Source organism: Cannabis sativa, chromosome 2 (assembly GCF_029168945.1).
Source record: "Cannabis sativa cultivar Pink pepper isolate KNU-18-1 chromosome 2, ASM2916894v1, whole genome shotgun sequence".
Taxonomy (NCBI): domain Eukaryota; kingdom Viridiplantae; phylum Streptophyta; class Magnoliopsida; order Rosales; family Cannabaceae; genus Cannabis; species Cannabis sativa.
Window position 1 is genome coordinate 87946989 of NC_083602.1, and position 126081 is coordinate 88073069.

General features: G+C 31.8%; 14 protein-coding genes and 1 non-coding gene across 28 annotated transcripts; 8 read left to right on the forward strand and 7 right to left on the reverse strand.

Moving 5' to 3' along the window:
* Positions 1-3851: 3851 nt before the first annotated feature.
* Positions 3852-8061, forward strand: LOC115718934 (importin subunit alpha-2). Its single transcript, XM_030647763.2, has 11 exons — positions 3852-4348; positions 4936-5038; positions 5128-5219; positions 5294-5425; positions 5729-5914; positions 6024-6187; positions 6379-6457; positions 6571-6699; positions 6877-7004; positions 7089-7466; positions 7559-8061. The coding sequence occupies exons 1-10, from the start codon at positions 4139-4141 to the stop codon at positions 7462-7464; spliced, it is 1599 nt and encodes a 532-aa protein (XP_030503623.2). The 5' UTR covers positions 3852-4138; the 3' UTR covers positions 7465-7466; positions 7559-8061.
* An 8639-nt stretch (positions 8062-16700) lies between these two features.
* LOC115720617 (GATA transcription factor 17) lies at positions 16701-18346 on the forward strand. Its single transcript, XM_030649779.2, has 3 exons — positions 16701-17100; positions 17233-17331; positions 17659-18346. The coding sequence occupies exons 1-3, from the start codon at positions 17074-17076 to the stop codon at positions 18073-18075; spliced, it is 543 nt and encodes a 180-aa protein (XP_030505639.2). The 5' UTR covers positions 16701-17073; the 3' UTR covers positions 18076-18346.
* A 5702-nt stretch (positions 18347-24048) lies between these two features.
* LOC115719200 (superoxide dismutase [Cu-Zn]) lies at positions 24049-26675 on the reverse strand. 3 transcript variants are annotated; one of them, XM_030648149.2, is made up of 8 exons: positions 26539-26675; positions 25744-25832; positions 25548-25649; positions 25345-25440; positions 24777-24808; positions 24594-24669; positions 24422-24475; positions 24049-24324 (listed from the first exon to the last, which is right to left on the reverse strand). In XM_030648149.2, the coding sequence occupies exons 2-8, from the start codon at positions 25817-25819 to the stop codon at positions 24302-24304; spliced, it is 459 nt and encodes a 152-aa protein (XP_030504009.1). In that variant the 5' UTR covers positions 25820-25832; positions 26539-26675; the 3' UTR covers positions 24049-24301. The 3 variants fall into 3 exon arrangements, with proteins under 3 accessions (XP_030504009.1, XP_030504010.1, XP_060964873.1); XM_030648150.2 differs by having other exon boundaries at positions 25744-25823; positions 26539-26673; XM_061108890.1 differs by having other exon boundaries at positions 24049-24475.
* A 118-nt stretch (positions 26676-26793) lies between these two features.
* LOC115719199 (exonuclease DPD1, chloroplastic/mitochondrial) lies at positions 26794-29334 on the forward strand. 3 transcript variants are annotated; one of them, XM_030648147.2, is made up of 4 exons: positions 26794-27067; positions 27722-28338; positions 28568-28773; positions 28877-29334. In XM_030648147.2, exons 2-4 carry the CDS (start codon positions 27758-27760, stop codon positions 29086-29088), a joined length of 999 nt encoding a protein of 332 aa, XP_030504007.1. In that variant the 5' UTR covers positions 26794-27067; positions 27722-27757; the 3' UTR covers positions 29089-29334. The 3 variants fall into 3 exon arrangements, with proteins under 3 accessions (XP_030504007.1, XP_060964872.1, XP_030504008.1); XM_061108889.1 differs by having other exon boundaries at positions 26934-27067; positions 28848-29334; XM_030648148.2 differs by lacking the exon at positions 26794-27067 and adding an exon at positions 27074-27198.
* Positions 29335-30791: 1457 nt separating this feature from the next.
* Positions 30792-30865, reverse strand: TRNAT-AGU (transfer RNA threonine (anticodon AGU)). The gene has a single exon. It is a non-coding gene; the product is annotated as a tRNA-Thr (tRNA).
* Positions 30866-30875: 10 nt separating this feature from the next.
* On the forward strand, positions 30876-33182 carry LOC115721096 (cytochrome c oxidase subunit 5C-2). Its single transcript, XM_030650343.2, has 2 exons — positions 30876-31029; positions 32779-33182. The coding sequence occupies exon 2, from the start codon at positions 32789-32791 to the stop codon at positions 32981-32983; it is 195 nt and encodes a 64-aa protein (XP_030506203.1). The 5' UTR covers positions 30876-31029; positions 32779-32788; the 3' UTR covers positions 32984-33182.
* A 349-nt stretch (positions 33183-33531) lies between these two features.
* LOC115720738 (putative pentatricopeptide repeat-containing protein At4g17915) lies at positions 33532-38616 on the reverse strand. Of its 3 annotated transcripts, none has more exons than XM_030649910.2 (5): positions 38391-38616; positions 36457-37915; positions 35708-35854; positions 34339-34392; positions 33532-34204 (listed from the first exon to the last, which is right to left on the reverse strand). In XM_030649910.2, the coding sequence occupies exon 2, from the start codon at positions 37883-37885 to the stop codon at positions 36485-36487; it is 1401 nt and encodes a 466-aa protein (XP_030505770.2). In that variant the 5' UTR covers positions 37886-37915; positions 38391-38616; the 3' UTR covers positions 33532-34204; positions 34339-34392; positions 35708-35854; positions 36457-36484. The 3 variants fall into 3 exon arrangements, with proteins under 3 accessions (XP_030505770.2, XP_060964874.1, XP_030505769.2); XM_061108891.1 differs by having other exon boundaries at positions 33532-34219; XM_030649909.2 differs by having other exon boundaries at positions 35708-37915.
* A 1444-nt stretch (positions 38617-40060) lies between these two features.
* Positions 40061-40920, forward strand: LOC133034574 (uncharacterized). Its single transcript, XM_061109681.1, has 2 exons — positions 40061-40268; positions 40355-40920. Exons 1-2 carry the CDS (start codon positions 40061-40063, stop codon positions 40918-40920), a joined length of 774 nt encoding a protein of 257 aa, XP_060965664.1.
* Positions 40921-41109: 189 nt separating this feature from the next.
* Positions 41110-45092, reverse strand: LOC115719647 (syntaxin-43). Of its 2 annotated transcripts, none has more exons than XM_030648764.2 (8): positions 44576-45092; positions 43289-43565; positions 42543-42632; positions 42224-42298; positions 42021-42098; positions 41872-41937; positions 41697-41777; positions 41110-41573 (listed from the first exon to the last, which is right to left on the reverse strand). In XM_030648764.2, the coding sequence occupies exons 1-8, from the start codon at positions 44767-44769 to the stop codon at positions 41466-41468; spliced, it is 969 nt and encodes a 322-aa protein (XP_030504624.1). In that variant the 5' UTR covers positions 44770-45092; the 3' UTR covers positions 41110-41465. The 2 variants fall into 2 exon arrangements, with proteins under 2 accessions (XP_030504624.1, XP_030504625.1); XM_030648765.2 differs by having other exon boundaries at positions 43289-43562; positions 44576-45029.
* Positions 45093-47420: 2328 nt separating this feature from the next.
* On the forward strand, positions 47421-50972 carry LOC115719022 (protein DEHYDRATION-INDUCED 19 homolog 3). Of its 2 annotated transcripts, XM_030647894.2 has the most exons (6): positions 47423-47832; positions 48457-48696; positions 49111-49253; positions 49512-49589; positions 50090-50349; positions 50581-50972. In XM_030647894.2, exons 2-6 carry the CDS (start codon positions 48621-48623, stop codon positions 50693-50695), a joined length of 672 nt encoding a protein of 223 aa, XP_030503754.2. In that variant the 5' UTR covers positions 47423-47832; positions 48457-48620; the 3' UTR covers positions 50696-50972. The 2 variants fall into 2 exon arrangements, with proteins under 2 accessions (XP_060964875.1, XP_030503754.2); XM_061108892.1 differs by lacking the exon at positions 49512-49589 and having other exon boundaries at positions 47421-47832; positions 50096-50349.
* An 89-nt stretch (positions 50973-51061) lies between these two features.
* Positions 51062-58341, reverse strand: LOC115719021 (uncharacterized). 2 transcript variants are annotated; one of them, XM_030647892.2, is made up of 10 exons: positions 57865-58341; positions 56765-57041; positions 55959-56048; positions 55612-55686; positions 55337-55414; positions 55182-55247; positions 54997-55074; positions 52616-54292; positions 51689-52526; positions 51062-51557 (listed from the first exon to the last, which is right to left on the reverse strand). In XM_030647892.2, exons 1-10 carry the CDS (start codon positions 58056-58058, stop codon positions 51304-51306), a joined length of 3627 nt encoding a protein of 1208 aa, XP_030503752.2. In that variant the 5' UTR covers positions 58059-58341; the 3' UTR covers positions 51062-51303. The 2 variants fall into 2 exon arrangements, with proteins under 2 accessions (XP_030503752.2, XP_030503753.2); XM_030647893.2 differs by having other exon boundaries at positions 56765-57038; positions 57865-58302.
* A 5181-nt stretch (positions 58342-63522) lies between these two features.
* On the forward strand, positions 63523-66904 carry LOC115721430 (single-stranded DNA-binding protein, mitochondrial). Of its 4 annotated transcripts, none has more exons than XR_004012459.2 (7): positions 63523-63706; positions 64290-64477; positions 64788-64996; positions 65116-65216; positions 65798-65857; positions 65939-66028; positions 66151-66904. XR_004012459.2 is itself a non-coding variant. In XM_030650723.2 (6 exons), exons 1-6 carry the CDS (start codon positions 63538-63540, stop codon positions 65974-65976), a joined length of 765 nt encoding a protein of 254 aa, XP_030506583.2. In that variant the 5' UTR covers positions 63523-63537; the 3' UTR covers positions 65977-66172. The 4 variants fall into 4 exon arrangements, 2 of the variants coding, with proteins under 2 accessions (XP_030506583.2, XP_030506584.2); XR_004012462.2 differs by having other exon boundaries at positions 65960-66028; XM_030650723.2 differs by having other exon boundaries at positions 65939-66172.
* Positions 66905-70309: 3405 nt separating this feature from the next.
* LOC115721432 (wall-associated receptor kinase-like 20) lies at positions 70310-71624 on the forward strand. Its single transcript, XM_030650725.2, has one exon. It carries the CDS (start codon positions 70904-70906, stop codon positions 71567-71569), a length of 666 nt encoding a protein of 221 aa, XP_030506585.1. The 5' UTR covers positions 70310-70903; the 3' UTR covers positions 71570-71624.
* A 3531-nt stretch (positions 71625-75155) lies between these two features.
* Positions 75156-78774, reverse strand: LOC115718843 (probable protein phosphatase 2C 5). Of its 2 annotated transcripts, none has more exons than XM_030647653.2 (8): positions 78397-78774; positions 77620-77859; positions 77184-77355; positions 76888-77105; positions 76666-76773; positions 76440-76565; positions 76133-76359; positions 75156-76026 (listed from the first exon to the last, which is right to left on the reverse strand). In XM_030647653.2, the coding sequence occupies exons 2-8, from the start codon at positions 77827-77829 to the stop codon at positions 75810-75812; spliced, it is 1278 nt and encodes a 425-aa protein (XP_030503513.1). In that variant the 5' UTR covers positions 77830-77859; positions 78397-78774; the 3' UTR covers positions 75156-75809. The 2 variants fall into 2 exon arrangements, with proteins under 2 accessions (XP_030503513.1, XP_030503514.1); XM_030647654.2 differs by having other exon boundaries at positions 78444-78717.
* A 4086-nt stretch (positions 78775-82860) lies between these two features.
* LOC115719290 (kinesin-like protein KIN-14I) lies at positions 82861-89369 on the reverse strand. The gene is made up of 19 exons (XM_061110966.1): positions 88792-89369; positions 88394-88560; positions 88156-88299; positions 87798-88058; positions 87642-87713; positions 87336-87404; positions 87148-87225; positions 86867-86995; positions 86696-86777; positions 86507-86602; positions 86235-86411; positions 86034-86140; positions 85746-85926; positions 85483-85642; positions 85107-85360; positions 84833-84996; positions 84546-84731; positions 83879-84411; positions 82861-83402 (listed from the first exon to the last, which is right to left on the reverse strand). The coding sequence occupies exons 1-19, from the start codon at positions 88907-88909 to the stop codon at positions 83264-83266; spliced, it is 3117 nt and encodes a 1038-aa protein (XP_060966949.1). The 5' UTR covers positions 88910-89369; the 3' UTR covers positions 82861-83263.
* Positions 89370-126081: the final 36712 nt, after the last annotated feature.

Sequence of the window (126081 nt, forward strand, 5' to 3'; positions counted from 1 at the left end):
CCAGAGATTCTTAGTTGTATATTTACTTAAGTTTAAGTTTATTTATGGAAGTTTTATTTATTCATATTTTTCAATAAACCCTTTGAATAGCATATGATTGCACAATAATTAAGAAAATATTATAGCGTGCCTAATCTAGTAGGGTGTTACAATTTGGTATCAAAGCCACCAATTGTATTGTTTTCTAAAGATCGTCGTGATATGTACAATCATCATCAGAGATGAGCTTGACTCACGACTCAATAAGTCTTTATATGCTTTAGTAGTTCGATTTATTAGTATGTATGTAAGAAAATCTTGATAGAAAGCATGTTAGTAGCCTGATAGTTGAGTAAGCATATATTTTAAATTCTCAAGTAAGCGGTAGTTAGATTATAATCTTGATCATGGTCTGAACATGCTAACTTATGATTTCACATGCTAGTCCAATAGAATGGACACCCGACAAAACACGAGAAGCCAAGGCAGCATGGTCGGATCCAGTGACAATCGAGGAGATCAAATCCTCCTAAACTTCTATGGTTGGGGTAGAGGTTAAAGAGGTAGGGCTCACGATTGGGGTAATGTTAACCCATCGCAGACTGCCTAGGATTGGGAACAGAGGTTTGCAAAAATGCAAGCCAGAATTAACGAACACGACGAAGAGTTTCGATGCTTAAGGCAATAGGGTGCTGAAGCATGCCTGATAACATATGCTTTGGAAATTGTACAATCTGAAGATGAACCATAACCAACCACTTATGAGGAAGCAACTACAAGCAAATCAAGGAAGAAATCGCTAGTTGCAATGGGAGATGAAATGCATTCTTTGAAGAAGAATAAGACTTGGATTTTGGTTCCTAGACCACAAGAAAGAAGGTTATCTCTTGCAGATGGTTATTTAAGGAAAAGGAAGGCTTGGCAAACGGAGAACCACCTAGGGACAAAGCTAGGTTGGTGGCTAAAAGATTCGCACAGATTGAGGGAATAGAATATACATACATATTCTTACATGTTGTGAAATATACAACTATCAGGATGATGTTAGCCATTGTTGCACATTATGATATGCTGAGCATTTAGATGTCGAAATTGCATTCTTAAATGGTTTCTTAGATGAGGAAATCTACATGGAACAACGACTTGGTTTTTAAGTAGAAAATGACAAATCTAAAATGGTATGTTCACTAAAAAGGTCTTTATATGGGTTGAAGCAATCACCAAGGTAGTGGAATCATAGATTCGACATGTTTACCCAAAGTATTGGAATCTTAAGATCAAAGTTTGACTCTTGCCTATTACAAGGAATTAGGGACACCTAAGGTAGTGTACCTATTACTCTATGTTGATGATATGATATTATTATTAAAGAGGAGGCAAAAATAAAACTCATTAAGGATAAGCTCAATTACGAATTCGAAATGAAGGACCTTGGAGCAGTTAGAAAAATTCTTGGTATTAAGGAAAAGATAAGAAGGGAAGATGATCCTAACTCAAAAAAGCTACATAGAGAAAGTAGTCAAGAAGTTAAAGTTGGAATCTTTTAAGGCAACATCAGTACCTCTAGCTGGACATTTTAAGCTGTCAAATGAGTAATGTTTTAAGTTTGAAACAGAGAGAGAAGGTATTAAGGGAATGCCCATATGCAATGGTTGTTGGCTATTTAATGTATATCATGGTAAGTACTAGACCTAATATAGTTCAATCCATAAGTGTATTCAGCAGATTCATGGCAAATCCAGGGTCAGAATATTGGAATGCATGGAAGCGGTTAATGAGATACTAAAAAAGAACAACAAAGGATGGCCTGATCTACCAAAGAGACTCATCAAATTTGAGATTAGATGGCTATATTGGTGTAGATTATGTATCAAACTTAGATAATAGAAGATCTACTACAACTTATGTATTCATGGTTAACAAGAGTTGCATCTATTGTAAATCTCAACGGCAACAAGTGGTGGCACTTGAAACAACAGAATCAGAAATTACGGCCACCACTAAAGCTTTCAAAGAAGCAATGACAAAGGAACTATATATTAAGATAGTCTTTCATCAATTCACTTGTGTAAGAATTCTGTTTACCATGAGAAGGTACACACAAGTGATAATTCTACAGACATGGGAACAAAGATTCTCACTTTCAGCAAGTTGATGCATTGTCTTAACTTGCTGAATATTGGTACTTGTTGAAACTTTTGGGAGTATAACATCATTAAGGCTTGAGTGAAAAGGGCTTGATAGTCTACTTTTGAGGATCAAGGTAGAATATGTAGAAGTTAATCCTCCAAAATTAGCCTATAACGAACTCAACTTTATTACAGTTAGTTAAGACTGTTACAAGAACAGTTGTAAAGCTATGTTTATAAATAGCTCCCTTTTCATTTTATGAGAGAGAGAGAGAGAGAGAGAGAGAGAGAGAGAGAGAGAGAGAGAGAGAGAGAGAGAGAGAGAGAGAGAGAGAGAGAGAGAGAGAGAGAGAGAGAGAGAGAGAGAGAGAGAGAGAGAGAGAGAGAGAGAAGTTGTGGGAGTTTAGAGATCAAGTCCTTTGGGATTAAGGGCTTGAGGGTGTACTCGAGATTGGGAGAGAAGGGTTGAGATTGTCCACTAAGATCCGAGTTTAGAGTCTTCTAAGCTCTGTCATTGGTGTTTGTATTCTTTCTTCTCCTCCATTAATGAAAGCTTGGTGTGTGTGTGTGTGAGAGAGAGAGAGAGAGAGAGAGAGAGAGAGAGAGAGAGAGAGAGAGAGAGAGAGAGAGAGAGAGAGAGAGAGAGAGAGAGAGAGAGAGAGAGAGAGAGAGAGAGAGAGAGAGAGAGAGAGAGAGAGATCAAGTCCTTTGGGATTAAGAACTTAAGGGTGTACTCGGGATTGGGAGAGAAGGGCTGAGATTGTCCACTAAGATCCGAGTTCAGAGTTTTCTAAGCTCTATCATTGGTGTTTGTATTCTTTCTTCTCCTCCATTAATGAAAGCTTGGTGATATTTTTTAGCTAGAGTATGGTCAGAAATGACATTTGATCTCGAGGACCAAAACTACGATAAATTTGGTGTCTTCTTATCCTCTTAATTCAACTTTAGTTATTTGAGTTTACTATATGTATATGATAATTTGTTATTATTAAGTTCATTGATTTTGCTACAATTTGTGTTGTGAATCTTGGTGTTGTTGTTTTGAATTAACAACAAATATAAACTTTGATTCTATTTTAATTATCCTTTATGGGTGGCGACTTAAAAAGCTATGCCCAATCAAAAATAAAAAATTAAACAGAAATTAGCTTATCTTCTTCACACAAACACGAACCAAAGAAAATAAAGGGACTTCGATTTTTCTATTTCTTGCAATGTTGAAGCTCCTTTAGCAATGTTCTTACAAAACAAAAATAATTGTAAATTAATGAGTATTTATGCATTTTTGGATGCAAACAAAACCACTACTACCTTCTTTGTAAAACAAATAAAATAAAACATTTGGTTTAAAAGAAATGTGTATATAATTGAATAAATTTTCCAGTTAAAAACAAAAATAATAATAAATTTTTATTTTTTTTTCCAATCTGTATTTAGTTATTTATTTATTTTATTTTTCGATAAAGAATCTGTATTTATTTAATGAGTTATTGATGTGAATTATTATATTATATTATATTTTTTAAATTTTAATAAAGGTGTCACCGCTAGCTGAACACCGCAACACCGCTGTACTTTCCAACTTTAGACATCGATCTAGCCGTTTGGGATTGGATCCACATAATACGACGTCGTATTAAAGATATAAATTTGTTACCAATAAAGAAAAGAAAGCTGTGAAGCACTGGTTTTAATTTTTTAAAAACACTTAATACGTCGTCGTTTCGAGGCCTTTTTCGAAATTGTAGTGTTTTTAGTTTTCTACTCTCACACACACACACCAATCAAATACGCTTTTTCCCTCACCTTCAAATTCAAAACCAGTGGCAATTTCGTAATTTCAAACCGATCCAAGCCCAGTTACCGACTAAGCTATCCCCACTCCCACACTGCGCTATATAATCTCTCAGTTCTTCTCTTCACTTCTCTCTCTAAACCTTCGAAAGATCAAACCCTCCTTTCTCTCTCTTTGTTTTCTCCCCAAAACCCTTACTTTCTCTCTCTAGGGTTTCGAATTCCACTACTTCATCATGTCGTTGAGGCCGAGCGCGAGGACTGAGGTCCGCCGGAACCGATATAAGGTCGCCGTCGACGCTGAAGAGGGTCGAAGGCGCCGTGAGGATAATATGGTGGAGATCAGGAAAAATCGCAGAGAAGAGAGCCTTCAGAAGAAGCGTCGTGAGGGACTTCCCCCTCAGCAATTGCAGACTTCCATTCCAACCTCAGCTGTTGAGAAGAAGGTCTTTTTACTAATCATTTTTATGTATTAAGTATTTTGTATTAACATTGCAGTTCGGTTCGGTAGTCTGATGACTATGGACTATGGTTGTATTGGTTTTTATGCAGAGTTTGCCGATTAAGTAGGGTTTAGTTTATTACTTTTATAATCTACGGCTTTGCTATGATTAAGTTGGTATTTTTGTTTGTGATGAGGACTTTGATTGCTTTGCTCATGTTGAATTCGTTCTAAGAGGGTTTTGTGAAGGTTTGGGATTCCCCTTTTCTCATTTGGAGCTGATTCACTTCGTTTTGATATTTATTTTTAGGGTTTTGAAGATGGGTTTAATTGAATTTATAACTTTGATTTTGTACACTCTGGACTGATGCCAACTCATTTCGATCAATTTGAAGTTTGTTTTTTATGTTGCAGCTTGAATTTTTATTGGTCGGAGTCCTTGTTTGACTACTTGTGACTTATGGAAACACTATTATCGTTATTTTACTGCATTTTTATTGGATTGACTTCAGTACTTCTAATATCAGTTTTGTGAAGAGGAATGGTTGGAATTTTTATTGTGCTTAACTTTATTTCATTTCTTAAATGCAGCTAGAACATCTACCTTCGATGGTAGCGGGTGTTTGGTCAGACTCGGATGATGGAAATTTGCAGCTTGAGTCTACTACTCAGTTTAGGAAGCTTCTTTCTATTGGTGAGGAATTATATCTCTGCCGCACACTGATTTTATTTTACAGTTGTGCTTTATTAATATGTTATATGTATACTTTTTTATGACTACAGAGCGAAGTCCTCCAATCGAGGAAGTTATACAATCTGGTGTTGTTCCTCGTTTTGTTGAATTTCTAATGAGGGAAGACTTTCCACAGCTGCAGGTTTGCAATTTCTTGTACCAAATATTATTTACTTGCTCAATGCATCCCATTTTTATAATTTGTATTTCCTACAGTTTGAAGCAGCTTGGGCTCTCACAAATATTGCTTCAGGGACCTCTGAGAACACAAAGGTTGTAATTGATCATGGAGCTGTCCCTATATTTGTCAAACTTCTTGGTTCTCCAAGTGATGACGTTCGTGAGCAGGTATTGAATTTAAGCAAGTAGGGTAGCTGCTTCTTAGTTTCTTTTTCTGTGACTGCTCATAGTGTTGGCAATTATCTATTACATTGCTTTTGCTTACAAATGTGAACTGGCATGTCCTAGCTCACTTTGCATAACCTTGATTTTGACTAAAGTATTTTTGACATAAGTGGAAAAGAAAATATTGTAATGTGTTCTCTTAAGTGTTTTAGAAGGTGATTTGTACTGTAATTGTTCAGAAGATGGAATTATATGGTAATATTGTAGTAGTAGTGACTGACATGGTTCTCCCTTTTGCATTTGTAGGCTGTTTGGGCCTTGGGTAATGTCGCTGGTGATTCCCCCAGATGTCGTGATCTAGTACTTGGTAATGGGGCCTTGCTGCCATTGCTGGCACAATTAAATGAGCATGCTAAGCTCTCTATGCTTAGAAATGCAACGTGGACCCTTTCAAACTTCTGTAGGGGCAAGCCACAACCTCCTTTTGATCAGGTTGGATATTTGTATGCTCGATGTACTAATACTAAAAGTTTATTAGCCTTCCTTTTTGGTTAATTTAAATTATAAATTCTAATGGTATCTCTTTTGGCCATTCTCACAGGTTAAGCCTGCACTTCCAGCTCTTGCTCGCCTTATCCATTCAAATGATGAGGAAGTTTTGACAGATGCTTGTTGGGCACTTTCTTACCTTTCAGATGGAACAAATGATAAAATTCAAGCAGTTATTGAAGCCGGGGTGTGCCCCCGACTTGTTGAACTTTTGCTGTGAGTCTTGATATCTGATTTTGTTTTTTAATACTTTTGTATTTGCGACTGCTCTTAGTATTAAGTATATTTGGGATTTGATTGGAGGTTTTTCTTGGGAGTTTTTGTTTGTGCAATATCATTAGGAGTTTAGTAATCAGTATATTTGGGATTTGTTCTTGTGCACTGAACTATTACTGTATGTTTTCCAGTCACCCATCACCATCTGTGCTCATTCCTGCTCTTCGCACTGTTGGGAATATTGTCACTGGAGATGATTTGCAAACTCAGGTTTTAATTTTTCTTTAGCTTGTGTAATTATTTGCATTCTCTAATTTTGCATGATGACTTTTCAACTGGAGTTCTGTTTGCATCTTGAGCTAAGTAACTGTTACTCTGTTCAGGTCATCATAAGTCATCAAGCTCTTCCCTGTTTGCTGACTTTATTGACAAACAATTATAAGAAGAGTATCAAGAAAGAGGCCTGCTGGACTATCTCAAACATCACAGCTGGAAACAAGGAGCAGATTCAGGTATAGCTGCTGATCTGAATTAAAAAATGTTTCAGTTTCTTTCCTCTTTATACTTAACAATCTTTGGAGACATGAGAGTTTAATCTTGGACTAATGAGTGATTGTATGTGTGATTTGGATATGAGACTTAAATCTTGTTCTAATGAGTGATTGTATTTTATGATTTGCATATTACAGTGTGTAGTTGAGGCTGGTATAATTGCCCCACTTGTTAATCTTCTTCAAAATGCTGAATTTGATATTAAAAAAGAGGCTGCCTGGGCTATCTCAAATGCTACATCTGGTGGTTCTCATGACCAAATAAAGTACGTTATTTTACTTGATTGTATTGTTAATTATTTTATGTGCAGATGTGCTGATCTGTTTGTTCCTTTTTTCTTTGGTTTCAGGTTCTTAGTAAATCAAGGGTGTATCAAACCATTGTGTGATCTTCTAATCTGCCCTGATCCTAGGATTGTCACAGTATGTTTGGAAGGGCTTGAAAACATTTTGAAGGTTGGAGAAGCCGAAAAGAATTTGGGTAACACTGGAGGTGTTAATCTTTATGCTCAGCTAATTGATGATGCTGAAGGGTTGGAGAAAATTGAGAATCTACAAAGTCACGACAATACAGAGATATATGAAAAGGCTGTAAAGATCCTTGAAACGTATTGGCTCGAGGAAGAGGATGACACAATGCCACCTGGTGACTCGGCACAATCCGGATTCAACTTTGGAGGGAGTGAGGCTCCTGCCGTTCCTTCTGGTGGATTCAACTTCAGCTGAAGGTAGTTAGTGTATACAGTACACATCATCTCCCTGAATTGTATTGACTACGATGATTAATTTCTGACATCAGTTTGTTTGATTTGTATAACAGAGCGGGGCAAATCTTAAGAGTGGCTCGACCAAGCTATAGCATGGGGACTTAATATACGACAACCATCTGTGACGAAAGGATTAAAGCCAAGTGGGGTTTCTATTTTTGGTGAGTCGTTTATCCCGAATGGCTGTTGTTGGGTTATCACATACAGCGGATGTCAAGTCTTGCATTTTTCTTCTTCTTATTCTTATTTTTGTTTTTAGTTTTGATAGAAAATGTTGTAGCTAAAAAAGTGTTGGTTATGATGGTTCGTTACCAAGTCATTTTGGCACTTTCCAGAGAGTCGTCTCCATAAATATTTGCGTTGTAGTTGAGTATGAATGAGGATACCCTTCCTATCCGTTGTACGTTGTGTGGTGATAAACTTGTATTTTTTTGGGGATTTAGAGTCGTTGATGAATTTAATTATATTGTCAGGGGAATAGTCCACTGGTCAGGTGAGAAGTTGTTTTAAAAGAAAAAAAAATCCTTATTATGAAATGAAAGATTATTATTATCTATATGTCTCGCCAGCTCAGCTCTTTGTTTTCTGTTTTGGCATTTTCTCAATCCGACCAATATATACGAGTATTATTATCATAATGAATAATGAATATGAAGTAATATTTATATTAACACTTGTGTTGTTAGAATATCATGGCTTGCCCAGGTTTGAATCCCTTCTTTTTTTTGAATAAAGTGTTCTCTATTAATTAGAGCCTTCAGAATAGACATCAATTCTACAGGTGTTAATTGGGAACATACGTTCAGCTAAAGAAATAGAATACCGGGCAATAAAATGCGTGGCACAATTCGCAGAACGCTTAACAATGCCGGTTTGAATCCCTTCTTAGTTTGCTCAAAATATACAAATCAATGTCAACTTTTAGATATTTTATGTTTTCTTTTATTCATGCTTGTTATAATTCTTTATTCGGCAACACAAACTTTACCTGTGGAATTGTTGACCTTATTTTCTGGTTGATTTTTCATTCTTTTGTCGTCCGTCCTTGTCTCTTATTTTATAGTTTGACAAGTTAATCCCTATTTTGTTTTCTTGGCAAATTAGTCACAATGCTACTACTAATACTATACTGTTACAATTTGGGTTTTTCTTGGGTCAAAAAAAGAATATGTTGAAGCAAGTCAGTTCATAAATACAGGTAAGTGATATGAATATCTTCTACAAGAACAAGAAAACAAAGAGTAAGTAGGCCCATTTTAAGGGTAGAATTTATACTTCCCAAAACCAACGAGTTTTGTTTTATGTGATTTTTGTGATGTGTGTGGAGTGATTGTATCTTTATTTTATCTTTTTCCATCTTGTACTTATTGGTTTGGGTTCAGCTTATATTAATTAAGAAAGACATTATAATGTCGAGGTTGGAACTTGGAACTTAAAGGATGAAAAGAGAAGCTGAGGTGTTAAAAATAGTGGAAATTGCACCCTATAACCTTTTTTTTATTAACCCATTTCATTTTTATCCTTTCTTTTCTATATATTTAATTTATACCTTCTTTTATTTGTTATATTCTCATTGTTCCCTTATGTAATGAAAAAAAACCTTTGTCATTTCTCTGAACAGTACCCGGGTATAATCGATAATGGACTTATGAAAGAAGGTACATTTCAATTGAAAAATAAAGCTATTTTTGGTTAACTGATGAAAAAAATGGTTATATTTCAACTTATCCTGTTAAAAATAGTGATTTTGGACCGAGGGACCTTTGAGAGTTATAGAGTGAAGTTGAAACCTCTTTAATCATACAATACTATGCAAATTACCATGAGTTGTTTATAAAAATAAAATAAGTAAATCCTTAAAAAAGACAATTAATCTATATTTCTATGAACTGCTTTAGTGAACGGTGAGCGGGGTTTTTACGAATTGGTTTTGTTGATATTTTTATTTATTTATGAGTAAATATGATTCATATTCCTGAATTATGATTTTTGTAGAGTTTTAGAGCATGTTTGCATGTTTGGTATTGTTTTCTGTTTTTTGTTTTCAAAAAATTGTTTTTAGAAATGAGAACAAAAAATAGTTTTTGAAGTTTTTAAAAACAAGTCATGTTTGGTTAGTGTTTTTTAAAAACAATATTGACCAAAAATGAATTAGTTACAGAAAATAAAATTTTGTTGTTTTCAAAATTCTTATTTTTTGTAACTTTATTTTCTGAAAACTATTTTAAAAAAACAAGGCTAAACAAGTCAAATTATTTCCAAAAAATAATTTTCTGTTTTTAAAAACAAAAAATATTTTTTTAGTTATAATGCTAAACATGCACTTCTCTTCTTATTTTTATTTTTTGTTGTCAAAATTTCTCTTAAACTATAAAAATTATTGTAAATGTCTTCTTACAGTTGCATTCTGGTTGTTTATTTAATCAAGTTGTTGATATAGCATTAACATAATATTATTCTAGTTCAATTTAAGAGTCTAGACGAAAAATAAATACATAAGTATCGATCTAATGATAAATTATGAGAATATGTATGTGCATTATTAGAGTTACTTTTTGTATGTTTAATGTCAATAAATTAAATTTCAAGTAGCTTAAAATTATTAAATAAGTCTTTGTACTACAATTATACATGTAACTCATATATTTGTAAAGATTTGCATAGCTCGAGGATGTTTGCAATAGAGAAAAATTCAGGAACAAAATTTTACAAATGTCATAGTTTAGATAGCAAAAATTAGACTAATTAAATGTTTAAACCAAATCAAGCCAATCCAAGTATGAATAAATTGGTTTGGTTTATATTTTGTACAAGTAATGATATGTAAATACATAAATCACACATAAATTTAAAATATATCTATGTGGCAAATTATTTAGGTAGAATCAATCTTAAATAAAAAGATTGGTTAAAATTGTTTTGGATATAAGTTGGTGTCAAGTTTGAGTATAATTTATATATGGGCTTATCATTTTGTTCAATTTTTTAAAAAGTAATTTATTGTTTTGTTATCATTTTTTTTTTGCTTTTCAAAGGTTATTATTTATAGATAACAATAAAAAAAAATATTGTGTATAAAGATTGTTCTCATATATCAATATTGTATCAAGAAAACAAGTTCATGTAAAATAATTAGGCAAATTAGTTTGATTTGAACCGTTGGTGAAAATTTTAAGACTAGAACTAGACAAAGAATTATAAACGATTGAGATTGACTAAATTATTTTCACCAAATTCATTTAATCCAAATTAATTAGAGTTCGATTACGAATTGTATAAATAACTTTACTAGTGATCGAAAAAGCTACATGAGATACAATTTTGTTTTTGAAAGGATTAAGGAACATGATTGATTAACAACAACAATTACACATGATTAGGCATGGAGGAAATTACACTCTATACCCTTTTTATATTGTCCTCTTTTATTTTTACCTTCTTTTTAAAAATCTATTATTTTTACCTCTTTTTTAAACATTGTACCAATTTTGCCCCTGTCACTTCAAGATACTCTCTATGTGATTCTCTTATGTAAGGGTATTTTGGGTACAATACATATAAAAAGAGGTATATTTCAAATAAATATAAAATTAGAGGTAAATTTGATTAATTGATGAATAAAAGAGGTATTTTTCAACTTACCCTTTAGGCATGCCTGTTAAATAAGCATCTCATTAGAGTGTTTTGTAAGTAGTGGATTATTATATTTTAGCATATTTTAAAAATGCACCAGTTTAATAAGGTTTTTAAAAAAACGTGTTAAATTTGATAGATGTAAAAAATTGTATTTAATATGATTAATACTAGGAGGCAAGTACACGACATAACACGAAAAAAATATGAACTTGAGACTTGCAAAAATATTTAAATATGCATAATTTATTTTTTATATGTACCATAAGTAGCTATTTTAATTTTTATTTCGGTACTATAAACTATTTAGAATTGTTTGAAAAATTTATAAGTGATCTTAAAAAATTATAACGTACGTCGATCGTAAAAAAATACATAAAAAAACTCTCCTAAATGTTGAAATATCCAGACAGTGTACTAAAACGACCTTTAAGAAATATAATACTGATTCTTTGTAAACTATTATTGCAAACATATATATAAAAAAAAAATAACAACTAATTATAAATTCAAACTGAAAAAAATGCATTTAAACTAGGGTAAAAAAATAGGTTTTTTCATTTTTACACTCCAAATCAGTGTTGTTTCTTTTTTTTTTTTATATATATATTTTTACGGAATTCTATATAGAAAATCCTATTACAACTAGCGGTGCAACCTAAATTGTAACAAAAAATCATATAGAAACCTTTATTACAACTAACGCTGCAATCACTTTAGAAATACAAACCGTACTGCATACATTTAAAAAAAAATTAAAAAAATAATATATGGTGTAATTCTAAAAACATAAATAAATGTTGAGAATGAAATATAATAGGTAGGGTTGTGATACATATATAGACTTTTTCTTTGTATGAAAATATGGTGTATATATAAAGATTAATATTAATGCTGCTATGTTTGTTAGTGAAAACAAATATGGTTATGGCATGGTTGCAAGGAACAACTCGGGTATTCTTATTGACACCAAAGCTGGCTGTAATCCTGGAACCGTTACACCTGAAGTGACGGAGATTGTTGGAATTAAGGAAGCCTTAAGCTGGATAAAAAATCATAACTGGCACACTGTCGAGCTAGAATCTGATAGTCTGATTACTGTCCAAGCTATTCGAAGCAAGATTCCTCTCAGTTCGCTCTTTGAGGTTCTTGTCCATAATTGCCAAACTCTTTTATCAAAATTCATTTTGTGAAAAGTTCAGCAAACCGACTAGCACATGTTACTAGGATGTCTTGGTCTTTATCTGAACATAGCATTTGTGTGTCTAACGTTTCAGCAGCTCTGATGGATAGCATGTATTCCGAATACTAAATTTAATGAAGTACTCATTTCATAAAAATAATAATAATAATAATAATAATAATAAAATTAAATAAATGGCCCCTTGGAGGTACGTACAGGCGGTTAATTAATGGATTTCTGTATTGTAAATGTAAACTATTTTTGACATGGTTTCATGTTATCGAGGGAACCACTATATTTATCATTATTATTATTATTATTATTATTATTATTATTAATAAAATTAACTGTCTTCTTCTTCATCTTCTTCTTCTGTTCTCTGGTTTTAGAAAAGAATCAGACTTTTCAATGGCTCACACCTTTTTATGACAAAAATATATAGAGAGCATGGGGAATATGAAAAGCTAAAAACATCACACTACTTCCCATTTTTACTTAATTTTTAATCTATTTTCAAAAATATTTAATTAACATAATAATATTATTTATGTTTGCTTGGAAAGAGAGCTTTAACTTTTTTAACCACACACACCACACTACACTATAAAACGATTGTATTGTTATTTATTGTACAAAACGATTTGATCAAATGCCTTCTTTTCTCTATCCTCAAATTATCATTTTTATTTTATTTTTGTTATGATTTGATAAAATTGTTTATTTCACATTCTTATTAAGTGTTTTATTTCACATTTTTATTAAGTGTTGGTGGTAGTGTTTAACACTTTTATGAAGTGACCTTTTGTTATTAAGTTATATGCTAATTAAGATTTTTATTTAACTTTGATATATAACAAATTTTGTCATTTCAACTTATTAAAATTATTAGATTCAAAGGCTTCTTTCTAAACTTCTGGATAAAAATTCAGGAGACCATTTGTTACATATCAAAGTTTAAGGGTACAATTTAGTACATATCGAAATTTAAGAGATCTTACATATTAAAATTTGGGGGCACGATTTGGTACATGGATCATAACCACGTTAGTAATATTGAACGAAATTAAGCATAAATCTTTGAGACTAATAATCTCAATAATTCAGAGAAAATTTCAAACAACTTAAAAAGTTCAAAAAACATATTCAGTATATATCAAAATTTGGAGACAAAAATTCTACATAACTTAAATTAAAATATGATTAGAGATTGAATTAAGACTTTCACTAATCCACTCCATAATGCCTTTACCATAAGAAGTACAAGGTGGCAAAAATTCTCTACACAAGAAAAAGTTCTTTTAGGTGTCTAGTATTATTTTTAGTTTCATATTATTATTGATATAATTATAGGGATATGATTTTGTCTGTACTTTCACAGATTGTAATCCGTGATGTACAACAACCGTCAGATGAGGTAGTTATTTGATCTGACGGCTGAGATTGATCTAGGGGTAATTAGGGTTAAAAAGTAGAATCGTACTCTAACACTCATTTAATATACCTTGAGACTCATCTAATGTACCACGAAGTACATTCCGTAAAAGTATATCATGAGACAAAATCATATCCTTATAATTATATATTGAGTCTAATATAACTTAAAAAAATAATTTTTAAAAATACCACTAACCAATAAAAATACCCAAAATGAATACATGGTGATTTCTTTTGGTCAAAAGTTGACAGTATAAACTGATTTGACCATATATATATATTGATTGTATGGTGGATAATAGGTGTACATATATTTCCATCAATATTAGGTATATACATATACCTCTTATTAGAAAGTGATGATGCATGCTTGGCAGGCAGCTTTTAGGATCTGTGTTGGAATAAGTTCCATGCCTTTGATTTTGAGTAAATTATAACAAAATTCAACTTAAACCCATTTTAACCAAAAACAAAATTGTTCAATCCACACAACATAAACACAGATTTAGTATTATTATTATTATTATTATTATTAAAATATATGTATATAATCCTTCTTATATGGGTTGTGTTTCTTACACACACACACAATAAACACAGGTATTCTTTATATGTCGTTTAATTCAAAAAGTGGTTATAAAAGGAGCAATAATATGTATTAACAAAGTTATTTATTGATTAATTAGAATAATAATCAAACCACTCCATTACTAATGGTTGATACTTTTGCCATACAAATACAATGTATATTTCATAAATACTATTTATGTTGCCCCCCACTCATTTTATGTTTCTACTAATATTATTTACATTTATGTGAGTTGTTTTCCACTAATATTCTTCAATATTAAAAATAAAAATAAAACAAAAATTAAAAAGCCAAACAGACTAAAACCGCAACGAACAAGTGGCTAGAGCGAGTAAGCGTTTTATTTCAGTTGCCGCGCGTGAAGAAACACGCACTCTTGCATGTCGCCACGTGTTATCAGATTTTATCTGAAATTTGGCGGGTGACGTGCTACGTCACCACTAGCAATACAATCACTAAGAAGGACATTTTCGTCATTTCATTATAATTCAATGGAAGATTTGTTATAACCACAGTTTATTATTGGAATATTATTGTAGATTATTATTATTAGTAGGTGTGTTCCTCTATTCCAATGTGGATTTTATATCTTATATTTTTATATAGGGTAAATATTATTTTGGACCCTGTGTTTTGCAAAAGTTACCAATTGGACCCTGTGTTTTGTTAAATGACAAAATGTATCCTGTATTTTCTAAAATAGTACAAATAGGACCCTGAATTGATTTTTAAAGTTTAATTATAATTCGATCTAAAAGTGCTATGATAAAACTGTTTACATTTTTTGTATCTGTTCGTATTAGGAATTATCTTCAAGTTGGTTGTATTAAAAAAAAAGTTGTCTAAAATTAAACTCAGGGTCCTATTTTTACCATTTTAGAAAATATAGGGTCCATTTTGTCATTTAACAAAACATAGGGTCCAATCTGTAACTTTTACAAAACACAGGGTCCAAAATGGTATTTATCCTTTTATATATAACTTAATAGTTTACCATTTATTTTAATTTTTTTAAAATTATATGTAAAACATAATTAAAAAAATAAAATAAAATAATTTTACATATATTGCCTCATGCTAAATTTTGGCCTGGCTCTTTCATTGTGCCTAATACTATTCTTATGTGGCAGGTGGTTAGTAATTTTCTATATGTTATTTATCAAAGTAAAATATGTATGACTTGATATTAAATTGTACCTATAATCGTATGTCACATCTTGTGGTGCTTGACACTATGAAGTACCTCTTAGCATTTTTTTTATTGGGCATTGAGGAACTTTTTTGTTTTAAAATAATTGTGTATGTTGCACTTAATTAGGACCATGTAATTTTTTTTAGAAAACTCTTTAGTTTAACATGTCAAAAATAAAATAGTAAAGAGCAGCATAAGTATACTTAAAATTTTAAGTTTATAAGCGGCATAAACTCTAATTTTTTTAGCGGTATAAGTATTCAATATTTGAAAAACTGTAACTTTCATTCAGTTTCATCAGTACAAAACTCGTTATTGTCGGTCTAAACGGAAACATGTAGTATCAATTACTTGTAAATTTTCTTTTAATGAATTTAAAATGAAATTTATATTGAAAAAACTGTATGAAAATTATAAAATAAAGTTAGAATAATTATCGTGCATATAATATATTTTAACTTTATTTTTAGTACCGTAATTTTTTTAAAAAAAATTCTTATGTGGTCCTCAATATTTACAAAATAAACTATCATGAAAAAAAAAGAATAATTTTATTTACAACCCACAAAATGATAAATACAATCCAATATTTAAAATAATTAAGTTTAAAATATTTTTTAAAAATCACTCTTAATATTTTTTAGTTAAATTTTTATCTCATATTTTTTTTTTGTGTTAACTTTAATATTTATTTTTATAATTTTTTTAAATCATATATAAATTTTTTTGATAAATATATTTTTTTAAGAATATGAGTTTGAAGAATTTTTTTTTAAATTAATATAACTAAATATATATAAGATAAAAAAGTATAATTATACACGCTTATAAAATAAAAGAGTCATGCGTGTAGCATACTGTTTAAATTTTATTTTTGACATGTTAAATTTTTCTGAAGGTTTCAAAATTTTTTAAGATATCTTAAATAACTACAACGTATATGATTAAGAAAAAAATTGGACTAAAAGATTTTTAGAATACCAAAATAGATAAAGGTACATCTGTATTCAGTGTATTTTTTTAGGAGAATGTATTGTAAAATTTTGTTATATATAAAATAAAAATTATTAAAATAAAGATTCATTGATAAATTTGTAGGAAACAAATAAAACTCAAAAAAAAAAAATGTATATATTTAACTAAAAACTTGTCCTAAAATAGATAAGAATTTACGAGAAGTGCCCTTTTAGAGACTACCGAATTTTCTTACATTATTTTATTTTAATTTAATTTTTAATTTTTAATTTATTTTCGTCTAAACCGGTTAGGGTTTTGGTTTGTACATATCCAGTAGTACTCAGTACAGTAGCGATCACTATCGGTGTGTGGGTCTCTCTCCTCACTCCTCTTTCTCCATCTCTCTCTCTCTCTCTCTCTCTCAATTCAAATTTTGGGCTACTGGGTTTTTGAGCTCAAACTTCATGATCACGGTTTATCACTCTGATCATCTTATACAACATACTCACTACACTTAGACCAACGATCTTTTTCTGATCTCTCTTCCTCATTGATATTTTATTCACTACTTACTGGACTAATGGGCACCATGGATGTTACTGAAAAGGTTCGGATTCTATTTTTTTTTTTTTATTTTCATTTTTTTGACATTTGAGCTTGAGTTCACTTTCATGGTGTATTTTAATATTTTGCTTTTTTGATGATGATGATGATGATAATGATAATGATGATGAAACAGGAATCATTGGCTGATCAAACAAACGAGTATAAGAAATGCTGCTCTGATTGTAGGACCACAAGGACTCCCCTCTGGAGAAGTGGCCCAGCTGGACCCAAGGTCTGTCCCCCCCATCCTCTCCTAGCCTCAACCCTCAAATGGGTTTATTTATTTTTTAGTTTTTGAAACAATTTTCTACCCAATTTCTCCATTATACAGGAATTTGATCTGGGTTTTTTCATCTTCTTTTATTGTAATCATCACATCTTCTTTGTTTAAGATGATTTCAAATGGGTTTTTCTTGCTTAGCTTTGTTCTTTGCTCTATCAACTTATTATAAGTGTTTTTTTGTTCAAAACTCTATCTCTTTCTCAATACTCAAAACCCTTTTGGCCTTATTCTTTTGCATATTTTGTATTAATTTTTGTGTGTGTTTTTTGTTTTCAGTCACTATGTAACGCATGTGGGATCAGGTACAGGAAGAAAATGGCATCTATGTTGGGATTGAAAAAAGGAACAGAAAGGAAAAAGGAGAGAAGCCATAGTACTAATAATCAACCCAATTCTTCTTCTGGTGGAACAACCATTACTACAATAACAACAACAACAAGCTCTGTTTCAAACACTACTAATAATAATGTTAATGGTGATCAAAACGACAAGGGTATGACTCAAACGACATTAAAAGTTCGTTTAATTGCTTTGGGAAAAGAAGTGTTGACTCACAGGCTGTCTTCTTCTTCTTCTTCTTCACCATCAGTAGTGAAGAAACAGAGGTGTCGTAGTAAGAGAAAAAAGTTGGGTGAAGAAGAACAAGCTGCTTTTTTGTTAATGGCTTTGTCTTGTGGCTCTGTTTTTGCCTAAAAATAGTGCTCTAATGGTGGTGATGGGGTATAAAAAGTAAAGAGGAACACTAAAAAATACATGTTTGTTTAATTTGTTGTGTGTTCTTTTAGAAAAGGTTCACTATATTATATAAATATATATTATACACCCTTATGTTAATGTTGTTTTGGGGTGCTTATCTAAATGATATGATATTGTTTTTTTGGGAGTAAAGTTAATGAAAAGGAAGGGGTCAACCAAATAGTGTTTTTGTTTTTGAGACTTAGAGAAGGTGACATACATTCCTTATTAATGTTTTTGGTACTATATTAATTGTAATGGTATATATATATACATATTATTATTAGAACACTACAATGAATGATTGGTATATATGTGTACCAATCTCAATTGGGTTGTGCTACATTTATTAATTGATGACGACGTATAATTATAGTTTGATAGTTTTGACTATGGAAAAATAAAATATTTAGTTTGAATTTGTTGGTCGTCTTCGACATCTTTATGTCTTTACTTTTTTAGCTCCTAAAATGGGGGTGGGTGGGGTAAGATTGGCCGTCAAAATAAATTGGTATGAGCAAGATATGATAGGAGACTTTTTTTTAGTGAAAATAATTAAAAAATTAACACTTTATAATAAGAATAACTTCTTATGAGGTCTAGGATAATTTGAGGGGTATGATTTGGTAGATATTATATAAACAATTAAAATAAGAAATTGAATGAAATTGACAAAAGTCAATGATTTGATAAAATTAAAAATTAAATAAAATCATAATTAGTTTTTTTTTGGAGCATTGTTATAAAATATCAGTAGCACTATTTATTGGTAGTAATTTATGATTGTTAATAATATTCTATAAAAATTATTATATTAAATTATATGAGTTTTAATATTGATACCTGGGGAAGTAGCACCGTTAGTCACTTTTAATATTTTTGATATTTTGAATGTCTTTTACTTTATATTTTTATTATGAATTAATGATGTCTTAAAGATCACATTATTGATATTCTTATTTAAAGGAAAATAGAAATATGCACGGACATGGCTCTTATAGAGTATAATCATCTAAAAAAAAAGAAAAGAAAAATCTCTTAATACCTATCTCAACTAAAGGTCCAATAAATGTAAAGAAAGTCCAAGGTTATTTTAAAGAGGAAAAAAGTCTTAGGCAAGTAGATCCAATATCCTTTTTGCTATTTGTGCTAATCATGTAATATTTCACTCGTCTACTTATTCATGCTTCAAAGTTTAAAGATTTTCATTTTCACCATTTATGCTAATAATTGGGTCTATTAATTTATATTTTGATGATGATCTTGTTATTTTCTGTAAGGATTATCCACAGATTGCTCAACTTCTTCAACATGCTTTTTTTGAGTTTTGCAAAACCTCAGGGTTGTCTGCCAACAAGCAGAAATCTCAAATTTATTTTTGGGGCACTAGATAAGAGACTAAAAGGAGCATTCACGAGTCATTGTGGGTTATGAGAAAGGAAGCTTTCCTTTGAAATACTTGTGGGGTCCGTTTAAGACCTATAAGATGAAGAACATCAGATTGTGGGCCTATAATCTCTAAGGTCTAGCAGTGCTTACATAATTAGGCTAGTCGACACTTTTTCTTTTCTAGCAAGGCTCTACTTATTCATTCTATGCTGCTTGGTATCTGTTTCTATTGACAGAACATTTTTCTCCTTCCTCAAAGTGTTATAAAAGAGATTGACAAATTCTGTAGGAATTTTTTGTGGGGTACCAAGGATAACTGCAAGCTACACTTTACCTCTTGGGAGAAACTGTGTCTTCCAAAATAATATGGAGGGATTAGTTTTTTAGAGGGGTCAAAATAGAATAAAGGAATGATCATTTAATACATTTGGGATATTGCTTCTAAACCTGATGCTCTTTGGGTCAAATGGTTGCAAAGTATCTACTTGAAAGGAAAAACCTTTTTGGCATCACTCGACTTGAGGAGATCCTAATTGGCATTGGAAGAAACTCCATGTGATATATTTCCTCCAAATGTATAGATCTCCAAAAGATGTTTGTTTTATAGAAAGAGATCCGGAAGGTCGTTCACGGAAGTCCAACTTGTCTTTCTCCAAAAAGGAGTTCTAGATAACTAGTTGTTCTCTCTTGGAAAGGAGTTCTGGATGGCTAGTTGTTCTCTCGTAGAAACGAGTTCCAGATGGTTAAGTGTTCCCTCCTGGAAGAGAGGCCTGGATAGTTGAATGCAGCTATCACTATTCCTATCCAGGAAGTCTCTTCACTATACGCTTCGGTCTGTCTTAAAAAAAGCGTACGTCTCATTCGGAAGCACTTTAACTTGAGCTGACGTAGAGATATTTCTATGAGGAGTTTGTAAAGTTGTAACTAACTTAACAACTTAGCATTTGCATCCATATCCCTAATCTATAAATACCACCAAGACTTATCATTTTTTAGTTTCGAGAGGTGACTTCGAGGGTGAAGATTTAGAACACACACACACACACACACACACACACAGAGAGAGAGAGAGAGAGAGAGAGAGAGAGAGAGAGAGAGAGAGAGAGAGAGAGAGAGAGAGAGAGAGAGAGAGAGAGAGAGAGTGGTTCGAAGAAAAGAGAGAGATTGTGTTTTAGAATTGTATGAAGAATTTTCTAGAGATGAAAAAGATTATTGAGTAAGAATGTGAGAGAAAAACACTTTAAGAGAATTCAAATAGAGAATCGATCTAGAGTGTATTGTACCTCTATTTTAACTCAATCAATAAAGACAATTTCAATGGTATTTCTAAATTGGAGTAGAGCCATAGATCATATCAGTTTATAAGACTTGAACCGATATATATCTTGGTGTTGATTTTATTATTTTATTGCCTTAATCGTTTCTAGTTTTAAATACTAAGTTCATCCTTATTTTATCTCTAAATACTGTGTGAATTGTTAATCTTGTCATTGCTAATTATTTGATAATTATTTGATGATTAAGTTTTAGATTATTTGATTTAGCACATTAGTTGTAATTTTCCCATACTCCTCAAGCTTAGATTAACCATATCTGAATCTATAGTACATGTTGCAGGTGTAAATGAAGGTTTAAGATTAGCAAATTTTACAACTCGCTCTTTGATGTTGTGGTGTAGTCATTGCGAATTTATTTTTTGGCAGATGGTGAACTCTCAGTTGATGACCAGAGAGATAAACATCAAAGGTTACAATTCTCTATTGCTTCTCCTTACTGTCCCGTTTGTAATGAATTTTTTTAAAAGCCATGCCATGATCACTTGCTCTTTTTGCACCCTTTCTCTGTTGCACTACTGTGCAAGTTCCATGGATGGGTGAGCTTCATAACTTGGCCCATTGTGTATTTAGATTGGAGAGATTGAAATGGACAACTAGGGTCTGATTTACAATGTCAGTAACTGATTGGAGAGATTGGAATGAACAATTAGGGTTTGATTTACATTGTCTAATTGTTGTATTAAGACTTTAGCTTTAGCTTAGTTTGTAGCTCGTTTATTGTCTTTTAGTTTCGGTTATTTATAGTTAGATTTTATTCCCTTTTTCTCTAACTGTTTTAACCAATTCTTTAGCAAAGTTATAGTTGAGTTAGTTTCTAAAGTCAAGTGGAGTTAGTTAAGTTGGTTTGGATTATGTTAGTTGGTATTTTATGTCATGTGATATAAATACTTTGTTCCCTTCTGTAAATTCATTCATTCAATTCTAATAAAATCATTTCATTCTTTTTCAATTTCGTAATATGTTGTTATAGCTGTTGCATCCTATTTTATTTGATATTGATTAAATAGGGAATAAAGCTGGTTTTAATTGTTTAAGTAGAATGAGAATGTCCTCTAAAAATAAAATCATTGCTAATATTGAGAATACTTGATAGTGGTCTTAGCTTTGTCTATATAGGTGTTGCTTGATATAACTTTGTTGTTTAATTTAATGAGAATACGTCTCCTCTTTTTTTTTTTTATTTTTTTTTATTGGAATTATTTTACAAATATACAAAAATAAAAAAAAATTACAAAAATACGGTTTCACAGAATTTTAAATATTTTTATAATTTTTTTTTTATTTTATTTACAGAAAATACAATCTTTTTATGTTGTACTCTTATTAATTTGCTGTTGATTTTTTTGTTTTTTTGCATGCTATTTTTTAATATTATTAAGATATTATTTTTATGTTACTTTTATGTAGTTTTCTTGTGATTTTTGTGTTATTTCTATAAAAAATTGTAACAATGTAAAAAAAAAAAAAATCACTATAAAATTATAATTATTTTACAAAAAATAATGCCAGTTTTTTATTGGGAAATTTATATGGTATATTAAATTTTCTCATTTTTTACAAAAATACTGTCAGTCGGTATTTTTTACTTTTTTACTGTGTTTTTTTATAAATTTCATACAGCAGTATACTGTGTTAAATTTTCATTGGTATTCTACTGGTATTTTTTAGTTGTTCTACTGTTGTTTTGAGTTGTTATGTTTTGTGTTTTACTATAAAAATACAGTAATTTTTCGTGTGACAGTATTTTTATAAAATTTAACTTAAATTTCAGTATTTTTGTAAGTTTTCCAATGTAAAAAGTAGCAGCCCTGAACCCAACTTGTTTTAGGCCAATATTTGAATAAAGATGTGGGTAGCTTGGGTTATGGGCTTTGTTGAAGCCATTGTAAGCCCATTTGAAAATTGTTTTGGGAGAGAGCTTATCTTATCTTGTCTTGTTTGTCATCTTAATACTCAATTCTCAACTCAAGATTCTCCTCTAATCCTATTATTCCAATATATATTTATAGGATCCACAATTCACGCCTTTAACATCACAATTCAATAAAACAATGCAATCCTCTTTTGCTATTCAACTTTGTTTTGTTTTGTTATGCAAAACTATATTATTTTTATACAAAATCCACATTGACTATAGTGATATTAACACAAGTATTATATTATATCCATTTCAACTCCACCAACTTTGCTAATTGAGTCACGTGCATTTAATTTAATATATTTTTTTGAAACATTGGATAACTCATTTTTTTTTTCTATATATAATTATCACTTAAAAAACCTAAACATCAACTCTAATTATGTGTATAATACACCATCTGTTATAAAATAATATAAAGAAAAAAAAAGTAAATGAAAAAAAAGATGAAGAAGATGAAGAGAGAAAGAGAAAGTGAATGAGAATTTTTGAGTTGTTTATTCCAATGGAGTGAACCCCTATTTATACAAATATTAAGAAACTAAGAAAAAGAGGAATATTAATTACAATTAATGGTAATAAATAGAAAATTTGGACATCCACATAATTATTAATATTTATAACACCATCAAAATTATTTTTTTTATAGAAAAAAAAGGTGAAAACCCGATGGAAAATCATTAACCCATAAAGAGCTTAACAGCCTAATGTGTTTGGTCTATAAAAGAAAAAACTGAATTGGTTGGTGTAATTTTGAATATTAAATAAAGATCATTATGAGTAATGATATACATAATCAAAATATGCATTATGCATCAAAAATTAGTGCATCTCTAATGAAGATGAAAAATGGTGATCTATTGCTAAAAATAAAATACAGTTCTTGTAAAATATTTGCTCTGGTATGTTAAAAGTATATCGAATAGCAAAAATTAATCTAAACTTACATCAATGTAAATTTTATATGACAATAAACATATTATTTTAATGTCATTTTTAATAATTTATTATTAATTATAAAAAATTTACATTTATTTTTTACATAAACTATAACAAAATATTATATAATTCAATTATTACCTTACACAACCAAATAAAATTTACACATTATTCACAATTATATTTTCCATCATAATATTCTCTATAATTATATTTTTTTAACACCTCATTACAAACACCCATTTAATGGCATTTCTTAAGAAAAGAAAAAGTATTCCTTTTCTTTTATTATTTATTAAAACAAATTCTCTCTTTCCTAATTTTAATAAATTAAAATATACAATTGCATAAGAAAATGACTATCTTACCATTCATTCTCATTACTTATTAATAGGCTTAAGGCAATGTCTTGAGTGAGAGAAGTTAATGGTCACCAAAACACAAAAACACATGTATATCAAATTCAACCAGAATGAGAACATGGTCTCCACAAGTACAAAAGTACAAACTTGTACAAAAGCATAAAATGGATCCCACCCAACCCAATTATCAATATGCTATGTATTTTCCCTCTTATTCAAGATAGTCATAAGGAGGCAATTCATCCTTGAAGACCAATAATACCTACACAATAGCCAAAAAAAAAAAAATGAATACACAAAGGATCATAAGAATTAACACTTGGATTACAATTCAATTGACACTACTACTATCAACTTACCACAAGCAATTCTGCCACCAGCATTTCCAGTGCTCTTGCTTAGCTCATGTCCTCCTAAGTATTCAAGCCAATGTTATGTTGTATTGAGTTAGATCACAAGTTGTTATCAAGGTTTAAACAATTAAAAAGGGTTGAGTATTTGAGAGGAAGCAATAGGGGGGGTGATTATTACCCTTTCCCAAGTCATCGGGATCAGCGTGAACGACGACAGCACGACCAATGATGGAGTTTGAACCACAAAGAGGAATCTATGAACAGAAATGAATATGAACTTTTAGAAAAAGTTATGGTTATGATATGAAGCATTAGAGAATTAAACCCTTGAAAGAAAAAAGGAACAGCAAACAAAACATACTTGCTTGTCAACTATTGTGAAAGTAGCAGTTCCTGAAACAAAGAAGAATGAGAGAATGAGCTATTATCATTCATCAGTAGGTCGTATAAGGATCGTATTGTATTAAATAATAAATAATACAATGTTTTGGATAAAACACTGTATTGTATTAGTTATTACGACCATATATTTTAATATAACGTGTTTCGTATTATTTAATACATAACAAATTATTTGTACTAGTTTGTATTATAATATTTACAAAAGGTCTGAAGTTAGGGACTCGGACCATGACCCTAGACCCTGAACCCGAACCCAGACCCCGGGACTGAAGCCAAGGACCGAGTTAGGGTTGAGTTTATGATAAAGATAGTATAATTTTACACAACCTATTTATACAAATTGATATCAAACATAAGATTGTATTAAATAACACAATACAATACAACACGATGTACCAAACAAGCCCTAAGAACATAACTTTCACACAAGATATAATGTACCCGAATGCCCAATTGCCACATGCTATCTATGAAGTGCACAAGCAGTTCAAAACCATGATATAAACACTAAATACTTGCTTGCTTACCATCATCACCAACAATGATGTTTCCAAGATCACCAGCATGGCGATGCTCATCTTCAGGGGCACCGTGTTCTTTACCAGCTGGATTGAAGTGTGGACCTACAAGAAACTCAAAATTAAGATCGATAAACAAGACACAAAGTATGGAAGCATAGTTAAATTCTTTCTACTATAAAGGAGCAAAGATTGCAGAAGCTGTACTGTACCAGTTGACATGCAACCGTTTGTGGTATCCCCAAGAGCATGGACATGGAAACCATGAAGGCCAGGCTTAAGACCCGAAACATTTCCGGTCACAGTGGTTGGCCCTGTAAAAGAATTGCATAAGAAATCACTCTAAATACTACAATGGCTATTGACATTTAACATAATCAAATCAAGTAAACTATTGTAGTTAGTTACCATCTCCTTCTTGGACAAAGAGGATAGTTCCTTTGACACCCTCGCTAGAGTTAAGAACAGCAACTCCCTTCACCATTTTTCTATGTGATCTAAGCAAAATAGCTAATTAGAAAAACCCAGAATGGAAAATCAATCCAGCCATTTTCATTTCTTCCTTTTAAATACTGTAAATTTCATATTTTTGGATAGTGTCAAACAATACCATTTGATCTTACAGCAATGGATCTTAGGAACTTTCACAAGCATAATTAAACAAAGTAAATGAAGCCAAACCTTAAAACACTCAAATACCCACTAAAGTGTACATCTTTAAAAATACAGAAAATGAATTCCTATACTCAATATTTTCTTGAACTGTTGCTCTACAAACTATTCAAATAGACAATCAAACCCAGAAAAGAAAATATGAAATTACAGCCATCAAAATTTTCAACCCAGCATAAGCAAGAACAGATATGCAATCTACGAATAATTATTTATCTTCAAAATCAGCTCAAAGAAAATAAAAATATAATCTTTGAGTTTGGGTTCATCACTAGACTGTATACGAAAACAAAGATAATACTACTTTAAACAAATCAAAAAGAAATCTTAGCTGAGTAATCAGATCAAAAATACCCAAAAGACAAAAAATAATTACAAAATCAATCAGATCAAAAACAAAACAAAAAAGATCACAAAAATAATACTACTTTAAACAAAACAAAAAGAAATCTTAGCTAAGTAATCAGATCAAAAACACCCCCAATTTTTTTTTTTAACAAAATCAACCAGTAGTAGAAAGATGAAGCTCACCTCAGAACACCCCCTAAGGAAGAAAAAGAATGAAAGTAAGGTTCTGATGCAGATGGGTTATGAAAAAAACTGTGTGAGTCAAGAGAGTAAAATTGAACAAGTCTAATGGGGAATGTTCTAGGGTTTACTTCTCCACCACCTACCACCAACCCACATTGCAAAGGGCATTATTGTCATTATTGATTGTGTAGTCATTGTTTTTTCTTTTTCATTTTTTTTTTTTCATAAATATCAAATTAAAAAATAAATTACAAAAATCCCATTTTCTGTCAAAAATAAAAAAAGATGGGAGAGTGTAGTGTAGTGTAGGTGAGGTGAGGGTTGAGGTTATAGCCGGTTCAGACGCACGATCCGCAACTATTGGGACTCACACAACTGCCATTGTCGTCCTCATACTCTCTCTCTCTCTCTCTCTCTCTCTCTCTCTCTCTCTCTCTCTCTCTCTCTATATATATATATATATAACTTCACTTCCATTACACGTATCTACAAATGCGGTTCTTTTCCCAATCTTTGTTATTACTTCCAGGTAACTCTCTCTTATACTTTTCCTTTCTTATATTCATTTCGTCTATTCTTCTTCTTCTTCTTCCTTTTCATTATATTGGTCTCTTCTTCTTCTTCTTCTTCCTCGTGAGTTCATCATTTAGTTTCACTTGTGTAAGTTTTTGTTATGATTTAATGTCTTATTATGGTTTGTTTGTTACGAATCTGTGATAAATATTGTAGCTTGATGAAATTTCTATGACCAGAGAATGAAATCTACCACCTTTAGTTAGTTTCATACAAATTGACTGTTTTTTTTTTAAGTTTTAGTGTAAATTTTTGAACTTTGTAGTGGAAATTTTCTGGGAATAATTAGATTTTTTAATTCTTATGAGTTTCTCAGTACAATTTGTTGATTGGTTTCATTTATTTATCACAATCTTTCATTGTTCTCTCTAATATCTTTTTTAGGTATGTCTTTACTCTTTAGTGGTTATTATGCAAAAATTGGATCTTTATCCAATGGAAGAAAAAACCCATCACGAATTTAGTTCCTGAAGAATCAAATGCCTAAAATATCTGATCTTGGAATTCATTTCACTGTTTGGGGATAGATTAGTTTGTCTTTGTCATTAGTTATAGGTTTTCAGAGTTTCTTCCTATTCCTAATGCTGCATTTTCTTTTTTTTCTTTGTAGTTGAAAGTTGAAACTTGAAAGCAAATTGTCCTTGTGATGATCATAGCTCCCATGAATCTATCAATATTTCATGGTTCTAGATGTAGAGTCAATACTTTAGCTCATTTGTGGAGTGGAAGCCTCCATAGTTGGACTAGGAGGCACATCACTACCTCAAAGCTTCATGATCCCAAAGTCCCGGGGATTGGAGGAGGAAATACTAAGAAATGGACAAGAAGGCCTATAACAACAAAAACAGAAGGAAGTATTAATACCCCTCAAACCAGTAAACTTAGCAGCATTAGGCATGAAGTTTTAGATGAAACCATTTCAGCAACAAGTAGTTCTTTGAGTATTGGTAAAACTGAGATTAGTCAATTCCAAAAGCTTCAATATTGTGAAGTTCAGAAAGAAGAGAGTTATGAGAGTTTGGCCAATCTATTGACAATTATTTGTTTTGACATTGAAACAACTGGATTTAGCAGAGACAGTGATTGTGTCATTGAGATTGCACTTCAAGTTCTTCGTGGCGGTAAGAATAGTACTTTCCAGACATTGGTAAACCCGAATAAGTTTGTGCCAAATACTAAAGTTCATGGCATTACCTCAAGCATGGTCAACAGACGCGATGTTCCAAGGTATCATTATGTTCTGTTTCAACTGTTAATTTAGAACATGGAATAGATAATCAGTGTCTTAATTCTGCATTGTTGAGTAGTTTTATAGGACCCCATGTGAGCTAGTTCAGTAAAAGTGGTTTAGGAAACTGCTGCTGTTAAGTTGGAACAAGAATTTATCTTCATTGTGTTGCATTTCTTAGTTTTTATTTAATAAATGATAGCTAATAAATATTCTGTTTACATGGAGGATGAAGGACTTGATACCAATCTTACTTCAGTATGTCAGTAGCCATCAAATGCCTGGAGGCAAGGTATTGTTGGTGGCACACAATGCTCGAACCTTTGATGTACCGTTTCTGATTAGCGAATTCAGTCGCTGCTCGATAGAAGTTCCTTCAGATTGGTTATTCCTTGACACCCTTCCTTTGGCACGCGAACTAATGAAAATTGAAGGTGTGTTCTGTTCTGTTATGTGTTTGTTTTGTTATGTGTCCAACATTTGTGGTTGAGTACTAAATATTTAAAAGCTTTTGAATTATGAAAATATTGTCAACAGGATCAAAGAAGGCATCACAGAAAGATTTGATGGAACACTTTCAAATCAAAAGGGAAGGTGATGCTCATAGAGCTGAGTCAGATGTGAAAGGTTTGACATTAATTCTTCGAAGGCTTACCTTCGACTTGAAGCTTTCAACATTGGACCTTCTTGAAAGGTCTTTCAGTGCCTCGGACTTGATCAATCAAAAGAAGAAGAAGAAACCCAGCTAGTCAGGCTTGTGCAGCCATTTGCTGTAGAACTAACTTGTGTTGCTGTTGTTGTTATTGTTGAATTTATTCAAACTCAGAATGAGAGATAGGTGATACCCTTTTACACACCTAGTAATTTACTTCAATTGTCTAAGGTGTTGGAATCCACTGGCTTTTGTTAGAGCATTAAGAAAGCCATTAATTGTAATTGTTTACATTTATTAATAAAAAAGTTACTAAATTGTGACTTACATAATTTAAGGTAAATATCATTTTGGACTTCATACTTTACGATACACGACTTATATGCCGGGCCATTATAGGAACGGCATTGATCTCTTTTTTTAATTATTTATATTATTATTTGTATTTATAAAATTAATTTTATTTATGAAATTATAAATTTAATTTAAGAAATTTCTAAAATGCATTTTTTTTAAGTGTACTGGTTTATTTCTAACTATTTTGGTATTTGAGAGATTTTTTTAGTTTAATTTTTTTTATAGTCGTGTGCATTATAATTATTTAAAAAATCTTGCAAAATTTTGAGAAATTTAAAAAAAAAATTAACACGCTAGAAACAAGGTTCAAATTGTCTATTGCATGTGTGAATCTTTTGCTAAACATAGAAAAATTAAAGATAAGAAAACTCACATTGAACTTCGAAATGTATTAATTGAACACTTGTGTAACGGTAACTTACAAAATTAATATAATTTAATTAATCTTTTTAAATTTGTATTTTAGGTTTGAATTAATTTAATGTAACTTCTTTCGTCGTGAATGTGATGTTTCTTCTATAGTAATATAATATTGGCTGATTCTACAATGCACCTCCTTAAAATGGATGTATTGATGCACCCTTAACTTGTTTCGGCATCTAGAATAATTTTTTAGTCTAATTTTTTTATATTCATTTACGTTATATCTATTTAAGATATCCTACAAAATTTTGAAAAATTCAGAATAATTTACAATATAGAAAACAATGTTCAAACAGTTTATTTTACACGGGTATAAAATAAAATAGTCACGCGTGCAATATGCTGTTTGAACGTAGTTTTTGGCGTGTTAAACTTTTTTGAATTTCTTAAAATTTTGCAGGATGTCTTAAATAACTATAACGTACATGACTATGAGAAAAAATTTGACAAAAAAATTATTTCGGATGCTAAAACAGATAGGGGTGCATCAATACATCCATTTTAAGGGGGTGCATTGTAGAATTTTCCTATAATTGTATATATGTTATTACAAACAATATGATATTTCAATTTATCGAGTTTTACCGATTTTACAATATTATTATTTTTAAACTAATTATGAAGTTTATTTAAATTATTATTTAAATATAACAATTGTAGTGATTTTTGTTAATTAACAAGAATATTTTTTAATTAATAAACTCTTGATTAATTCAGAAAAATAAGAATATTTTTTAGTATAATTTTAGATGTTGTAGTAGAAATAATTTTTTAAACTAAATTTATTAATAGTGTGACCCCAAATTACACTAATATATAAAAAAGCATTCAACCTATAAAATTATGAAATAATTCTTATGTTATTTGATTTCATATATCATATGATAAAACAATTATTATGTACAACAAAACATATACATTAGGTTCATAGGCCTTGACATAATATATGTACAATTAATATATGTCTTAAATCCTAATTTTAAAATTGGTAAAAAATAAATTGGGTTAAAAAATGAAAAATGCTTTCATTGAGAGTTGAACTCAAGACCTCCCGCTTACTAAACGGGTGCTCTAACCAACTGAGCTATGAAAGCTTGTTGATATTACTCACTTTCCTTATTTATATAAATTTTGCTATTAATGGTGTCACTGATTAATGGAGGTATTGTGGAATTTCTATAAACCTCGCCGGATTCGAAGTTTGAGGTCTCGTTTCTCGACATTTGCCACTCCCGATTTGTTCCGAAAACTGAAACAGGTAATATACAATTTCTATTGCTTGATTTTGCTATTCCATTATTAATTTTCGTTTTGGGTTTTCTGATTGTGCTAAAATATTATCTCTCTTTATTTGATTTCGTATGTTGTGCTTTGTAATTTGGTATTGATGTTTGTGTTTGTTTATATAAGTTGGTAGACATGCCTCAATCACTTTTCATGTATGTATTTAATTTATGCTGAAATTTCGAATTATTTCTTTCTTTTCTTTGTTGGATCTGGGTTTGTGGCTGAGATGTTTATGATTAATTATTGTGAGATGAAAAGTCCCCTGCTTTAGGTATCAAAATGAATAATTGTGTCATCTGTCTGTTAAATCTGCTTTTGATTTTGGTTTTAGCATTTAGTTTAATTTCTTTCAAGTGTAGCAACACTTTTTCGTTATTAAAAGGTTGGTTGGATAATTAAGAACAGTATGTGGAGGCACACATGGATGGCTGTAAAATCATGATGATGCTACAAAACAAGTATTTTGTAGTTAGTTGTTTATTGAATTGTCTTCAAGTTCCACTTTGGTGTTGTGTCATTATCTTCACCAACTTTTTAAACAAACCTTAACCTAGTCTAAATTTGTGTTAAGATATAAATGTAGACTGCTATCATACAAGAGCCATTGTTTTCTATTTGCTTTTTTTTGTTGTTTTGAGAAAACTCTACAAGACAATTTAATTCAATGCTGAAAGTTTGAAGCCTGATCTCCTGTTGATTCATTTTTTATATTGTGCTCTGTTGGTTCTTATATTGTTAAAAGCTTCTCTTTTTTGGTTCTCATGTTGGAGATGATTACAAATTAGCTCATAGTGGACATAAAATGTTATGCAGAATCAGAAAAGGAATGAAAATAAGAGTAGGAAAGAAGATAGGCAAATGGAAGTCACTGCTGAATTTAGCTTAGCGATTTAGAAAATCCTGTTTCAAGTAGAGAACTTATGCCCAGATTGGTTTGTGAAGTTTTTACTTTTTATTATTTACTCTACAAGGTCTGTGGAATTTACTGGCTATAGTCAATATTCTGTTGTGGGCAGGCGTAGACATGTAATTTGTTCCCACAAGATTTGAAATTCGAGTTTTTCCTCCACCTACATTGCACAGCCACAACAATTGATATAGCTCTTTAAATATTGTAGGGTTAGGCAGTGTAACTTAGTTTTAGAAATCAATATCTTTTCTCATGCTGCAACTCTAGTCAGGTTGCACATAGGTCCTGCCGTCTTTGTATTGTAGCCTCTTCGGGGACTTGCATTTTTGAATTTTATGTGATAATGGTCATGTTTACAAATGTGAGACATTCTTACTACAAAATAAGGCCGAAGTTTCCTTTTGCTCTTTACTTTCATTTGTATACTTACATGATTATGAAAGAAGTTTTGTGAGCCCCTATTTATGGTGAAATTGGCAGAAGATGATTCACTTTTTTTATTCTTTGTAAATCTTTTTCTATTAATTTCTTTGTATGTGTCCAATGTGGCTGGCAGCCTGGTACTCAGTACCTTATTCTCATTGTACATAGCAATTTGATTGTGATTGTGTTGGTCTATTGCCTCCTGTTGTTGTGAGGTTGTGAGGGAGAAAAAGTGTCTTATATGTTTATGAAGATAATAATGTCAAATTTAGTGTTGAGTTTTAGGTGGTTTTACTCTGTAAGTCATGTTTATTGGTTGAATTATATTGGTCTGTATGTACTTAATGAAGAAAGTAAAATCAAAGCCGTCTGTTGTTTCTTCTGCAGATTCATTGAAATGGCTGGACACAAGGTTGCTCATGCCGTCCTGAAAGGACCGAGTGTTGTCAAGGAGTTATGCATTGGATCGGTTCTTGCTTTGGCTGCAGGTAGCCTCTGGAAAATGCATCACTGGAATGAGCAGAGAAAAGTGAGGACTTTTTATGACTTGCTCGAGAAGGGTGAGATCGGTGTTGTGGTGCAGGAAGAGTAAATGTTAGCTGTTTCTCTCTTATGATTTTCTTATCTGACTGTTTGTAATCATTTTACCCTTTCTTGCATTTGGCTCTTGAACCTTGCTATGAGCTTAGATGTTGGATTTTTTGGAGAATAAATTTTCCATGTTCAATTGTGGATAAATTGATGTATTATTACATCTTATACAAATTGGTGAATTTACTTTGCTTTGCTTCCTTGTGGTTTCTTGGGAGGATTGCTTGAACTGCAAATTTATGTGCTCTTTAGTTTTCTGCAGGAGAAAACAATCATTAGAACATAGATTAATGATAAAGTTTAGTTGTTTGTTTTGGCTTTCCTGAACTTTTTTTTTTTAAAAAAAAATAAATAAATTTCTAAGGCATAAGATCAATCCAGAGAATTAAGTTAAATTCTAGTTTTGGCATAAGCATTTATCCATGAATTGCACCTAGAGAATATTAAAAGAAATTCTCTTCAATTGTGTATCGGTTCATTTTTTCATCCATTTCTTAAAGTGAAAAAAGGGTGTTTTTCAAATCCTTGTTTATTTGGCCCTTGAAAAAATGCTGTAATTCCCTTAAGAAACTTTCATTATTCTAAACCAAGCTTTATCAATGGTATGCATGTTATATCCAGTACAAGATCCATTTTACTTATGTGAAGAGAAAATGACCTTTTGAATAGTCAAAATGAGCACTATACAAATGGCTCTCTTTCCCAATGAGCTTTATTAAAAGGAAAAAACTATACACATGTAGCAGGCCCTTTCCCACGGTAGCAAGTCTGAAAAGGTTATCTTGCTACGATCGGTCCTGTAAAAATTTGGGGACGAGCGAGCTTTTGATTTGTAACCCTGCATACCGATAAATTTAGTCATTCGGCTACTGGTCCTTCTAAGCTTCATTCATGAAATTCGGGAGAAGTCTTATCTAAAGTCTCTCGTCGGGGGAGGAAGAGAGTGTCTGTTCGTTGTTGCTTTAAACGTTGAATAACATAAGGCTTGAAGTAAATCCCATTCGAATGGTTAAAAGTCAGATCAGAACTGAAACCATCCCTACTAAATGAGGGACATTAGAAGCAGTGAACATCACAAGAATTCCAAAACGCATTAAACGCTTTATTCAGAAAATGTTGAACAAGCATTCGAATCTTTTTAGCAGGCCAAACTCCATTTTGTCTTAGGATAAGCTTTCAGCTTGTGTTTTGGGAGAGAAATCATATCCCGTTCCTCAACTTCCTGTAAAAGACCAAACTGTTCTCAATTAAAAATCCATAGCTGTGTTGGATGTTTTGAACAAAGAAAATAAAAAGGTCGTGAGTTCTATAACAGGCACTTGTGAAAAGTGAAAACCGAGAACTAATGAAGGATACCTTGTATCTTGTGCTGCTGCTGCAGTTCAATTCAGTCTGCCAAAGATGCCTTTTCTGAAAAATAAGACAGCACAACAGTGATTCTAATAGCTCTCCTTGTATTTTTTTCCAAACTTCTTAGTGAGTTTTCTAGTGACCATTATGTAATATTATCATAAAGTTTTGGTTTTGAATTTGTAGTATATCAATAAGTTTATTACAGATGAAAATGAACACATAAAGTAGAACAAAAGGATATTGTCTTTTGAATCTTTTATTCTTTTCTAACTTTTAATATGAATTCTATTAACATGCATGTTTATGCCTTAAAAGAACATTGTTCTAATCTAAACTTATCATATAATACACATTAGAAAGAAAGGAAAAAAAGAAGAGTAAGACTCTACTACATTGCTTCCTCGGTCAAATAACAAGGTCGAAAGGCTTACCATTTATTTATCTTCATCATTCTTATATAGAAGATTTGGTCTTGTTTCAATCTGTGCCTTTTGTTGAACCAAATTCAAAGATGGGTTTTTTATTTTTTTTTACTTGACAAGAAAGATGAGTTTGATGATTTCTCGGCTCGTGCAAATAAAAAAAATGAGAATTTTAATGGTGGGACTTGATGCAGCAGGAAAAACATCCATCTTATTCTTATACAAGCTTACAACTTGGAAAGGTTGTCACTTTTCTTTTTCCTTGAAAAAGAGACAAAGGCCAAACTTGACCTCCTCCCAAATTTATAAATAATGCAAATATTACATAAAGTGCAAGAAAGGTTGTTACTGAATGTTACTAAAGTGCAAATATCACATAAATAATATTTTATGCTAAAGAACTCTCAAGCTTAACTATAGCTGCTATCAAGCCTTTTCACACTATATTTACCTATGTTTTTTTTATTGTTTCTGTTTTCTAACAAAGCTAATGTGTTTAACTAGATACAAAGGGTTAGATTCCTGCTGTTTTAGAGGCCAAAAAAAACAATAGAAACTTAAGAATACAAATACTTAAAACTTTCAAACTCATAAAACCTGTTATTTATCAAAATCCTCTGAATTCACTTTGGAAATCGACTCAAACAAAGAAATTTTCATAACATATATCAGTATATGGATATAAAACAACAGTAACCAACTCAGAGAGAGAGAGGATTAAATATATATATATATATATATTGTAGCTATGATTAATTATTTAACTGTATCTAGTGGTTCTTTTTTGGGGAGGAAGCTATATCATGGACTTCATTGAATATCATGGAACATACAATGAAAAGTATACCACAATAGTCACAATAGCTCAAACTAAGTGCCAAGAATGATCTTTCAATAATCATGAATTCTTTATAGAAGTTAACTGATCTAATGGTGTGGTAGGGACGTACCTCAAAGAATCTTTACGAAGAAACGTCTAGGTACGAATTTGTTTGGCCAACCACTAGTTTCGGGTTCCATAGAAATTAAACTGATTTTCCCCCTCTTCAGAAGCAAAATCGTTTCCCTGGTCCTCTCAAATCGATTCTCCCCCTCTCCTGAAGCAAAATCATTTTCCTTGGATGTCTCATTTTCTTTCTTTCTCTCTTTTACAGAATAAATAAATAAATAAATGTATTTCAAAAACTAATTTAATATTGAACAGAAACACATAAAAGAACACTTGAAGCAACCAATATCACTGTATGCCCGGTTTCTTTACTAATCCGTACATCCACCAACCAATAAGATGTAACTAAAACAGCCCCACCGGTGGGAACTTTTTACACAGCCCCGCCAAAGAAATTCCCCAAGAACAATTGAACTTAATAGAAGTTATCAGTCACCATCCATCATAACATAGTCCAATTGACCTGGGAATGAAGGATCCGAATTTTGTATTCCAATGTCACATAATTTGACCTTTCGGCCACATGCACTCAATAGCAGCATTCAGATGAGTAGCGTACATGCTGGAACATGTAATTAGGCACATTTTATTAATGCAGTTTCAGCAGTAGTGCTTACTACTACTTTGTGTCTTGGTACAATTATATTAGCGCAAAACTACTTGAGTTTGAAACAAAATTCCTCTTCATGGTACCACTGACTAACAACTCGTTCCCACCAAGAGAGTTCTTCATAATAAATAAATTTGTACCTTGTAGGCCCTAGAATGGTAGCATGTCTTAGGACCTCACACCCAAGTCACTATTGTACATCCGAGCCAATCGCACTTTGGACTGAAGCTTTTTTGCTTCATTTGTAAGCCCCGTACTACGTAGGCCATCGAGAACAGCCCGTTGAGCGGACTTGAGTATTCTCATGCCACTTCTTACACAAGATAGCAAGAGCTTAGATGCACTCTGATATCTTCTTGCCCTGCAAAGATTGCACACTAAGATGGTATAGGTAAACGAATCCTTGATCTCCATTGTCTCAAACACCCTCAATGCACGATCAATCTGACCGGATTTACACATTCCATCAAGCAAGCAGTTGAAAGCAACCAAATTTATAGTAAATCCCATCATGTCCATATAATGTAAGTGTCTTAAGGCACCATCAATATTACCAGCCTTGCACAATCCATTAATTATAATTGTGTGTGTATACTGATCGCATTCAAAACCACCTTTCTCTACCTCATCCAATAGCTTATAGGCTGCTTCCATTTCACCTTCTTTACAATACCAGTTAATCAATGTGTTGTATGACACTAGATCAAGTTCAATGCCATGTGCTAACATCTCTTCCATGTAAAAGTTTGCCTCATCCATCCTGCCAGTTTTAACTAAAGCCCCAATAACTGTACAATATGAAAAGCCATCAAAGGTGTAACCTTTGCTCCTCATTATCGACATGATCTCAAGCCCTTCTTCATACTTCCTCGACCTAAAACAACTTTTCATAACTGTAGTGTAGGTGATGGCATTTGGCTCTAAACAAGATTCTCCAAGCTCCTGGAGCATTTTCCTCGCTGCCCTCAATCTGCCACGCTTGCAAAGTCCATTGATAATAATATTATACGTCACTATCTCAGGGATAAATCCCTGACGCTGTAAACTCCTAAATAACATAATGGCATTGTTGATATAACCATTTTTACAAAGACCATGAAGCATGATATTGAATGTAGTTGAGCAGGGAGAAAAATCACTGAGTATGATATCCCGAAAAATATTATTGGCTTCATCAGGTTTCCCTAAACAAAAGAAACAATGCATCAGTGTATTGTAACTCCATAAATCCGGAGTAATGTTCGCTTCAATCATTTCATCAAACAGATCTAGAACTTGTGATAATAAGCGCCGCCTGGTGGCCCCAGCAATCAAAGAATTGTAAGTAACAACATCTGCCTTTATCCCAGCTTCTTTCATTCTTTCAAGAATAGAATAAGCTACATCCAGTCCAACAAACCGACAATATGCATCAACCAATGTATTGTAAGTGATCACACTGGGAAGTATGCCTAATCTTATACCATCAACAATAACTGCTTCAGCTTTTGCCAAGTTTCGGGCTTTACAACATGAGGCTACACAAATATTCATTAACCTAGTTGATAACCTTCCAACCATTATAAGCATAAGCTACAATGGCTTCCAAGAAGCATGAACCTGCATCACATCAAATTCCATTCTCTTTATATAATATACTCATAGACTTAATATATATGCTACCTCCATTTACAACAAATTCACAAATACAATAACACCTAATTGTTCAAAGCTGTTGTTTGTAATATTTATGACCATGTATAATGGGAAAGAAAAATGTAGGGAAATAACAAGTGGAAAATCAAGAAAAATAAATTTTAGTGTTTGGTATCAAAGAAAAATTGCATAGAGAAATACTTAATTCAACAAAATTTTCAGTACCAAACATCAGAAATTAATTTTTTTCATTTTTTTTTCCTCGCCAAAATATCACATTCAAACATAGCCTTAATATTGATTTCTAAAGATTTGATTCTACACTTCTATTATCACAACATTATCACATAAAATTACAGATTCTAAAATACGCAAATCTTTTTAAAAATACCCAGAAAAAAGTTTAAAAATTGAATGAGACAGAGAATAAGAGACTTACAGTAGCAAAACGAAGGCTGTACAGAGCGAGACAATGGAGCTTGGAGGCGTCACCGAGAGATTCCTTGCTACTCCTTAGGTCTAAGCTTTGTTGCCCCGCCTGTCGCCGTCGTCGGCGTTGGGTCTTGTGTGGGAGCTGTCGGAGGCTGGGGTTGGAGCTGAGAGAGACTGTAGGGAGGGTCTAGAGACAGAGAGAGAAGTCCTTATGAAGGTTTTTGGAAGAAAAAAAAAAGTTAATAAATCCCAAAACAATCAATGTTGTGGGGGTGTACGCAGAGCTGGTGGTTCGGTTTTTTACTATTTTTTGAAATCAATCCGCACGTGCAGTTTTTTGAATTTTCCAAACCACACCCGCATTGCGAAACTAAAAAACCGCAAATACCGTATCGCAAAAAAAATAGTATTGTGCGGTTTCTGCAGTTTAGACTATCACCAAATAATTAAATTATCACAAATACAACAAAACTTGACGAGCAACAGTTGTCAAAAATACTATAAGGCTTAAAAATAAATATGAAAAAAAATTTCAAGTTTCAACAATACATAATTAGTGGGCTAAGGCTTTGAGCTGGCCTTCACATATAGACCTAAATAAATATAAAAATTAGTATTTTTATAATATGTGCAGTTTGAATCGTATATTAACAATTTAAAAACGCAAACCGCACCGCACTGCGCAATTTAAAAAAAATTCAAACCGCGATCGCACCGCAAAGAATTTTAAACCGCATTTTTTTAGTGGTGCGGACAGTTTTAGCATTTAATGAACAACCCTAATTAATGGCGCCACATATACTAAGTTTTCAATTTTCTCATAACTTTGTTATGTACTAAATTAGTGTCCCGAACTTTTCAATATGTTAAAAAAAACCAAATTATTAAGATTGTTGGGTTTGAAAATTTTTGGTAAATTTTGTTCAACTTTAATAAAGGACGCTTAACGTGACAATTATGTACTAAATTGTGTCCCCTAAATTTGAGAAATCAAATTGTGTTTTCGAACTTTCATCGGCAATAGACGTTCGTTAGTAAAAGTGAACGAAAGTCTTTCAATCCAATAATCTCAAAATTTAAAGAGAACTTTTAACGATCTGAAAAATTCAAAAGTATAGTTTAGTAATGTCAGAAGTTTGGCATAGACGTAATGTCAAAAGTTTGGCATAGACGAAACACTTTTATCCATGACCATAAGTTGCTCTCGGGTCCTATGGTTAGCTAATGGTCTTTGAGTTTTCGTTCGAGGTACTAAGATGCTCAGATTCCTTTGTCTTTGGATGTGGTTCCAAGTTCTCCACGTGCGAGTTGTTCTTCTCATGGAGAATCAAACACTGATTTGGTGTTGGAAGATCTCAATTTATTTGGAGATGTGTCGATATTCAAGAACAAGACTGGAAAATTGGTCTTAGGGCGGCGGTGATGAACCAGGATAGGGAGTTCGTTCGCTTGGCTACTTCTCCAATGGCAATTTTTATAATATGCACAGTTTGAATCGCATATAATCAAAATAATTAATAAATTACATTTAGAACAATTAATAATATTCTATATATATATATATAGAATATAAATAATATATTTTTTTAAAAAAATAAAATATATAATGTAACGTGTTTTTAATACCATTTTTTTTTTCATTTAGTGTGGAGGGCATGCACAAACTGTCTCCCCACTATGGTGCAACTTCGAATCAAACACGCAGTCCCTCATTCTCTCTACCTTGTGTGTTCTGTTGAAGAAGAATCGATCTCCCATGCTTTAGTGACCTGTCAAATTGCTAAGGATTGCTGGGACAGTGTCGGTATTCACTCGGTTCTGCAGCAACATCACAGTTTTTTCGACTGGTGCATCAGCAACTTTCAGATGTTAGACAAGGAGAACCGTGAACTGCTTGGGCAATCTGGAACGCAAGAAACGATCGAGTGTGGCAAAATAAATCCAAGACTGTGGATTTTATTGTTTCGTCAGCAAAAGGTTACCTTTCACAATGGAAAAATGCTCATTCCTCTGGTTTAGAGCTGCTGTCCACTGGTTTGATCAATGGGGACGGAGCCGAGCATTGGGTGCCTCCAACGGAGAATACTATTAAGGTAAACGTTGACGCAGCGATTTTTGAAACAACCCGACAGTTTGGAATTGGTTGGGCTGCCAGGGACACTAGGGGAGTTCTTATCAGTGGCCATACAAGATTGTTCAATGTTCAAGCTACACCAGAATTGGCTGAAGCTGTCGGAATTCGGGAGGTTTTGAGCTGGATAAAAACCAGTCGACTGCAGCAAGTGGTAATCGAAACGGACTGCTTGTCTGTTGTTCAACCCTTAAGAAGTTCAATTGTTATGATTTCCACTTTTGGTCAAGTGGTAAATGATTGTAAGGCTTTACTTATTGAACTTAAAAATGTTTCTATTTATTTTATTCGTCGATCAGTAAATACGGTAGCTCATGAGTTCGCTCGAGCCTTTGTATCGTTTCCTGATTGTAAATTAATTTCAGTTTGGATTCTATTCCAACTGTTTTGTTACCTGTTTTGGTGACTGATATGGTTATCTAATAAAAGATGAATTTCCATTCAAAAAAAAATACCATTTTTTAAATCTTTTAAACTTTTTCTATTTTATACAAGTTGTTGAGTACTCTAATTATATATTAAGCCACTAAAGTCCCCAAACACACCCAAAAAAAATGATAATAATAATAATAATAATAAAAGAGCCACTAAAACGTTGTTGGGACATTTTATGTTTTTAAATTTGATTGAATAAAAGAGCCACTGTTTCTTTTTTTGTACAATAAAGTCAATAGAGATTACAAACTATGAAACCAACAAAAGTATCATATCACACCACATGTGATGTGTTTGCTAAGAAACCAAAGTACCAAAATCCTGGCAGAAACAAAATCAACAATTGGTTTCTTGGCTAATAATTCTCTCGAAACTCGAAACTCGAAACTTCATTCTCTGCCGGGAACAACAAAACCAATTTTGTATGTGTATAAATCTCTCATCTGGGCCTGCTGGGGAGGAGGGGTTACAAGAATTAGTTGGTATCCAAATGCTGGAAAGAGCTCTCAAGACCGATCACAAGATTATTTCCTTGATTATTAAAAGGGCCAACATGACGAAACACATGATGACGAGAACCGAAGCACACATTACCATCCCTCCTTGTTTTTGTGTTCTCTCAGCCTGTAAATCCCAATAGTTTCACAAAATAATATTGCAGGAAAATTAGAAAGACTCAGAGAGGTTCGACATAAATTTAAGCTGAAGTAAAATCGTATATGGCGGGTGGGGATGACAAAAAAAGACCTTTTGTAGTTGCTTGAGGCCCTCCTCGACTGTTGTTGCAACATTCTGAATATTGTAGTCTATCCTATCAACAATGGTACCCTGTTTGTGGAAAGAAATTCGATTAGTGACAAAGGATTTTCGGTTTGAATGTAGCATGCTATGTTTTCTCAAGGTTGATAGTAGCGTATCTAACCTGGTCTATCACAAGTACCGAAAGATCCTTCATAATCTGAGCAAGCTCATTTACAGATCCCACCACCTGCACCGAAGTAAACATGAGAAATTAAATAAAAACAAAGCATTACTGATGAGAGAACACGTATTGCAGAAATGATCGCTTGCCTGTTGGATCTCTCGCTCTCTTTCTACTGAGAATGCCTCGCTCTTTTTAAGCTTTGCAAGTTGATGCTCATTGAACATCTGTTGAAAATAATTGTTATACTAATTTTAGCTTTCAACTCAAAGTCTCAAATCGAAGGAATTTGGTCTTATATTTGAAAAGGTTAATGAGATCTAAAAACAATATAAAGAAATTTTCAGCATACCATGTCATCCAAATCGTCATCTTCTACTCTAGATCTACTTCCATTTAGATTCATCTCTATATCAACTCCATCACCCTGCATCAAACCAATTGCAAGAATATTTTTTGAGCTTTATAAGTAATATACAATTCATGTCTTAACAAAACGGGATATATTCACTAGATACTAGATGCAGGAACATGCACATTGAAAAACAATTACATACTGAAAACATACATAAACTTGCATAAGATTTAATGATCTCGGTCAATGCAAGTTAAACCATAGCTCCTACCTACATAAGAAAATAAATTGATGAATATAAGTATTCTCCACTAACCTCTTTTTGCAGCCTGAGGCGCTTCAAATAAGCGGACTGTTTCTTCCTAAGCTCCACCGATAGGTTCTGCAGGTCGGTAGCAAGAGAGCGCTGCAGCAAAAACATGCAAACATAACCAGAGTTCATATTCATCAGAATATTCTCTTAATTTTGGATAATATTTAGACTTTATTGTGTTTCCATAGACAGTTTACCAAAGTGCAACATCCTAAATTCTCTCCACTGTTGAGACAGGAAATGATAATGAAACTATGTTTGCAAATATGCAAAAGAATGAAGAATGATGCAACCACCCCTGGAATGGAGCCAAATTTTTTCAGCAAGCTCCAGACATTATGTGTAACTTTTAATTTAATAATAGTTTTTTCTTGATGATATAAATATGGCTACAAGTCCTTATAGACTACTAGCATGTTAAAGATTCAATAAATATCTATTACCTAAAGCGCCCACAATTTTATTACTTGTAAAATTAGACATGTTGACCCTAAATAACTCAATTGATTGTTTCTTATAAATAAATAACTCAACTGAAATAACTATGACAGGAAAACAAAAACTATGAACCATACAAACTACTGGTGACATCTACTTCAGGGTCCGAAACAATTTACAATAAAGCAGGTATACGTGAAAAATTAAAACCCCACAAACTATGAAATTGAGCCAAAGAAAAATTAATATTGTTCTGCCAAAACTAAGTTTAATTAAATATAATTGCTTGAATGCTTGAAACAAAGTTATACCTGCACATTTTTTCTAACATTTGAATCTTCAGATGGCCCAGCCGCAGAAAGTCTTTGTAGTCTCTTCTCTGATTTCCTTATCAAACCAGTTATCTCTTGTGTAAGCGCTTCAATCAAACGTTGATCTTCTTTACCATCCCCAAAAGAAGGCATTAAGGCCTTTGCATGGGCTTTTGTCAGTTCGACCATTTTCACACGTGCGCGCTGCACATTTACTGATATATCTTCAGATACATCTACCCAAGCTGGAGGTAGACCAACAGTAAGCGCACCCCTACTGCATTAATAAAAACACTAGTCCCCATCAAAGGAATTTCCTAACTTGAAGTAATCTATAATAGCAATTGTACATTTCAACATTCCAGTTCATTCTTATAGAGAAGAGTATTGATATGTCCTGATAATAAGATATCATCATCCAAGTTCAGGCACCATCCTCCAGATGAACATCTGGCACCTGAATAGACTGATGCAGAAAGGGTTTGTAGAAGTTACAATCAACTTGAAATCAAAAGGATTGTCCCAAATACAGGCTATTTGGATGTTATTCAATAGATAACATCTTTCATATAGGAATCAAAATGACATATCACCACTAAAGAACAAAGTTCCAAATGAGATGTCCCAGCGGCTGCCATTGAACATGTGGACAAAAAAATTGAATCGTCTGAATGATCATTGAGACCCTTTCAAGGACCGGAATTTCTTGCACCATTCCTAAGTTCCCAACATCTAATTATCACATGTTCTACAATCTTGAAAGGAAAACAAGTGCAAACAACAGACTTTACCAAAATATGAAGCACTATTATACCCCAAAAAAAAAAACCAGAAATCTCGGTGAGCTTATAAAAAAAAAGTTTTGAAGAGTCTCTACTTGGTGAGATTGGGAAGAGAAACATAATGTAATCTTCCTTCTCATTGCCTTTATTCTCATGGAATACTTATTTCTAACAAATAACTCCATACATTTTGATTCTTCAGGAAATCCAAACATACTTGGATGTGGAGTTATTTTTTAATGTTCAATGGCTTTGAATTGGCATTATGCATACTCATAAACAACTAAACTAAATTGCATTATGAAGCATAACTCAGCTTAAAAACTTTTTGCACCATTTAATTCCACAAAGTCAGGTTTTTTTCCCTCTAATTTTCTCAAATGTCCTCATCGTTAGCCAAACAAAATGAATTACTAGCATTACATTTCATATCTTCAATATAAATTTTTGAAACAAATCTTCCACGAAATTTGACAGAAACTAAAAAATTGAAAGAAGACGACACCTTGAATTACCCGGATCTTCAGTACTGAGAGGTGCATAAGACCGATTCGGATTCAAAAGCGACGTATTGGCCAACTCAATCACCGGTCCGCCACCGCCAGAGCTCGTAGAAGCCGATAAGCTTGTTGGTGCTCTAACGCTCTTCAAAGCATCCCTATACTTCCTGAAAAGCAAAGTCCGGTTCCTCGACGCCATGGATTTACTTGGATTTGCAGATTCAAGGTCCAAAAACAATAACAAAAAGCTATGGATCGGACAAATAAGATAATCTTGATTCAAGTTTCTCCATGATCGATCAAGGTAAGGAGAGAAAGTGAGTGAAGAACACTTCACGTAAACAGTCGCCGGAGATCGGAGAATTTCACGTTCTCGGCGAAGTTGGAAATGTTTGAGATAGAAAAATTGGGAGAATTTTCTGAAATTTATTTGGAGGATTAAATTGAAAAGTTAGTTGGGTCTCTCTCTTGCAAATGATGTAAACATTAATGAAATTGGGGTCAATTTGTAAATTTGATCTTTATGTGGGTCTCATTTAAATACCATTGATGAGAAATATACAAAAAAAAAAACAAAAAACAAAGGATAAATTCATAAATAGCTATAAATATGTATGACTTTGTTTCTAATTTTTGTATTACAATAGGCTAAATTCAAAGAAAATAAAAACTTTTAAGTTTAGTTTTCGATTGGGGATAAATATTTATGTTTAATTCTTTACAATAATAATATTTAAGTTATATTTTTTAAATTTCTGTAAGTATCTAGCCTATAAGTGTCAAGTCATTATTCGTGTATCATTTTCTTATTGATATATTTAAATCAATTTTTAAATAAATAATAGAAATTCAATGGCCTAGACTAATCAAAGACTGTCACGTGCCCATTTAACACTTAATATTTAAGTACCTACAGAAATTTCAGAATTGTAACTTAGGTACTATTAGTATTACGGTCAAAAAATTAAACTTAAGTATCTATTTGTAATCAATAATTAAATTAAGTATTTATGATGTAAATTATTTAAAAAAATATTTTTTAATAGTAAAATATTATTTTAAAAAAACTATTTATATGACATATATTAAAGGTTATTTATATTTTTTACTTGAGAACTCGCTGAATTGTTCACTGTTTTAAAGTAGTCTTTTTATCAAGTTTTTATCACACATGTGATAAACAAAATGATGACATAATTGTATATACTGTTAACACGTCAACACCAATTAATTTGAAAATAAAATATTTTAAAATTTTTTAATTTAGTTTTATTTAATTATTTTTCATATGTTAATCTGAAAATCTAATACATCTAACATTCAATCGAACTAATTAGTATTTTCATTTAGTTTTGACGAGTAATTAAAATTTTATATTGTTATACGTAAAATATATATATGTATGTATAAAAATTAACATTAAAATTGTACTAGTTTTTTCTTGGATTGGATTCATCCAATTCAATCCAATACATACTTGACCTAAAATATTTGATAGATCCGATTCGATCCGAAAAATACTAAGTCTAAAATATTGGATAAAACTAAACTAATAAATAAATACAAAATACATTCAATAGATATAACCGATTCAATCCAACATTTAATAGATGTTGGATCGATTGAATAACTAAAATTAATTAGATCGGATCAGGTGATAAAATCTAACATTTAATATATAATTAGATCAGATTTAAATAAGCCTAAAAATATTAGATGTGGTCCAATAAACAAACACTGATTTTGTTAAGAGCAAAAGTAAAATGTATTTCAAGCCATTTCGAGTTCTCTTTTCACTCCTTCTGAATTTAGTTTTATTGTTTCTTATTGCAAAATTTTGCTTAAACATTTATCTTTTGTTCTTATATGTTTTGTTAAATGATACGTAAACAAAGTTGCTCATGTTATCAATTTCGTACTTCTTCACAAGTAATATTCAAGAAAATTCTTTGTCTCCTGAGTTAGTTATCATTTCTTTCTGCCATTTCGATGGCTAATTTTTCAATTTAATAAAAGTTGAAGTTTTAATTAAAAAAAAAATCTACTTCAAATGAAAAAAAAAAAATGGAAGTAAAATAAACATTGCAAACACTTAGAAATAATTGGGTAAATACCATTTTGGACCCTGTGTTTTGCAAAAGTTACAGATTGGACCCTGTGTTTTGTTAAATGACAAAATAGACCCTATATTTTCTAAAATGGTAAAAATAGGACCCTGAGCTTAATTTTAGATAACTTTTTTTTTAATACAACCAACTTGAAGATAATTTCTAATACGAACAGATACAAAAAATATAAACAGTTTTGTCATAGCACTTTTAGATCGAATTATAATTAAACTTTAAAAATCAATTCAGGGTCTTATTTGTACTATTTTAGAAAATACAGGGTCCATTTTGTCATTTAACAAAACATAGGGTCCAATTGGTAACTTTTCCAAAACACAAGGTCTAAAATGGTATTTACCCGAAATAATTTAGGGTATTTGGTAATAAAATGTAATAATAAACTAAAAAATAAAGGGAGGTGGTGGACCATTCATTCTCATTTCATTTTATATAATAAATAAATAATTTTATTTATTTTTATTAAAAAAAACAATTTATTTATTTTTATTAATTAATTAAAGGGTCGGTTCGGTTGTGTTGGGTTGGGTTTGTCTTGACTGTTCATTTTGTGGGTCCCAATCCCAATAACACAACACACTCGTATTTTTATTTTCCCCAAAAACTAAAATTAATTATTATTTCTATTTTTAATTTTTATTTTATTTTATATATATATATAACTGAGACACAATTTATTTAATTTAATTTAATTTTTTATATATAGAAGTGAGAGAGAAATTGTTTAATTTTTCTCTTTCACATTTTTATTTTTTTTTTTTGGTGTAAATTTCTCAATTATCGTCATCGTCTTCCTCATCATCTCGAGCTAGCTAACCCCTCTTCTTCTTCCTCCTCAAGCTCAAACCCTAGCCCTAGCCCTACCCCAATCTAATCAACTCCACTCCCCTACTGCTACTGCTGCTCTTACTCCTCCATCTTTCTCTCTTTACAGCTGTATTTTTCATCATCATCTTCGCGGTCTTCGTCGTCGTCTTCTTCTTCTTCATCCCCAATTGTTTGGTAGGGTTTCTGAATCTGAGGTCACAAGCTAGTGAATCGCCTCCCTTGACGATCTATCTCTTTCTCTCTTTCTCTTTCTTGATATCTTCGCCGCCTACCAGGTGCCAGATCTCTCCGAAAGGCGACGAGTTCAGGTGCTGGTCGTGTTTTCTTTCTTAGTGTTTATTTTTGCAATTCCTTACAGATATGTTATTGTTTGATTTTTAAGAATGTTTTTTCTTTTAACACAGAATCTAGTTTTTATTTGTTGGTTCTTCTTAAGTAGTGATTTTTCTAGTTTATGATACCAATTATTAGAAAGTAGTAAATTCCCTAGCTAAAATATATTTTCTTGGATTAGTTTTTGTTTGTTTTTGATATTGGAAATAGGCTCTGGACTATACATTGTTTGTATTTGGGATTTTGGAGTGAGTTAAAAGGCTGCCTTATCTTTATGTGAGAGTATTGTTGTTGATGTATTTTGATGATCAAGCATCTTGAGTATTTATTTATGTGTGTATCTTTATCTGGCTGCACTCCAACAGTTGATGGGGTAGGAATTTACTTGCATTATGTTGTTAAACTTCTCTGATAGTGTTTCAAATTAGCATGATATCAATTGCAAAACAAAAATAACTTTCTTTTCTCCATAGAGTAGCGTTAAGACTTAAGGCTTTTTGTTGTTACTTATGTGGGATTGTCTTAAGTCAATATCCTTTTATATTTCAATGTTGCTGCTGTGTTGTTTATAAGATTTTTTTTTTGTTTTTTGTTTAAAGGAAGAACAGAGGGCCCGCCAAAGGAAGAAAATGTCACCATTGGTCCTTGGCTGGTAAAGTTTTGTAAATCTGAGATCAGAGGTTAGTGATTCGTGATTCGTGCTTTCGAAAGAGAAAAAGAAGAACAAGACCCCAAATCCGTGTTTGCATTTCAAGAATTAATCATGGACAGTGATTCATGGAGTGCCCGCCTTTCTTCTGCATCTAAGCAATATCAATCGGCACTTCAATCACGATCTGGTTAGTGCAATTAACCCCTTTTTTCTCTGTCAACAATTGCTTTGTGTTTGGAAGCGCTGAGAAAAAAAAAGATCCATGTCATGGGTTGATGTAATGGAACTTGTTCACTAGGTTAATGCTAGTTGTTTTGGATTAAAGGATCTCTTTCCTTTTCCGAAGTTGGTTTTGCTTTGTAATAATCGCAATTAATAAGTGGATGTCAAGATTCCATTTGATATCTCAAAAATTTGTTTTGATTTCATGTCCAATTTGGGATTGCTTTTTTTTTTTCCCCCATAATGAGTCTTAAATTCTTAAATTTCTTATTTACTGAGTTTCTTTGTTAATGTTTATGAGTTTATCTGTGTTGGGCTTCTTGGGTGTTAACAGATTTTTTAGAATTTCCACCAATTGAGATTAATTCGCTGGTTACAGATATGTTCATGGGGTTTGAAGAAATTGATGGGGATGATGACATAAGGGAGGAGTTTCCATGCCCCTTCTGCTCAGATTATTTTGATATTGTTGGATTATGTTGCCATATTGATGAAGAGCATCCAGTTGAGGCAAAGAATGGGGTATGGCTCTTTTTCACGTCTCTAGTTGTCTATTTTATTGTGCTGCAAGAAAATGTTTCATTTTGGTCATTATTATGAGATTTCTGGTTACTTTATATATTTTTTGATTGGTTAATAAATGGTGCTTTACAATAGCCCTAAGTCAACTTTGAGAACAAGTTTATCCTATCTTCTTTGATGGAGCTCCCGAAATCTTAACAACATGCTCATGGAAACTTTCTGTTAGTGTTACATGATTTAATGCTGGTTTGTCTGCAGGTATGTCCGGTTTGTGCTATGAGGGTTGGGGTAGACATGGTAGCGCACATAACGCTACAACATGGAAACATTTTTAAGATATCCTTTTCTTATAACTTTTTGTTTGTTACTCACAAGTTTGTTTTTCTTAATTTTTAACATAATGATATTAAAATTGCCTTTAAAATCTATCTTCAGTTTCTTGAATCTTGATAGTACCATATGGAGTAACAAATATGTGTAACTAGACTTTAGCTCTGGAAATTTGTGATATAAGATTTTTCCCCAGCATTCTGAAAAGTAGTGATACTATTCTTTATTACTCTTTTCTTTCCCTCTTCTTCACTCTATCTTTACCATTCACTTTCTTTTAGTTATAGATTCTTTTAACTTGCCTACCTAGTGATGCTTTTACATCCTGTTAGTTATAGCTTAATAAGCATCTGTTTCTTTGCCCCCTTAAAGTGTATTTCTTCTCTACCATTTAAAACTTGCTTCCTAGTCGGCTAACCAAACAAACAGTTAATTTTGTCCAATGGCCTTTTTATCTTTGTGTACGATTGTGTTATAGTACTTTGAATTCCTTAACCAGTACTTACATGCAGCACAAGAGGAAGACGAGAAAAGGGGGATCTCATTCAACAACGCTATCTTTGTTGAGGAAAGAGCTTCGGGAAGGAAATTTACAATCTCTTTTTGGGGGCTCATCTTGTTTAGTGTCATCATCCAATGCTGCACCTGATCCATTGTTATCGTCATTTATCTTGCCCATGGCTGATGATTTCGGCAGTGTTCAACCTCCCTTTTTAGCTGAAACAAGCTCAGCGAAGAAAAGTTCTACTGAGAATGTATCAGAAAGGTATGTTAATTAAGTCATTGTCTTTAAGTTTATTTATTATCATTGAAAATTCAAGTTGTTGATGATGGGTCTCAGTAAGTCAGTTCCTTTCTTTCATATTGCATTGCAGAAAATCAAGCCAGTATAAGAAAAAACACTGCCCTTCTCTAATTATTATTGTGATCTTTTAACTCCTGTTTTAATTGTTGTAACTGGGTCTAATTCATTTGTTTTTTTTTTTTCGGGTGACAGAAAGGTGCAGCCGGCGGCTCCTCCTCTCTCGGTTAAGGATAAGGAAGAGAAGGCAAAAAGATGTCAGTTTGTTCAAGGGATGTTGTTGTCCACCATTCTTGACGATGGCTTATGAATTTCAGCACTGGAATGAAAACCCTCACAGCCAACTTACACTGCAAACCTATGATATGCTTGTAGTGTGTATGTCACGTTATATATATTACATATATATATTATTATTATATATTTTAAAGGGGAAAAAGAAAAGAAAAAAAAAACAAGAGAGTGGAATAAGTTGTAGGGATGAGTGTAATTTATGTGCCTTCTGAACTTTAGTTTAACAAACTCCAGGTATTATGTATTATTTCCAGCTTATTGTTAAGTAAAAGAAGAAAAATAATTTCCTTCCAGAGATAGCAATTTCATCATTTTTTTTTTATATATTTACAATGAGTTTTTTCACATGTAATAAAAGAAGAATCAATAGAATCAGTAACAGTGTGTACAAGGTAGGTTATGAAATATTTAACAAGTTTAAATAAAAGGTATAATAATTCATTCATCCTACCTAAACAATTACAGGACTTGGTCCCATTAAGAATAGGGATATATTCATGTTCAATGTGAGTGAGGGAATTAATTCTATAAACAAGAGTTAATAAATTATTGTATAAACCACCAAAGAAGAAAAAAATAATAATGTCCAAAAAGGACACCCCACCCACCCCATTCCATCAAATTTTAAAGAGTTAAACTTAACCATTCAGACAATTTTTTATCCAGTTTCTTCTGTACTACGTCGGCTACGAAAGAATCGAAACATGTGAAGCAGCAACCTCTCATTAGACTTGCTTTGCCACCTGCCATTAATATGTGTTCACAGGTTGGTGGTGGGGGCATAGCAACAGCTTCATTGCTCCTCCTGTTCTCGAGCTCGCATGCTGCTAAAATGGTGTTTGTTGAACTCCAAGCTATGTCATTAAACGTACCTTGGGCTAAATCAAAAGAAAACAAAGTCCCCATTGAGCTTTTTCTATTTGCATACCAGCAAGGAACTTAATAAACAAAACTATAATGAAGCTACAAAGAAATTTCAACAATATATCAAAATGCATACTCAACATACCTAAATTATTGTCCCGTGACAAGTTCTTTAAATGGTTTTTGACCATTGACTTCAGCTGTTCCTTTGCATTTTGAAGATCATCATCCTCTCTGACATAACTATCGTTTAGTCTATTGCTGCACTGTTGGAACTGCTCATAATCTGATAGTGAATTCCTCTCTGCAAGTCCTGGCCACAACGTCCCATTGACAAAAGTTGGTTCGTGCCCCGTTTGCCTTCTTGATTGGCTTATTATTGAAGATGGAAGATAAGTATTTTGCACTGTATGTGAAGAACTTTCACATAATGTTTCCTGAGTGAATGGATGGTGGTATGGTACTTCCATGTCTTGTGTATTTGCAAGTTGAATTGTTGGTAACCTTCCTGTATCAACTGGAGAATTAAGATCAACGACCACATCAGCACCCGAGTTCCCTTCAGCCCTATTCTCAGAACGCAAAAAGCGCATACGGTTTTGGATATGGTGTTGGTTACGATGAAAATTCCTTCTTCCTGATACTGTTGGTGCCCCATTTCGGGAGAGTGGAGAAACTGAATTAAGGTCCAAGCTTTCATTACTATAATTTGCAATGGGTGTGGCTGCTGCTAACTGATCCGAAAAACGAGTCTGGGCAAGGGAACTTGAGGATCCAAGACCAACAGCTCGACAACCTTCACAATACCAATTACCTTCAGGTACTTCCCTCTTAAGGCCGACACAATAGGTGTGCGCTGGTGAATCGCAGAGATCACACAATAACATGAGTTCATCATCCCCACCTTCATGGCATTCAGTACATATCACATTCTCATAGGGATCGAGATAGCTCCTGAGTTCTTCCTCAGACGGTTGATATACCTGCATAATCAAGGAACTAATTATAATGCTCAAATATATGAAAGGTCATATTCAATAGGAGGTGGTAATATGAGAGAGCAATGTTTAACCTGATCACGTTCAGGTACTGTTATCACCACCTCTCTCAAATCAACTCCTGCTGCAAATCTTGCAGGCTTACTAATTGTACTAAACCTCTGCTTGCACAAAGGACAACGGGATTCCACTTTTGCCCATTCGACGATGCAGGTAAAACAGAAATAATGAGTGCAGCAATTAAGGGTTCCCCTCACTTTTCTTTTATCTTCCTCTGTAAGGCAAATTCCACATACCTGTTTTAGGACTTCTACTTTTATTTCCTCTACCTTTTCCTTACCCTTCCTTCCAGTAGATTTTCTTTCCAATGGCAGAACCACATTCTCCACAATTTTATCACTCACGATCAAAGGTGAGCTTCTCAAGTTATTTTTTACACAAAACTCCCTAGCTTCTCTCACTTGCTCTCTCTCTTCCTCGGATATGGTGTACTCGTATTCAGAAGAACGAGAGGATGCAAAATCTGAATCTGAGTGACAGACAGAACGCCTCCTTTTCCGACCCTTTTTTATTGCACTTTTCTCTCTCAAAACCATGTCATAATCTTCAAAATCTCCTTCGTCGTCATCATCACATCTTACATTCCTTTTAATTCCACGTTTCTTTTTTACCTTCCTTCTTAATGGCCTTTTTGAAACCATGGATTTCCTCCTTTTCTTACCCTTTAAAGAAACCTTCTTCCGCAATACACGCTTGACTGGTTTTGCATGGTTCTTCCTCTTCTTTGTCACCTTTGATTCTTCTTCCTCTGAACAATCATCATCATCTGGTGTGAATTCCTCGTCATCATCGTCATCATCATTATTGGGTGTGAATTCCTCATCATCGTCATCATCGTCATTCTCTTCCTTGTAAGTAAATCTTCTCCTCTTTTGTGATGGTTTAACCCCATTTTTTTGCCTACTTGAGAAATTGGTCTGCACTTTTGATCTTGTTCTCTTTTTGACCTCTTCCATACCTTCATCTTCATCTTCATCCTCCTCCTCTTCTTCTTCCTCTTCCTCTTCTTCTTCTTCTTCTTCTTCTTCTTCTTCTTCATTAGTGGGTGTGAATTCCTCGTCGTCGTCATCATCTTCTTCTTTGCAAGCAACTAATCTCCTCTTCTGAGATGGCCTAACCCCGTTTTTTCGCATGCTAGAAAAGTTGCTCTGCACTTTTGATCTGATTCTCGTCTTGACATCTTCCAAATCTCCATTCTCATTCTCATCCTCTTCTTCTCCTGCTTCTTTTTCCTCATCTTCCTCTTCTACAATAAGTCTTCTGGGGCGGCTTCTGGATTTTGATCTGCCAACCTTATTGACTCTTTTCACTTCCCATTCCTCTTCTTCCTCCTTTTCCTCAACAAAACTATCACCCTCTTCTTCTTCTTCTTCTTCTTCTTCTTCTTCGGCTTCTTCTCTTTCCTCATCTTCCTCTTCTACAATAGATCTTCTAGGGCGGCATCTGGATTTTGATCTGCCAACCTTATTCACTCTTTTCACTTTCCTCTCCTCTTCTTCCTTAACAAAACTATCATCTTCTGATGCAAATTCATCCACTAAAAAGGGATAATCCTCATCTGAATTACCAGAGACTTCATTATCCTCATCTGACACAACATAATCCTCATCTGAATCATCAGAACCTTTGTCCATCAACATAGCTCTCTTTCTTAATTTATGTTTGCTACTCAACTTCCCACCTCTAACCATCTGTTTTTCACAACAAAACAAGGTGAAGTTAAAGTTAACGTAAAAATTATTCAAAAAGCAAAAAAAAAAAAGTCCAAAATTTCATTGAAACTAATATTAATGGTCAAAACTAACGTTTCAATTTATATTAAAACTCATAATTAAATGTAAATATTAATGTATTCACCAACCGAAATCCATACATCAAAATTCAAATCTAATTTAATTCTGAAACTTAAAAAGAAAAGAAAAAACTAAATAACAGATTTGAGGTTAGCCTATGTTTGTTTTTTAGGCTCTATTAAATATGTTAATACAAGACCCTCAAAATCAAAATGCAAATAGTTGCTAATCAATCATTTCCTAACTGTTATCAAAAAAAAAAAAAACCATTTCCTAACTGCGTTATTATTATTATTTTAAAAAGAAACATATATTTCCTTGTCTAAATAAAAAGTAATCAAATTACAATATTCATAGGAAATACGTTACAAAACAAATTTTAATAAATTTTGAACATTCCTTGTAGAGTTTAAATTTATTTAAAATCCAAAGACCGAGCAATCTTCAAAGTTTTTTGTTTTTTTTTCTTAATATATTTTCAAAAAAAATTACCACTTGGAGATCAAATAAATCTAAAATGGAAAAGCCTAGAAATGGTAAGAGAGGATCACAGATTTATATACAAATATATTGCCATTTCCAAAATTATTCAACAAAAAGACCTTTTTTAGTTGCTTGGGGCCCTCCTCAACTGTTGTTGCAGCATTCTGTGTGTAGTCTATCCTATCCCCAACAGTACCCTGTTTGAAAAGAGATTAAATTTAGGACATGGAAAATCCGTTTGAAAATAGCATGCCATATTTTTCTTGAAAAAAAATAAATGTGCTTAAATTTGGATTTATCTAACCTGTTCTATCACAAGTACTGACAGATCCTTCATAATCTGAGAAAGCTCATTTACAGATTCTACAACCTGTAAACAAGGCAAAAAGCATAGCCAATTATTAACTAAGCACTGAATCAATATCAACGAAAATACTTAGTGCAGAGAAGTTCAATTGCCTGTTGGATCTCTTGCTTTCTTTCTACTGAGAATGCCTCACTGTTTTTAAGTTTTGCAAGCTGGTGCTCATCAAACACCTGTCCACACATTTGTATCACTACTAGCTTTTAACTCAAATAAAATATTGGTTAAAAAAATTTCAGTTATCCAGTCAGTATACTCAGAGATTGATCAACAAATATTGACCTTGTCAATGGAATTTGATCCCCATATTTGAAATGGTTAACAAGATCTGAAAGAAATACAACAGATACAGAAGAAAATTCCAGCATACCATGTTATCCAAATCTTCATCTTCCACTCTAGATCTACTTCCATTAAGATTCATATCTATATATACTTCATCACCCTACATCAAAAGGAATGCAGCGTACTTTGTGAGCTTTAAAAGCAATTTACAATTCAGTAATTCCTAACAATAAGAGAAAAGTTCACCAGAATTTTAATGCAGGAGCAGATATAAGAGGCTCATGTACTTGCTTTTTATAAATAAAAAACAATTCCATGCTTGAAAAATCAGATATAAACTTCCATAACATGCAATGTCCATGGTCAATCCATTTGAAACAATAGCTCTTACATAATCATATACATAGATAAATAAATATATTCTTTACTGACCTCTTTTTGCCACCTGAGGCCCTCTAAATAAGCAGACAGTTTCTCTCTTAGCTCCACTGAGAGATTCTTGAGGTCGGTTGCAAGAGAACGCTGTAGTCGAAACATGCACACAAAACCATAGTCCATCTTTATCTCACTATTTTTCAGACAGTTTAATTTGATTTATGTGTTTGCTTGTGTTAACCAAAATGTGAATTTCTAACAGTTGCTGGATTGTAGGTATAACACAGCCTGCCTTATTTCTCACCACTATTGTGGAAGGATGCAATATTACATGTACTTTTTCTCAACATGAAAAGACAAAGAAACAGTGCTTACAAGTACACAAAAAGAGTGAAGAATAATGAGCAATCTCTAGAGCACTTATTACTAAAGTAATCTATAATTATTCAGCAACCTCTAGATACATTATATAGCTAGCTATGAAGGTACATGTCACTCTTAATAATAGTTTTTTCCTTGATAATAGTGTAACTAGGGCACTTTATTGACTATTAGTTTGAGAGAGATTCAAAAGATACCTATAACCTAAAGAGCATACAGTTTTGTTTAATGTCAAATTAGACAAGTTGGCCCTAAATTATTAATGCAATTTGAAACAATTATGAAAGGGAAACAAACTTTAAGAACCTTGCAAGCTACTAATGACCATAGGTATTAGGACCGTTCAACAGTGTGGATAAAGCATACAGATTAACCTCCACTAAATATAAAATTTAGACGACAGGCAAACAAATATCAATATTGTTTTGCAGAAACTAATAAAGCAAATTGAATTACTAAAAAAGATTAAAACAAAGTTATACCTGCACATTTTTTCTGACATTCGAATCTTCAGATGACCCAGCTGCAGAAAGTCTTTGTAGTCTTTTCTCTGTTTTCCTTATCAAACCAATTATCTCTTGTGTAAGGGCTTCAATTAAGTGTTTATCTTTTCTTCCACCTCTAAAACATGGCATTAAGGCCTTTTCATGGGCTTTTGTTAGCTCAGACACTTTCACATGCGCATGTTGCACATTTGCTGATATTTCATCAGATACATCCACCCAAGTTGGAGATGGATCAACAGTGAACGCACCCCTACTGTAGTAATAAAAACATAAGTCACCCCATGAAAGGAACTTCTCAACTTACAGCACTATATACTTTGTTTTGATAATTTAAAGCACTATATACTTGCATTGTGCTTCTCAATAATCCAGTTAATACTCATATAGGAAATATTACCCTGATGATAGAATATCATCAGTCAAGTTCACACATCATTCTCCAGCTTAGCATCTGGCACCTGACTATACTGATGCAGAAAGGGTTTTTAGAAGCTACAAACTATTTGGTTTTGGCCCTTATTCTCTTAATGAAATTTTTCATATAGGACTTAGGAAGTAAATGACCCATGACCAGTGAAGGGAAAAGTTCCAAATGAGATTTTCCTGCTGCCATTGGACATGTCGTTACTAAATCGAATTGTCTGAATGATCATTGAAACAATATAAGGGTCTAAAACCTAATGCACCACTCCCAAAATCAGTTTTTTATGTTCTACATTCTTGGGCATGCATAGCAAAACAATAGAAATGACCGAAATTGCACATAGACACTATACGAAAAAAAGTTCTACCAAATTCCCGACTTGTTTTGATTTTCCCTTCTCGATTTATTCATGTATTAAATTAGAAAGCACGTCTTAACGAGTCTCTACTTAGTGAAACACAATGCTTTCTACCTTGCCATTGCTTCATTTATTTAATCTATTAGTAAACGAACCCATGAATTGAGTTTAAACAAGTTTTGCTCCCTTCAATTCCAGTGTAGCTAATTTCTAAAATTGTCTCTAATTTACTTGCATTCTATTTCAACACAAAATTTCCACAAATTGGAGAGAAAAAGTGAAAGAGAACGAGACCTTGAATTACCGGGATCGTCAGTACTGAGCGGAGCATAAGACCGATTCGGATTCAGGAGCGACGTATTCGTCAACCCAATCGCCGGTCCGCCACCGCCGGAGCTTGTAGAAGCCGATGAACTCGTCGGAGCTTGGAAGATCTTCGAAGCATCCCTAAAATTCCCGAACGACGAGGTTTGATTCCTCGCCGCCATGGATTTTGACTGGATTCAGATTCAAAGTCGGAAAAAAGAAAAAACAAACCGTTACGAATCAGACGAAGAAAACAACATCGACTCAGGTGTCGCCATAATCGATCGAGGTAACGTGGAGAAAGTGGAGAACTTTGTGAGATTAGCCGCCGGGTGTCGGAGAATTTACGGTACGGACGGTGCTCAGGTTCTCCGGCGAGTTGGAAATGTGGAAAGGAAAAAGATTGGGAGAATTTTGGAAACTTATATTTAAGGTTTAAGTTAGTTGAAAACTTGAGGTTGGCTCTCTTGGCGTATGCTGTAAAAACAATTAAAATGCGGGGTCAATTTGTAAAGTTTGATATTAATGTGGCTCAATTTGATAATTTTATATTAATATGTTGTTTTATTACTATTATTTTGAAAAGATTATTATTATTTTTTCCAACATTTTTATGATAATATGTTTGAGTAAAATGTTTTCTTTTTTTTTTTTAACGAAAAGCAAAGAGGCTATTTGGCTTCATAACTTAAAACTATTTTTTGTTTTTCAAAATTAAAAATAGTTTTTAAAAACTAATATGGGTCGTTTGGCAAAAGTTTTTAAAAAACTAGAAAACAGAAAACATCAAAATGTTGTTTTCAATTTTTAAAAACAAATTTTTCTGTCTAACATATTATATTTTATATTTTTACTTGCATACTCGGATCCTAGACCCGAAACCATACCCAAATTCGAATCTGGATGAGTTCATGACATGGTATGGTGTTAAAATATTAATTTTTTTTAGTGAGAAAAAATCTAAAAATAATTTTTAAAAATTTGTGTCAAACACCGTTAAATTTTTAATGTAACAAAAAACTGTTTTCTATTCTTACTTTTAAGAACACAATTTTAAAAACTGAAAACTGAAAACACAGCTAAACATGATCAAAATGTTAAATGACAATAACCTCCATAAAAAATTTATAATTAAGTTTTTTTTTTTCCTTAACTTAAACAATCATTAAAAACGAAAAGGCCAAAACCAAAAAACAAAGTTTAAATGGAAATAAGAGGTTCTACCTTCTTATAGGACAAAAAATAATAAAAAAAAATTAAAAAAAAATTAAAAAAAAATTAAAAAAAAAAAAGAATGAGCAGCAGCCCACCCACCAGAGCTTCAATCAAAGAATCCAGTTGATCCACAAGAAAACTAAATCAATACTTATCTTGCCAGTATGGGCCTTATTAGCAAAAATACCACCGACCAACACTTTACAATTTGAAAGGAGAACCGAACTTTGCCAGTCATGCAAGAAACATAGGGAAGCTGGATGAAGAAGAACACTGGTCTCTCCTTGAGGGGGAGATGAGATATCAAACCTAACGGTCAAAGCTTCCAACACAACTCTGCCATTGTTCTTCACAATGATAGCTCCCATCCCACAGCACACGAGCCTTTACAAGCAAACATCCAGAAAAATACAAATAATGTTTGCTGGGAAGACCGGCAACACGACATCAGCACTATGATCTATAGGAGAACTTCTGATATCAAGAGTCACAATCTAAAGGATCTGGTTTGCAGAGTTTTGAACTAAAGCTTTGATACCGCCACTGTTGGGTAAATATCCTCATGAGTCATGATAAGCTTTATTCCTTGCCATCCACAGCTCATAGCACAAACAACCTGCGAAAATACTAAAATACACCTTGAGATCTAAAGGGATGTCAAGATGAATATCGGGGTTTAAGATCCAATTCAATAAGGCAAAAGAATTATCAAAAATTAACTCATCATATTTCAATCCCCATTGACTAAAAAACCAAGCTCCTTTAGCCGTAGGACATTTAAAAAAGAGATACTAGTCCTCTCCAACATGACAAATTGAGAAAGTCATTCTTGCCAAAAACCTGTTGGAGATGACTACTAAAAGGCAGAATGTCTCTCACAAGCTTCCACAAGAAAAGGTGGAGACGTTCATGGATCTTAAGCTTCCAAAGATCTTTCCATAGAGGGTCAAGATAGGCCCACCGATGCTTAATCAAAACTCTATAAGCCAATTTGGTAAAGAAATAAGTTCCTTAGGATGTGTAGGTGGCAACCTCTTCAAAAAAATAGTCGATTCAGCCAGGCTAGGCACAAACCAGTGGCGAAGCTTATACGAGTCCCAATCACCATTTGCCTTAACCAGATAATGGGTAATAAAAGATGGGGAGACCTCAATAATAGGATTAAAGGCAGTTCGGTAATTATCTTGTTAATTTGTTGTTGATTTTTTTTTTTATTTGTATGTTATTTTTTATTATTATTTAGATGTTGTTTTCTTATTATTTTTATGTAGTTTTTTGGTTGTTTTCATGCAAGTTTTTTTTTTTCGGGTAGAAAATCGTAAAAAATATATATTTTTTTTTAAAAAAATTGAACGTAAAAAATATATATATTTTTTTACAAAAAAATAGTATTTTATGTAATTACCTCTATAAATAAGTTTTGGATGGTAACTAAAAATATATCTTAATTTATATATGATATAAAAATAAATTTTTAATTTTATGAAGAAATAACTAATTAATTTTTTATTACCCTTTAAAAAATAGTTTATCATAGCAAAAAAAATTACTTTTGAAAACCTAGAAGAATAAAAATAAAACACTTTGGGATTATTTTTATTTTAGACATATCAACTTAGAAAAAAAGTATATTTTAAGATGTGGCCATTGTTGGAAATTATTTTACCAGGATTTTAGATCTACTCACAAGTATGTTGATTAACACCCTAAATATGAACTTTCTAAAACAATGAAATAAACACATATAAAGTTTAGGAAACCTTACATTGGGTGCAGCGGAATATAATGACTCATTCCGTTCAGATATTTAGCCCTTGATTCCTTTCTGTAGCAGAGCATTATCAATATCTGAACCTGGATCTCTTTCTCTGAATCTTTAGTGCTGAAACTTCTTCTTGCTGAAAGTCTTTATTCACAATCTTCCTCACTATGGTTGAGGTATCACTTGCTGTGTGTGGGCACTACTCTCACACTAAGGATTTCAAAATTCAAGAGGGAAGAAAGAGAGAGGGAGCGGTCGGCCAAATAGGGAGAGAGAAGGCTCAGGTTTTTCTCTGAAGGAAAAATAGAAAATTTAAGTGTCATTTTTAGAAGCCTTCACTATCTATTTATAGCATTCCACTAGGTTAGGTTTGAATTATTTCGCATTAAAATAATGAAAATGTCAGTTTAAATTCCCTACAAAAGTGGCCGGCCATGCTTAGTGGACTTGGGCCTCACTTTTTGCAATTCTGCAGTTTTATCTTTTCTGCATCTGATTTTCTCAAAAACGCCAATTTTCTAATTCAACCATTTAAATGCCAATTCTAACTATTTAATAACTATAAATAATTATTAAATAATATTATCATTTATCATATTTATTAATTGAACCATACAAAGTATCATAATTAACAAATATGCCCCCAAAAACTCTTTCTTTACAATTTCGCCCTTACTTAGTGAAAAATTCACAAATAGACATAGTCTAATTTGAGAATTATAACTGATTAATCAAAACCAATTATATGAGTCTTACAAGCAATATTATCTCAACTAGTGCGGGGACCATGGGTCTATATAACCGAGCCTCCAATAAGTAGATCAAGAATTTATTACTAAAATTCACTAACTTATTAATTCTTCGTTGAATCCACGCATAGAACTTAAAATTGCACTCTCAGTATATAGAATGCTCTATATGTTCCACCATATAAACACATCATTAGTTATCCATTGTTATAATCCTAATTTGATCAACGATCCTCCATATGAATGATCTACACTGTAAAGGGATTAGATTATCGTTACACCCTACAATGTATTTAATCCTTAAAACACTTAATCCCGTATAAATGATATTTCAGCTTATGTGAAATGAGATCTCCACCATTTATTTTCGTTTGGTCAAGCTCGAAGGAGATCATCCTTTACTTACTATTCGCCAGATAGAAGCTATAAATTCCACGTTGATGTTAGCGCTCCCACTCAATTGCACTACCGTATTCCCAAAATGTACGTATCACCTTGACCTAAAAGTAGGCTTAACTAACAAATCAAAGAACACGAATAGCCTCTCGAGATCGAGCCTAACCATAACAGGATTAAGATCATTTGATCTAGGATCAACTAGGCGATATTGACTTGAATAGATATTACAGTAAGTTTAATAAATCTAAGTCAAAGTTAAATATCAGTTCCTTCCGATGCATATTCCATGCATCCAACCTGAGCTTTACTTTAACCAATGCTCTGGAAAGAACATAGCACTTCTCCAAATGCAAGTAAGCTCTGTTGTAGATTATCATATCAGTAACACCCTGTGTCTGATAAATCTAGGAAACTTTATTCACATAGTCATGTTTACTTTCCAATGTGTTGACGACACAATAAACAGGATCAAGTATGTGAAAATGGTTTCAAACGAATTCATACATTATGTACATATAATCATTAAATAAATCATGTGAACCATGGAACATTAAATGTTATTTCTGATCTATATTAATAAGTAAATCTGATTATATTGAAATGAGTTTTATTTAGGGCATATAACCCAACAGCCATATATTATTATAAATTATAATTAAGACTTTTCAAGCTATTTTTGTCATTCATTTTGTATTTGAGGTGTATAATTGAAAAAAATAAAATTTGATACAAAGTACTTAAAATAGCATTTTGTTTACATTTTAAGACTATATTTTATTTCATTTTTATAGATTTTGATTTTTTAATTACATTTTTACCAAACTCCATAAAAATAATATGACAATAACATGTAAGCAATATAGTACAAATATAAACGAACTCAAAACAACATACAATTTACAAACAACATAGTATGTTATTGCGAAAACAACATAAAAAACAACAATCCATATTTTTGTTAGAAAAAAAAGAGTTCAAATTCTTAAAGATGTTGAAGAGCCTATAAATTTGTAGTTTTGTAATCTTTTACCAATGTTTGAGTATTTATGAAAGCATTCCTAGAAAAAAAAGATAATTTTAAAAAAATACAAAAACAACAAAAAATTACAAAAATATAATTTTACTAAATTTTAAATATTTTCAAGGTTTTTAAAATTTTATTAAAATACGGTCTTTTTGAGATATTTTTATGTTGTACTCTTATTATTTTATTGTTGATTTTTTATTATTTGTATATTAATTTTTTATATTATTTATCGTTATTTTTTATTAATTTTTATATTATTTATCGTTATTTTTTATTAATTTTTGTGTTTTTATAAAATATCTTAAAAAAATATATATATAAAAAATTAAACTTAAAAGTAAATTTTTTTTACTAAAAATAATAACTTACTTAATTTTCTCAAGAAAAAAGCTTCCAAAACAGAAAATATCAAGTCCCGTATTGGGCCGGGCCCAGTTCCGGAACCGGGTTACCCAGGTCCATTACCCATGTTCTCGAAACCCGATTACCCATATCCACGACCACGACCCATGTTCTCTAAAACCCTTCATGTACCCCAGCCTAGGCTAGGGCCTCCTCTCTCGCCATTCTCACATTCTGCCATTCTTTCTGGGTTTCTGCTCAAAATGAGTGCTTTTGCCGGGAGACTCACCAAGCACTTGAGAATTTCTGCTCCGACAACGCACGGATCCTCATTTGGTACTCATTTTTCAATTATGTTCATGTCTAGTATTTATTTGATATATTGTATGTTTGAGAGTTTGGGCTTCTGATCACAAAAATCTAATTGTTGTTATTTATAGCATGTAGGCAAACACTTTTTGATGTTGTTGTTTTTAGCTATATGATCTTGTTGCATGGTTTAGTAGTGTGTGGTGATTCATGCTTTGTAGTATTTATCAAATGAATAGATGATGTTGTGTTTAGTGTGTGGATTTCTTTGTAATGCTTGTCTTGGTTTTTGGGTTTTTTTTTGTATTTACTCATTGGTTTCTGATCACAAAAGTCCATTTCTGCTCTTTATAGCATATGAACATACACTTTTTGTTGTTGTTGTTGTTGTTGATGATGATGATTTTTTTAGCTATATGATCTTGTTGCATGGTTTAGTAGTGTGTGATTCAGACGTAGTAGTTTAACAATACAAATTTCATGCTTTGTAGTATTTATCTGATGATGTTGTGTTTAGTGTGTGGATTTCTTGGCATTGCTTGCCTTGGTTTTTGGGTTTTCTTTTTTTTTTTGTTGCATTGGCTTATTGGTTTTATTGACTTGATTTTAGCGACGGGGGCTCAAAGAAGCTTGAAATTGTGGTTTTCCACTGAGTCATCTGACCAAAATGAGGGTGAAAAGAAGAATGTTGTAGTTGAAGAGTACAATGATGACTTACTTGGTGACAGATCAGAAGCTGCAATGCAGCCCCAGGGAGTGAATCCTGGTAAAGGTTGGCTTTACCGCGGTGTACATAAGGTACTTGATAAGAGTGTTCAGTTATACTTTATAAAAGTGTGGTGTTCAGTTTTGTATTTTTGTAGTTGGGTCTTGATTGGATCCATATGATATAACAAATAAAAGTGATTTAATTGCTGTAGAATGTGTAATCCATTAAGTGAATTATTTTTTCTTTCTCTAAAGTCTAAACAATGAAAATTTCTTTCATGGGTTTTGCTTGGTTGTGTTTTCTTGGTCAAATTTGTCTGGCAATAACTTTTTTTATTTAAGAACCATTCTTCTCACTTAGACATTTGAGGAATAATTTAATTATTGCATTGTAATGCAGGCAATAATTTGTGGAAAAGTTGGGCAAGCTCCTGTGCAGAAGATATTGCGAAATGGCCGGACTATAACCATCTTTACCGTTGGGACAGGAGGCATGTTTGATCAGAGAACAAGTCTGGAAAAGGGCTTGCCAAGACCTGCACAATGGCACCGAATTGCCGTGCACAATGATCCACTCGGAACTTATGCTGTTCAAAAGATTGTTAAGAAGTACGTACTCATTTCATTTCTCAATCTCAAGTATATTAAACTTTTAGCGAAGAAAGTTTAAAATACATTAAAACATATATGTATCTATTGTTGTTTCTAACATTTAAGATTAAACGCAGTTCGCCAGTGTATGTTGAGGGTGACATTGAAACTAGAGTTTACAATGACAGCATCAACGGTGAAGTCAAATACATTGCAGAGATATGTGTTCGTCAAGATGGTATGTCAATTAGACAGAATATTGTCATTCTATTGTTCTATTGGTCATGATTAGTTGTGCTAAAACAAACCAGTTTATGTGCTCTAACTTGTCTCACTTGGGCAATGGCGGAACTAGAGTAAGAAAATAGTAGGGGTCAATTGTGAACAAATCTAAACGAGAAATATATAACAACCTTTTTTTTTGGGGGGGGGGGGGGGCATGGCCACCTCTTAGGTACACATGGTTCTGCCCCTGCACTTGGATGAGATGAGAAATGCTCTTGTTTGAGTTTAAGTTATAAGCCTGATTCTTTTTTACTTTTGTCTCTTAATTTTTTAAAATTTTATCTTTTAGGGGTTGGGGGAAGGGGTTTTGAAAGGGGATAACCCATGAACTCCAGAACTTTGGAAATGTCTACTTTCCTTGAAAAACTCAACAACCTTTTCGCCCTATGAACTCATAATTGAGAAGAAAAAGATAAGGAAGAGGAAGAAATTTAAGGTTTAAAGATGGAAAGAAAAGCCAATTAGCTGTATATCAGTCTTGAAATGCATTTTTTACACTGTAACGTCTTTACACTACTATTGTTCAACTTTCAGGTAGGATTCGCCTCATAAAGACTGGCGAAAGCGTTAGCAATATTTCCTTGGACGATTTAAGTAAGTCTGTCTTTATCAAAATACCCTAACAAGCCGTTCACATGCTACCATATTCTAATTTGACATAGCATTTTGATTTAGGAGCTCATCTTTCAATGGCAGGAGAGGGATTGTTTTAGCTTAGAGACGAGACCGAGCAATAGTGAATGTTGGTCATGCCTCTTTAATTTTGTAAGAAATTTATCTTGCATCTTAGTTTTTTAGCTGTAATTAAACGCAGACAGATAGATGCTCAAGATTTTAGAAATTTTTATATACACAAGATAATGGCATTTCTATTTGTATTTTACCAGTTTCAACTGCAGTTTCGACCTACATACTGGTATGTACACACTACACATTCACTATGCATACAATTCAAAACCTTTAGTTCTGATTTCACATATTCAAGACTAACTATATGCAACTAAATTTAATGAAAAAAACAAAGTTAATTATCTATACATCGCATAGTCATGGCTTGTTTTAATGAGTTATTCATACATATTTATTTTATTGTTTTAGCATATCTTCCACTCAATGCCAATAGATCAATCTCGAAGTCTTAGTTTCCATTTTGTCTTTGAAAGCATTGTTGATGGTTGAAATTGAAAGTGCCTTCTTTGTATAAAATATTCTTGTGCAGGCCTAGCTTATTATATATTTATAATTAGTAGTAGAAACTAGTACATGAAAAAGATAGTGTGTGTATATATGTTATAATATTTATGAATATCCAACTACACAAGTTGGTGTTATTATATCACCTTTAGTTTCCAATATAAGAGTGCTTTGCAAAGCAATTGGACCCATTTACTATTAAAGGCTTGTTTTCTTTCCTAACTTTTATTGTCTTTTAGTACTGAAAAAGGTGATCAGCATACATAATTAGGCTGTAGTACTAAACCTTAATGCTTTTGAATTGAAGAAAGTTTATCAACTTGCCCTTAATGCCTATTCTTCTTTATGCCATTCATAGACTTCATCTTCATAGTGATCTTGACCATTTGTCCTATTTTTAAAAGTACATTACCAAGATTTGTTTTTTTTATACACAATAGTTTTTACTAGATACTATAGTTTCTCTGTTTTTTTTACTATATAAGTTGTATATTGTATGTATATAACAACTAGATAAAAGGAAACTAATTAAAAGTGTTCAAACGGTAGCAAAATGTAGGAACTTTTGTATTTTAGAGAACATGGGGATTTTTTTTAAAGGGAAGTGTTTTTTCAGAACATTTTTTTGAGTGGCCGAAGCTCCAAGTTGCCAAATCATTGCCATTTGGTGAAATTTTGTAAAATAATATTTTCTTGATAATATTTGTCTTGTGAGTATTTTCCACATATTTATATAGTCTTGGTTGAATATAGTTGTTCCACCACCCTATCTTATAAAAGGGCCTATTTAAAAAAGCTGTAGTGGATACTCATGTTTACCTTGTTTTTTTTTTTCTTGAATAGAATAGAATGAGATTTTATTATCAATAGTTCAGAAAGTACGATCTGAATATGAACAAAAGTCACGACAGTCTTGTTAACAAAATTTAACAAAACAAATTTTGACAGAATATAAAGAAGTTAATAGAAATTTACGATCACTCACTAAAGAACCAAACAAAGATGACATTTCTACCACTCTGAATTGCTTGTACATCAACTAAGCAATCAGTTTCAACAATAATATTTTGCTAGCACTTGCATTTAATCAAACTCAAAGTCTCATTAATCCCCAAAACTTCTGCCATAGCTGGTTGAATACGACCAACTTGACTTACATAAAATGCTGGTTGAATTTTTGATACATTTCTCTATTAATTTTATTTGATTCTAATTACTATTTAATAAGCGTGTGTTGAGATATTTTGGAATCAAAATTGGTAAACATGTGTGAGAAAGCCCTTCGTTTGAGTATGTGACCTAATTTATTTATTATTACTTTTAAAAGGAGAATTATTTCATATACTATTTTTTAATTTATTTTTTTTCAAATTTATGGTTTGGGTTGTTATCGCTAATTTCTATGTGGGTTGCTATGTAAATTTTAGTTACAATTTAAATTATTTCGTTAGTTGCTATGTAAATTTTTATAAAAATACAAAAAAAAAAAAATTTGAAGTAAAAAAATAAGAAACTCTGTATTTTTAATTATCAAAATTTAAATAGATAATACACAAAGTAAGAAAACTATTTGTACTTATCTTTTAGTTTAAATTTGTATATTTTTAATTAAGTTTTAAATATATTTATATTTAATTTAAAAAAATAGTACTATTATTAACTATATATTTTAAAAATTTAAATGAGTAAAGTAATAATAAAATTGCTAAACAAGTACCTAATACTTTATGTTTCTATTTGTGTAGAATCCTACTTATTAAAACTGTTAATTATTCACGAAACATTACCTCATAAAAATATTAAATGTCATTGAATCCTAATTAATAACAGGCTCAACCTATAAGTGGGCTTTGTGCATAGGTTCACCTAGCTTAGAAGTTTAATTTTTTTTTTTACTAATTTTGAAAAATATTATATTTTTATGTAAACAAAGGCTTAATTTTTTTTTCTTATATCCTGCTAAATTTTAATACCGGCCTTACTAATAGCAATATTTTTTAAAATATAATTTTTAACTTAAATCCTAATTTATTGAAAGTAATAATATCTTATCTATATAGTAGGGTATCCACATGTAATATGATTTTAGGTAGAATTGTGATCCCAAATCTACAAACTTAAAATCAATGAAAGTTAAAGAAAATCTTAGTTGGGTCTCAAGTGGCATCATCTAAATAAATTTTCATCACATTCACATTCACAAGTTCAAGTTTTTGAATTTTTGTTTATAGTTATTTGTTTGGATGGTAGAATAGAATCCACATGTGTTCACTTATTAACCACTTAAAAAAGACTATGTTAGTGATCCTTTGAGCTGGTGACTGACACGTACGTACGTCTTTAATCTAAATCTGTAAATCATATTAGTGAGTGCTGTAATGTGTTTTAACAGTTGGTTTGGTTTGGTTTGATTGGACAAAAGAATACTACACTTCTCTTTAAACATATTATATATAAGTTATAACTCAACTTATGTTGTTTCAGGTGCAAAATTCTCTACTATGTTTTAGTAATTAGTAATTTAGTATCACTTTCACTACACTCGAGGAATAGAAATTAGTATTTATGAATCAATTTGAGATATTCTATATTTCCATTTCATTTATCTTCTTCTTTCTTATTATTTTTTTTTATTACTCATAGTACTTAATATTTATATTCAATTTGGCTTCATTTATTTTATATATATTATTCATATATCTGCATTGTTACATGTATATATTAAGTGACAAATGCCCTCATCAATGATTCAATATCCAATAACATGGCATTATGTAGTGATTGGTATGATTAACTAAAATATTAAGACATAGAATATTATTGTTTGAAAATATTAAAATTTGTAAATTGTGTTTGCTTTGTAGATGAGAGTATTTAGTTAGATTCCTCTTAAGTTAGCACATGTATCTCAATTACTAATATGTAGAATGTGGAATCAATACATTATATTGTGATTGGTGAGATTGTTTAGAACCAATTTATTTTGAAAACTTTTATAAAAAGATTATCTTCCAACAGAGTAATTAATCTCATATAATTTTTCAGAAAACATAAAAAACTCATACTATTGGAGATTATCATTCTCATATAATGAATACACCATACTAAAACAATTTTAATTATAATTTTATGAGCTATTCGTTCATGTTTATAAATTTTATGGTATGTTTACTTGAAAGGAATAGGAATGAATAGTATAGTATTAATATTGTTTATAAAATTTTAAAAAAAGAAGAAAGTAGTGAGGCTCACATAAATTAGAGAGAAAATAAGAAGAAAAATTCTCCCCTATTTTTATAGAGAAAATCTTTTAATTTCCTAACCTATTTTACTTTAATTATAATTTTATTAATTAAAATAAGAAAAAATAAATATACTCTTTAAAAATCTATAAATTACAAAAAATAATTATATGTTCTAATAATGATAATTTTATCAAATTAAAACATTCCAACAAAATAATATAATTTTAAATTTCTTTTCAAACACTATACTAAAATTTTATTTTTAATTATTTTTTATTTTAAATCGATTTCCTTCCCTTGATATATTTATATTTCTATTGAGACCACTTCACGAAATGGGAAAGCAAGTGGTGCTTAAAAAGTTCTAAACAAGGTAAGTGGGATTGGTATTACCATTTTTTTATAAATAAAATCAAACATCACTAAATTGGTACGTGTCGGCTTTAAACAACATTAATGATAAATTTAATTATATGAGTGTTTTTTTTTATTAATTTTTTTTTTCCATTAGTGGAGATGGAGACTAACTGACCCACTTTTTTATATCCTAAGAGAATTTGTGTGATTTTTTTTCTTTTTACTATATAAGCTCTTTCTTGCACCCATTTTTTATTTTCTTCAAATTATTGACTAGAGGTTAGGCCCTTCTTTTTACAGGTTGACACTTGTCTAGTATATATATCATTATCAAAGATGCCATTGAATCATGTTGATATTTTCTTAATTCAAACCATATCATGTATATTCTAGTAGCCATATAATTTGGATGCCAGGTAGAAGCAGATCTACTACAAAATGTACTACTAGATTCTATGGTTTGGCACATATTAAACAATTACAGGAATATTAATCTAGCTAATTAGCTTCAACATTCATGGGGGTGTCATTGTCATATAAAACCAATAATATATACATATTTTGTAATTAAAAAATTTGATATTGGATATTGTTTATTGACCTTTTTATTCTAGTCCATACACTGACAGGTGTGCCTGCTTTGCCAATTGCCACCTTTGATGATTCACAGAAATGTAACCAAGTAACTCATAATAACTATATCTAATTACAAAATAGTAACTTAATTATATGATTTTTGCTATAAATAGACACCTTAGCTCATACCATATTTCTTGCTCATCTATCTCTAGTCTTTTTTCTTCTTCTTCTTCTTGTTTCTTTATTTATCTCTCTAGTCCTCATAATGGACACAAAACTGAAAATGCTTGTCATGTTATGTTTGTTATTATTCACCTTAGTTTCCCTTGTATCATCTTTCCATAATGGTTGTCCAAAATGTGGTAACTTTGAAGTTCCATACCCTTTTAGCACTAATGATAACTGTGGTAATCTTAGATACAAAATCTATTGTAACAATGGGAACCTTGAATTCCCATCACTCCAAGGATTTCACTACAAAATCCTTAGCATTGACACAAACACTAACTCACTCATCATTAGACCACCTATGATACTTAAAGACACATGTTCCTCTTCTGATTTATCTCAAGGAGGAATAAGGCTTGATGAGACATTACCTTTCAACATATCAAAACACAACACTGTGTTGTTGCTGAATTGCGCCGAATCCATTCTTCGATCCCCGCTTAATTGTTCTAACAACAGTCTTTGCAGGCAGTTTGAGGATGAAATGGAGGAAGGAAGTGGTTGTAAAAGTAGGCTTTGTTGTCATTACTTGAAAGATTCAAGTATGAATTCACATTTCATTAGGGTCAGGTCTGGTGGATGTACTGCTTATACTTCTGTGGTTAATATCAACCCTCAAGACCCTATTTATCAATGGAATTATGGTATTGAATTGCAATGGTTGCCTCCTAATCCTAACTGTGTTTTGGAGAACAACCCATAATGTATGACAAATGTTCTACTTGATAAGAAAAAGAAAGTTTTTATTTTTATTTTTAGTTGCTGAATAAATTTTGTCACAAATGCATGCTTAGTTTGTTTGTTTGTTTGTTTTATGACATTTGCTTGGATTTTTTTAATTTGAGTTATTACTTTTATTTTACTTGTTGTATATTTAAAAGTAAATAAAGGGTCTCCATTCAAGTTCATTTTGTTTAATATTCATCTTATGAGAAAACCCTACATTCTTATTGGTCAACAACATGAAGCAAATAGGGTCAAAGAATTCATTAACAAGATGTTAATATAATAGGTATTCTTTTCAACCAAACACCACTTTAATTGAAAAAAAAAAAACACATTTAAGTATTAAAATTTTCACTTTATTAGCGGATGTGGAATTTTATTTGCATCCAATAAAATTATAAATACACTTTATTTTATTTTTTTTTAAAAAAAATCAACCTAAATTAACTTTTAAAAATCACTTTTTATAAATTTTTAATTATTTTTCTTCACATTATTTCCTATTAATATCATTACTTAATTTTATTTTCACCTTTTTTAAAATCATGTTTATTTTTTAAAAATTTTTTGGAATAAAATTTCATATAAATTTTTATTTTACTTATTGTGTCATAATATTTAAAATATACTTTATTTATATTTTAAAAGTATATTAATTAAGAATATTGAAAGAATAATAAAAAAACTAGTAAAATTAAAAATATATATTTTATATAAAATAAAAATTATAAAATGGGTGTACTTTTTTTTATTATTATTATTTTGAGAAAAACTGGCACCATTAAAACCTCAAGAGGAAAAAGAGTGTGAGATAATATTATTAATCATAAGAGTTTGTTTGCAAAACAACAGTATACAATCTGAGTGGCCAGACCACAAAACATAATAATGACGTTTTTCATCTATTCTTACCTAAGCCTAACGTTATAATCCAATTAATAAGTCCTTTTAATTTTAACGCACATGTTGTTGACATTAGTGGATAAGACTAAGTATTGCAAGCTTATTGATAATCGGTTTGTGGACATGATAGATTGATTTTGAGCATGTATATTAAGTTTTAATGGTTTTTGTCATTTGCAAGTTATATTTTTCTATTCGAATTTGAATACTAAAGTTGAGTATTGGGAACAATTGAATCTTGTGAGTAGTGGTGGTGTGGTGTAAATTGAAGTAAGACTTGCTTTGTGTTCGTTTATTTTTAGTTTAGTGTTGATTTTTACTCGAGGACGAGTAAATGTTAAGTTTTGGGAAGTTTGATAAACTAGTTTTAGGTGCATTTTATAAAGTGTTTTAGAAGTGTGTTTCACTTGATTATATTTACTTGTACAGAATTATGCTTGTATTCTATTTGTTTCAGGTTTAAATGGTAAAATTCAAAATATATATTAAAAATGAGAAGAAGCATGTTAAATGATATGAATATGATAAATTATCAAGGAATTTAGAGTTCTAAGATATAAGGAATTTGAAAGGAACGAGCTACAATCTCCATATGAATAGAAGAATTCAGGGTACTTTCAAAGGGGAAAAAGGTCTTCGTAAAGGAGACCCCATGTCTCCCCTCCTGTTTGTGCTAATAATGGAGTATCTTACCAGATTATTGAACCAAAGTTCTGGTAAAAAGAGAGTTTTGGTTCCATCCTCAGTGTAAACATCCTAGGTTAACTAACCTATGCTTTTGTAGATGACTTTGTTATCTTTTGTAAGGGCAACACTAATCCAGTGAGAGGAGTTAAAGAAGATTTCAAGAAGTTTTGTGATTCTACAAGTCTATTTGCGACAAATCAAAATCTCATATCTACTTTGGAGGATTTAAAGAGGATATCAATGTTAAGATTATTGATATGATGCAAATAGAAGAAGGATCTTTTCCTTTGAAATACTTGGAGGTTCATCTTCGTCCTACAAAATAGAAAGCTTCGGACTGTGGTGTGATCTTGGACAAGCTGAACAAGAATCTCAATTGTTAGGCGAGTAGGAATTTATCTTTTGTTGATCGTGCTCAATTAATCCACTCAATTTTGCTTGGAATCAGAAATTTTTAGATGAGTATATTCATTCTCCCTCATAAAATTACAGCTATCATAGATAAAAGTTGTCGTGACTTCCTCTGTGGTGCTAAGGAAAATAGGAGTAAGCTTCATCTTCCTTCTTAGGAGAGGAGAAGGTTTGCCTCCCAAAAAAGCTGGGTGTTATTGATTTTCGAGAAGGCATGAAATAGAGTATAGTGTTGATGGCGAAGTTTTTATGGGCGATCTCCAATAAACAAGGCTGTCTTTGGGAACATGGATCAACTCCATCTATCTTAAGAAGCAAAACATTTGGAGCATTCCTATCAAGCAAGAAAAGAGTTAGTATTTTAAGAAGCTGCTGAGGCTTAGACAAATTACTGATGAAACTTCGTTGATGCAAGCTGAAAAGTGAGGTAAATTTTGGGTTAAACAATTTTATACCTCTCTTGTTGTTGCTTAAAAAGTTGTTTATGCTGAAACTGTGTAGAACAAACTCCTAGTGCCCAAACATAGATTTGTATATTGGCAAGTTTTTAACTCTCATCTACTCACCAGAGATTATTTGAGCCTATAATGACTATCCATTCTATTTTATGCCCTATCTGTGACACTGAAAATGAAACTCACAATCACCTTTTCATAGCAGCTGGCGGGGCATTCATCAGTGGCCAAATTCCTTCTCGGAGCTTCAGCAATGGTATTTGAACTCTACTAGTGATTTGAAGAATCAAATTAGAAATGTTGTTTTATCTGCAACTTTGTATTTTATTTAAAAAACAGGAGTTTGATTATGTTTGTAGTTCAGCTAGAAGTATTAATTTGGAGATGAAGAATGTTAATAAATGTAGAGTGGTGAGAATGGGTCCTCATAAACTCAGCCAAAAGAACATGTGTATTCTTAATGTTGTAGAGGGTTGCTAGTTGTTTATTTGAGTTCAACTGCTGCCGTTGTAGACTGCATTTTGGGTTTGTAGAAGCTGTCGCTTCTTTCCTTGTTTGGGTTTTTAATAAAAACTTTCACTTGTTCAAAAAAAATAATTATTAAAATAGAATGTATATATAAATTTTTAGAATACAAATAAAATTCTCCAAAATTTATCTAGTTCAAGGCATTGTACTGATTTAGAAGTCAGCAATTTGAAGCAAGATAGAAACCACCAACTTCCAAATGACCTAATGAATCTGACACCAACTCTTTGTTAAGAAGAATACTATGTTTAAATTATGAAAGCTTCTAGTCTTTTACCACAATGATCACCAACTATGGTCTTCTATATGACAACACAACACAAAACCCTTTTCTAATCTTTTATGCAGCCAATTGATTAGTTTCTTTCACACAAATAATGAATTTCACTTGTGTGTATTTGTGATTTGTTACAACTCACAGTCAAGAAGATACTGCTGACAAGAGACACCACATAAAATAAATGATAGAACCACAAACACGATATTTATTGATTGATCTTTACATTATGGGTTACCCTTAAAAGAAAATGATAGGAGCATAACAAACACAATTGCAAAAACGCAACAAAAAAGAAACAATGGGAACCAAAGTCATAAAGTCATTAAATATACTATACACTTAAAACGCCTATTACATGGGATCAGAATAACAAGGATATATAAATATAAATGTAAGTGAGATGGGTTTTGTGGACAATTGCAAAAACTTATCCACAAGTATAATCCCCAATCAAATCAAATCAAATCAAATGAATATTATATATTCTTAGTTCCAACAAAATAAGCGCAATTAGGTGTTAGCTTAAAGTTGGGATATATATATATATAGTAGTAGAAGAGCTACTGTGTTGGTGTATCAAAACATATCACTATGGATTCTTCAATTTACTTACAAATACAAGCTGTTAGCTATCAAAAACACCACCACCATATCACCATAGATATCTTTATCAACCACTTTTGACACCACTTCTGTTCTTCGTTAGTCAGTCCAACAGCTGAGACCACATACCAGAATCCAACACAAACTCTTAACAAGGGAAAAACAGCTACTGGCCCTTCGTTATCTCAACTTCATTTTCTTACAAAACATCTATAATAATATTAATCACCATCTTTCAAACCAAAAACTAACAACTAAGTATGCTCACACTGCCAGGGAGAAAAGAAATATATATATATATATATATATATATATATATGATGCATGCAATCAAGGAGGGGGGATTATTACTATGAGATTACTGTAGGTCTGCGCCCTTTTCCTTCCATGGCATCTTTCTTTTTCCGACAAGTTGTACAGAGAAACGGTCCTTCCCAGGGCTTGGATGCAGGTGAAAAGAAAGGGCCCGAGTTTACAGATAAACCATCAGCTGGTGGTTGATCCACTTGGCACACTGCACATCTGAAGATTCCAGAATTTGCATCCAGAGAAATATCCTTACCAAGCCTGTATTTTCGCAAAGAAGTTACAGGAATTAACATGGCTAATATATCCAACTCAACACAGACCAGTGTAGTCCATACAAAAGATGAATTAAATATGTCTTTAATACCTTTCAGCAAGCATTGCAGAACCCTCTTCAAATAACTCCTCCACAACTCCAACAGCAGAAAGCTTAGCTTTGTTAACAGGATTTTGGGATTTCTTGCCAAAGATAAATGAAGAAAGCACATTTTGTTTCTTCCTTGGAGTTGGAGGTAAAATAGGTTGGTCTGATGGGATTATATCAACAACCAGACAAGTTGTATCGTCTTTCAAACCCCTTGATCTTAGAGCCTCCTGAAATATGTAACAGTACCATCTTAGGAAATATAAATAAATAGGACGTATCTTGAGAAAAAGTGAGTACCAAACATCACCTTAACCACCAACTTTGCAGCAAGCTCAGCAGGCAGTCCCCGACAAGATTTCGCTGCAATATCAGAAGATAGTGCATCCCAAATTCCATCAGAAGCAATTATTAGTCTTCCTCCCGCATCTGAGAGCTGCATAAGTGAAAAGTATAAAATAAAGAAGGGTTCTCATGCACCATAATGCTTTACCACAGTAAATGACACCATTGTCAACAAAAGAATATGAATTTACCTTCACTTGCTTAACATGTGGAATGGGAACAATGTATTCTCCTACATCTGTGTCACCAATAGACCTTGAAAGGCACAATCCACCAGGCCAGCAGCGAAGTGGGCCAACCTGTGAACCATATAAACCTATTTAAATGTTTGGGACTAAACCAGAGAAATTGTCCTCTATAACTTTTCTTTCTGGTGCAAAAAAATAAATGTACACAAAAAAGGCATTATATACCTCATTGCCACCAAAAACATTGAGTCTTCCTACTTCACCCCCACTTGCAGTTACACGCTCCCTCTCTTCGACATTTTCTTCCAGTCTGTGGTCAACAGTCAAGAGAGAAACTACACCTCCTTGAGTGTCCAATATGCATCGAGAATCCCCAACAGATGCAACAGTCACAGTCCAGCCATCAATCACTACAAATGTCACAGTTGTCCCGGAAGTTTCTCCTGTTGTTGATATTACAATGTGAGAAGTTGTCGAAAAGAAATGCAACAGAAGTTTAATAAAGAAATTTTAATACATACCTTTCTGTTGAAATTCTATGTCAGTTTTCACAAACCCAGCAACCAATGCTCGAGGAAGTGCTTGAAGCCATTCTTCCCTACTGGCTCCTTGGGGAATTGCACTCAGGATGTTATCCAACAAATTCTCTTTGGCAAAGATTGCAGCTGATATACCATTATGCCCATCAAATATCTGCTAATTTAAGAATTCCTAATTGGTATCATAAACAAAATACAAGAAAAATAAATAAATTAAGCAATTCATTTCACTGTTCAGTTATAACATCTTAGTTGGCCTCCTCATCAGAACCAAGCGCTTATCAAAGTCAGCTGTATTCAGCTGTTAAGCAATTTTTTAGGATAATTTTCTTTCTCCTCACACCGAACCGAAGCATTAAAAGATGATTGGATGTCTTCACATTTAATACATAAAGAGCTATAAAGAATGAAACTATACCGCGAAAACAGAGAATGATGTCAGGGGATTTCCAGGAATCCTCTGGCAATCAGGTTTGATCAGAAAGTAATCCTCTCCTTTCTTGGCCAAAGCAGCTTGGCCATACTTCACAAATGGTTTCTCATCCTTCTCGCCCCTAAGCTCCCGACCAAGCAAAGTAGCAAGTGGGACAAGGGAAGGCTTCATCCTTGATATTTCTGTCTGGCTCATTTTGTACTATATTCCAACATTTCTTAGAACCTGTCACCACAACATTCACACCCAGATAAATGAAACGAAAGCTTTTTCACAGCTATGTGTAGAACAAAGCAGTTCATATCTATATGCCAGCCAATTAAACTAATTTTTTATTCATGCAGATAAGTCGAATAGTACAGCAAATAATAGCTAAGAAAAAAAACCATTAAAAATTGATTTTTTTCTTCTGCAACTGAGAATAAATCATGCATGTCTGCGTTTCAAATCAATGAAACTTCACACAAAATTGTAACCCACTAATCTAAATTTAAAGATATGTTTGTTGATAACCACCTATTCTATTTTTGGAGAACAAATCCTAAATTCGCTAATCTAATCCAAAACCAAAAACAAACACCCATTATCAGTGAAATAAACAACAAAATGTGCGTACAATAGGTTCCCTAAAAACCCTAACCCAGTAAAACAATATATAAAAATAGATCAAGAAAATGCAGACATTTGCGATAATAACGAAGTTTTTCCTTCCACAAAATTAGTTCGTTGTCGAGCAAAAAGTTCAGAAACCCTAAAACTCACAGATGAACAAAGCGAGTCAGTGACAGATCGAGCATAAAGGAGCGTACATTGAACCCATCTACAAACAATTCGTTCTCAAAGGTATCAGACTCAGCTCCATTGCAGATTAAGCTCCACAGATTGCTCAGTAATCCCCTCCGGAGGACAAAAGAGGTTTTAGAGAGAGAAAGTAGTCAGAGAAACAGAGAGAATCGCAGCTTTTTCCTGTGATTTGATTGGATGATAAATCTAGAGAGAGAGAGAGAGAGAGAGAGAGAGAGGAAGAAGAAGAAGGAGAAAAAAACGCGGAAAAAGGGTATGATTTGGTGGCAAATAATTTTGATAATGACATTTATGTCCTAATATTCGGTGTAATTAAGGAGTGTCTAAATGACATAAATACCCTTGTGTATTTAGCTATAGAAGGAATCAATGTTAGGGTATTTTTGTCTATTCGACCATCATATTCATATACGGCTGTACTCCAAATCCAATTTTTACCTTTTTTTTTTCTTTCCTTTTCTTTTAGCCCACTTCATTTTAATTTTTCTTTTTTAACAACTCTTCAATTAATTTTTTTTAATATAGTAATTATATCGAATTGGAAACCATTGATAATCATTCTAATTGCTTATGTGGAAAATAACGTGGTGAGGAATAAAATTATAAGAATAAAAATAGAATTAAATTAAATTTAATATGTATAAAAATAAAAAATTAATAGTAAAATAATTTTTTTTTTATATTTCAAAATAAAATAATTATTCCACTATAATGATAGAAAAGTTTCATTAGAATTAAAATACAATTAAATAAAGAAATAAAATAAAAATAGTTTATCTATTTTTATACCCAAAAGGAAGAAAAAAAATATTTCATTTTCTCAATGGTTAGTTATATTATAATTATCTAAAACTATCAATAAATTTTTAAATAGTTTATTATGAAGAAAATAAAATTTAAATAATTTTTTTTTTAGTTTTAAAGTTTAAATAACCTCTTGCTTTTTTCTCATTAGTATGATAAATAATTATTTAAAACTTTAATTTAAGCACGGTAACTTATTTGAAATTATTTAAAAATTTACAGATAATCTTAAAATTACAACGTACGTAATTATGAAGAAAAAAATAGACTTAAAGCATCTTTAATGAAAATGCAATTAATTAATGTAAAACTAAAATATAGCTCACTTAGAAAAAAAATATATACTCCAATAATATGTTAAAAAGTGATACAAACTTGACACACATAACAAATATTTTGTCAAATTTATCATAACATTTGCTATGATTTAAAATTTGCATCAACATAAATGTATGATTTTATTATTGATTTTACATCACTTTTATTATTTTATTATTATATTTAACTATAACATTAATGTTGAACTATTTATATATTTTTTATTATTATTTTACATAATAAAAAAAATGATAAATTAATAATAAATTTATCATTTTTTTTTATATCTTTAATAAAAATATTAAATTTTACATGTTTTGCAATTGTGTATTAGAACATAATATGTAAGTAAAACACAATTTTTTTTTTGCCAAATATAAATTAATTTTTGCATTTAAAAGCTTTTTTGAATGTCAAAAAAAATATAAAAAGTGTACCAAAACAGTACTACAAAAATTTCCATTTGAATATACTAAAAAAATGTAGGGAATAAGGATGCTATTGTTTTTTTTTTTTTAGAGAATAGGGATGCAACCTTGTGTTGCCATTGAACATAATAAAAAGTATATTAATATATATATAATGACTAAATTAATTTCATAGGAACAATCTATTTATATAATCAAAAGCAATTTTGACATTTTATTATTACCAAAAAAAAAGTTGAAAACAAAAAAAAAATGTTGACTTTTGATCAATCATCATGGACATGCACTATGGAGTATATTACATATATTTTCTTCTTATTATTCTTCTCATCTACTTGAAATGAAATTATTATCAAATTACCAAAAAAAAAAAAAAAGGCAAATAAGAAATAGGAATAGCGTGGCTTGATTGTCAAAGAATTTGGTGAGTTTGGATAAATAAGATTATAATTAATTAATAAATTATATTATAACAAAATTAAGCCAACTGCCAACTATATTGATTTTGTCGTGGTTTTGAATAAATCACCCTATATGCCATGACAACCGCCCTAAATTATGGATTATTTATATATATGTTTTAAAAAATAAATAGAGAAAAATAAACTTATAAAAAAAAGTATAATAATAACAATAGTATAATAATCTTATATCAAAATGTTGATATATTAATATAATAGAACTCGTAATATATGGCTTCAATAGAGTAAGTTTTTTATTTTCATAATTTAACCACCACTACTATTAGTAATGCTTCTCATGTAAAATGAATGTAGCTTTGAAAATCTATGATATACTTTTCTTTTTTTAATTTTTTCATATAAAGAAAACAGAATTATTATTCATGCAAATGGGACAAAATCTATTACATTAAAGATATAAATATTTATGGAGTAAGATTAACAAAAATTAGCTTACCTAGCAACCTCAACTAAGGTTTGAAAAAGCCATCAACAATTAAGTATAAAAATAATATGAAGTATACCAATTTTTTTAAATAAAATGAATATCAAATAGAATTCACCTATCAATAGTTATTAAATAATAAATAACACTACTAACACAATTGTAAGGGCAAGTTCAATGGAGTGGTATGGTCGTATGACGGTATGGGAGTGTTACTTATCAGAAGTGGGACCAGGTGTCGGTGAGGTGGAGGAGAGAGAGAGATTTGTAAAAGAGCATTGCTATTACGCATTAGTGGTGACTAGTACTTTTGCGACATGTCGCGTTGCAATTGGCTAGCGATACTCCCCTATTATATTAAATTATATGAGACCTGATACTTAGTTAAACTAATAGCAATATTGATACATAGGAGGGTGCTAGGCACCACTGGTGCCCTTTAGCATTTCTCTTTATGAAAATAACATGGCAAAATGGTTTATGTTTAGCTACGTAGCTCTACCATTTGATTTTTATTTTAATTTCTAAAAAAAATCTGATTGGTTAAGATCTGAAAGTGGGTCCTTTAAAACAACACTAAAAATTGCTTCCATCAATGATGTTCTAATACTCCATCTTTATTGGTCCTCTCTCATATTTATTTTTTGCATAAATATTAATTTTTACACTATTTTTTATAAAAAATCATTAATTAGACTTTCTATTTTAATAAATGACAAATTAAATCTTATATTTTTTAATAATAATATTAAATAGTATTCTAAATTATTTTTTACTAAAATAAAATTTAATAACAAGCTGATATAAATATATCATAACAAAACTAATTATGTTTTCTATATCTATTCATGCCAAGATTTATCTTCAATATAATTTTATTAAAAAAGAAAAAAATTATTAAAAATTAAGCTTAGAATCTTATTTTTATAATTTAAAAAATACATAATTTATTTTGTAATTCAATAAAATAAAAAAATTCAATCAAAAACTTTTACAAAATACATAATCTAAATAATTAAGAAAAATAAAGAATAATCATATATATATATATAAATAATTTTTTATAAAAAAATGATTAAGAATTAAATCTAATCATAATTTCAACAAAAAAGAAATGATTTTATTACAAAATGATATATATACTTGTTGGGCTGGGCTGGCAGCAACATTAGTGGGGACGTTTTGTCCAAAAAAGAAGGAAGGTGTGTGTGTTGTGGATATTTTTGGAGAGGAGAGAGAATAATAATAATAATAATATGTATAAGGTGACGTGGCCACGTGGAGTGGGACCCATTCTAGGTGTTTGCCACTCATTTTGAAGGGGTCTCTCCTATCCAGCTGTAAACTTACACGCGTGTTGCCCACTCAACTCGACGATTATGTGGGCCCCACCCTTTTGCTAACTTCACCACCTCAACAATCACCACTTTACTTATTTTCATTTAATTTGATAATTTCAATTTCATTATCTTTTATTAAGTTAAGTGAGCTCATTATCTTATCAATTCATTTTATTTGTCGGAAATTTTTATTTAATAAGAGTAGTGACAAAAACATATTTTTGAGATTTTTTGCAAAAGTGTAATGTTTTGAAAATATTGAGTATATTTATTTAAAAAAAAAAATATGAGTATATTAAAAAAAACAATGAATAATTTTATTGAAATTAATGAACAATTTTACAGAATATAAATAGTCATCTATATTAAGTATTTTAGTGCCTATTAATTATGACAATCCAAAATGTACATAACTATATCATATATATATGAGTAGCAAATCCTTTATAACATATCGACACTTGAAAATTTATAAGAAAAACCTAGTAAAATACCCTTCTGATCTCTACATTATACATTTATCAGCACCAGAAACAATATTATCACATAATCATAATTTATTATATATATAGCTAAATGTGTAAAGATTTCATAGAGTTGTTGTTGTAACAATGAGAAACATTGTAGAAAAATATAAAAGAACTGTAATCGCATTTTCTTCTCTCTATACAATATAACACTTTCTTTTGCTTTTCTTCTTTTTCCTGGGACACATACAATGGAAAAAAAAAAAAAAAGCTCACAAAAACTAACACACCTATGAACAAAACAAGAACTAACCAGTGGAAGAACCAACATGATGATCCATCATCATCATATACCTTAGAAACTCAGGCAATTTCCTTTTCTTTTCTCTCTCTCTTTAATCAAATAATAAGTACACAAATATATATATGTATATATTTGTGAAAGAAAGAACAAAATAGCAACTTCCCGCAAACCCCAACAAAATATATATAAATGAGTGTGTGTAAATTGTAAAATATATATATATCTATATCATATGTATGCTTGTATTTATATATGTATTCACTTTGTAATTCTTCTCTTTCCTTGGGCATGAACTGCCTGCTTTGCAGGCCTGTAAGAAGGTTGAACCAGTTGACTAGCCCCAATGGATGATTTTCGTGATAGTGCAGGTGAAGGAATTAGGGATGGAATCATACTCCTGGTTAGGAACAAACACAAAATCATTGCTTTTAAAATTAGAACATTCATATTTGTTAAAACAAAACTTAGACCATTCATCATGTAGAAGCAAAGCCGTGTAAAAACTATTTTGAACTTTGTGTTTAACAAAAATTATAGATTGGATTTCTGTTTTGTTAAGTAACAATTTGGATTCGTATGTTTCAAAACAGAATATAATAGTACCCTGAACTCAAAATAAAAATAATAATACTCTGAGTTAGAAATGTTATGATAAGATTAATTATATTTTGAGTAAAATTGGGCTAGAATCTAAATTGTTATTTAATAAAACAGAATATCTAATCGGTAACTTTTGTGAAGTACAGAATTAAAATAAAATAGTATTATCCATATTTTTAATAGTGAAAAAGTTTTGAATAGAGCTTAAGTGGTAACAACGATGCCATACTAGTGTTTTTATCAGCTTTTATGGGAATACATTGGAAAATTTACCTGGTTTCTGTGCTTCTTACTGGCTTGGGATTGGTTTTCCTTGTTTCCGGTCCTCCGGGGCCATTGGGAATGCCGGTGGCCTTAGGAGGAGGATTTAATTGCCAAAGCATGTCTGGCTCTGAAGAATCACTAGTTGCAGCCTCTAACTGATCATCAGAATCATCAGTGATGGCCATCTCATATCGATTACTCCTCTGTGAATCATAATCTTGGCTCTCCTTTTTGTTTCCATTAATCTTATTATTCAATTGTTGTTCTGGATATATCTTTGAAGGGTCTGGGAGGTAGTTCTGACCAAACATCTCTGTCAACTGTGAACTGTCTACATCCCAACATTCCACAAGATTTTCCTCTCTATTTATGATGTCTTGCTTGTTCACCATAATCTTATCAACCCAATCACTGTTAACTGATTCCTTATCATCTTCTTTTCCATTTCCATCAGGAGTACTCTCAACAGATGGCCAAGAAGATGAATGCATCAACACATCTTGAAGATCCAAACTTCGCCTTTTCAATTTCGATGCAGAATTCTGAAGATACATGTAGAACATATATGAGCAAATTTTTTGATAAACTATGCAATGTGGGAAAGATGAAAGTCCAGTGCAGATTAGCTTGGCTTAAAATTTGATTACCAATAACTGTATTTGGTTTTGGTACATACCTCAACGTTACCAACATCCTCTATTGGTTGCCTACGCCCCCCGGAAAACTCTTTGAGACTTTTCCAACTTGGGTGTGAAGGGGATGACCCTGCAGATTTCAATCTTGATCTATCTGGGCTGGAAGAACGAGAATGTGGACCGCGTTCTCCCTCCTTCCTCACTAGAGCTGCTTTAAGATTAGCAATCTGTAACCAAAAGAGAAAACAAAAAATTGAAATAAGCATGTACATGACACATGGTGATAAGAAAATATCATCAGAAAAGACTATAAAATGCCTTGTTTAACCTGGTCTTTAAGCTCTTTCACGTCTGAACTATCTTTGTTAGCTTTAGCAGCACCAAGTTCAACAGTTGAAACTCGTTCAGCAAATTTCAGGGTACTAATTGTTTCCCCAACAGCTTCGGCCTCGGGGCTAATGTGAACAAACATGAGTGTCTTTGCCTGTCCTCCTAAAAATTCGAAGGATGATCACAACATGGGGTTGTAGAGGAGATTAAATTGGGAAATAGGAATTAAAAAATCAAAGGTAATCTAGAGTATATAGGATACATATTCTTACCAAGTGAGTCTTGGAGCAGTTGTGTGAGTTTACTGTTTCTATAAGGAACATGGGAATTCTTTTGAGCAAGAGAAGAGATCACATCTCCTAAGGCAGAAAGAGATTTGTTGATATGTTGGGCCTCCTTTAATCTGTCTCCAGTCACCTCCGATTTGTCAACTCTTTCACTTCCTGCAAGGTCAACCAAATGCATGCAACCACGTAGAACAGTACCAGATGTGAGGTCCCTTCCTTGAACATGAACAGTCAAGCAGCTGCAAAGAAAATAACATTACTATTTTTGGTATAGTCACAAGTAAATGTGATGAGAGAGTTGCAGAAGGACAATCACCCAATTATACACCACCAAAATTAAGTCTAATGCATTGGCTTATACCTATGAGATCTGCTACTACGATCATTCATGGCTGTAGCACTCACTGCCCTATTCTTGTGTCCAAGATTCATCAAATACAAGACATCAGATGTTGTTGATACAGGTACAAGGTTTGCATCTGGTACATTAATTCCATTTTGTGAACTATTCCGAATTTCTAATGTATATTGGAGTTAAAGAAAGATCACATATGAATGTATGTATGAATATCAATGAATTATATGTGAGAATACATAAAACAGTAAGTTGTGCATATAAAGGATATCTTTTGTTAACACCATCTGTAATAAGTAGATCCCGAACTTGTTCGTTGTAGATTTCAAGCATCTGAACAGAAATTTCATAGAAAAAAGTGTCTTTCCTCTGTTCTGAGAGAAGAAATAGGTCATTTAGTGCCCTGTAGTTTACACCTTGGGTTTCCTGTGTGAGCTCTTTCGGTCCAGTCTAGATTGGAAAAAGAGACACAGTCCATAAATTTAGAGTAACATAAAGTGAACCAAGCAATTTACATTGTATGGATGCAGTAGTGGCATGTCTAATTTCCTCCTTACCATAGTAAAAGTTTTTCCAGATCCAGTTTGGCCATAAGCAAATATGCATACATTGTAACCATCAAGAACAGAACGTATAAGAGGTCTAGTGTCTGCAAATACCGCCTCTGAAGGGAAAAAGAAGCAGAAATTGAATAGGTTATGACCAATATGAGAATAATGATTGGAACTATATAAAGACTAATCAACCAAACAACCTACCTTGGCTTGCACAAGGACCAAAAACCTTGTTAAAAGTGAATGATTTACGTCCCTCCTTGCAATACTTTGCAGGAGTAAGAACTGTGATATTGCCATCATCAATGTGATCGATTGTACTCAGACGACTTGATTCTCCAGGCAAGAAGGGTCTGACTCGGCAGTACACTCTTATATTTCCTGAGCAAGCACAAAATTAAGAACTGTTGAATCTTTCTGTAAAAGTGGATAAATGCCAGTAAAGAAAAGAACAAGAAAAAAGCCACTGATTTTACCTCTCAAATCTTGTACTTGATTGTATAGCTTGCGATTCTCTTCAAGGACTCTCTGATAACCTGAAGCAGCATAAGCAAGACTACGCAGGTGCTTACCTATCAAAACAGAAAAACAGCTCTGAGATGGACAATTCCACTTTACTTAGCTCATACAAGCTCAAAGATAATTTTTTTTACTGTAATTAGCACCTAAGTTTTCGAACTCCTCTTTGTGCTTCATTTGTAGAAATTGCATTCCAGCTTTTGTATGGTGAAGAGTATGTTTCAAATCCTACAACAAATTTACACCAATGGCAATTTAAAATTTATGGTCAAATAGAGAACTTTCATAGCAGTAATACTATAATATCAGCTTATTACCTGAATATCTCTCTGTTGTTTCTCCAGTAGCATATGCTGCTTTAAAAACTGGTTATCAGGAGCTTCTTCGTGGTTATACATTTGAGTACAAGCTTCCTCTTTGGTAGGGCTGGCATCTTTTTCTTCCATCTTCATTCACAAGAAAAAGAAAATGTTAAACCTCTTATGCAGACAGAAAGCAGTTTGTAATCATAATTGATTTGCATGACAAATATATACATGTATAGTTATATGTTGGGATAAATTACACAAAACTCTTTGTAATGAACCTATTCTTATACCTCTATATCATCTGAAGCAGGGTCTGCGCAAGAGTTTTCCGTGCCAGATAAAGCCATGTCTTTCTGAATTGATTTTGTCTGGTACATGGCATAAAAAGATGAAAGTGTTCAGACCTTAACCTTCAAGACAAGTGAGCCTCAAAGGTCACAACAAGGAACAAAAGTTTTAGTGTGAGAAAGCAACTTACAAGTTCACTTTGAGTTGCTAACCGACGCTCAAATTCCTCCACGACTTTACCAAGCATAGATTCTATAATCTGTTACAAGCAAAATAATAGTTATTTCTCCAACAAGAAACCTCACACCAAAATGAACAAGTCCAGAGCTTTAATGATAGAAGACTTAAAAATGACATTCTGGGTAAACTTTATAGTTGCATTTATAGTATAGGGTAAGTCTCTTGGTGGTAGCAAAAAAACATTCTCAAGAAACTTCTATGATGACTCTTAAACTTGTGAAAAAACAATCACCATAAAAGGTGCAAGAATTCTTACTATTGGAATCTCTTCCTGCCTCTTATCTGAAAGAACTTCACGGACTAACACATTCAAGGAACGAGAGATACCCTGACAATCATAATGCAAAAAATTACGATCTTGTCAATGATAAATTCTGCATTAAACTTTTGAAACCATAAAGTTTTAACTAACTGTTTCACTGATGTCATGACCAATATCTCCATTAGATGATTGATTACTGGAAATACTATCTACAGACTTCTCTCCCCATGACAAGGTTCTCAAACAGGAATTCCCAAATGGTTCTGAATTCTTCCTCATAAAGGGTTTTCCAAAGGCAGGTGGTTTAGTATTTCCACCAAATTTCCATGAACCAATCGAACCTCCTTGTTTCCACTCATTATATGATTTTAATGCTAGAACACAGTTTACAACTCTTGCTGACATTCCTCCCTGTAAATAAATTTCAGGATATGAGAAAAATGTAATAGGACACAACAAAGAGTGCATGAAAACATGTTCATAATTAGCAAAAGCCATGGATATCAACCTGCTCAAGATCAGAGGCTTCAAAAGTTGGAAGCCCCATTTCCTCCACAGCTACAAGGAAGTTTCTAACATTTTCAAAATACTGAAAGGCAGAAAGTGCTGCCCCATCAGGAATGATTACCGAATCAGAAGGGCCTTCTACAACCTAAAGCACAAACAGGAAACTTACAATTACCAGAAAAGTATTGATTTAAAGTCACATAAACAGAATGGAACAAAGTCAGACACAGAAAGAATACCTTGGTTACAGCTCCAGGATTGACCTTGTTAATAACATTGCAGAGAACAATTCCACTTCTTAAACCAAGTCTGAATTCTTCTTCAGAAGGCTCAGCTGGCAAATCTTTACCCCCAACAACCCCAATTGTTCTTCTCAACCATCCAGCTGCTTCATACCTTCTCAATGCTGTAAAAAATAAAAATGATGACACCATATTATGTTACCATTCTCTGATTCTCTATATGATCAATACCCAATCCAATAAACCAATAAAAAAAAGTCTCAAAATATAGATTTCATCTAAACCACATTTCTTTATGGATCAAAGTTTCGATCATATAGAGAACATCTCATCTCACATTTCATTAAGAAAATCTAAATAATAAAACGATTATTAAAAAGGAAAAAAAGACGTACAAGCTTCTTCAGCCTTCCTGGAAGCGAAGTCAATGGGGGTTGTACGAGAACCATGCTGATGAAGAACATCTTCAACTATTGAAGCTACAGAGAAGGGCAATACTTGCTCTGTTGCCATTTTTACAATCAATCACCCCACAAAAAAACCCAAACCCACTCTGTCAAGTTTTTCAAATTAATCCAAAAAACAAAAACTCAAGCACAAAAAAATAAAATGAATGAATGAATCAAAGTAAAAAGTTTTGATGCAAATTCTGTTTGTTTGGTTTGAAAGAATAAAAAAAAAGTGTTGGAATCGTAACAGAGGAAAATGAAGGAGATTGAAGATAAAGATTCTAGGGTTTTAAATACAGGAGGAGATTGGAAATGGGAAACAGAAAAAATTTGATCTTGTTTGAAAATGTTGTTTGTAAATATGAAGAAAGATTTTGAAGAAGAAGAAAATGGCCGAAGCTGGTTCCGACCCTCTCCCGAGTCTTTTGGGCTTTTTAACGGTTTATATTTCGCGGGTGCCATCAAATTTAATTAATTAATAAAAATAATAATAATAACTATTAAAGAAACAATTGCTGTTTTGTTGATTTTCTTAGCTGAAAAACAAAATAAGAATAATAAAAAAAATCTTATTTTTAATAGGGTTAATATTATTAGGTAAGTTTAGGGTAGGTATTATTAGTGTTTATTGTTTAGCAGTGATATTATTATTGGTGTAATTGAGTACATAACTTAAGAAAATAGCTTTTACACAGTATCGCTAACCAATCATGAGGTGTCACTTATAAAAGATGTTGGGTATCACTAGTGCTCAATAATAATGCTCATCTTTAAAAGAGTGTTTCGGTAAATTTTTTATTTGTTTTGGCATACGAAAGAGCGTTTTTTTTTTCATGATCGCGTACGTTTTAATTATTTAAGATTATCTGTAAAAAAATTTAAAAATTTTGAGTAGTTTACAATGTCGAAAATAAGATCTACATATTTTATTGCACGTACGACTATTTTTTTTATACGCGTGGTAAGTTACTGTTTAAACCAAAATTTTGGCATGGTAAACTATTTGGAATTTTCGAAAAATTTACAAGTGGTCATAAACAGTTACAACGTATGTGAATGTGAACATGAAAAAAAAATTAGACTAAATTTTTTTCTTGATAGCGAAACAGATAGGGAATCTAATATATAAATTTCTAATAATATTTTGGAATTTGTGATTTGTAATCTATTAAAATTCTTTACATTTTAAAATGATAAAATAAAATTTGTATTTTACAAAATAATACCCCAAAGTTAGTTTTTAACACGAACAAATGTAAAAAAAAAAATATAACCATCTTAGTCATGACACATCCACGTCATATCATTATGAAATTTTACTTTGATAAAAAATAAGTTTATAATATTATTTTGTATAATTTTAAAATATTAGATTTGATTAGTCATTTAATAAAATAAAAAATTTAATTAATATTTTTTTGCAAAATACAATCTCTAAAATGGTATTTACACTTTTTAATACTATGCCTTTGACCACCTATTTTTTTTTTTAGGAGAATTGACCACCTATCCTTATGTTTTGTTCTCTGTTTTTTTTTTTTTTGTTTTAATATTTGAATTGACTTCTTGTTGTAAAAAAAAGAAAATTATAGTTTTTTTTCTTTTGTTTTTTGAAAAAATAAATAAATAAAAAGAAGAAACAAATGGAAATAATTGTTATTTTGTTAATTGAAATTGAAAATGCTTGAGTATTTGTAATATTTTGTGTGTGTGTGGCAGTTCAAGTAATTACAACTTTCTTTTCTTTTTAATGAAACAATTATCTAGAAGAGATTTTATTTTTATGATTTACTAAATTTTGATTGAGAGTTATAATTTTGGAATGAAGCCAATCGAGTAAGAAAATTAACCTAATAATAATTTAAATGAACAAAATAAAATAAAAGAATTTGCTCGATCAAATAAATATAAATCAGAATTATAAATAGTATTATTTGTAAAAATAAAATAAAAATATATATTATCTTAAAAAAGTTATGTAAATTACTTCTATTTTATTTTTATATAATTTTTTTATGAATATATATATTCAATGACAAAAGCAGTGGCAAATAAAATATTGAATAATCAAAATTATTATTTTATTATATATATATTTTATATTGTTTACTCACATAGTAAAAAAGAATTCTAAATTAAAAGGTAAATAGTATATTTTAAGTTAACTAAATTATCTTTTATGAAATATGTATATTTTCTAAATAAAATACTTTTTTAGGGTGAATCTGATATTTAATTTTTAATAATAATAAACACATTCACTTTCCAATTCTTATTAAAATATTTTCATTACTAAAAAAGGATAAACAAATGAATTACAAAACATATTATTACTATTTGTGATTAGTAAATTAACATATATGGAGATTTTTTTTAGTGGTCGTAAACATGGAGATTAGGAGTGTTTTATATAAATTTTAATTAAAAATATTTTGCATTTAAAAAAATATATATATTTTGTAAATCATCTATCAAATAAAAAATCTACAATATCACAAATTGTTCACAATTTCAAAAGTAAAAAGATGATATATGTTGATAAATATAGGCATGTTATATGATTAACATGATTAATATAATTAGTAATAATTTAATTAGAGCAATATCTTAATTTTTTAACAAAGCAATATGTTAATTATGATTTGGAAATATTATTATTTTCTATAGCACATAAAACTGTACAAATATATCTTAAATATTTTCAAATTATGTTATTATAATTATTATTTTTATATTAAAATCTAAAACTAAGTCAAATTAATAAAATAAACAAACAATTTGATAATGTCTTATTTTAACATGAAATTAAATCAACTAACTTCATATTTTAAATAATTATAAAACTTTGTAATTAACAAAACATGTAATTTATGACTAGTTTTTGTCTCATAAATATTATTGTTATATGCAATCAAAATTCCAATTTGATTAGAAATAGAAATAATCATGGATATATAAGAATGAATGATATCTTCATTGCTATTATATTTGCAATTTATTTTAATTATTTACATATTGGAACAAATAAAAATGTTGAAAGTGTAAATTAATATTTTGTTATTGCATCGAAATATATAAATGTTGACTAATTTGAACTTAGTAAAATAAGTTATATACATTCTAGTTTATAATTATGAAAATGGGTCATTAGAGCATGAGGACTTAACCGTAAGGGCTTAGGCTTGAAACGGACAATATCATACCAACATCACCAATTATGAATTTAAAACATTTCCTATCTCACACAAAGTTAAAGATTTTTCCTTTAGCAAAAAATAAAAACGGATAATTTGCTGTCAAATTCTTTGAACTTTGACATTTAGCACGATCAACCACTTAGATTGAAATTTTGTGGGTTGAACTTTTGCAGTCAAATTATAGATTTTTAATTATTTTTTCAACGACATTAAATTCATTAACTTGGATTCCTATAATAATTAAAATACTAAGATAACTTTGCAAAGGTCATTGTTTGTACGACTAATTAATGGGAATATGAAAGATAGTACTATTTCACACAGGATTATTGATCTTTTTTATGGGTAAATAGTGACATAAGTACTCAAAGTTTTAGATTTATAAACGACATAAACTCAATGATTTTTTTTAGTGGCATAAGTACCAATGTTTATAAAACTGTAATTTTCTTCCAGTTTCATCAATACAGACTCTGTTATTGTCTCAAACAGAATACATATAAGACCCAAATTTTAGATTATTTGGTCTGGACCAAAAATATGTAGTATCAGTTAATTTTACAAACTCAAAACTTTGAGTACTTATGCTGTTATTTACTTTTTTTTTATTATCTTTGTAACAATATATATACATTGAAATATTAATTTTTTAAAAAAATTATGTAAAATATTTCGTTAAATAATTGTATATTCATTTAAAGTTCACAATGTTTTTTCTTAAACTAACAATATCTATTAAATAAAGAAAGATATTTATATGAAAAATATGCTACAAGGGACTATTAGTGCTTAGCGTTATTAATTACAAGGTATCATATCAAATATCAATATTTTAATTTAATTTATTATATATATAAAAATTGTTCACATTCACAATACATAATATTAAACACTAATAATGTCTAATAACAAAATTCCACTTATATACTAAAATACGAAATTGAAAGTTATATATATTAAATTGTAGAAATGATGATAATTGAATATAGAATGAAAAGGTGTATGGTGCTTGAGAGTTGTATAATCAAATAATAAGGATATATCTAATATAGGATAGGAAGGCCTTTTCTATATAGATGGTCTTGTATCATCAACTTTGTGTACTCTCTTTTTCATACTCTAAACTCATGGTGGGGAGTTACATATATAGGATAATAACCACACATCAACTTTTGTATAACATTATTTCTAATGAGGAAAAAAAAACTTTGTATAACATGCATGTATGTATGTATTTAAAAATATTAAAAAAGAGGTTGAAAACCCCACTACATAAAATTTGCATATAACACTTTAAAACAAATACTATACCACACTTGAAAAAAAATAAATTTTTTTTAGTGAGGGTAAGGTATCAATAGTTAATTAACCTTGTTTTTTTTTTTTATAATATGATTAATTAATAAATTCATATTATTCATTTATCAATTCACTTTTATAGGTCTTTATATATCCAGCTCATATATTGAATTATAAATCATTTGAGCAAGTTTCAAGCCCCAAAAACTTAATGTGTATTTAGAAACAAATAAAAGATAGTAGTTAAGCACCAAATACTTGAAAACAAAAAAAGTCTTTACTAATCAATTCATAACTTTTTTCAAAAAAATAAAAAATAATAAAGTAAACAATTAATTGAAATAAACGTGACCCATTCCATGATACATATAATATCCAAGTGGTCAAAATATAAATTAAAATTTAAAGGTATAAAAGTGGTGGCCTCAATCTGCAATTCTTAGCTATGATTATTAGTAAGAAAGTCATCCTATGTAAAAAATTGCAGATTATTATTTACTTAGCATTAATATTATATTTTTTTTTTTTTGAGTGTAACGTAATGGTATTTCACAATTATTTAATAGCTTAATAGCTTTAAGGTCCTAGGTTCAAACCTATGACCTTTCCCTTTTTCCCATCCCTCCCTCACCACTAAGCTAGCCTTAGTGGCTTTAAAATTAATATTATATAGAATACTTTTTTAATGGATACTAAATAAATTTAAGTCAAATTCAATTTTTTTAATGGAGTTTTTTTTTTTAATTAATGAAACAACTCTATCATATAAAAATAAGAGATTTTGTTAATTAAATAAAAAAATAAGTATAAAATCTTAAATTTTCCTAATTAATAATATACCTATTAAAAATATATATACATATATATATTTAAGACTAGTAATCTATATAATATATATACACGTAGAAATTTGATGTATATATTTAAAAAGTTATGCGGTCCTTCATAAAACTATCTATGACTATCATTACATATATGTATTTATTGTGCCATTCAAATAAAAAATATATGTATATTATTGTGTCTAAAAAATGTGTGTTATTTAAATATGTATCTAACAATATTACTTATATTTTATCGAGACATATTAGGTAATAGGTATATATAGAGAGAGGAGAGGAGGGAGGGGGAGATCAAAATATATTAATTATTATGGTGATTAAAATGATGTAAATAATGTTTCTATTTCTTTAATTTATTAAATAATTAGTTAATATTGTGCCCAGAGTTAGTCTTGAAATTTTATCATAAGAAAAAAAAATATTTTCGAGTTCTTATTTAGAAAAAAAAAAATATAATATTCATAATCAGTAAAAATATATATATAATTTTGAAAAGAGAGAAAAAAAAATTGGGTCCGTGAGCTAGATGGGTCATAATACAAACTTATCCCGCCTATATGTCTAAAATCGGATCTAGTTGTGGCTCGTAACTTTACTAAACTTACTATTTTTGTAACCTGATTATCATTTCAGTTTAGAATCTATTTAAACTAATTACTACTATATTTGTAAGGAAAGTTGATGATTAAATAATATTGAATTTCCATTTAAAGAAATGATGTAACACGATTTGAGAATATATTAAATACCATATGAGAATATAAAAAGTTTATAGTGAAGAAATAAAGAAAATTATTCCATATACTATTTTTTTTAACTTTTTTTATTAAATTTACGGTTTGAATTTCTAAAGTGGTTGTAGCGCTAGTTGTAATAGAGATTTCTATACGATTTTTTATTGCGAATTATGTAAAGACCGCATATGATAAATACCATGTATTATTAAATAATTAAGATTTATGTATGAGGTTAATTAATAATTATGAAATGCATATTTTGGGAATATATTTAATGTGTCATATATGTTGTCATGTTATTTTATGTCTAATTACCCAATTTCACATTTCTGTGTTTGTGTTCGGAAGCGGTGGAAAGCGGCGTTGGGCCTTTAGAGAGTCATATATTGTATGTTATAGCACTTTTATTTCGAGGTTTTAATGTTAGGGTATTGATATCGGGTTTTGACCGGAATAAATTTTATAACTAAATGTCCTTAGAAGTTTTTATTGAATTTTAGAATTTTCATATGGGGTGATTGGTGGCTTAATGTTCTCTTTTATTATTATTAATTATTCTTTATTTTTAAATTATTATTCAGCCCAATAGCTAAGTCTATTAAGTAATAGATTTATATAAAAGTTTAATTTTTATTCTCTTGAAAGACCTAGAAACAAATATCAAACCATCATCTTCTTCAATCCCTCTCTCTCTTGCTCTCGAATTCCCTAGGAGCAGCTTGAAGCTGTGATTTTCCAACTCTTCAACAATAACTCCAGCTGAATTCTTAAACCTCAACTCAAGGTATCTTTATTTAGCTATCTTTTTCATGTTTTTCTTAGGTTTAGGTTGAGTTGTGAGAGTTGAGTTATTGGTTTTTGTGGTTGTTTGTTTTCTGAGTCATTATAATGTGTAACCTGGTGTTTTATATGTCTTTGCTGCTGGTTTGGATCAATTTAAGGGAGGGTTACCTTGTTGTGAGTCAATTGGAGTTTATGAACTTCAATTTGGGCTCTAATGGTGGATTTATGTTTTGACTTGTTTATTATAAATTGATGGTTGGAATGTGTTATTTGGGGTATAAGCAGGTATTCTGGAAGTTATACAAAAGTTTGGGCTTGTTTTGGATTCATGGGGATTGAATTTTTTGTCCCAGGCTCGAGCCGATCGGCCAGGTTGCGAAGCCTCTCGCAACCGGTCGACCGGTTGGTACCCAGGAACTAGGGTTCCGGTTGGGAACCGGTCTGCCGGTTGGGGCTTTTTCCCGAGCCCTAGTTTTTCTCGTTTTTAAGTAATTTAGGGTATTGTCATCCTATTTATCGATAGGGTTAAGCTTAGTTTCTATTTTAAATCCCCGATAAGTGTTTTAGCGAGTCTCTCATCGGATTTTGAACATTATGGTTTAGGGCCCTGTAAAACGTCGAGTGCACTTCCACTCGGGTGGCCAGGCACACTTGAGCACGGAACGAGGTAAGATAGCGTAAGAATATATATATGAATGTATGTGCTTGTTTTGATTGTTATACTACTAGCACTAATATGAATTGATTATTACAGTGTTAGTATAGTGTTGCATATTAATGTGATTACGGTGTTACAAACACGAGTACCCGGGGTACGTCGTGTTCGTGGTATAACACTTAGTAATTCTCGGGAGTACAGTTAGGGCTCTACCAACACAAGTACAGAATTGGTACTTTAGTGCATTTGGTACAGTAGTCGTACTACCCTTAAGAACGTTCTTAACCATTTGGTGAGCTTGGTTATTGAGCTCAGGGCGGCTTAATCATAAAGCCGACATTGCAATACTTTTATATATTTCTTGCATATCTTGCGAGTACGTTGACTCATCGGTTTGCTACCTTGTGTAGGTAAAGGAAAAGCAAAGTTTGGAGGAACGGTGAGGTAGAACTCGGCATGATTGTACATATCGCGGCGATTGCAACCCGGAGGGTTTCGGTCATTATTATTTTGAGTACGTATTTTGAGGATGCATGTCCAGCTAAACTTTAAAAAAATAATATATGTATATAGAAGTAAAGTACTTTTAACTTGTATTTTGATACTCGGGATCCCGATCCATATGATTATTAATATATAAAATATTAAAATTAATTTACGAGTTTATTATTATAAAATACGGGTGTTACAGTTTGGTATCAGAGCCACCGGGTTGTCAACGAAGGCCGTCGAATATGTACAATCAAGGCCGAGTGTCGAGTTCGGCTCACGGTTCGTAAGCTTTATTTCTTTTTGCAAGCTTGTTTTAAGATATGTTGTGATGTATATATGATTAATTGAGATGTTGTAAATCTTAATTGCGGTCTTGAAAATATTTTGACCACTGTCTGACCTACGTGCCTTGTGGGTTCGCAGGCTAAGTCCTAAATAATGGACGACCAGCGAAACGTTAGAAGGCAGGGTGAGTTGGTTGAGGCCGGAGGTGGTCGGGGTGGTAGAAATCCCCAAAACCCCGTGGACGCGGTAGAGGCCGCGGTCGAGTCCGAGGGTGGACGGGGAGAATCCACCTCGGGCCCCTGTTGATTGGGAACAAAGGTTTGCGAGATGCAAACTAGAATTGAGCAACAAGAAGAAGAGATCAGACGACTTAGACAACGAGATGCTCGGTTGAGCTTCCCCGCAACCGCCTGCTTTGCGGCTCTGCGGCTCCTGCAGCCCCTGCGGTGCCAGCTGAGCAAAATATTGCTGGTAACCGCATGGAGCCTTTATATGAGAGGTTCAGAAAACAAGCACCTCCAGTATTTCTGGGAGGTCCTGATGTTCTTAAAGAATTTGGCTTGAGTGGTTGGCTTGTTATCGAAAGAATGCGAATTTTATGGGCGTAGGCGGAAATGATAGGGTGGCATGTGCCACGTTCCAATTTCGGGAGGATGCCACGATTTGGTGGGAAATGGTATCCTCACTAGAGATGTGACCGAATGACACAGGAAGAGTTCGGGAATTATTCAACGCCAAATATTACAATGAGGCGGTCCGCAGTGCAAAGCGGAAGGAATTTGTTGAGTTGTTACAAGGTGAGGGTATGTCAGTAACCGAGTATACCACCAAGTTTGATCGCTTGGCCAAGTTAGCCTCCGGAATTGTACCAACAGACTTCAGCAAGAAAGAAAAGTATTTGGCTGGGCTGAATGCCAAAATCAGACATGATCTGGTTATTACAACGAATGATACCACAACTTATGCAGAAATGGTTGATAAGGCTCTTCGAGCTGAAGGAGCGATTAAATTTTTGCAAGAAGCAGAGAGTCTTCGGTGTTAGTGGGATCACTATTCTCCCTATGTACGAGTCTGAAAAAGAGAGTGGGGGTTCTACTTTTGAACAGAAGAAAAGAACTTTCCCATCTTCGGGAAGTTCAGGGCAAGGAAAAAGGTTTCGAGGAAACCAGAACAGAGGAGGACGTCAGACTTATTCCTATCACGAGTGCCGCGTTGCAAGAAGCATCACCCGGAACTTGTTAGGAGGGGCTGTTTTCGGTGTGGTTCGGTGGGACATCTCGGGAAGGGCTGTCCTCGGTTAAAGAAAGAGGAGCCGAAGCACGAGGTCGAAACTGTGCTGCACACTGCTCGTGTCTTTGCTATAACTCGGTGATCTTCTTTGCCAGATCCTTCGGTAGTTACTGAGTCGGCTTCTAATCAATGGTTTTGCTTATCTTGTTTTATTTGATTCGGGTGCTACTCGGTCTTATGTGTCATCAAGACTTCTTGATCAGTTTGATAGACCTAGTGATATTCTCGAGACGGGGTTTGGAACCCTGTTGCCTAATGGAGAATTAATTATTTCAAGGAAGTGGGTTAGGTCAGTATTAATTAGAATTGAAGATAGAGAATTGAGTGCAGATCTCGTGGAGTTACCATTGGTGAGATTCGATATTATACTTGGTATGGACTTTTTGTCCAAATACTCTGCTAGTATTGATTGTAAACGGAAAATGGTGACTTTTGAACCGGAGAATGAGGAACCTTTTGTTTTTGTTGGTTCGGTCCAAGGTTCTCGTGTCCCAAGAATCTCAGCGTTGAAAGCAAGGGATTTATTACGAGATGGATGTGTTGGATTTACGGCGGTGGTAGTGGATTCCGGTAAACTGTGTTACTTGAACCGAGAAGAAGTTAAAGTGGTTAAGGAATTCACGGATGTATTTCCGGAGGAATTGCGGGATTACCACCTCGGCGGGAGATAGATTTCATCATTGATTTAATTCTGGAGAGCGAGAACACATTTCAAAAGCACCTTAGAATGGCACCTGTGAATTAAAAGAGCGAAGATACAAGCTCCAAGGGATGTTGGATCTAGGGTTCACTCGGCCTAGTGTGTCACCTTGGGGAGCCCTGTGCTATTCGTGAAGAAGAAAGATGGAACTCTTCGAATGTGTATTGATTATCGGGAGCTGAATAAGTTAACCATTAAAAATAAATATCCTCTGCCCAGAATTGACGATTTGTTTGACCAACTTCAAGGCAAGACAGTATTCTCTAAGATTGATTTGAGGTTTGGATATCATCGATTGAGAATTCGAGAAGAAGATATCCGAAGACGACCTTCGAACCGGTATGGTCATTATGAATTCCTGGTTATGTCTTTTGGGTTAACAAATGCACCGGCGGCTTTTATGGATCTCATGAATAGGGTATTCAAAGATTTCCTCGATAATTTTGTAATTGTATTTATCGATGACATTCTTGTGTACTCTCGGTCAGAAGCAGAATATGAGCAACATCTTCGAATGGTTCTGCAGCGACTTAGAGATCATAAACTCTATGCAAAGTTCAAAAAGTGTGAGTTACGGCTGTCACAAGTGTCTTTTACGGGGCATATTGTTGGAAAAGACGGAATTATGGTTGATCCGGGGGAAGATTGAGGCGGTAAAGAATTGGCCTAGACCTAAAACGATCCTTTGAAATTCGAAGTTTCCTCGGTTTAGCGGGTTATTATCGGCGTTTTGTGGAAGGATTTTCCAAAATCGCGATGCCGCTATCCGAGCTAACTAGGAAAAATCAGCGATTTATATGGTCAGATAAGTGTGAAAAGAGTTTTCAAGAGCTGAAGCAACGATTGATTACGGCTCTGTTCTAGCCTTGCCTACGATCGAAAAGTTTGTAGTGTCTTGTGACGCATCAAGGCGGGGTTTAGGTTGTGTGTTAATGCAAGCGAGATAAAGTCATAGCTTATGCTTCTCGGCAATTGAAAGATTATGAGCAGCGTTACCCAACTCACGACCTAGAACTTGCAGCAGTGGTGTTCGCCTTGAAAATTTGGCGACATTACTTGTATGGTGAAAAGTGTGAGATCTATCTTGACCACAAGAGTCTCGAAGTATTTCTTCACTCGAAGGATTTGAACATGAGACGAGAGAAGATGGTTAGAATTGGTAAAAGACTATGATTGTGAAATCTGTATCATCTGGAAAGGCAAATGTTGTGGTGATGCCTTAAGCAGAAAAGGACCTGATCAGATATCCAACATGGTCATGATTTCCTCTCAGCTAGCCTCGGAAATGACTAGAGCAAACATTGAGTTGATGACTGAGAAATTATTTAATCTGACACTTCAGTCAGATTTGTTGGAAAGAATCAGAATGGCCCAGTTAGAAGATTCTGAATTGGTTAAAATTCGAGAAGATGTTTTAGCAGGCAAAGCTAAGGACTTCTCAATTTCTGACAATGGGATGTTGTTGTTTAAAGCACGGGTGTGTGTCCCTGATATCAGTGAGCTTAAAAAAGAAATTTTAGAAGAAGCTCATACTACCCCTTACTCATTACATCCAGGAACCACCAAAATGTATCAAGATTTGAAACCACATTACGGTGGTATGGGATGAAGAGGGATGTAGTGGACTATGTCACTAAATGTTTAACTTGTCGGCAAATCAAAGTGAGCATCAACGGCCGGCGGGGTTACTTGACCATTAACACTTCCGGAATGGAAGTGGGGAAGACATCGCAATGGACTTTGTGGTTGGCTTGCCTAGAACCACGGGAATGTACGACTCGGTTTGGGTTGTGGTGGATCGTTTTACAAAGTCGGCACATTTCTTACGTGTTAAGGTAACCTATACGGATGGATCGGTATCTTGATTTGTATGTGAAAGAAATTATTTGTGTTCATGGAGTACGAAGTCAATCATTTCAGATAGAGACCCTAAATTTACCTCAAAGTTTTGGGTAAGTTTGCAAAAGGCTATGGGAACTAATTTGAAATTTAGCACAGCCTTTCATCCTCAAACAGATGGGCAATCTGAACGAACCATCCAGATACTTGAAGACTTGTTACGAGCTTGTGTCATGGATTTTGGAGGGTCATGGAGTAAGTATTTGCCTCTGATTGAATTCTCCTATAACAATAGTTATCAAAGTACCATAGGAATGGCTCCTTATGAGCTACTCTATGGCCGAAAGTGTCGTTCCCCAATTCATTGGGACGAAACAGGAGAACAAAAATATTTAGGCCCTGAATTAGTCCAGAAGACAACTGAGGCAATAGACAAAATCAAAGCTCGAATGCTTGCTTCTCAAAGCAGGCAGAAAAGTTATGCAGATCCCAAGCGACGGGATGTTACATTCCAACCTGGTGATCATGTTTTTCTGCGAGTATCCCCAATGAAAGGTATCAGACGTTTTGGAAAGAAAGGTAAATTGAGCCCTAGGTTTATTGGACCTTTTGAAATTCTGGAGAAGGTTGGGCAAGTTGCTTATAGGTTAGCCTTACCTCCAGCATTATCGACGATTGCATAATGTATTTCATGTTTCCATGCTGAGGAAGTACGTGTCTGATCCAATGCATGTTTTGAGTTACGAAGCATTGGAATTGCAACCTGACTTATCATATGACGAACAACCAGTGCAAATTCTGGATAAGAAGGAAAAGGTTCTCCGAACCAAAACCATATCATTGGTCAAAGTACTTTGGAGAAACAGTAAAGTGGAAGAAGCCACTTGGGAGTTAGAAGCTGATATGAGGGCTCAGCATCCTGAATTGTTCAGATAGATTTCGGGGACGAAATCTTTTTTTTAACGGGGGGATAATTGTAAAGACCGCATATGATAAATACCATGTATTATTAAATAATTAAGATTTATGTATGAGGTTAATTAATAATTATGAAATGCATATTTTGGGAATATATTTAATGTGTCATATATGTTGTCGTGTTATTTTATGTCTAATTACCCAATTTCACATTTCTGTGTTTGTGTTCGGAAGCGGTGGAAAGCGGCGTTGGGCCTTTAGAGAGTCATATATTGTATGTTATAGCACTTTTATTTCGAGGTTTTAATGTTAGGGTATTGATATCGGGTTTTGACCGGAATAAATTTTATAACTAAATGTCCTTAGAAGTTTTTATTGAATTTTAGAATTTTCATATGGGGTGATTGGTGGCTTAATGTTCTCTTTTATTATTATTAATTATTCTTTATTTTTAAATTATTATTCAGCCCAATAGCTAAGTCTATTAAGTAATAGATTTATATAAAAGTTTAATTTTTATTCACTTGAAAGACCTAGAAACAAATATCAAACCATCATCTTCTTCAATCCCTCTCTCTCTTGCTCTCGAATTCCCTAGGAGCAGCTTGAAGCTGTGATTTTCCAACTCTTCAACAATAACTCCAGCTGAATTCTTAAACCTCAACTCAAGGTATCTTTATTTAGCTATCTTTTTCATGTTTTTCTTAGGTTTAGGTTGAGTTGTGAGAGTTGAGTTATTGGTTTTTGTGGTTGTTTGTTTTCTGAGTCATTCTAATGTGTAACCTGGTGTTTTATATGTCTTTCTTCTTGGTTTGGATCAATTTAAGGGAGGGTTACCTTGTTGTGAGTCAATTGGAGTTTATGAACTTCAATTTGGGCTCTAATGGTGGATTTATGTTTTGACTTGTTTATTATAAATTGATGGTTGGAATGTGTTATTTGGGGTATAAGCAGGTATTCTGGAAGTTATAGAAAAGTTTGGGCTTGTTTTGGATTCATGGGGATTGAATTTTTTGTCCCCAGCTCGAGCCGGTCGGCAGGTTACGAGAAGCCTCTCGCAGCCGGTCGGCCGGTTGGTACCCGAAGCCCAGGGGTTCGGTTGGGAACCGGTCTGCCGGTTGGGGCTTTTTCCCGAGCCCTAGTTTGTCCCGTTTTAAGTAATTTAGGGTATTGTCATCCTATTTATCGATAGGGTTAAGCTTAGTTTCTATTTTAAATCCTAGATAAGTGTTTTAGCGAGTCTCTCATCGGATTTTGAACATTATGGTTTAGGGCCCTGTAAAACGTCGAGCTGCACTTCCACTCGGTGAGGCACACTTGAGCACGGAACGAGGTAAGATAGCGTAAGAATATATATATGAATGTATGTGCTTGTTTTGATTGTTATACTACTAACACTAATTTAAAATGATTACTAAAGTGTTAGTATAGTATTGCATGTTAATGTGGTTACGGTGTTACCAACACGAGTACCCAGGGTACGTCGTGTTCGTGGTATAACACTTAGTAATTCCCGGGAGTACAGTTAGGGCTCTACCAACACAAGTACAAAGTTGGTACTTTAGTGTATCTGGTACAGTAGTCGTACTACCCTTAAGAACGTTCTTAACCATTTGGTGAGCTTGGTTATTGAGCTCAGGGCGGCTTAATCATAAAGCCGACATTGCAATACTTTTATATATTTCTTGCATATCTTGCGGGTACATTGACTCATCAGTTTGCTACCTTGTGTAGGTAAAGGAAAAGCAAAGCTGGAGGAACAGTGAGGTAGAACTCGGCATGATTGTACATATCGCGGTAGTGCAACCCGGAGGGTTCGGTCATTATTATTTTAAGTCTGTATTTTGAGGATGCATGTCCGCTAAACTTTAAAAAAAAAAAATAATATATGTATATAGAAGTAAAGTACTTTTAACTTGTATTTTGATACTCGGGATCCCGATCCATATGATTATTAATATATAAAATATTAAAATTAATTTACGACTTTATTATTATAAAATACGGGTGTTACAAATTAGGTTGCAGCGCTAGTTGCAATAAGAATTTCTATGTAGAATTCCGTAAAAATACAAAAAAAAACTGTTTTAAAGTGTAAAAATAAAAAAATCCCAACAAATAATTACTACACCGATTAATTTAATATTATATATACATGCTGCAAAAAAAAACATAATATTTTCAAAGTCAAAGCATGTATTATTATATTTATAATAAAATTGATAATATTATTACTTTTAGATTTTTGCATTGCCTATGTGTACATGTAAGCATCATTGTGATTATGAATGATAATTTTGTATAGCACTAATTTAATTATAACCATATAAAGTTAATTAATTTCTTATCAATTAGGAGTAACTGAGTATATATATATATAAGGACCATACTAACACTATTCATATAGTTAATGATAAAACATATATAAACTTTATGTGCATGAAAGTTGTTAAAATTAATGTGCAATAAATTAATATTAATTACATAAATAATTTAGGGTTTTTGTATCTTAAACCCTACGTTTTATTTTTGACAGTGTTTAAAATATATTTAATTTAATACATTATATATTCATGTATTTGAGTTGTCTAAATAAAATAATGGTACTAGCTCACCTATTAATGATTCTTCCATTTGATTAAGTAGCTTATAACTTTTATAATGACCATAAGATTAAGATTATTAAAAATTGGTTACCATATACTAATTAATTTGGTTTTGTGGTCATAATCATGAAGCTGACCAAAAAAAAGTTGTGATCAAAAAGCTTATAATAAAAAAGTGAGTATTAGGAAGATGTAGTTTTCTATAAGAACTTTCCAATATTATTATTCTCAATTATACATACTACTTTTATTAAATTTTTCCCCAATTTTTTTTTTTTAAATGGTGTTTTTTCCCTTCAAAATAATTGGAAATTAAATCACTACATTATTATTTCCGCAAAGAACGATCGTTGTTTCTTCTTCATGATACAATAATTAATGCTACATATTATATATATTTATAGAGAAGCATTTAAAAGAGAAAAGAGAAAAAGAGAGTGAAAAATATATAAATAAAAGAAAGCAAAAAGATGAAAAGAAATTGAGAGAGAGGAGAGGAGATGCATCTTATCTCTAATTTTTAATATATATGAAATATGATGATGATGATGGGCAACCCAAAGAAGTGTATATGAGATGGACTAAATAGCAATTGTGAATACAAGGGCATGATTTTATGCACCATCTTCTCATGATTTAAGCCACTCATTATCATTATATATATATAATAAATGTACATAGATACATATATAGATTAGTTTTTGAGAATTGATAGAAATATATATATATATATATATATATATATATATTACAACCTTATGCATATATTATATAGTATCAAACAATGTATGTACAGTACATGCACTACATATGTATATATAATGTATGTGAAAATATTCACGGATCTATCAAAAATATATGTATTGTTCTAATATAATATATATGAAGAATAATAAAGAATATGCAGATATATAAAAATAAAATAAAAAACAAAGAGAAGAAAAAATAATAAGGGGGGAACATGCATGGATATATGCATGCTCCAAAGTATATGCTCAATGAATTTTCCAAGAAACTTTTTGGTAGTTTAAAAAAAGGAATTTTAAATTAATTAATTATATACCAAGTATATTTATGTGTGTGATATGATAATATATATTAATATTTATTTATAATGTTATCGAACCAAAACCAATGTCATTTATTTATAATATTTATTTATAAGTTTGTTAATCGTTCTGTTAATAGGGTTGTTCATTGTGTTGCTAGGGGTCTTATTTTTCGTCAGATCAAATTTTTTATGAGCATAATGCTCCCTCTTCTTTAAGAGATATTGTAATTGCGAATGCAAGTTGATTATCTATGATAAATTCTATTTTCAAAAAAAAAAAAAACCAATATTTTCCATAACAAAATCAAATAAATGACATTCATGTCACGGGTAACGGTTTCAAAGATAGTATATACTATATTTATTCTATATAGTGTGATTATATAACCAAATTTTTAGTTTAATGAGATTTTTTTAGTTTTGTATGTTAATTTTAACCGAATATCTTAATTACTTAACAAAATATTTTTTTATTAATTTTATAAGATTATTATATGTATTTAAAAATAAAAATTATATAGATATTTTATATAAAAAAATTAATTTAATTATATATATAAAAATAAAATTATACTTATATATAATCATATGTATATAAAATATATATATTTAAATCTTAATTTTACGACAATAATTTGTACACTATATTATAACAACATTCTCCTATAACTATAAATTAAGAATATTGTATCTATCATTATCATTATTTTTTTAAAATATATGCTTAGACATAATATATAAAATATATTTTGAAAGTAATTAATTCTCTAATCAAATTCAAATTTTGTCAAAATATTTCTAATATAATTCTTACACATAGAGAGATTAATATAAAATACGTATAACAATGGAATTCATTGTATATATAAAATACGTATGTATATAATCACATGTAAAGAGTACATTAATATAGCCGCAACAACTAAAAAAATTTAAAAATCAAAATCTTAAACTCTATTTCAAAAATTAAAAAAATATATATATTACCTACTTAAAAAAATTTAATATACATATATTGCACTTAATATCAGCTAATTAAACCTAATTAAAAAGAAAGTTAATTATAGGCACATTGCACACTTCAATTTAGTATATATATATCAAAAATTAAATAAAAAAAGAAAACTTAAATATTTTATTATATATTATTATTATTATATTGTATTATTATGTCTAGTTTCAAAGTACTATGTGTGTAGGCCTAAAACAACAAATTATTTGGGGAAAGGTCTTCAAAAGTATTTTCATTACAAATGATACTAGGTACCTAGCTAACTAGAGTGCTATAAATAAGTGTGTGTCGAACTAATTTGGGTTCATATTTTTTTATATTTTTTAAAATATGGGTTGTGTCGTACCATAAAAAAATATGTATCGTGTTGTGTCAAGTCAATATTTTTAAAGAGTAAGCTCGATATTTTCGTATTGTGCTCAAATTTTAATCATAATTTACTCGGTCAATCCACTTTTCTTAAATAGACCGCGTCCTATTTTCTTATACTAACTCGAATTCATGATGTTTTGTTTTTACCCTTTCACATTTTTTTACAACTAATAAAATATTATATATATTTTTGTATAATTTTTGGATATTATTTTATACATGTTTATATAAAAATTATTATAGTTCTTAAAATTTGAAATACTCAAAATTTTAAGTCACACTCAAATAAATTAATATAGTTTTAGTTTTATATTTTAGAACAGTGATAATGTGACAGTCAGTAGTTCCGTGATCCGTAAGGGGAAACACCGGGTAAGTTGTGCAATCCCACACCGCCTGGGGAAGGTCAAGTGGGATGATTATGAGACTGTGTAGGTATGGGACTACACAGTTGAGAGGGCTTAAATGGATTGATTGGTACTACCTATGTTAACAAGGTGCATCTTGTTTTTCGGTAGCCCATCTCGAAAGAACTCCACAGTTAAGCGTGCTTGGCCTGGAGAAATTTTAAGATGGGTGACCTCCTGAGAAGTTTTCTCAAGAAGCGTGCGAGTGAGGACAAATCATGCTGGAAACACTCGTGTTGGTCTGTAGGGTCAGTCGTCAATCCAGGAAGCAGCCAGAGTGGCGTACTCGTGTATAAGAGTCATTCATTCCGTGGGTGTAAGGGCCCAATGGAGGCTTGAAGCGGGGACGTTACAAATGGTATCAGAGCCTTGACCCAGCCGGAAGTGTGGTCGATGAGGACGTCGGACCCCGTAAGGGGGGTTGATTGTTACAGTTAGTAGTCCCGTGATCCGTAAAGGGAAATACCGGGTAAGCTGTGCAATCCCACATCACTTGGGAAGGTCAAGTGGGATGATTCTGAGACTGTGTAGGTATGGGACTGCACAGTTGAAGAGAGCTCAAATGGATTGATTGGTACTACCTATATCAACAAGGTGCATCTTGTTTTTCGGTAGCCCATCTCGAAAGAACTCCACAGTTAAGCGTGCTTGGCCTGGAGCAATTTCAAGGATGGGTGATCTCTTGGGAAGTTTTTCCAAGATGCGTGTGAGTGAGGACAAAGCACGCTGAAAACACTCGTGTTGGTCTGTAGGGTCAGTCATCAATCGAGGAAGCAGCCAGAGTGGCGTACTCGTGTCTAAGAGCCATTAGTCTGTGGGTGTAAGGGCCCAATGGAGGCTTGAAGCGGGGACGTTACAAATGGTATCAGAGCCTTGACCCAGCCGGAAGTGTGGTCGATGAGGACGTCGGACCCCGTAAGGGGGGTGATTGTGACAGTCAGTAGTCCCGTGATCCGTAAGGGGAAACACCGGGTAAGCTGTGCATGTTGGGAATTATTTTACCAGGATCTTAGATCTACTCACAAGTATGTTTATTAACATCCTAAATATGAACTTTCTAAAACGATAAAATAAACACATATAAAGTTAGGAAAACCTTACATTGATGCAGCGGAATTAATGTCTCCTTCCACTCAGATCTCTAACCCTTGATTCCTTTCTGTAGCAGAGTATAATCAAGATCTGAGCCCGAATCTCCTTCTTCTTCAAGCTTTGATCCTTCACAGTCTTCCGATCTATGATTGAGTTACTGCTTGCTGTGTGTGGGCACTTACTCTTTCACTAGGGTCACGAAAAAGATGAAGGGAAAAGAGAGAGAGAGAGAGAGATTTCGGCCAAGGTAGAGAGTGAGGAAGGCTCAGTTTTTCTGAAGAGAGAAATTTCTGTCAGAAAGCTAATTGAAAACTTGTGATTTGACTGAGCCATCACTTTCTATTTATAGGCAACTACTAAGTTTAGGTTTAGAATTATTTGGCATTAAAATAATGAAAATATTAATTTGAAAAAGCTAATTAAGTGGTCGGCCTAGGTGTTGTAATGGGCCTCACTTAATTTTGCAATTTTATCAAATTTCATCTCTATTTTCTCAAAAATGCCAATTTTCCAATTCTAACTTTTTAAATGCCAAAACTAATTATTTAATAACTAAAATAGATTATTAAATAATATTGTCATTTAATTTAATTATTAATTAGACATATAAAGTCTATTAATAAATAAATAAACCCAGAAAACTCTTTTCCTTACAATTTCACCCCTGCTTAGTGAAAATTCATAAAATTAGACATAGTCTAACTTTAGAATTATAATTGATCAATCACGAATCAATTAATGAGTCTTACAAGCAGAATGTTCTCAACTAGAATGGGGACCATGGATCTATATGCTGAGCTTCCAATAAGTGAACCAAATTTACCAAGTAAATTCCTACTTATTAATTCTTCGTTGAATCCACTCTTAGAACTTAGAATTGCACTCTCAGACTTATATAGAGCATATTGTATGTTTCACGATACCAATATACTATCTCATTTAACCATTGTTATAATCTTATTGTGATTTAAAGATCCTCTATATAGATGATCTACATCGAGATGAGATTTCTTTACCGTTCTCACCCCTCAATGTATTTTGCCCCTTAAAACACTTAGCTACCTGTAAATGGTGTTTAATGATCTAATAATTAGTCAGTTAAACAAGAGCTCATCCATTTACTTCTATTTGCTAAGCTCGAAGGGAATCATCACTTAACCCATACAGGTAGAAGCTATAGATTCCATATTTATGTTCAGCACTCCCACTCAATCATACTATCATGTTCTCGAAATATACGTATCACCCTGACCCAAAAGTAGGCTTAACTAATAAATCTAAGAACATGAATAGCACTCCTGAGTTGAGCCCAAGCATATCAGGATTTAGATTCTTTTAATCTTAAGATCAACTACTGATATTGACTTGGAAAGATATGTATAACGGTAAGTTTGTAATATCTTAACTTAGTTGCAATATCGGTCCAATCCAATGTATACTCCATACATTCGAAACTAGTATACTTTACTAATGTCCTGGAAAGAACATAACACTTACTCCAAGTGTAAGTACACATCATCGCTGATTATCACATTAGTGTAAATCCAATAACACTGATGAAACAGGGACCAAAACTTTTGATTCATATGATCACAATCACATTCCACTGTGTTGACGATACTGTAATTGTGAATAAACATATGATCTGGATTTAACTGATTTTGTGTGCATGAATGTAATAAACATATTAAACATGTTAAACCATTAGCATGTAAAATTCATGCAAACATCAATCACTTCAAATTTCTTATATTGATAACTAATCAGATTGTAAAGAGTTTTATTTAGGGCATAAAACCCAACAAACTCCCACTTGCACTAATATAAAACAAACTGCGCAAATAGGTCAATCTGATGTCTTGATCTTCAGATCAAGTGTAGTATATTTGAATCCACCCAAACTTCTGGAAACTAGTTCATAAATACTCTTATGAAACATCCTTTACTATATGCTTTACTCATCAAGGGATGCGAAATCTTTCTTGTTTTAAAAGTACATACGAGATTAACGAGAGGACATATCTCTCATATTTTAAAATATGTAATTGAGATAATACAGTGTAGACTTTTCTTCAGTGATATAACTTTCTGGTATTTTCGAATAGACCAAGTTATAGTTTTTCTCTGGTAGAGCTTGAATTATTATACAATAATTCCTCCACCCCCAAAGTAAGAACCATCTCATATAAGTCGAAATTAGATGGTGAGATACAAAGACAACTGATACACAGTTCCTTAATATCTGACATATAGATCACTTTTATAAATCCTTCTTGAATATCTTCTAATGTTCCCTATTTGATTACATCTCAGATAGCTCCCACTCAATAGCAGATGTCTGGTTAAATAATACTTTTAACCTCTAATTGTTTAGAGAGTTACCTAGTTGTGACTTTTGTGTTAGTCTGAAACTTTAAGTTTAGACTAAGTCATCAACATAGCAGACTAGTATTTGAAGTGAAAAATACATGCCAGAGATAAAGTAATCAAAATTAAGATACCATAAAATTTTATGAGGATTAAGAATTCTTGGTTCAAGTCATTCGAATGGACTGAACTAGAGTTCTTTATCTTATTCTCATAATTCTGATAAGCTATACCTATCCACGTGAATGGTTAGATTTGTTTTTCAGTAGTGTTCTTAAGTACCTATCACAATTATCAACCTAATGAAGATGGGTATAGAATTTTAAAATTCTCCCACTCAATTAAGGTAGCGTGAAACTTTAACAAAGAACTTTCAAAGGTATCACACTTTTACTTACAACAGTAAAATCGAAATGGAACATACAATCAAGATCAAGAATTTATATTGACAATAGCTGACTCATTATATTACTTCTATGTTTAAACAAGATATGTGTTTCATAGGGAATTGTGGATTAGACTCCACCCCTAAGAATATACATATAGGGTACTATGGATGTAATGACCGCTCTAGTAATGTGGATTAGAAAAGGCAATTAGCACTAATTTTTATTATTTTATTATTATTTGTGAATTTATTTTTAATGTGGACCCCAATATTTAGAAATAAATATTAGAGTTATAATTTCTCAATTCCGGAGATTTTATTAAACTCTAGGGGTATTATTTAGCTTATATGTGAAATATGTTAATTTTGTAATTTTTGCTCGGCGACAACGGAAAATGCGATGGATGGCTAGATAATCACATGAGTAAGTTTAGAACCCTATTTCATAGTGGGGAATATTTTAGAGAAAATAAATTATCGGGATTGAGCGGGGTTATGGAAATTGACCATTTTACCCCTAGCTTTAGAAATACCTAAGTTTTACATTAAAGGGTATTTTAGTCTTTTCCTTGGTGGGAGAAGGTGGCAGCCATGGGTGATGACACCTAGCTTATTTTAGTTAAGTAATTAAAAAAAAAGAAAGAAAAGGTTACTTTGAAGAAAAGAAAGCTAAGAAAGAAGGAAAATTGGAAATTTGGATGTTCTTGAACTCCCTCTCTCTCTTTCTTTCGGCTGGGGCAGAACAAGGGTGAAGGATCAGAATTTTCATCTTGTTTTTCTGGGATTAACTAGATTTCAAGGAGAATCAAACTAAGGTAAACCCTAGAATCCTTGTTTATGTGAATTTTCAAGTTTATGTTAGTTTGAATTAATGAAATTGTGATATAGTGGCTGTTAGGTTTAGATAAGTTTAGGGTTTGAATTTTAGGGTTCTTTTGAGTTGATTTTAACTCCTAGTAGCTGGTTTTACAGTGTGTTGTTGGTTTTATACAAGTCTAAGTTCTAAGAGCAAAGCTTTGTTCATTAATGGCAACTTGAGTTGTGATGGTTTATTCTGAGAATTACTGCCTGGAAATCATTGTGTATGCATTGTATAGGTATACTGGAGAGTTTGGTAAGGTTTGGGATTGAATTGAATCAAGGGGGATGATTTTTGGTTCCCAGCAGTAGAACCGGAATTCCGGTTCTGGGTGGCCTGTACCAACCGGTCGACCGGTTGGTGACCCAGAACCGGGATGCCGGTTGGGAACCGGTCTGCCTGTTGGGGGATTTTCCAGAACCCTAGTTTTGGCCAATTTTGAGATATTTAGGGTATTGCCTTGAGGTTTATCGATAGGGAAACTTTTAGTTTCAAGTTTTAAGTCCCGGAAAGTGATTTAGCGAGTCACTCATCTGTATTACTATTATTGTGATTAGGGCATCCATCTAGCACGTGAATTCCGTTCAGGTCGGCCAGCACACTTGAATTCGGAAAACAGGTAGGAACTGTATATAATGTGTGATATGAATAATCGAATGTATGTATGTGTTAATATATATACATGCTTATTTGTTGTGATTCATACACTACCAACACTTGTATAGTTGCGGTACAGAGTGCATTGGTAAGGTGTATGATGTTTGGAAGTACATCATGGTGTTACCAGCACTTGTACGGAAAGGTACGAGGTGTCTGTGGTACAACACTTAACGGTACTCAAGGTGCGGTCCATACCCTACCTACACTAGTACGATGGTATACTGAGTGCATGTGGTACATGGTACATGGTCGTATCCTAGTTAGAACGTTCTTACTCATCTGTTAAGCTCTGTAAATAGGTGTATGGGCGCCTATTTACAGGTCGAAAATTATATGATGTGTTATATGCATTTCTTACTGAGTCTGTTGACTCACAGTTTCTACTTTCATGTGTAGGTAAAGGAAAGGCTATGACTGAACATGAGTGAACCCGAGCTCAGATGGGATTGTACATGTCAAGCGGCGCGACCTGGAGTGTTCGGTCTCGGGACATCTGGGAGTTGTATTTTGAAAGTCGTTGTGCGACCCAGAACTTGTGTATTTTGAAATGTATAATGTGAAAAGTAAATTTTTCAAAGTTTGAAAACGGGATCCCGGAATTTGTAAATATTATATTATATTACAAAGTTTAATAATTAAAGCAAAAGTTTTAATTTAACACGTTTTTCGAGAAATATCTTTGATTAGCAAAGATTGCACAATAATTGAAAAAGCACTGTAGCGTGCCTTAGCATTAGGGCGTTACAATGGATAACCTCCACCCCTAAGTATATAGAGATTATGATCCACCCCTAAAGGTTGTAAAGATCATGATTCTCTTAGTGTGATAGAGTTTATGTGGAGTTGAATACTATCCAGAGTTCATTAGATATAAAAGATCGTTGAACTGCATCTTAACATTTCTCCACCCCTATCAGATCATAAGATCCTTTCATTAAACAAATTCTTAATAATTGTATGAGAATTAACAATTATTGATAAACATAGAAATAATTTCTAATGTTTATATAATAGAACTCTATGAAGAGTTGTAAATATTATAGAATTTGTATCAATAATAAAATCACTTACACATACAAACATACAAATATAATGTGGTAATAATTGATGAAGATAAATTAAATGAAGTTCAATCTCATAAATTGCAATAGGGAATTTCGAAAATAAAACTTTATTAATATTAAAAAAAATATTGCAACAATATGAGAGAAACAGGGATAAATATCCCTAACTAAAATTTGAAATCCAAATTGTCTTTAAACTAAAACAATTAATTCAAAAATAAATTGAAGAGCTTCATCTTCATCTGGACGATTTCACCCTTTGGCCCAGCTTTCTGATCCAACTCATCTGAGTTCAAGTAGCTTGGCCTATCAGAAGAAGAAAACAAATAAACAAAGTTTAGTCTAGAATCATAAATCCAATTGGATAATAATTCACTAAAACTCTTAAAGTTTATTAATGGAAATACCTTGTTTCTTTGCAAGAAGTTTAGGACACTGGGGTTTCCAATGACCTTTCTCATTGTAGTGGAAACACTTTCCTTTAAGTGTAGCATCACCAGAAGGAGCAGCCTTTTTCATGACTTTTGTTCGCTTCTTGGTGTTCTTCCACTTCTTCTTCGATTTGGGCTTTGAAGCAGAGGCAACATTTGCTTCAGGTTTCATCGTCCCATTACCATTACCAGGATTATGAGGTTTACTCCCTTTCTTCTTGGGTCCTCCAATCAAATTTTCATAAGTTTGAAGGTCATTGACTAATTCATGAAAGTCAATTTCCTTTTTATTCATGACATAATTTGATGTATATGGTAGAAATGCTGGAGTCGAGTACATTCAAGATAAGACTAACTTGAGTAGCCTTGTCCATTTCAGCACCATGATCCTGGGCTTCTTGGAAATAACTGGACATGAGGAGAACATGGTCACGCACGTTTTGATGAGGTTCCATCCGTGCGTTAATGTACTTCTTAGTCGCGTCAAAGCGTGACTGAAGTGATGCCTTACCGAATAGCTCATTTAACTTCGTCATTACTTCAGCAGCCTTCTCAGTTTTAGAAAACCGAGTTTTGAGGGTGTCAACCATGCTAGAAAACATAAAGTATAGAGCTTTGTCATTTGCCTTCTGCCAACGCTCATACTTTTCTTTCACAGCTTTGGATGCATTGTCCCCAGGCACTTCAGGTGACGGCTCAGTTAAAACAAACAAGGCACTTTCTCCTATGAGAGCAATATTAATGTTCTCATTCCATTTATTAAAGTTAGATCCATTCAGCTTATTTTCAGTCAACAGTGATAACATGGGATTCATTTTGGTAAACAGGATACTACAAAATAATAGAAATCAACAAATAGAAATTAAATAATGGTTTAGCACACAAAATCAATTCAGAAATTATAAGCACATAGCAAGTATGAATGATATGAGAAAATACTTAAAAAATTCAATCCTAAATAATTTCCAAGGTTTTCAACAAACTGATATCAGTGTCCCGTTTAGGCGAGAGTCAAAGCTACCATCCATTGAATAGAGTTGTCAGCTCATCTAAAATGTTAAACATTCTAGCAACCTTTTTATTCGATCAAGATCAGAATCCAGCGTTGTCCCGTTTAGGCGAGAGTCAAGGCTATTCTATCTCATGAGCTTCTACCATTGTTTCGCAATTTGCAAGTCAAATATGGTCGCCACCATTAGGGTGATCTATACCATATAAAACACTTACAAACCACTTATCATGCGAGATTAAACGGTGCGAAATTGCTAATGAACGTTCCTCCATTAGGGAGGATTACTCACTAAAACAAAAGCGGTGTAAAACCCACAATGGAGATCGAATATCTTAATAATAATAAAGCTCATTGTTTAAAATGTATTTTCTTTATTATTCTAATAAATAAATCTCATTAAATTCTAAATTAAGAATTAAAATTCAAAAAATAAGAATTTAATATAATATTTATAAAATTATACTTAGATGGTGATTGAAATAAAATTAATTATTTCCATCTTAGTAATAATCTTAAATATAAATATTAAGGAAATTAATTTAAGTTGAATTAAATAAATAATTAGCAACTTAAAAATTTCCTTTGAGAATATATTTATTGGGTTCGAAAATTTAAAGTATATAAAAATATAATTTTCGAAAATAATAAAAATAGAAAAGTAATACTTCAAGCAAAAATATCACCTATCTAGATTTTCTTTTGACTAGTTAATTCAATTTCTAATAATATATATATATTTTAAATTCATTTATTTAAATTAATCAATTAAATGAAAAAATCATTGATTGTAGTTGGTCCAAGAATTAATTAAAATAAATAATTAATTTACAACTCAATCTATTTTTCAAAAAAAAATAAAAAATTCGAAAATATTGCATAAATAAAATGCAATTTTCGAAATTGATTAATAAAATAAGGAAAAATATATATTTTGAAAATTATTTAAATTTAAGTTGAAAAATTAAATTTCAACCTAAAAATAATTTTCTATTTAATTAAGTGTCATGAAAAATCAATAAATATTTAAGTATCATGATGAAAATCAACTTAGATATTTAGATTTTTCAAGTTAATTAAATGTATTAAATTCAAGAAATAATAATTAAGTGTAGAGAAGGCTTAATTATTAATTTCTATTTAATACTAGGAAAAATATACTTAATAAAATTGTACCAAAATTAATTATTTAAATAATTAATTTCACAAAAGTATAATATTTTCCTATTTAAATATTAGAAATAATAAGTAGTCTAGAAATTACTATCTAGAAAATATCTTATTTGACTAAGTATCTTTTCAAAATTTGAAAAATATCTAATTTAAGTTATATAGAAAAAATCTAAAAACTTAAATAATTTCAAATCTAGATTTAATTAAATATCACAAATTAAGTTGTAACCACTTAATTTGAAGATATCTTTTAAAGTTAATATTTGAAAAGATATTAACCAAAAAATATCTAAAATATTCCATTTTAAGTTAATATTTGAAAAGATATTAACTTAAAAAATATCTTAAGAATCTTTAATAACTAATGCCTAAGATTCCTCAACTTGATTTAAAATTTAAATCAAATATTCAAATTTAAGTTAGATAAGAAAAATCAGTTGATACAACTAATTTATAACTTAAATAGAAATATTTAATTAAATAAGCTTCAGAAAGAATCTTAGTTAGTTAAAATTCTATATTTAATTAAATACATGAAAAATACAAATAGTTTATCTAGAAATAATATCTAAACTAAAAGTGTTTTTCTTAAAATTAACTTTAAAATATTAAAATGAAAATAAATTTCATATATTTTAAAAGTTAATTATGTTGCTAATTCAATTTTATTAGGTCAAACTAATATAATTAACCTAGTACAATTATTCAAATCAGGCAAATGGGCCTTCACAATTAGGGTAGTTCATGTGAGGGGGTGCTGGGTTCAGTATGTCGTACCCACTTCTATGGCTCCCAACTCTCACACAAGGCCCAAAAGAGAGGAATTTAACCTTAAAATAAATAACTGTTATTAATTGAATAGGTCCAATAACTAAATGGACCTAAATAAAATCTATCATGGTGTGACATTTTATTTAGCAACAACCTATATGCATATATATATAATAAAATAAACATATAGGCTCACACATGCACACTTTGGATGGATCCTATCATGTTGCTAGGTCATACACAGATGAAAGAAGATTGTAAAATTTACCTGTTACAAATTATTAACTTGACCAAGGGAGCCATCAGATCATTAGATCTGGCAAAAAGTAACCATGGCTATTTGCAATCAAGTAATAATAGGTTTTTAAAACTTACACACAAGCTAAAAACACATACTCCTGCAACAAGGTTAGCTGGATAGTTGGAAGTAGGATTTATTTAATTTTAAATAAATAATTTCGAAAAAATAAATAATTAAATAATAAAAAAAATATTTTAATTAATTTCGAAAAAAAAATAAAATTTAAAAAAAAAATTTAATTAATTTCGAAAATAAAATAAAAAAAATAAATTTAAATTTCGAATTTATTAAAAAATAAATATTTAAAATTAAACCTACTATTTTGAAAAATTAGGTTTCAACCAACCTAAATATCATTTCAAAAATTTACTAACTACTTTTAAATATTAAATGTTATTTTAAAAATAAAAAATTAAATAAAAAATAGAAAAGATAAAAGAAATATCTTTTCAGATTTTAAATTTAATTTGAATAAATAAAATAACAAAATTTAAAAGTTAGTAAAATATCTTATATTTATTTAAAATTACATGATTATAAATATCTTATTTAAATTTAAATAAGGTCAAAATATCTAAAAAGATTTGATTTTTTAAAAAAATCTTAAATAGATAAGATATTATTAAAATATCTTAAAAGATAAGATATTTTTAAAATATCTTAAAAGATATTATAAATATCTTCAAAGATATTATAAATATCTTATAAAATCTGACCTTAAATTTAAAAAAAATATAATCAAATTTAAAAATAAGATAGATTTTTAAGCAAAAAGATAAATACTAATTCTATTCAAATTCAAATTACACTAATATCTTGAATTAAATTAAAAAAAATTAAATTAATTCAAAATGATAATTAGAATTGAATTAGGAATAGTAATAGTATATATACAAAACCATACCAAAAAATTGGAAGTTAATTCCATGAAAAAGTATGAAAAATTGAAGAAAAAAAAAAAATTCGAAACTGTACGGAGAGATCTGCGATCGCAGCGATTTTGTCAAATCTTCAAAAAATCATAACTAATTCAAATAAAATCCAAATTGAGTTCTGTAAAAGGCTAACTTGCTTAATTTTTTCCATACTATCCAATAAAAATAATTCCAGAAACGAAATCACAATTATTTTTCACGAAAATTTCACAAACATCAATCAATCATCAAATAACACTCAATACAACATGATACCATCCAAAGAACATACAAACAATCGTTTTAAAGTCCAAATTACATGTAAGTAAATCAATTACCATGACTCTAAGGTCAGTTGTTGGGAATTATTTTACCAGGATCTTAGATCTACTCACAAGTATGTTTATTAACATCCTAAATATGAACTTTCTAAAACGATAAAATAAACACATATAAAGTTAAGAAAACCTTACATTGATGCAGCGGAATTAATGTCTCCTTCCACTCAGATCTCTAACCCTTGATTCCTTTCTGTAGCAGAGTATAATCAAGATCTGAGCCCGAATCTCCTTCTTCTTCAAGCTTTGATCCTTCACAGTCTTCCAATCTATGATTGAGTTACAGCTTGCTGTGTGTGGGCACTTACTCTTTCACTAGGGTCACGAAAAAGATAAAGGGAAAAGAGAGAGAGAGATTTCGGCCAAGGTAGAGAGTGAGGAAGGCTCAGTTTTCTGAAGAGAGAAATTTCTATCAGAAAGCTAATTGAAAACTTGTGATTTGACTGAGCCATCACTTTCTATTTATAGGCAACTACTAGGTTTAGGTTTAGAATTATTTGGCATTAAAATAATGAAAATATTAATTTGAAAAAGCTAATTAAGTGGCCGGCCTAGGTGTTGTAATGGGTCTCACTTAATTTTGCAATTTTATCAAATTTTATCTCTATTTTCTCAAAAATGCCAATTTTCCAATTCTAACCTTTTAAATGCCAAAACTAATTATTTAATAACTAAAATAGATTATTAAATAATATTGTCATTTAATTTAATTATTAATTAGACATATAAAGTCTATTAATAAATAAATAAACCCAAAAAACTCTTTTCCTTACAATTTCACCCCTGCTTAGTGAAAATTCATAAAATTAGACATAGTCTAACTTTAGAATTTTAATTGATTAATCACGAATCAATTAATGAGTCTTACAAGCAGAATGTTCTCAACTAGAATGGGGACCATGGATCTATATGCTGAGCTTCCAATAAGTGAACCAAATTTACCAAGTAAATTCCTACTTATTAATTCTTCGTTGAATCCACTCTTAGAACTTAGAATTGCACTCTCAGACTTATATAGAGCATATTGTATGTTTCACGATACCAATATACTATCTCATTTAACCATTGTTATAATCTTATTGTGATTTAAAGATCCTCTATATAGATGATCTACATCGAGATGGGATTTCTTTACCGTTCTCACCCCTCAATGTATTTTGCCCCTTAAAACACTTAGCTACCTGTAAATGGTGTTTAATGATCTAATAATTAGTCAGTTAAACAAGAGCTCATCCATTTACTTCTATTTGCTAAGCTCGAAGTGAATCATCACTTAACTTCTATACACCAGTAGAATCTATAGATTCCATATTTATGTTCAGCACTCCCACTCAATCATACTATCATGTTCTCGAAATATACGCATCACCCTGACCCAAAAGTAGGCTTAACTAATAAATCTAAGAACATGAATAGCACTCCTGAGTTGAGCCCAAGCATATCAGGATTTAGATTCTTTTAATCTTAAGATCAACTACTGATATTGACTTGGAAAGATATGTATAACGGTAAGTTTGTAATATCTTAACTTAGTTGCAATATCGGTCCAATCCAATGTATACTCCATACATTCGAAACTAGTATACTTTACTAATGTCCTGGAAAGAACATAACACTTACTCCAAGTGTAAGTACACATCATCGCTGATTATCACATTAGTGTAAATCCAATAACACTGATGAAACAAGGACCAAAACTTTTGATTCATATGATCACAATCACATTCCACTGTGTTAACGATACTGTAATTGTGAATAAACATATGATCTGGATTTAACTGATTTTGTGTGTATGAATGTAATAAACATATTAAACATGTTAAACCATTAGCATGTAAAATTCATGCAAACATCAATCACTTCAAATTTCTTATATTGATAACTAATCAGATTGTAAAGAGTTTTATTTAGGGCATAAAACCCAACAGTGCAATCCCACGCCGCCTGGGGAAGGTCAAGTGGGAAGATTATGAGACTGTGTAGGTATGGGACTACACAGTTGAAGAGGGCTTAAATGGATTGATTAGTACTACCTATGTTAACAAGGTGCATCTTGTTTTTCGGTAGCCCATCTCGAAAGAACTCCACAGTTAAGCGTGCTTGGCCTGGAGAAATTTTAGGATGGGTGACCTCCTGGGAAGTTTTCTCAAGAAGCGTGCAAGTGAGGACAAAGCATGCTGGAAATACTCGTGTTGGTCTATAGGGTCAGTCGTCAATCCAGGAAGCAGCCAGAGTGGCGTACTCGTGTATAAGAGTCATTCATTCCGTGGGTGTAAGGGCCCAATGAAGACTTGAAGCGGGGACGTTACAGATAATTATAAAATTATAATATTGTATGTATATTTGAGTTTTATTATACACATTTATTATTATTATAAGATTTTTTAACGTATCATGCAAGTTAGTGTATTTGTATTTACGTGTTGTGTTTTTTGATTTGTCGTGTCGTGTTGTATTTAACTCTATATTTCTCTTGTTGCGCATGTCCTACGAATTTGTAGCATTGTGTCACATGTAGGTTTTTTTTAGGAAAATTAAGTTAATTTTAGCAATAAATAAATAAATCTTAAAATATCAAAACATACAAAGAAAGAAAAACATGTAGAACAACAAAATAAGGAATATATAATTGAGATTAAATTGTCATTTGTTTTAGTTTAGCACTTTCAACAATTTCTCTGTTCTATCTTTTAAAATATCTCATCAAATTTTTTTTTTTATTTTACCTCATATATTTATATTAAACCATACATATCAACTTCTCTATATTTTTTCTCCATCATTTAAATATTATATTTTTACATAATTTTATTAATTAAAATAAATAAAAATGATAAAAAAAAGAGTAATGAAATAATAAATAAATAATTAAAAGAATGAGAGAGAAAGAGAAAATAATATTGTGACAGTCAGTAGTCTCGTAATCCGTAAGAAAAATACTGGGTAAGTTGTACAATCTCACATCGCCTAGGAAGGTCAAGTAGGATGATTCTGAGACTGTGTAGATATGAGACTACACAGTTAAAGATGACTTAAATGGATTGATTGGTACTACCTATATCAACAAGGTGTATCTTAGTTTTTGGTAGCCCATCACGAAAGAATTCTACGGTTAAGCGTGCTTGACCTGGAGTAATTTCAGGATGGGTGATCTCTTGAGAAATTTTCCTAAGAAGTGTGTGAGTTAGGACAAAGCACACTGAAAATACTCGTGTTGGTCTATAGGGATAGTCATCAGTCCAAAAAGCAGCTAGAGTGACATACCTGTGTATAAGAGTCATTAATCTGTGGGGAAAGACCCACTGTAAGCTTGAAGCGGGGGCGTTACAGATAGTATCAGAGTCTTGATCCAGTCAAGAGTGTGGTCGACGTTAGGGGTGATTGTGACAGTTAGTAGTCCCATTATCCGTAAAGAGAAATATTAATCCGTGGGGAAGGCCCAAAGGAGGCTTGAAGTAGGAGCGTTACAAATGGTATTAGAGCCTTGACCTAGCCGAAAGTGTAGTCAACATAATAGGGTGATTGTGACAGTCATTAGTCCCGTGATCCGTAAGGAGAAATACTATGTAAGTAATCCCACACCCCTGGAAAAGTTCAAGTGTGATGCTTCTGAGACTGTGTAGGAATGAGATTACACAATGAAAGAGGACTTAAATAGATTGATTGGTACTACCTATATCAACAAGGTGCATCTTGTTTTCTGGTAGCTCATCACGAAAGAACTCCACAGTTAAGCGTGTTTGACCTGGGATAATTTTAGGATAAGTGACCTCTTAGAAAGTTTTCCTGAGAAGTGTGAGAGTAAGGACAAAGCACGCTAAAAATACTTGTGTTGATTTGTAGGGCCAGTCGTCAGCCCAGAAAACAGTCAGAGTGATATACTAGTGTATAAGAGTCATGATTTCATGGGAGAAGGTCCAATGGAGGCTTAAAGGGGAAACGTTGCACATGCCTCGTAAGCTTATGCCAGTTTCGTGTCATGTCAAGAAATTTGACTCATATTCACAGCACTACTTAGTACCACTACAATATGTTATATGAGTATTGATATAAGTAAATATTTGATTCTACATATTTCAAATTAAAAGATTATTATACAAAAAAATATTAATTATTTACAAAATTCCACTTCGTAGTAGTATTAGATATTACTGGTGCATGAATATAAGAACGCTCAATATGTTGCAGTGTGAGCAAAGTCATATATATCATTTGTTGAAATTCAATTTGATACCTCTAGTTAGGGATGCATATTTTCTCCATAACAATGAACCCGTCCCTAATAGGGTAGGGATATTTCTTGTCTTAATGAGGAACCGGGCAAGGATGGGAATTCTTATCCCCGAATATTAAATAGGGCGGGCACGACACTCCTTGCCCCAACGGGGACCTACTTATATATTATTTATCTTTTTATTAATATTTTATAATATATGTGTTTGTATTTTTTTAGTATATTAGTATTTTTTTAATAATTTTTGAAGTTATGTTTTGTATAATAATTAGTATATTGAATAATAAAATAATGTATAATATTTTAATTTTTTATGTAATTTAATATTGTTAGACATTTAAATTTTTCTTAAAAAATTATTTTTACATCAGGGGATTCCCGCTTCGTACCTGCTCCATCAAGAGATTTTTCGCCCTTTTATTCTATATATAGGGAGTAAACGAAAATGAGAATTAAAATTCTTAACGAGAATGGGGACACGAGGAACACTCCTCGCTAATTTCCCGCCCAATTTACATTCCTACCTCTAGTGCTACAATATTCTTTTACAAATTGAATGGGGGACACATACAAGTAAATGGTAATAAAAATTTTTGGTTAAGAAAGAAAGAACGAAGTTGGGTTTAATTGTCAAAGGGAAATTTGAAAAAATATGCATAAAATACCTTAAATTTTTTTCCCTAATCTAATACATTTTAAAATTTAAAAAATATGACCACTTTACAATAAACCCAAAAATACCCCTCTTATTTTCAAACCTCAACTCTCTCTTTTCCTCTATCTCTCTCGGTTGTTCTCTCACCATCTCACCCTCACCAACCCTCTTTTTTTTTTTTTTTTTTTTTTCGTCGGATGTGATTTGGGCAAAATCTGGATTTGGGGTTTGATTTCGTCGAGGCCGTGCGGCCGATGCAGGCCCGATGCCGGTCCGATGGTAACACAAAAAATTGAGAAAGACAAAGGCCCGATAGTGGGCCCGATGGTGGGCCCGATGCATGTGTAAAAAAAATAGAATTTGATATGGCTCGATGGGTCCGATGGGCCCGATGGTTGGCCCGATGGTGGGCCCGATGGAGCCCGATTGCATGTGTAAAAAAATAGAATTTAATATGGCCCGATGGGTCCGATGGGCACGATGAGCCCGATGGTGGGCCCGATAGTGGGCCCGATGGTTGGCCCGATAGTGGGCCCTATGGGGCCCGATGGTCTACAGTGTAGTGAAAGAGAGAAGAAAAGAGAGGGGGTAATGTAAATGGGGGTATTTTAGGAATATTATAAAATGTTTCATATCCCACAAATATCAAATATTATGAGTTTAAGGGAAAAATTTCAAGAATATGTAAGCATAAAAAATCAAATTTCCCTTGTCAAATAAGTAAGTTGTTTCCCTCCAAAGTTCTAATATTCAAACATTTGGTTCGGATCCGAGGCAAAGACTAATTTTAAATGTTTGTTATTCGGTTAGAGAATAGACAAAAAAGACTTATGGTGGGGCCCATTATGAAAGGCCTTTCCTGGGCCCAAAAGTACCATGCTGCCGGCACCATGTGTTTCAGTTTAAGGGCAAAAAGGTTGCCGGCGGAAGCCCAATCCTAGCATCACGTTGGCCCCACTGGGCCTAACATAAGACCTTTCACCAAAACATGTTGAAATTTAAGAAAAAGGGAGATGAAATAGAATTGGGATTTTAAATTTCAATTTTTTTTATTTTTTTAATTGTGGAATGGAATTTTTTTAAAAAATACTGTGTACTGTGTTAATTTTTTACTATTGTTCTACGGTTATTTTTTAGTTGTTATTTTAAGGTTATTTTATAAAAACACACTATTATTGTTAAAAGTTGCGTGTAACAGTAAAATTATAAATTTTTACCTAAAATCTAATATTTTTATAAAAACCCCAATAAAATTATATCAAAAGCCTAATCTAATAATAATCAAGAAAAATCACATTAATTAAAGAACACAAAAATGTAGAATCCAAATCCAAAATAAGTACAGAATAAAATCACACTTATAAGTTGTCAACTTGTATGTACACTAGTAATGAGAACTCAAGTATTATCATTAATGAATATTCAAATTCATCATCAATATGCTAATATAATATTTATATATATAATGTAGTTTAGTTTTAAGGATAATGAATTCAATAAAGAACTCAAACATGAAAAATTAAAAGCTAAATGAAATTAAAGTTTAGGTTATATGTCAAGTTATAGAGACATATGAATCACATCTCTGGACATGTTCCTTTCCAAGATGACAAATCACATGTTTAGAAAAGAGAATTTCATGCTTTTGGATGAGATTAGATGAGATCCCATATCAAGTAACTTCTAATTAGCTCTTTGGTAATTTACAATTATATTAATTTGCTAATTAAAATTTTGAAAGGGACACAAAACATTTTTAATATGTATCCACAAATAATGGTTTATTATATTTATAACAATCCCTACAATTGTTTGATAATATAATTAATAATTTGTTATCACAAGAACATTCTTGAGTAGTTGCATGTGAATTGAATATTAATATAAAAATTAATTAGTTTTATTAAATAAAAATATTTTTATTTTAAAATAATGTCAATATAGAATATACTCTTATCTTTTATGTTATGTTATTAAGAACCACCATCTATTAAAATAATATAATATTTTATATGACATTGTCCTACCCCTATTGTGATTATTATTCATAGCAATTAATTAATTAATTAATTAGTTTGCTTTAGAATTTACAATGCTTTTTTGGGTTGCATCGAAAAAGTTAAAGCTAAAAATCCCTTATGGGTAGGGTTTTGTGGATTAAACCCCATTAGTACATATGGGTGTCTAAATTTCTTCCAAGTGGCTTGTTTTCAAGACCAATGTTTTTTGTGGACCCAAAAAACACTAGTATAAATTTTGGTCCTTTACATTAGGCATAATTAAGTATAGGAAAAGTCTTAATTGTGTCTAGGGGGACAATAAAAGACCCCATTAGATGTCTTAGAATTCCAAGCAAACACTTAAAGCTCTATTCAGATTTTTAATTTATATCCCAAATGAGTTGTCAAATTATTATGTCCAAAACTCCTTTAATGTCATACAAAATCAAGCATGAAAAAAGGAAAAGAAAAAGAAGAAGAAGAAGAAGATAA

Excerpts from the sequence above, each read along its gene's own strand:
- LOC115720617 (XM_030649779.2), top strand. The coding sequence starts at position 17,074 with ATGGGCACCATGGATGTTACTGAAAAG. Across the intron at positions 17,101-17,232 it reads CCATGGATGTTACTGAAAAG|GAATCATTGGCTGATCAAAC; the intron begins GTTCGGATTCTA and ends ATGATGAAACAG. Across the intron at positions 17,332-17,658 it reads GTGGCCCAGCTGGACCCAAG|TCACTATGTAACGCATGTGG; the intron begins GTCTGTCCCCCC and ends TTTTGTTTTCAG.
- LOC115721096 (XM_030650343.2), top strand. The coding sequence starts at position 32,789 with ATGGCTGGACACAAGGTTGCTCATGCCGTCCTGAAAGGACCGAGTGTT.
- LOC115719199 (XM_030648147.2), top strand. The coding sequence starts at position 27,758 with ATGATCATAGCTCCCATGAATCTATCAATATTTCATGGTTCTAGATGT. Across the intron at positions 28,339-28,567 it reads AACAGACGCGATGTTCCAAG|GATGAAGGACTTGATACCAA; the intron begins GTATCATTATGT and ends GTTTACATGGAG. Across the intron at positions 28,774-28,876 it reads CGAACTAATGAAAATTGAAG|GATCAAAGAAGGCATCACAG; the intron begins GTGTGTTCTGTT and ends TATTGTCAACAG.
- LOC115719290 (XM_061110966.1), bottom strand. The coding sequence starts at position 88,909 with ATGGCAACAGAGCAAGTATTGCCCTTCTCTGTAGCTTCAATAGTTGAA. Across the intron at positions 88,300-88,393 it reads ATCCTGGAGCTGTAACCAAG|GTTGTAGAAGGCCCTTCTGA; the intron begins GTATTCTTTCTG and ends TTTGTGCTTTAG. Across the intron at positions 84,997-85,106 it reads ACTGCTCCAAGACTCACTTG|GAGGACAGGCAAAGACACTC; the intron begins GTAAGAATATGT and ends TCGAATTTTTAG.
- LOC115718843 (XM_030647653.2), bottom strand. The coding sequence starts at position 77,829 with ATGAGCCAGACAGAAATATCAAGGATGAAGCCTTCCCTTGTCCCACTT. Across the intron at positions 76,774-76,887 it reads ATGTTTTTGGTGGCAATGAG|GTTGGCCCACTTCGCTGCTG; the intron begins GTATATAATGCC and ends TATGGTTCACAG. Across the intron at positions 76,566-76,665 it reads CACATGTTAAGCAAGTGAAG|CTCTCAGATGCGGGAGGAAG; the intron begins GTAAATTCATAT and ends TCACTTATGCAG.
- LOC115719022 (XM_030647894.2), top strand. The coding sequence starts at position 48,621 with ATGGACAGTGATTCATGGAGTGCCCGCCTTTCTTCTGCATCTAAGCAA. Across the intron at positions 48,697-49,110 it reads GGCACTTCAATCACGATCTG|ATATGTTCATGGGGTTTGAA; the intron begins GTTAGTGCAATT and ends CGCTGGTTACAG. Across the intron at positions 50,350-50,580 it reads ACTGAGAATGTATCAGAAAG|AAAGGTGCAGCCGGCGGCTC; the intron begins GTATGTTAATTA and ends TTCGGGTGACAG.
- LOC115719647 (XM_030648764.2), bottom strand. The coding sequence starts at position 44,769 with ATGGCGTCGAGGAACCGGACTTTGCTTTTCAGGAAGTATAGGGATGCT. Across the intron at positions 42,633-43,288 it reads ATGTTAGAAAAAATGTGCAG|CGCTCTCTTGCTACCGACCT; the intron begins GTATAACTTTGT and ends TTTTTGCTGCAG. Across the intron at positions 41,778-41,871 it reads CGGTACTTGTGATAGACCAG|GGTACCATTGTTGATAGGAT; the intron begins GTTAGATACGCT and ends TTCCACAAACAG.
- LOC115720738 (XM_030649910.2), bottom strand. The coding sequence starts at position 37,885 with ATGCTTATAATGGTTGGAAGGTTATCAACTAGGTTAATGAATATTTGT.
- LOC115721432 (XM_030650725.2), top strand. The coding sequence starts at position 70,904 with ATGGACACAAAACTGAAAATGCTTGTCATGTTATGTTTGTTATTATTC.
- LOC115719021 (XM_030647892.2), bottom strand. The coding sequence starts at position 58,058 with ATGGCGGCGAGGAATCAAACCTCGTCGTTCGGGAATTTTAGGGATGCT. Across the intron at positions 57,042-57,864 it reads GACGATCCCGGTAATTCAAG|TAGGGGTGCGTTCACTGTTG; the intron begins GTCTCGTTCTCT and ends TTATTACTACAG. Across the intron at positions 55,415-55,611 it reads ATGAAGATTTGGATAACATG|GTGTTTGATGAGCACCAGCT; the intron begins GTATGCTGGAAT and ends ATGTGTGGACAG.
- LOC115718934 (XM_030647763.2), top strand. The coding sequence starts at position 4,139 with ATGTCGTTGAGGCCGAGCGCGAGGACTGAGGTCCGCCGGAACCGATAT. Across the intron at positions 5,915-6,023 it reads CACAACCTCCTTTTGATCAG|GTTAAGCCTGCACTTCCAGC; the intron begins GTTGGATATTTG and ends CCATTCTCACAG. Across the intron at positions 6,188-6,378 it reads CGACTTGTTGAACTTTTGCT|TCACCCATCACCATCTGTGC; the intron begins GTGAGTCTTGAT and ends TATGTTTTCCAG.
- LOC115721430 (XM_030650723.2), top strand. The coding sequence starts at position 63,538 with ATGTTCTCTAAAACCCTTCATGTACCCCAGCCTAGGCTAGGGCCTCCT. Across the intron at positions 63,707-64,289 it reads AACGCACGGATCCTCATTTG|CGACGGGGGCTCAAAGAAGC; the intron begins GTACTCATTTTT and ends ACTTGATTTTAG. Across the intron at positions 64,997-65,115 it reads GTTCAAAAGATTGTTAAGAA|TTCGCCAGTGTATGTTGAGG; the intron begins GTACGTACTCAT and ends GATTAAACGCAG.
- LOC115719200 (XM_061108890.1), bottom strand. The coding sequence starts at position 25,819 with ATGGTGAAGGGAGTTGCTGTTCTTAACTCTAGCGAGGGTGTCAAAGGA. Across the intron at positions 25,650-25,743 it reads CTTTGTCCAAGAAGGAGATG|GGCCAACCACTGTGACCGGA; the intron begins GTAACTAACTAC and ends ATTCTTTTACAG. Across the intron at positions 25,441-25,547 it reads AAACGGTTGCATGTCAACTG|GTCCACACTTCAATCCAGCT; the intron begins GTACAGTACAGC and ends AGTTTCTTGTAG.
- LOC133034574 (XM_061109681.1), top strand. The coding sequence starts at position 40,061 with ATGGTGCAACTTCGAATCAAACACGCAGTCCCTCATTCTCTCTACCTT. Across the intron at positions 40,269-40,354 it reads GATGTTAGACAAGGAGAACC|CAAAAGGTTACCTTTCACAA; the intron begins GTGAACTGCTTG and ends TTGTTTCGTCAG.